This window comes from Varanus komodoensis, unplaced genomic scaffold (genome assembly GCF_004798865.1).
Source record: "Varanus komodoensis strain SLA01 unplaced genomic scaffold, ASM479886v1 scaffold83, whole genome shotgun sequence".
In the NCBI taxonomy this organism is placed as follows: domain Eukaryota; kingdom Metazoa; phylum Chordata; class Lepidosauria; order Squamata; family Varanidae; genus Varanus; species Varanus komodoensis.
Genome location: NW_025336520.1, coordinates 2,251,439 through 2,389,393, shown reverse-complemented (window position 1 = coordinate 2,389,393; position 137,955 = coordinate 2,251,439). Strand labels below are relative to the sequence as shown.

Sequence of the window (137,955 nt, the reverse complement as noted above, 5' to 3'; positions counted from 1 at the left end):
TCAGCTGTCTCCATTCTTCAGTAATTTCTCTGGACAGGAATGGGAGCAGCTGTGAATCCTGGAGTTTTGTGTAACTTATTTACAAATCACAAAGTCAAACCTCAACATGTTAAGTTAGGTAACCCATGTGTCACAAAACTCTTTCGCTTGACCTGGAGTCAGCTTCAAGAAGGATGGTTCTGTTTTACCCTCCAAACATATGAATCATTCTGTCTGTATACTAAATTAAGACCACGGGAGTCTTTCTGAATGCAAGCTGCACATTAAATACAAGACAAGACACAGGAGAAAAATGCAGAGGGTACATGTAATGACCGTTTATTGGATAATTCGTTAGCTGGGTTAAGTACGAAATGAATGGTTGAAACAGTTTTAGTGGGATTATACCAGACTATCTCAAACATGCACTTTTTATTTAAGCCACTGAACATTTGTCCCTAATGGAGATAAATTTCTTAGCTGATTTTATGCTGCTTTACCATTGTGTGTGTTTTTTAAAAGTTGCCTTATATTTTCTGTCGGTCACTGAGAATATTGAGGAACTTTACCTACCCTTAAAAAGCAAGCCCTCACAATCACTACTTTTCATAAGACAGAAGCCGGGCTAGGAACTGTAGGCATGTTTTCTTCCCTTGATATATATCCCCTCATTCACCCAGTACAGCCCAAAGGATGGCGAGAAAGCACATTCCTATGGGTTGCAGTCAGACCTGGGGCGAGTCTGCACAACCACAGGGTGGTTTGTTCCTGAAACAGCCCACCATGCACCTGACAGATGATCAAGCTCACCGTGGACAGTCTGTCCTGCTTTCCCTTATGCACCTCCCAAAGGCATCTCGGGGACAGGACCTGCCTTGTCCCCCCTTTGACCCCTCCCCCGCAGAGTTCAGGTTTTTCGTGATTTATGCAGTGACAGCCCCTTCCGGTGGCAACCTGGAATGCTGTCGCTTGCTCGCCACCTGCCCTTTGGGGGTTTCATTGCACCCAGCGTGTGTGCGGGGTTTCTTGTCTCTGTTCAGCCGGCACTGAAACGCCTACCCTTCCCTTCCCAGTGCTCTGGATAGTATCTCCTGTCAAAGCACAGGAGGCACCCTCCGTGGACGGTGGCGAAGCAAAGCCACAGAGAACTTGCTACTGCTCGATGGCTTTGCTTCTCAGGTCAGGTGAGAAGTGAAGCCTCAATGGCATCTTTGCTAGCGAAAAGGGTGTTTGTGGATGTTGCCCTTTCCTGGCAACATCCTCTAGAACGCAGTTAACCTGTCAAAACTCAGGCCTCTTTTTGGAACAGACTTTAGATGCATTTTGGACAGGGGCGTACGATGCCAGCCAGCATGGGGTGGAGATGCATGGGGGATAATGGGAGGTGTGATCTGGCACATTTGAAAAGGCTGGCATATACTGATTTGGACTGCGTGGAATGGCTAACCATAGGACAATGTGTTAAACCAATTTTGGTGTCTGAAAGATTGGAAGAGGTAGTGTCTTTCACTCTGATTATATGGACAGCTCTTTATACTGACCTCCTTTGTTGCAGGAGACATAATGGGTTAGTTCCCAATTTAGCCAGGGCGGAACGATCTACAGTCCATTTCATTTCAATAGCTTTTCTGTAAGCATTGCTAAATCTTGAGCCAACCCGAAGACTTTTTGCCAGCTCTTAGTAGAAGTGCCCGGTGGCATGTTGTGTATGGAAAATAAATGCAATGGCTAGGCGCATTTAGAGGTGGGGGAGAATTTGGAGGGCTTCGTGCACCGCTTTGTGAACACATCTGTCTGATGCACATGCGTGATGATTGAGTGCTGGGCCGGAGGCAGTCTGTCAGGTGAATAATTTTGAATCGTGGTGCTTCCAGGGAACTCCTCTTGGTATTGAGCAGGCTTATTTGGCAGGGTACCTGACGACGCAAGATGCAGGATGAGTGTGCCAGCTGTCCCTGGTTCAAGTGGTGACTTGGGGGATTCGTGGGTTCACTCGTGATGGCGTCTCGTTGTGCGCAGCCATCCGCTGCTCTGCTTTATCTGCCCCCGTTGCCTTTGAACTTCTACTTTAATGTTGCTGAATCATGTAACCATCAGTGTGGGAAGCTGCAATTTGGACAGTCATATATAGTTTTGAAATCAGTCCCTGTATTTTGTACTATATGTGATTAAGAATTTAGAAATTGCCCGTCAAATTGATGTTGATTGCATCTGCCAAGTATGTTGGTGGATATTATCTAGCATTTTGCTTTAAAGCGAATTGAAATCTTCCACTGCATCTTATCCTTTATAGGAGTAAAGTCTTTTCAGAGACTGGTTATGGCACAGATGAGTGTTGTGATTGTAGCTGCAGAAGTACAGAAGCGATATTCTTTGGTTTGCGTCTGCTGGGGAGGAGAACTTAAGCAGTGGAAAGAATTGGATCAACAAACTTTAGCAAGGAAGAGTTTAGAAAAATGAAACGATACATTCAATAGAATTAAGTGTTGCAGTGATGAATGTGTGTTTAGATTATGTATGCCTACTATACTGTTGCATTCTAAGCACCTGGTGCCCGGAAACTCAGATCAAGAATACATTTGCAAAAGATACTGTTTCAGAGTGTTGCTGCTACAATTCAACTTGATTATCTTCAGTGATGTCTTGGAACACCATGAAAATCAGACATGATAGGCCTGTGAGAAATGCACAAATCGAAGTGCTGGTGGCAGAGTGTTATGCAAAGAAGGAATTGAGATGAAGGCCGGAACTCTTGCAGGGTGGCTTGGGAGAGCCTCTGCGGAAAGTTAGTCATAAGCAAAATGCTTTGGAATTAATTTAGTATGAAGTTTTCCACCCCTCCCCCTGCCATTCCTCTTCTAGGTTTCAAGAAGTTGAGGAAATATCTGGAAGCCAGAAAAACTGGCGTTCTTTAGATTTGCTGAGAACTGGATTTCTTGGAACTCCGTAGCTTGCGGATCTTCAAAATGAAATAATTTAATTTATCATTGTTTGGAAAGGTTATATTGCTAGCAGATAGCTTCAGTATGGAGGAATGAGGAAGGAACAATGAATGGGATTAACACTGTGAAGCTGGAACGGAGGGCTACAGCAAACCTCATGTCTCTACTCTTGCAATATATATTTTTTTAAACTTGTAATGGCCTGTGGCTATAAACAATAAAGAACAACTTAGTCTAAACATATACTCTCTTTTGGAGATTCATTCTAGGATCTTTATTTGTGTTTAAACAAAAATAGAAATGAACTGAAGATTGATTAGAATGGATTTGGGCAGAGAATCACCATATTCTCTTTCTGCCTCAGTCCTTGTTTAAATGACAGGCTTTTAAAAAAAATGTGGATTTAAAAAGTGAACTAGTGATTGAGTTTTTCTTGTGGCATTCATACCTCACCTGAAATTCTCTCTTCATCGTAAGGTGCAATCATATGCCATTTTAGACAGATGAAAGGCCAACAATTCCCTGTATGCTCCAGCAAGCTTAGCTGTAGCTTTTTCTGTCTAACCTGGCATAGAATTGTGATCTTAGTCATTGCTCTGAATTGGGAATTAAACCTTTAGTCACTTCTTTGTAGTCACACTTTGTTCCATCATGTCATATTTTATCAACAACTTACTTCGCACTCTGTTAGACTAGATGAGGCCTTCAAGAAATATCGAGACCTCCCGTCCTCTTTGAGGTTGACTCTTATTATCTGCCTTGGAAGGCATGGACATAATCACGTTCCACTTGGGAAATTCCAAGCTGCATGCGTGGAAATGGTTGTGCTACACATTTATAAATAATTGAAGATTTTTGTTCAAGCAGCTTTGCTCCCCCTTGCCATCAGGAGCAGCTTCCAAGGTAACAAGGGCAAATGGTTGAATTTTCCTTTGAAGTCAATGCTTTTGCTCCCCAGCCTGCTTTTATGCACAATGGTGGATTAGCTGCCGTGATTATGAATGAAAAATAATACCTTTGAATTACTGCACAAATGTGGCAGTCCCACCATCTCCCGCCGTAGCTTTGTGTCGCTGGCTTCCCTGGAGCAAAACTGTTGAGGAGTTGTATGTGTGATTCATTTAAGCCAGAGCTGCGCTTTCTCCTGGGATAAATATGCATGTAGTTGAGCCCTTAGCAAAGTTTCTTGCAGCAAAAGATACCTTTGCTCTTGGCCTGGGACGGGAGACAGTTTGCAAACAGGGACTCTCGTGACATCATTGGCTCTGTTCCCGATGAAGGAAATGTAAATGTCAGAGGTGGGGTTGGGACAGATTCTAGTTTAGCTGGTAGTTGGACTGGAAAAGGCCTCGATTTGAGGTCCTAGACTACTATTGCCAGGATACGGATCTTACCTGACCATTTCTTGACTCCATACCAAATTCCTTAATATCTTTGTTACACAAGGCCTTCCATGCCTCTTAATTTCCTTGATACATCATAGGAATAACTTGCAAGGCATCTGGAGTGGATAAGAATTCTGCTCAATTCTGTTCTGTCTGTAGTAAACATTGATGTTCTCATGATTCCTCTGTCTTGCATTCTTCCTTAAAAGGAGTGCTAATCTTGATATATTCTGATGTTCTCTCAGGTTGGCTACCCACTGGGTAAGCAAAGGGAATGTGGACTTTATTCCATTTCAAAAGAATTTCACTATTCTTAAATGCATGCATTTCTTAAAGAAAACATAAGCCTCTAAGCTTTTCTTTGCAGGGTTGGAGCTTTAAGCTCTAGATATAGAGCCAGTGTGGTGTGGTGGTTCAGAGCGTGGGACTGGGACTCAGGTGATCTGGGTTCGAGTCCCCGCTCAGCCATGGAGCCCACTGGGTGACTTTGGGCCAGTCACAGACTCGCAGCCCAGCCTGCCTCACAGGGTTGCTGTTGTGGGGATAAGATGGAGGAGGAGATGTAAGCTGCCTTGGGCCCTTTGTAGGAAAAAGGCAGGATATAAATTGATAGATAAATAAATATACAGACTCGAGGTCATTTGAATTAGCAACATTTTACCCACATAGAGAGAAGGTGTGATCTGCCTTTGCACGGGTTTAGATTCTTGACCAACTCCAGTGAACATTGGTACATTTCCCATGGGTCAGTGGCTTCCTATGCCTGTGAAATGGAAAATTATCTCCCTGGTACGTTAAGTAGAGTTTTACAGGTATCTTTGATCCAGAAAAATCCACGAAGGAATTGTACGACCAAAGTTGACACATGGTTTCATTTCCAGTACAGGTCCTGCAATATATAGCCCTCATTTTATGTTTATTAAACAGAATTTTTTTGGCCACCGTTGCTAGAAGAGCTAGTAGGCACTAACAGCAGACTCCTCAAGGAATTGTTTGTCTGTTGTCTTTAAACATTGTCCATGTTGGCAGTCATCAATGCATCTTGTGGAAACAGCATCCATAATTTAATGGTGTGCAGTGTCATCTAATTTGTCCATCCTGAATCTCACACCATTTCACCTCCTTTGATCACTCCTTGTTCTAGTATTTCCCCTGTTAAATAATATGCTGTGTTGTATTAATCACCTGAGATGCTCTATTGTGAAAAGGAAACAAGGGCACCATGGCAACTGAGATGGAGGTTTGCTGGACATAAAGCCAATTAATATAAACCTGGGAGATTGTAGCAACCCTTTGCCTCTCTTTTGGGTTCATATTTCTACTTTCCAAGGTATAGACTATAAAGTATATAGTCATAAATGGGGAAAATGTACAAAATAGGCAGTTAAAATGAAGCAAAACATACTATAATCAAACTCTGACATCTAGAGAGTCTTCAAACTTTTTTGGGGGAAAAATTGCAATGTAGTGTGGTAATAGCAACAAGGGTCTTTATAAAGGCAGCCCAAATTGTGCTGATTCTGAGATATTAGGAGCTTCCATTGGGAAACACTGTGGGCCCACTGATAAATTTTGGAACATCTTTCGTCTGTATTTGTGTCCCCTTCGCTTTCTGTGTTAAAGCAGTTCCGTGCTACTTATTGTGTGTGTGTGTGTGTGTGTGTGTGTGTGTGTGTGTGTGTGTGTGGTTTTTTCCACTGCTCCATTTAGTATTTTCCAGGTGCACACTACTTTTCTTTTATTTCATTTTCATTTGCCTCTAGAATGAATCTGAGAATCTGTAACTGCATTTCTTTCTAATTTTCCAACATTAGTGGAGAATTGGGATTTTGTGCATCTAAAACTAGATTGTAGATAGTTGAGCTATATTTATTGTGTTTAAGTGGGTTGGGTTTCCCTAAGGAGAGCTTGCACTCAAGTCTCAGTAGTGTGATTATAAATGTCTTTATGTACGAAGCATTAATCACAGTTAAAACGGAGAACATGCAGTAATTTTATTTTCTGAGTGCATGTGATGTGAACATCTCTACTTCCTCTTTTGGTTAGTGGGTGATTCTTCTAAATGGTAAAATGGGTATATGCTTGGGACTGTTTTTGAAACATTTAGACATGTATTTCTAGTGAGAACAAGCTTCAAGGCATTTTGGCTGGGATCCAAGACAAGAAGCTGCTTTAAGGGCTGTGTGTGTACACATGTCTGTTTTTCCTCTCTGCCCCCCCCCCCCCACCCCAAATCAACAGACCCTTCAGTTTGGAAACTCCCTTCAATTTCAGGCGAGATGTTCAAGGAATGCAAATTCAGACCTCCTTCAGCTTGTGCAATGAATCATGTAACCTGTGTACCTCAGATTATGTGTGTTTTATTTACTGTGTTTGCACATTTTAAGATGCTTTGTTTTTGCTTCCGTTCTCAGTCATAATACCATGTGCTTGAATAATGTTGATCTCCCTTTTCTCCTGTTTTACAGTTTGCTATTGAGCATATCCTTTGGTCTTTTTGCAGTAACATCTATTTTAATTATTAAATGACTGTCTTTTCTTGGCCATGTCCTGACCAATGCTCATGGCAGGCCTGGTAATACCTAAACCTCTTCTAAGAGTGAGCAAGGTCAGGCCTTTGCCAGTGTAATCAACCAGAGCAAAAGATAAAATGGAAGGGCATGGAGAAAACAATATGGAGGCTTTCATTTATATGTCAAACCTGTATGGAGAAGGTTTCCCCCACACATGCCAAAATACTTGATCTGGAACATGTTATTTTAAATTATCCTGCTCATCTTGAGCATAAAAGGAGTAAGGAGTGAAGTGGCCGAGTTTGCTGATGGCACGAAGCTTTTTAGGGCAGTGAAAACCAAAAGGGATTCAGCTTAGAAAAAGGGCGACACTGACACTCAAACGCAGGGCCATCCCATGAAGCTGATTGATGGGAGGTTTAGGACAGATAAAGGGAAATATTTCTTTACAGGGCATGTAATTAAACTCATGAGAAGTGGTGAAGGCCGGTGGCCTGGATGGCTTTAAAGGGGAATTGGACGGACTGATGGAGGAGGACAAAGCTATCTGACTACTAGGCTTGCTGGCCATGTGCTTCCTCCTTGACCAGTTGCTGAGGGGCTTGGGAAGGAGGGGGTCTTGTGGACAGCCAGTTTGCCCCCATATGTATGGCGTGCTAGACTAGATGGACCTTTGGTCTGATCCAACGTGGATTTCCTTATGTTCTTAAATGCCTAGATAGACGCTGCTGTTGCAGAAATACCATGCAGGGGTGCTTTTGCTAAAGGTCTAGCCAAGAGTCTGGATGTGCTCTTTCCGTTCTGTAAAACGTTTGGAGCTCTGCTTTCTAAATTTTTAGTGACTTTTCAAACTCCCTCCATAGTGTTTTGTCCTTATGAGTGCTATAACACTCCAGTGCCAAAACATAGCCAGTACTTTTGCAAATGGGCAAGTGGCTTGCAGCAATCTTGGGAATCATTTGGTAAAACTGACTTTAGAATTCTTTTTTTTTTTTTAATTCTAGGTGGCAATAAAAATCATTGACAAATCTCAATTAGATTCTGTGAACCTGGAGAAAATTTATCGTGAAGTGCAGATAATGAAGATGTTGAACCATCCACACATTATCAAGCTTTATCAGGTGTGTAGCCATCTTGTTGCCAAGCCTAAGCGTTAAAGATTTGTAAGCACTGGAATGAATCTCCTTGTCCAAGGAAGACCTTTATTGTATATTTAGCGGACAGCTCTTACGTGGCCAAGTATGAATGTTGGTGTACAAAACTGAAAATAATTTTAAAAATCAGTATGCTTCACAAATGTTCTGCTCGATTCTTTGTGATGGTTGAAATCTGAATGGCTTTGAAAAATCCATTAATTCACAGGGTTGTACTCCCATTGACTTGAATAGCCAGAGGCAAGGAATACTAATCACCACAGGCAGTGCACGTCTCTGGTCGACAGGAAGAACACCTGTGTTCTTCAAGCAAGGCTGTAGGGATTCTGCGCAGCATGGAAGCTCGGTGGCCACAGCACTGGGCCAGTCCTGGCGCAGAATTCACCACCTGTCTGGTCGCGCTCACTTGGCTCCTCATCCAAGTGGAACTTGACTACGGTGGAAAGTGTGTCCGTGCATCCAGACTGGGACAGCTGCAGTGTTGCTGCTCTAACAAGCTTCCAGATGTTAGAGGAGCAATAGCCAAGTCTGAGACAACATTAAGGCTGTTCATGCTGCTAGGTTTCCTGTAAGTTCGGGCACTTCCACCTACAGAAGGGCACAGGTAGGAGGAAGCTGGTAATCCCTCAGCAGGCTCAATTGCAAACAGTAATTCTGAACAGCCCCACCCCCCACCCTTAAGCATTTCATGCCAACGTGGCCAATTACTTCTGTGTTGTGCCTCTCTAGCTTGTGAGCTGCTATGTAGGAATTCATCCTTCATGGGCTCCTGATTATCTAATCAGCATTCAGTAGTGCAATACGCAACTCAGCAAGTTTCAGAGTGTGAAAGAGTGAACTTTTAAAGATGAGATCATGCTCTGAGTGTGAGTTGTGTCATGTGTGTGGTTGAACTGGGGGAAATTGTTATTTTTAAATCTGCCGAGTGCCTCTGACTTACCTTTCACCATGATAGTGCTTCGCTTTTGCTCAGGACCTGGATAGTAAGAAGGCAGGGGAAGATCATCCCTATTTCAAGGATGACTCAGTTGTTTTTCATGTGTTAGTCAGATCCCACCACAGTCGTCGGGTTGCCGATGCTCAGTGCTGAGCCTTCGGCACACCAAAAATGAATCGGGATGGAATTTGTTTTGTGTCATTGCTTCCCCCGAAGTGTTTTTCAAGGTTCTGAGAAGTCTTTTGTAGATTTTCCTAGGCAGTTTGGAGAGGAAGAAAGATAGAATCCCATTTATAGAAAGCCATGAAATAAACAGGTCTGCAACTGCTTAAATAGGTCATACAGGCATGCCTTCATTTTTCATTTTTCACTTGAACACCCATGAAGTGTCACAGACTTTGGCAAGAGTTTCTTTTACACTTAAGTGGATAAATGTTCTCGAAGTCTCCATCAAAGCTTTTCTTGGGCCATGTGCCCTCCATTAGAACCCTTGTATCTAATGATAACATGACAGTTTATAAGAGCAGTGCATACAGTAAGCTTCTCAAATTACTGAACAGTCAAGCTGTTGCCATACTACAGAAACATTCTTTGATTGATGCAAATGATTGCCTTTGGGCTTTTAGATTAGTCAGGAAGGTGTTCCAAGTGGGGAACAAAGTACAGAATTGAAGCTAAGCTTTGATATTCAACTTTTGCCATTTTATATTGCTTGTAGCACCTTACATGAATGGAAAACACACCATAGAGTAAGAGGAAAACCCAAATTTAGATGCTGAATATGGTTCATGCATGTCTCCTGCTCGGTGAAATGAAGAGACGATACACAAGAGCACATGTGAGGAATAAGGGCGCCAGTGAATTGTGTCCATTTAAACAATAGTCCCAGAGCTAAGAATCCCTCATTGTCCAAATGACAGTCAAGGGTTGCCCCCGTTAATTGTTAAGCCTTAAGCAAACAGGAATCTTCCTGCTGTTTAAAGAGGAAAGATCTGATTTAATAAGGCCTTGTTAGCTTTAATGTTACCAGCAGTAACAGTCTAGTGGTTCCAATTTTATTGAATTGTGCCCCAACCGTGACAGCACCCTATAAATCAAGGGGAGCATCTGATAGTATGAAACAAACACCCTACCTTGCATTTTTCAAAGTGGAATGCAGAAAGGAGAGTTGTCTGTGTAGTGAAAAGAATCGTGTAACTTTCATGCTCTGCTCTCGCAGGAAAAGTAGCTAGCTGCAGCGTTTCGTTTTCAGTAGCTCTACATTTTTATTGGGGACTAACTCCTGCCATGGGTATGTGATAGCACACAGAAGTCAACCAGCTAGTAAGTCAACAAGCAGACAGATAAGAAGTGTACATTAATTAATTGTACACTGAATAATGATCAAGGATATCGCACTCCTTTTCATGAAGTGTGTGTATACAAAACCTTTTTTTAAAGATAGAAGGGAGAGCAAGATTTATTAAGGGCAAGGGCAGTATGACCTTTCCATATGTTCTGTGTGCAATATATTGGTAGGCTGCATAGAAATCATGCTACATTTTCAGATCTGCCTGGGAACGATTCCATCCCTGGCTTCTGAGCAGCCACGTACCTGGCAAGGTTGGAAGAACACACTTCAGCCCCTTCCTCCTTTCACTGCCGCTTTGTTGCTCGGAAAGAGGCTGGCCGCTTGTCCAACGATGCTGAAGCCCGAGTTTGAGGCACCACAGCGCTACTTTGGGGGAAACACAAAACTTGATTTCTTTATTTCTATTTAATCAGTTTACACATGGCTTGCTTATACCTAACATCATGTCTCGTTTTAGAACATGTGAAAGTTTCAAGTGCAAAGTGCTTTAGTTAAAGTATTTAAAATAAACGAAACAAACCCCACTCTCAATTTAAAGAGAAAGCTAAGTCAGCAAACTGGGCAAGACAATCAGCCGGGGAAGGTCTGGGTGAAAAGTTAACTGGTGCTGAAGAGGTCAAAGTTGGTGCTTTCTGAAAATCATAATATGGATCCAGCCTAAATTTTGCTTTTTTTTAAATGCTGGCATGAAAATGAACATTTTGACTTAAGAGAATTCACTATTAAAGCTTGCTATGTTTATTAAAAGCAGTTCTAGTCTGTCCTTTACCTATTGACAAGCCTGCCTGGGTGTTTTAATATTTTAAATGCGCTTAACTCATTTGGTGCAAGCACTGTGCTCTTTACCATGAGGGTTTACAAGCTGTGTTAGATTTGGAAAACGGTTTGAAATTCTTGGGACTTGGTATCATATTCTAAAGCATCAATCTTGCATGTTTTTGTTGTCCCAGTAATGAATGTGCCCAATGAAAGGAGAGGTCAGGGTTTCGTGAAAGAGTAGAGAGGGAGGATTAACTGGTAGCGGCAGGTGTAGAAAGTATAAAGCCATGGTGATAACAGGGTTTAAGAATATTATGAAATACCCCATTTTGGAAAGCATCTTTTACAGCAGTTGAAGCCTGCCGAAAATCCTGATAGTTGATGAAAAGCTTAGCTGAGTTTGGCCGGCTTTCTTAAAAACTCCGTCGCTGCATTACCAAGTTGCAGAGGGGTCGTAATCTCCTGGGAGCTCTTTTATCTCATAGTTCACAACTGCTCCTGTCATATGAGGCTTAAAAGAAGGTGTTTGTTGCAAGGAAGTCCACACGTATCTTGAATATGTTAGTGAAGATCTTCTCCAGCATACTTCAGATGTCTGGGCAATTCTCACCTCCTGATTCTGATACCCGGGGTCAGTGTGGACTGAACTGGATGCCAAACAAGGACATTGGGAAGCAAGAGGAAACTTTGCAGAAGTATCAAACAACAGGCGGGTTCTGTGGGAATCTTCTCAAGGAAGACTGGGCACACGGGAAAGGAAAACTGGAAAGCAGGGGAAGGGAGAATGAGCAGAATTACCTGGTTAACACAGGAGTGTAGAAACTGAGACCCAAAAGTCATATTTGGCTTGCCCGGGGTGCTGATCCCATCCTCTGGGTTCCCCAGAAGGGGTGAGGAGAGAACATGCAGAAGCATTGCATGGGTGGGATCTCAAGATTTACCAAATGTGGTGTCTCTGTCTCCACGATGTATTGCAGCGTTTTCCCTATTTTGTATTCCTGGATATCTGTGAGGTGCATCAGAGAGGCATAAACTCCAGTGCTGAGAGCCCAGATGCTCTCGGTCCCCCTCATACTTGAGGTATTTATGTAGGAGCCGAGCAAACCAGCTGCTTTGGCGTGTTAGCTCAAATCCTGCAGCCTTCAGGCTGCGTTTGCAATTGGTCCCAGGTATCTCAGAAGGAAACAAATGCACTCGTCTAGGCAACCAATGCAAGGGAGCCTTTAATAGCGCCTTTGAATTTGAATCCTCGAACATCCAGGATTAAAAGGTCTTTGATGGTCACCTACTGTGCTTGGGGGGAAATGTTGGAAAGTGTCAGGATCTTGTCGTTTGTCCCCTTTTCCCCCCTAAGTAAGTTAATGTGTGCTACATCTACCAACAGGTGATGGAGACCAAAAGCATGCTGTACCTTGTGACGGAATATGCCAAAAATGGAGAAATATTTGGTAAGCTTTTTCACTCTAAAAATAACTTGCTAGTTTATTTCAGTGTCTACATATTGTGACTTACATGGGGATTGTTTTCCCTTTTAAAAATAGGTTCCTTATACCTACACTGCACCTTGTCTTCCTCTTAAGGGAACATTTAATACTCTTGTTGAGACTGACGAAACTTCTCTTTGAAAGGAAGCTCTGCTGTTAAACTTATTTATGGGCATTGCTTTGCCTCTTGCCGAATGAGTAAATAAGCTATTTATTGAGAATGCTTTGTCACTGTGCAAATATTTGTTACTTTATTTTTTTAATGGATTATTATATATCCTGTTTTTTCCTGCAAAGAGCCTGAGGCGGCAGCGTCCATTTCCATTTATCCTCAGGATAATGCTGTGAGCTCAAGTCGGCCGGCGCGCTTCATGGCTGCGTGGGCACACAATCCAGATGCGGCTTTTCACTCTCCCACTATTCCACACATTCCCTAGCCTACCAAGCGACTTGTGCACTAGTTCTGGAGGGAAGCGATAGTTTTTTACCATGTTTAGCGTGTGAGAAGTGGCAGATTTCATGCGACTGCAACCTAGGGAAAAGCTCCGCAGCTGCAGACAGAGGTGCCGTGTCATCTTCTCCTTCCCCGTTTGCTGCAGTCGGTCGCAACAAGAGGCGGTGAAAGAGCCAGAAGGTGCTTCTGAAGCATGGCGCCAAGCCCCAGCTTCTGGTGACCCGAGATGTTGGGATCCAAAGAGGGCAGTTCCCTACCTTGGCATATGCTGCCACTGGGCAGTATCTGCCGTTAGGCTGACGCACAGTAGGCCAGTTGGAACAGATGAGATTGACCTCAGTGCTTGTCTTTCAGAGGTCTTGACTGGGGCGGTTTTTGGAAGCGTTGCGGGATCCGTGGTATAGAATGTCTGTGTGTGCTGCAGGCACACGGCACGTGCACCTGAGACTGTCTCTCAGCAGCCCCTTGTCCTGGCCCAGGGAGAGGGAGAGGGGAGGCTTGGGGTCTTTGGACGAGCGATCGACTGCCTGTCTCCCAGGATGCGCCGTTGCTGGCTGGCGTTGTGGTCCAGGCCAGAAATTGCAGCGATCCTCCTCTGCCCCTCCTTCCACAGGCAGGCGCACACTGCCACAGGGCTTTCCAAGGAAGGGGAGGGGTGGACAGGCCTTGGAGCATGCCAGCTTTGCGGAGGCCAGCGCTTCAGGCCCAGCACCTCCACACCCCCAGCTTGCCCTTGGGCGGGAAGGTGCGAGTACAGAAGGAGGGGCCAGTTTGGCATTCCTCCATGAACTTCTGGGAGGTTTCAGTTAGCAGTGTCCAAGCTCTCCCATTCTCGGCCTTCTATTCTCGGCATTCTCCCATTCCTATTCTGTGTTGAAAGGATGATATATTTACAGTATTTCTGTACCACTCCCATGTCCAGACAAATTCTGGAGTGGCGAACCAAATGAAGTTAAAACAAATAGCCTAATAAAAGCCAATAGCATTAAGACTGTGGCTGGTCAGTGAGAAAAGACTTCCCAGAATAAGTTGGTCTTCAACAGGTGCCAAAAACAGCACAATGATGGCAGAGAATTCCATAGAAATGGGGCCATCATGCCGAAGGCCCCTTCCCTGCTGGATTCAGTTGGGCCATGGGTCCAGGTGAAAGCACCAGGAGAAGGTGGATGGAAGAAGGCACTGTCTCAGGTATGCTGGACCCAAGACCTCTGCACACTGGTGGGAAACCCTAAGCCTGGCCCAGCACCCATTCGGTAGCCAGTGCGGTCCCTCCAGCAAGGGACTGCATGCTGAAAAGAGCCGGCTGCCTGCAGCAGCCAAGTGCCCTGTCACTGTGGCCAAGCCAACCCTGCCCAGAAAAGGCCACCGCTGGCAAACCAGTTGGAGATGGCGCAAGTGAAATAAGGCACCAATCTTGAAAATCCACCATGGCAGAGGTCCATCTGCCTTCTAGGATCTGAGCTCTGACTCTTTGGTCACCTGCTGCTGGCCCTCTTCTTCCCAGAAGGAATTCCTGCTTTTTGGAAAGGGCCAGCCTCCCATGCCTTCATCCACCACAGTGAGCACGATGAGCCACCCGCTGGTCTCCAGACATCGGAGGTGGGCAGAGGTCTCCCCACCAGGCACATGGGGATTTCTGCCACCTTTTTAGTGGGGTGGGGGGAGAAGGCTGAAGATCACTGGCAGCTTCCTAACTCTCCCTAGATCTGCTGGTGGATCAAGCTCAGCACCTTCAGCCCTGGTTCCTCCTGCTGGGGATCCCCTGGGGAGTGCTTTACTTAATCCCGCCATGTGGTGCAGTGGCTGAATGTGATTAACATTTGGGTGCCTTCCAAGCCCCACAGTTTTCCTGCCGGTTTGCACAAAGGCTGGAAGATGTTGGGTGATAGAGCTGAAGGAAACGCCCTCGTGCATCGTGCATCTTGGGCACATCTTCCCTTGCGGGGCCTCCAGCCACACGGCTTGGGCAATGAATACACGTGTGTTGGGCTGCTCTGAGTGTTTTCTTTTTTTGTGTGGATTTTTGGCATTTGTCAAAATAAAAGCATGAGAGCCAGCATGGTTAGAATCAAGCAGGACCAGGGTACAAGTCCCTGCACAACTGAGAAGCACAGTGGTTGGCCTTGGGCCAGATGCCGTCTTCCAGCCCAGCCTGCCTCACAGATGCAGCTAAACTGGTGTAGCTGAAATGGTGCCGTGGGTGGCGGAGGGAGGGGCATGTCACTCCGAGGTCTCTGGGAGAAGGCAGGTAAGATAGTAGGTAACAGAACGATAGGCTAGAGCCCTTCCTGAAAAATCGGTAGATGCGATATTTTCCTTTATTGTCTGCGGTCAGAATGTTCTCCTTGTCAGGCGTAATAGTAACTTGTCCTTACCAATTTCCATCTAGCAAAAAATTGGAGAATGGAAGCCGTTTCTGCAGAGGCTTTCCTTCCTCAGCAGCAGGGATGGCTGTACTCCATGTCATCTTTTGCAGTCTCAGGGCTGTGCCGCTCTCTGCGTTCTGCATTGTCTTCTCACGGCAATGTTGTTTTGTGTTCTTGTCATTTTTTTAATCTCTCACCATCTTACGTTTGACTTAGTTTGGAAAACACCGTTCCTTGGCGCCGGTTCACTGAGAGATGGCCTGGAGTACTCAACTCATGCCCCAAGTTTCTGCGTCTTGGATGCAGTCTGTGTCTTCAGTACTCCAAGAGAAATCCCTTGAGAGGAAATTCCTGAATAAGGGCATCGGTCTGTGGTGCAGGCACTAAACTGATGTTCTTTTATTTATTATCAGTTTATCTTCTTCTGCAGTGATTGTTACTGGAATAGATCCATGTCGTATAAATGAGGCTTCCTGAAATTCATTAGCAAGTATCCGAAATGGGGCCAATATTGCTGCACACGGTACTGTCCTTGTATATTCTTGAACATGGGTAGTTGTGTCCAGAGTGGGAGAAAGCACACAATGTGTCGTCCCTTTGGCTGCAGGTTGGAGAATCTTGAATTTCTCAGAGATGCTCTTTCCCTGTGTTGTGAAGTGTGACATGTGAACCAGGAATTCTTCATGGTTGTGAGAAAGACTACCCAGAATTCCCGGGCCCCACTTAACAAACCCAGACCGTGGAGCATCCCTGAGCTGTGTAACCTCTAGGAGCAGTTCGACGCTGGGAACACTTATTCATACTTCATTCACGGCTTAAACCCTGGTTGTTGTGATGTGTAAACTGGGTCAGTGTAGCTAGCAGACCGTATGTGAGCAAGTGCATGTAATTTCTATTTATTTAAAATGTTTTTAGACCGCCCCTTACCGTGGTCTTGGGACAGTTTAACAGTAAGACAAAATAGAATAAAATGCAGCATCCTGGTCAAAATCTTAACCAGTCAACAATAAAACGCATATTAAAACTACCAAATCTTAAAGCATTTGGGGAGACAAAAGGGCTTTAGCCTGGCACCAAATAGAATGAAGTGTCGGTGCCAGGCGAACCTCTCTGAGGAGCGAATTCCACAGTCGGGGTGCCATGCAGAGAAGGCCCTGCTCTGGGTAGCCCCCCCTCCTAATCTCCTTCAAGGAGGGCTCCCGGAGAAGGGCCTCTGCCCCAGATCTTAAGGGGCAGGCAGGCACAGCGGGAAGGAGACGCTCCTTCAGGTAGCCAGGCCCTAAGCCATTTTTACTTGGTGTGAAGGTCCAGATGGGGCTATTGGTCCCGCACAGAGAAGCAAATGTAGCTGTTGGCAAAGGGAAATGTTGCATACGCTGTGAGACATTTCCTGGTGCTTTGTTCATGGAAACATTTATGAGTTTGCTTCCATAGATATTAAGTGTGTGTACAGCCTTTTGCAAGGAGCAACTCAAGGTGAGTTACGATAAATAGGAAGAAAAGGTCCAAGATCCAAAGAGCTACTTTGAACATGCTGCGGGGGTTACAGGCACCGTTTCTGTGAATGGCAGGCCCCCTTATCTCTCGCGAACTGCTTTGCAAGCACCTCGGAATGTTAAGTGTCTTAAGCTTTCAGAGGGGAGAGGAGACACTCCAGAAATATAAATCTAAAGCCCCCTTGTGCACAGCACTATGAATCAGAGCTTTTGTGCATCTAAAGGGCCCAGGTTTGTTCCCTAATTCAAATACAAAACTCAGTCGCAATGTCATTCCTGTGGAATGCCTGTCTGTGATAGGAGTTACTTTAGATTTCTCCCCACTGTTTTGTGTGTGTGTGTGTTTCAGGTATTTCTGTACTGTTCAACTAGACAAGCTCTTGGATGTAAATATAAAATTTCAAATTAAAGAGCTGTCCTTTGGGTTTAATTTTATAAGGCCAGAGCTGAATATAGTGGAAGCGAGGTTACTTGAACAAACCTCTGAATTTTTTGACAAAATCTGTGCATTTGGGTGTGTCTAAAATTGATATTAATAAACAATACCATCCTAGGGACAGAATAGACCTGGCATTTTTTCCAGCCTTTGTACTACTTGCTTGGGATATTCCAACTTGCAACTCGCAAGAGGGAAAACTGACATCCATTTCTGAAGGCTCTTCTTGGTGTGTCTTGTACTTCCTCTAAAGCCTTATCATTGTGCGTTTTGCAGTGTCCCGGCAGAGAAAATACCATTGCATGCTACAGGTGGAAGGCGTCCTCCTCTTTCGCTGTCAAACCTTGAGTTGCTGTTTAGAGAAGCTGCCGTGCATGTTTCCCCATCTCTGCATACATGAACATCTCTGAGTGGTCAGATTTCCAACCTGGTTTAGGAAATATCAATGGGGGAACTTAATTTAAATTGGCTCTGTAATTTGGGCTTTTGGCTTACATGGTGGTTTAATAAAGGCAGTTTATCAGCCTGCCATGCCATGAATATTTAGAGCAGTTATTCCTAGTTCATATTAACATGACCAGAATGAAAAGCTGGTACGGTCATGACCCAACGGTTCACGTGAGTGAGCGCCTTGTAGCATTTTTCAGCCTTTAAAGCACAGCATCCTAAGTCTTCTCAGACGCTGGAGATGCCCACAGGTTTTTGCTTATCCCCAAGTACCTAACACTCAGTTTTTTATTTGACTTAAGTATACTGGCAAGGAAAAGACTTTAGAAAAACTTGATGAAAGAAGGCCCAAGCCGCTAGCATGTCTATTGGACTTGATTTACGATGGATCTCGTGCTTTGAACTATCAGCCTGTTTCAAATTCTTTCAAATGTTTTATTCCTCCAAATAAGGAGCATGCTGCTGAAAACAGGGCAGGAAGCTGCTTTAGTCCTAAGTGAAAGGCCCGCTTGTTCCAGCTATTGTTCTGTTGAAGTCTGAGGAGTTTCCAGTTCCTACCGAATTGCCCCAAATAAAACAAGGAGAAGGTCAAATGTGCCCATAATGCAAGTATAAAATGGCATTGATGAGATTTCTAAGAACAACACATTAGAAGACAGATGTTTGGTGGCAATACAGCAGCGACCTGGCGAAGAAGGAAGGCACAGTTGCTGAAATTTAGGCGTCCTGTTAAGTAATATTGGCCTGGATCAGTTAAGAACTGGCTCTTCTTTTTGCACAGGGTGTCCTTCAGCTGGTACAGGCTGCAGCAGCAAGAATACCAATCAAGGAAGGCACCGTTCCATAGACTGCCTATTAATGCCCGAGCCAGTGTACCACAGTTCAGCTGCACCCTAACCCTGATGCCCTTCCATGAGCTTTAAACATCTGAGACCCATCACTGGTCTATCAGTATGAGCTGCCAGAATGGCAGGCACTGGGTCACCCTGCAGTGGTGACACCACATCCTCAGGGAAATAGGTTTGGCCCCTTTCTGTTTGACTAGGCAAGCTCTAAAGACGGTTCTTATTTCAGAGACTGGGCAGGTTGGCATGGTCGCCAAGAGTCAGACAACTTAACCACAGCCTGTGGCTTATTTGAGAGTTGTTTTCTCCTCCAAGAAGCCCGTGCAACCCAGTTAATAGTAGTTCGGTCCAGCCCATGTTTTGCTAGTTAGTTTATCAGGATGTTTGGGAAATGTTACCACATGTTTTGCTAAAGTCTAGGTAAATCATATCCACAGCATTTCCGCTGTCCATTTGGAAGGTTACCCAGTCAAAAAATGAGATCAGGTTAGTTTGGCATGACTTATTCTTGAGAAATCCATGTTGGCTTCTGTTCATCACTGCATTTTCTTCAAGGTGCTTGCGAACTGATGTTTTAATCATTTGTTCCGGTATTTTCCCAGGGATTGATGGTAGACCGACTGGTCTTTAATTCCCAGCTTGCCTTTTTTCTGCTTTCTTAAAGATGGGCACAACATCAGCTTCAGTCATCCGGCAGTTCCACTGTCCTCCACAATTTCCAAAGAAAATAGATGCCCTGTGCCATGCCCTGCGCTGCAGGTATAACACCTCCGAGAAGGGAGTTACTACCTATGCAACAAGGCTAGGAGCCTCTCTGAATTCGCCCGGTCCGTCACTGCTTCCTGTGCCAGTGCATCCACAGTTCATGCACCGTGCGAAAAAGCCCGGCCTTTTATCTGTGCTGGAACTGCCCCCAGTCAGCTTCATGGTATGATCCCAGGTTCTCCCATTATGGCAGAGGAAGAAAAAGTCCCCCTTTCCACTTTTTCTACACCATGTATAATTTTAAACACCTCTTCTCCTATTTTCTAAGTTAAACAACCCCACTTATTTATTTATTTATTGAACGCTTTTGTGTGCCGCCCTATTATACAAGATCTCAGGACGGCTTACAATTTTTAAAAGGACAATTAAAACAACAATTTCAATAATAAAACAGAACAAAACAATAAACCAAACAGAGTGGCTGAACTAAAAAACTATTAGAGTTTAAAATACTGTTTAAATAAGAAGGTTTTGGCCTGGCACCGAGAAGAGTCTCAGCTCGGCTCCAGGCGTGCCTCTCTGGGGAGGACATTCTACTTGTTGTAAGTAGTCCTCATAGGGGAGTTATGCCAACCCCTTCAACGTTTTTGTTGCCCTTCTCAACACTTTTTGCAGCTCAGAAATGTCTTTTTTCAGACACAACAACCAAAACTGCACACAATATTCTAAGTGGGATCTCACCAAAGATCAGTGTAAGGGGAATACAATCTTGGCAAGCTTTTTTCTGACTTCCTTTCCTAATTATGCATAACATGGAGTTTGTCTTTTTCACAGCAGCTGGTGAATTGGGTCAACCTTTTCATCACAGGGCCCAAATTCAAGCTAACCTTCACTTTAGGTTTATAAGCAGTCTCTTCCACTAGTTTGGCCTGCATAGCCAGTACAGAGTTAAGCATTGCTTTTACTTCCACTTTCTAAGCCTGGGTTTGATGAACTATGGATTTAGTTTGACTATGGACTTCTTGCCTGAGTGAGTCTGCAGGATCTGTCGGTTCTTGCTGGGTTTCCCCTCTGGACTTTAGCTGCCAACTATAAATTTGCAAGGGATTACGCTTCTGGGATTTTGCTGTCTTGTTCTTCCCTTGTCCTGGCTTTATCTAACATTTTATTATCTCGGGAAGATCTCCAAGAGTAATTAATGCAGAGATATCTAAAGAAATTAGCAAATAGCAGTTACCTTCTCCTTGCCTGGTTGCTTAATTCACAGGTGGGCTGATGCCTTGTCACTGGGGATGAGATGTTTGTTTGTTACAAACTGCCTTGGGAAAGTATTCTATCCTGAAAAATAGTTTAAAAATCCACTAAACGCCTTATTCTAGTAATCTTGCTGTATATATCCCTATATTGCTCTTTAATTATAATCAAAAATAAAAATCTGCAAAATGACTATACAAATAAAATATATGGAATATTCTTTCTTTGTGCCGAGCTTAAAGGCTGTTGAAGTGTAATACTGAGTTTGCTTGTTAATTTGAGGCTTGCTTGAGGGGTGGTGGGAGGCACTGGAGTTTACCATGCCTCTGTTGGCAAAGTAGTTCTTTGACTTGGTCTTACAATATCCCTAATAAGTGAGTCCATCATCCCTGGAGAAAAGCTGCAGCTTAAATTATTATCTTGCAGTCAGCCCTTCCAAATCTCCTTAGAACAACGTCCAGCTGTTATGTCAGAATGCCTCTTGTGAACAGTAGCTGCCCATCCCTGGAGCCTCCAAGTCGGCTTCTGTCTGGAATCCTGTTTAGTTGGACTTGCAAGTTTACACTCGGCGGTGCCATTTCGGCGGTTTTATCTGGGGCTGATAGCAAAAGCTGAGAAGTACCAGTTGCATCTGGAAGTATGATTCTGATAAGCAAAAGGGCCCGGCTTGTTTTCAGCTGCCACATAAACTCCTTTAACTTTCATCTTGGCTGTGCACACGCCTGACCTATAATTCCATCTTCGATCCTCTGCCTGTTCTGTAATGTAAGTCTATGGGGTGGGGACTCTTCCATCCAATGCATGGCAAATGCTCAGTAAACGTCTGCCTCTGGTCATTTGAGGCAGAGACCGAAGCCATAGTGGAACATTCTGATACAGAAGATGTTGTAAAGCAAGAGGTGTTGGACAAAGCCGTCCGGGAGTTGTGCCAACTATGACACAGTGCCTGGTGGCATTGCACTAGCACAACCCTTTGCTTGCACAATGTAACTAGCGCTTGCTAGGCAATCTGGAAGAGCACCGAGTGATGTTAGTGCAGTGTTGCTAGCAGTGAAACATGGCAGGATGCCACCCTGAGGGCTTCCTTCAGCTTTTGTCACTCCCTAGAGCTGCTGACCCTTCAAAGGCCTCCTGTCTTCCATTCCAAAGCTCCTCAGAGTAGCTCACAACCGAAATTTAAAATGAACTTCAGCAAGGTGGGCAGACTATTTAGGCTTTGGGGATCTGCTTTGCTTTTCGCTGGAATGTCAAGTCTGCCAGCTGGAAAGAGGTGCAAAGCAGTAGCTGAGGGAAGCAGCCGTGGAATTGTAGAGCCGGGCACTTCTGAGGATGTATGTAATCTAGGAGTTTCTTTTTGGTATCAGAACTTGAGCTTGCAGACTGCACAAATTTGCTTCTTTCAGGGGGGTAACTGTGATAGTTGCAGAAAAATGAGGAGTCTCGTGTTATCTGATCCTGGAAGCTAAGCAGGGCCGGACCTGGAAAGAACTGGGGTGGGCGACTTGAGCCTATGATGATTGCTGTAAATTGCCCAGAGAGCTTTGGCTGTGGGCAGTATAAAAATGTAATAATAATTAAGTTCACTTCAGGTGCGTGAAAGTGGTCTTCTGAAGTACTCCAGTTCTGCAGGGTTCCCTGCTTGAGGATGAGTAAACAGTCAAGTCAGAGGGAAGTGCAATGCAGAAACTATAGACAGTGATAAATACCTATTTTATTTATTAATGATGCCTATTCACAAAACGTTTGCAGCCTTATAATGAAATAATTCTACCTTGAATATCATGTTTGGTAGGAATGCAGAGTGCAAATCTGCAGTGAATTAGGAAAGTGAAAAGGTCCTGTATTTTTGCTCCTGTTAACCTACTGCAGCCCTGAAATCCTTGCTAAGCTACTGCAAGACAACCAGAAATCTGCATCCACCCCAGTGCAGAATATACAAAATGTGGACAGAATCTGACCTTTGCAGGATGGAGCAGAAATGGGAAGCTGTAGGAGGTGAGCGGAAACGAGCTGGAGGTTCAGTGGAACTAAATGTTTTGTTGCTTCAGTTGGAGATAAAAGCCCTGGTGTGGCGAGGGGGCGGGTGGCCAGCACTGGAAGATCAGCTCCTCTTTCTAGCAATGGCCCAAATTGTGTCCACGCACCTGTTGTCACCCCAGTAAAGACGCTGCACACGAAGGAGGCAGCTGGTGCTGGAACAATCTTTTCCTCCCGGTGCAGGCTGAGTATCTTCCCCTACACTGGAGAGTAATGGAACTTGGTGGCTCTCCCAGCAAAGAGGAATGGGAATGGGAGGGGCAGTTATGTCCATGGATGTGGCTTCAGGAGTATCCACTGATACTTGCACGAAAATTCAGCCCACACATTAAGCCGGTTCTGCATTCCTGTGCTACTGGGAAGTCCACATTCTGCATCATGACCAGTTGGACTTCTGATAGCAAGATCCCAGATCATTTGAAGCTTAATAGATAATGGCCACCACCTTGATTTATGCCTGGCATGTACCTGTAACTAGTACAAATGATGTAAAAATGGACTCGTGCTGCATAAAATGGGTCCCAGGTACAGCTCTGGCACCCGCATTTAGTACCAGCTGAAGCTTCTGAACACTGGAAAGTTTGCCCCTCATAGGCCAGACTTATTAGTCCAAGTTCAGGAGGAACAAGGTGTGTGCAGCGATGGCCAGAAAAGGGTGTAGCGGGCACACTAGCTGAAAAAGTGCACATTTTTCCCGGTCATGCAGATGGAACCTTTGCCACACTCCACACATTTCAAAGATCCTCAGGGCTGAGAAGCCGTAAGGGGCAGGCTGGATTACTGGATCTGGAGTCAGGGCCAATGTGGGAACGGCCCTGCTCTTTCCATGTAACTCGCTCTGCGCACTTGATGCAAGCTCCCACTCCACTGGCAGCACTTCGACTTCCTGGGATTTAGCCTGGGAAGTAAACATTGGCAGTGTTTGGTAGCAAACAGGAAGAGGAAGCAATGATCCTGAAATAGAGACAGAATGGGGACACCTTCATGGGATTTTATGGATGAAGCACTTAAATATCCAATTGAGTGGAAAAATTGACCTCACATGTAATTTCTTCTTGTTTGCATCCTTGGTGTAAAATGTGTACTGACAATCAGGTGGTAATTACAATGTTTTGGGGGAATAAAAAGGGGGCATTGCGAGGGAAAAAGGCCAGGTACAGGGCCAGATGCTTTTCCGACAGAATGCCAGTGGAATAGTCCAGGCAAAACTGGCCTGCTTAGTTTGAATCTTCACGAACCTTGTCACTATTGAGAAATTAAATTTTCCAGGACAGCCCTGCTTGGCCCACTGCAATTGCATAAGCAGTTGGACTGAAATCCGTAAGTAAAACCGTTAATCAGATCTTACGATGAGATTATTACAAACAGAAACGGCCTCCATCCATCATTACATCATCTCCCTTTGTTTACATTAAAAGCAAATGCTTTGACCTGTTCATGTGAATTCAACTGTGATTGTGTGCAGGAAAATTATAGTTTGTCAGTCGTGGGGGCTCACCAGTGTCGGAGCAGTATCTTTTTACTATACTGTTTATAAAATTAATTCTTGGCCTAAATTACAGTGGTCTAAGTGCCACCCTGAAGCTTTTTTTATGAGTAAAAGGTAGACTTGCTTACTGGTATATTTGCTCGTGCTAAAAGTCCCAGTGGCCATGTGGAAGAAAACCTAAAATTAAGAATGTCTAGAAGTCATGACAGTGAAAACAGATTTTTTAAAAAAATGTTTGGAAGTTGGCCTCTGGGCTCTCCTGCAGTGGGCTTATCGAAGAGCTAAACATTGATAATGTCTTGCCTAAGAACGTGTGCATGAGATTTCCCCCCACCTTCTCTTATGTGCACATACAGCTGTCTAGTTCAAGGAAAGGTGTTTGTGTGATGGTGTTGCAGGCTACCTTTCACGAGTACCTGTTTCTTGGTGCAATGTTTTCCTGTGCTTGCTGAATCATGACTCTGAGAAACTGCTGTGTAGCCACACCCTTCGTTTGACAGTGTAGGAATGCTCCCTCTTTTTCCCGAAACACATGCGAGCCGTTCGTACTAACTATGGACAGATCTTTGTGAGTGTTTGTGGTCATGCGTGCACATTACTTCTGCGTTATTCCTGCAAAATCTACTACTTAGTTCGCCTTGTGTCATTTTTCTTTCAATGCAATGCCTTGTTGTGAAGAAGACAACTTCCAAAGTGGCTTGAATGGAAGAGTAAATATTTCAGAAACTGACAAGCAGGAAAGGGGAGTAGAAATAGTGGGGGAAACACTTTTGTCATTTATTAGAGTGGCAAGCAAAGAAAGAAAGGGGCTTTTTGATTTAGGAGACAAGTGTTGCTGTGAAGCTTGGGGTGCATCTGGCTAATAAAAGGCCTTATTAAGAAACTATTAATCATGATGCAGAACATCTAAGGCTTTGTTCTGCTTTAAAATTACACCTTCCTGGTTAGTAGAACTTTTGCTTTGGTGTGTAATTTTGTTGTGTGGATCCTTATTAAGAGGAAATGGGTTAAGGCATTTCACTGAGTGTGCTTTAAGTTGGAGAAAGTTATGTTAGCTTTAGAAACAAGAACAGCGTACAAAATGGGAAAGCTCCGTGGCACCCAAAGTACATTTCTTTCCGGTGGCTTTGCTGTCAGTACTTGTCGCAGTAATGTCACTTTGGCATGGTAGATTTCAACATGTGCTTTCGGTCTAATGTCGGGCTGTCCACCTGCCACTTTCTTAGGATCATACGGCTGGAAGGGACCCAGAAGGCCATCAGGCCCAGCCCCCTGCTCAGCTCGACTCAAGTCTCCCATCCAGTTTCTGACCATGCCTGGCCTTGCTTAGTCTAACGGTAAAGAAGCTTGACTGAACGGTAACTGGGTCAAACTGATCTCAGTGGAAATAAGAAGTCTTGCCACAGTGTGCAAGCTAACAAATTCATATTGTGTAAGTTTGGTCTCCATTCTCTGCTGATGTGACTGTTTACAGACCCTCCAGTTGTGTGTACGTGCATGCGTGTGAACACATGTATGTACGCATACACGCATCTTGGAACTCAGGATAACACTTCATGCATCTGATCTCAGAATCGTAATGCTCGTAGGTTGCTTTTTTTTTTTTTTTTCCTGGCATGCCTGCCGTGACTACACCCAGAAATGTATTTCATGCACTCCCTTGAGGTTTGTATGCTTGAGATTGCAACCTTTTGGTCTTTTTTTAATTTTATTTATTTCTGTTTCATTCATCTGTTTAAAACATTTCTGTGCTGTCTTTCTGTACCAACCGAGGGAGTTTACAAAAAGTCCAAATAATAAAAACCAGAAGCAAATAGAGGCATAGCAATTGTGTAACTGCCGGCGTGCCCAGACTGCGGTGGCTGTAGGATTTTTTCCTGCATAAATGTGAAAGGAATCCAACTTAAAGAGACCGTCCTCGCTGTCCCTTTTGCTTGGAACTGCTTCCCAGACCACCTTTATGTTGCTGCCTCACTTTTCCTTCAATTTCCACTTCCCCAATCCAGCAAAAGGAAAACCCACCAAAACCCTTTATATGGAAAGCCTTCAGCATAATCCCTTAGTCCTCATCACCTGTTGAAGGAAGCCAAAACACTTGTTGCTCAACAGAGCATACCTCCCTGTTTATTCTTACCTCCATTCGCTTCCTCTGCACTGAGTTCTATGTAGTAAAAAGCAGTGCTTTTTTTGTCACAGAACGCACCGGAACGGAGTTCCGGCAGATTTTCCAAGTTTTGAAAGTAACTTTTGAAAATTTGATGTTTGGTCCACATGGCTTTGAATCGCCCTGTCGAGCGTAGCAGGTCGGCGGCAGACTCATTAAAACGGTGCACCCCACTGCCGCCGTCTCCCCGGAAGTGGAACTGGAGCCTCCGATACAGGGAAAGAACAACCAGGACGACTTTGGAGGTCCTCCGAGGCATCCCGGGTCGCATCAGGAAGCCACAGAACGGGCAGTGGAAGCTTTCTCTTGCTTGCTTCTGTGCTGCCATCATGTTCATCGTACTGTGCATCATCTTCGACACGGGTGTTTTTTGTTTCTTTCCAAGGCTTCTTGACCCCAGCGTAAGGTGCCTTGGCTGCGCCACATTCCCGGGGATGAAACAGATGGTTTGTAGGGAGGAATGACGCAAAAATGGAATGAACATTTGAGAGACGAGAATTGCTGTACAAATTTTGGATGAGTCCCGGCTTCTGCCAGAAGGCATCCATTTTCTGTATATCCTGCCTGCAGGCTTCCCAGCACGATAAGCGGACTGAACATTTGCTGCCTGCATGGGCTAGAAAAACACTTTGTAAAGCGGAATGCTGACAGCCCAGCACTCTGGAAAACCGTTGTCAGATTTCTGTAGGAAACAAGCGGTATTCTAGTCCTGCGTGATGATCCATCCTTCTTAGTACTAAATATACACTTGTAAGAAATATAAGCCAGCAGCAAAATACTGTGAGGATTTGAGCTGCGAAATCTTGAGTCCCCTTTTTGTGTATGCTAATACCAGGTTATTGTAACCCCCATGGACTTAGGACAGATTCATCTTTTGCAAGTGACAATGACACTGAAAGCCAAACACTCTCTATAATCCTCCTAAGCAAGCCACTTACTCTGGGATATCATTCAATTCCGGTGCAGGGACTCTAACATGACTGGGCCGGGCCCTGGTCGCTTGTCGTCGTTCGCCAGCCAAGTTCTCCTCATTACATTCCGTGCCACAAACAGCTTAGCTGGTACTGTAAATTAGACTCGTTCTTCTGACATCGTTTTTGTTTATCTGAAATGTTGCCAGAAGAAAATGTTTGTTCTTTCTCTGCGTATTAAACTTCATTAGACATGTTCCAAGATGCAAAATTTCTCTGTGCTAAATTTGCCCTCCAGCGTCATGGGATTGCAACTTTTGGTCCATCTTCCGTATCTGTATCTGAAAGTGCTTCCGCCTTCTTCTAGTAATTATTAAGGCTGCATTCATCACTTCCTGGTGAATTAAAAAGGGCACCAAAGTTCCTTGAGGGTAAGGAGCAAAATGGAAATGCAGCCTAGAATGGCGAATTAAGTACTGTCATCTGAACAGAAGCCCAGGTTGTTGATCGATTTACATGTGGATGTGCGTAAAACAAGAAGGCCGGCCTGCCCCCCTGAGGAATTTCCAACATGGTTCTTGCATAGGATTGCTTTTTTTCTCCCTGCTGTACTCCCAAATTTCAACAGAAAAATCAGCAGCAAGGAAGAATGCAATTCCCAGTAGGTTTTTGGGGTGGGTAAACCCTAAGCTGGGCTGAAGGACAAAATGCTGATCCCATGGGAGAAGGCACTTTAGTCTCTTGTAAGTTCTTAAAAGTCACAGGTAGAATTCGTATTTGGAGCTGTACGTGATCTCCCCTGCAAAAGTCCAGAGTAGCCACCTTGCTCAGCCACACAAACCTTAGCATCCTGCAGCATCTGGTTTGCTGGAAGTAGTGCTTTCCCACGAAGTGACAGAGCAACAGAGGAAATGCTCATCACCTTGGCCATTCCTTGGATTTCCTTCTTCCCCCCAGCCTTGCGGGAGACGGAGAGGGTGTAGGGACTTCACTTGGCTATCAGCTGCCCCCTCTCCTGGGACGGACTGCAGAATCTTCCTTGTGTCTTCCACTGCTGCAGAGTCGCTTGCTTGCAAGGGCATGACGTAGCCATCCACCAACACATGGAGCTCTGCGTCTCAGGACAGTCACAGCCTGAGAATAACTGCGGGCCAACCTGCCTGTTGGGCAGTTGGGAAACCCGTTCAGATGCTGGTTCAGTAGAAGGTGGAAGGGCTCCTTGGAAGGGGGAGGATTCCCTGTGGCAAGTTTCCTGTCTCACTTTGCAGATATACCGGCTGATCTCTTGGTAGGCTGACTTGATTGAGCCTTCTTTTTTGTTCAGCGTTTTGTCTCATTTCCCTGGCCGCGGAAGTCCCGATAAGTATGTTGATACCATTTGGGGGAGAGCTAGTAAAATACTTCCAGTTCTGTCTACGAAATGCACGTCCAGAGTAGATTTTCACTGTTACTGGCATGAGGTGTGGACACAGATTAGAGATGTTTAGATGGCTTGGTGGGTATGACTGAGTCATTCAGTTTCAGAAGTTCTTCCTCTTCTTCTCCCAAGTATGATCACCCAGCAAGAGTGTTTTGGGATCTGAATCTGTCGCCACTTTATCCTTTCCCTTGAGCAGAAAAATTGGGGATACAGCAGTGTGGATCTGCCTTTCATGGGTTGCTCTTCTCGTCCTCTCTTTCCAGCCTGCAAAGCAGCACAAGCTGCTCCCCTCTCACCAGTTCCCCTTCCCACTCCCCACCTCCTGCAGCTGTTTTCAGTGGGTCAGCTTCTGGGAAGCCTCCTTCGTGGACATAGCTCAGCCTCTGGCCTGAGATTTCAAGCTCGGTTCTTCATTCCAGAGGCTGCACATGCTGCTGTTTCAGTTCCTTTCCAGGAGAGGTTGAAGGGAGAAGCATCTGCCTTCCAGTTATTTCCTCTTTGTGAACAAGAAATGTTGCCATTTCTCATAACACTTCGAGGGGCGAACAGGAATGCATTTTAAAATGAGCCATTCCCCTCAATCTTAAAAGCCTGGTATTATTTGAGCATTTGGTTGATACATACAGTCGGAAGAATACGGTCAGCAGCCTTGTGAGCGGCACATGCGAAGCGTGCAGAGTGGTCCTCTCGGGCTGGTGCAGAGTGCATTTCTCTAGTCAAGTTGCACTGTAACATTCCAGGCTTCAAATCCTGCTGGTCTTCGTGGCGATTGCTGCATCCCATCTCTTGTTGCCAGAAACACCCCTTTGCTTTCTGCTGTCACGTTCTTCCTTCAGTCTGTAGCTCTGTAAACTGAGGGTGGTCCCTGCAGCTTAACACTGGTGCTCAGGATGTGAAATGCTTTCAGCTCTGCTTGTACCATGGCAGGTATCCTTTATTTCAGAATTCTGAAATGGGACGATGACGTCCCCAGTTTGCTACCCCCGTTCCCAAGACTGTACGTCCTTGCTTTTGATGAGGAGTAAAGAAAAGAAGATGCCTCTCATGCTATCTATGTGTGTAGTGCATAGGACACCCAGCGTGCCTCCATGCAAGAACACATTTGGCGGGTCCAGTAGACAGTACAGATCGTACCATGCAAGAAAGACAGAACATCCAGTGGACTTCTGTTTTTGTTTATTGGTCCTGTCAAAGGCAGAAGCCAAGACAAAGAGTGTCAAAAGGCTTCCTCTTAGTAAATCTTGGAGCAAACAGATTAGCACAAGCAGTGAGCAACTGTCACAACCGTTTGCCATTTACGCTTGGGAACGAGGTCAGCAAACTGTCTCTGCTGCGTACCTGTGATAAGTGCTTGAAAAAGACACCTTTCCGTGTGATTAACCCTTTGAAACTCACCTGTCTTTCCACAGACTACCTTGCTAACCATGGGCGCTTGAGTGAATCCGAGGCCAGGCGCAAATTTTGGCAAATTCTCTCTGCTGTCGAATACTGTCACAGCCGGAAGATTGTACACCGTGACCTCAAAGCTGAAAACCTCTTGCTTGATAACAACATGAATATTAAAATAGCAGGTAATACAAAGACGTTGTTCCTTTTGTTTTGAACTGTGGGGGATGCTGCACCTTTTTCCTTGAGGTGGCTTTCATCAACTTCCTATGGCATCACTAGAAGAGGAAGAAAAGGTAGCCTTGTCCATCGCACTCGGTGTGGTGCGTGATGTAGGTTGTCTTGCTAGAAATTGCCCCTACTTGCATATTGTTTCTCTTCCTGGGAAAATGGCAGTAATTTTGCAGGGTTTTATTCATTTTTGTAGTGTCATGACAATTTGCTGGTTCTTCCAGATGTGCAGGTTACAATCAAATTAATCAAATAATTCTTCAGTATTAAAAAAGAGCAGCAGCTCAAAATGGAAACTTTCTGAGTTATTTTAGCACGCCTGATTTAATTTTAATTACAAATTTAGACACAGCAGATGTTCCTTGCATAGGATAATTTTCCTTTGCCTCAGTTATAATGCGAAGGATTCTTGAATTGCCAGACCAGAATTTCAAAAATGAGGGACACTCTAAAGCAGAACATTTTTAAGCTGCTGAAAGTTCTATGGATGCTGGAGTTCTTGGAATAAAAGATGGTCTGGCAGTGTTTCCAGATGGTGTTTAGCTTCAAGGAGGAAGGAATAATGTCTGTTTAAGACTTCTTAGCATTTACTTACGTAGGGAACAGACAATGATGGAAAAAGAAGAGCAGCTGCAGCCAAAGAAAAAAAAATTGCAGAAAAGTTAGTGTACTGCTGCCGCCAAATCCTTACCTCGCCACGAATGGGCAGGACCCCAAATAGCTGAGGGACCTCATGGGGGTCATGGAGTGTTCCCTCCCTCATTCAGCACTTGCCCCTCTATTTAAGGGATCTCCTTATGGTTGGCAAACCACGCCAGTAGATCCTTTGCAACATAAGAGGCAAGCCCTATATTGAGATACTGTTTAGGGAACTTCAGTGGATGATAAAGCTTTGAAGCAGTCCTCTTACCAGTGGAAGATTTGCAGGAAAGGAAATGTTTTTGTAGTAAAATGGCTCCTTAAGAGAATCCCAAAATGAGATTTTCTTTTTCAGGGAAGACAGAACAGCTAGCATGGCGTTCCTGTGTCTCAGGAGCAAATGGATCACTGACACCCAAAGAACGAATGTGTTCACATTAAGCACCAATGATATTTTTCCACCTCGCGGTGACTGGAAATTTACATTGTAAAGCAGAAGTCAGGAATGGGGAAGTGTTCGGTTCCTTGTACTATAAGTTTGCAGTGATCACTAAAATGGAGCCATTTTCTGCTCTCCTTTCCTGCCTTCCTTAGGGCAGAAAAAGAAGAGTTATGAGACAAGGACATCTTGGTTGTGTCAGTAGTGCTTGTATTTTTTGTTGCAACCAAAAAGTGCTCCCCACCCTCTTTTTTTCTACAACTGACATTCCCCTTGTAGCATTTTCCTTAGTAAGGCACTTCAGGAGCTGTCAGAATCAAATTGGAAAGCTCTCTTTGGGATATCCGTCTGTCCATGTGGGTATTGCTCATTCCGTTCTAGTCCAATTCAACTTGCGCCAGTTTCTTGCGATGCTTGCAGACCTCTGCATCTCCCAGTTGGATTAGTGCCAAAAAGAGCAACACTGGAATCATTAGGACACCGTGACCTGAAGGCTCAAAGTGGACACTGTCTGTGCACAAGTTGTCTGCTTACTCCTTTTTTTTATTCTGCCCATGCTCTGAACACACACGGCTGTGCTCTCACCCACCATTCTAACCTTGTAAGGTGTGTGTCTCTTTGTGCTGTGTCGTTAGCCCAAAGTGGCAAAGCAGGGATATGATGCAGGCCATGCCAGGTTTTCAGTCCAGTTCTTATGCAGGTGGCGCAGTGGTTTAAACCGCTGTGCTGCTGGGCTGGTTGATCGAAAGGTCGCCGGTTCGAATCTGCACAACGGGGTGAGCTCCCGTTGCTCCGTCCCAGCTCCTGCCAACCTTGCAGTTCGAAAGCGTGCAAATGCAAGTAGGTAAAAAGGTGCCATTTTGGTGGGCAGGTAACTGCGTGCCGTGCACTTCGGTGTTCAGTCACGCCGGCCACATGAGCACGGAGACCGTCTGCAGAAAAACGCTGGCTCCCTCGGCCAGGAAACGGAGATGAGCACTGCCCCCGAGAGTCAGGCATGACTGGACGTAATGTCAAGGGGAAACCTTTACCTTTACTTATTCCAGTATTCTGCGGTGCCTTCTAAACTGAATTCCACAAGGTGGAAAGAGTATTTTGGAATCACACCAAAGGCCCCTGTAGCTCAGCCCCTGTTACTGGCAGGGGCTACCCCAAAGATCCCTGCAAGTGTACGGTTAGGCAAGGCAAGACCTGTTTCCCTCGCTGGACAAGTAATCTTGTACCTGCTGGTGGAGAGTCATGATCCAGCCTATCCAGACTATCATTACTGTTGATAGTCCTACCCCCGTTAATTAGTCTAATTCCCTCTCCAAGCCTGTCTCTGTCACCACATCATTACTTAATGTTATCCTCAATGCATAACCTAAAGCTATGCATTTTGATGGCTTTTGGGACCTCTTTTTGAAATGTGAGCAATGGTGATTGCTCGTCCGTGATGCTGGCACTGGTCTTGTCTGCTTGAAGAGACTATTTGCTCTTCTCTGAAGTTATCCGCCCAAATTAATGCTGACCTGATTGTTAAATATTGAATCTCTGTCCTTTGTGGAAAGACCTTGCATTTTCCAGTGAATATTTGCCCAGGCATTTCCCCCGAATAATAATTGCATAGTTACCATTCCTAAATTAGCTCTCATTCAGACTACTGTAATGACCCCTACACGGCACAGCCCTTGACTATCGGGAAGGAACAGCAGCTAGCGCAAGACTATTTTTAGAGTCCACCTCTCAGTCTCGAACCAGCTTGAGTTGGCTCCCAGTTGCTTCCTGAGCCTCCCTCAAGCTGCTGGTCGGAGCCAGGTCTTCTGAAAGGTGCTCTCATCCAGCGTGAGCCTGTATGTGATTTGGGGTCTTCATCGGAGGTCTGGTTGCACATCCAGCCACCAAAAAAGGCCCAGGTGGTGGGCACCCGAGGCAAGGCCTTTTCTGTAGCGGCCCCTCCCGAGGGAGGCCAGGTTAGCTCCAGCCCTAACAAGTCTAAGTCCGCGGTGGAATCTGCAGTGCTTGGCCACCCCTTTGATGAAGTGCTTTTGACCTGTTTGAAAGGAAGTTTACTTTTGTTTTTAATTCTGCCGTGCTTGCATTACGTTATTGAAATTTTAAATTAGACATGTAGAAGTGGGCAGACAAGGGATTTATCAAGGATAATAAATAAATGATATTAAATGATGACATGGGAATTAAGCAAAAGCTCAGTCTCTGGTAACTTTAGATGGATGCCGGTAGCATATTACCCTGTGATAAATCGCTGCAGTAAAGCATGTGGCCGGATCCTGCTCTGTTTAGCCGTGTGGTGATTTTTATCAGTCCCATGCTGCTGTTCCAAATCTGTGACCGATTTGGTGAGATTGTCCTAACATTTGCAAGCACAGTATGGGCGGCTGACTTAGCCAGCCCCAAGACATCCCTTTCAGTCGGTTTATTGGTAAATGATCGTCACGTCAGTTCCTTAGGGGCAGAAAGAACTGCTAATTTTGTCAGGCTCCCAATTTCTTAGGAATGAATATAATCCTCTTGGCTATTCTTAGAAAATGTTCTTCTGGACGGATTTTGCAGCCGTTGGAGGAGTACACGGTGACCAGTGTGGGTGCTTGATAAATGCCCGCCTTGCGCGTGCGACGGGGAGGGGGGTAGCACGACCTCGCTCGTTCCGTGGGGCGGACCGGGCATTGCTGCACCTTTGATCCTGCAGAGATGCTCTTTTGCGTTTCCTTAGCCCAGCTCCTTAAAGGACACGTTAGCCGCTTTAAAGGCCAGGAGGGTTAAGCCCCGTGGAGCAATTTGAAGAGCAGCACGACCGACCGGCGCTGTGCGCAGCAGAGTGTTGCAGCAGTCGATTGCAGGGGGGTCATTTGAAGGAAAGCGGCTGTGGGAGGACTGGTATTTTGAAATGTTGCACAGCACTCTTTGCTGCCGCCGGTGGACCGTATAACATGCATTGACGTCAGGACCGAGTGACCCGTGATCAGTATTCAGTTCCTGCAGTGGGTCAGGTTGATCTGCCTCCCCCCTCCCTCCCTCCCTCCCTCACACACACACACACACACACACACATTTTCCTTTTATCAGCACCTCTCCACGAGCGAGCGCTGCCTTGCTCACATTACCAAATCACAAAAGTTCCACCAATTTCTCCAACGTAGCCAAGCAGTTTGCCTTCTGCTGACAAACAGATCCACAGTCTTAAATTCCCCCCCGCCCTTAAACTCATTTGCTCTTTTTGGGCAAAAGAATGTTTAAATCTGGCAGCTCGAGGCCGTTTTTAAACCAACAGAGCAAGTTTAATAGGGAGACCGATCTGGTGTGTTTAGGACTAGGTCTCAGAAACAAAGAGGGAGACGTGACGTCTGAAAGGGGAAAGCAGAGGCCAAACTTGGGGGTCTTCCAAGGGGTTCGTTTGCCCCCTTTTTGCGGCTGGGGAGGAGCAGAAAAGCTGGTGGTCACTGCTCCGGTTCTCTCCCCCCCTTTCCACCTGGCAGTGTCATCTTCAGCGTCCTCAAACCCTCAGGCTCACGCCTTAACTGCAGCCTGCATGCGGGACCCACGTGCCTTCGCTTCACCTGCCCACGCACTTTCCTGTGTTTCTCTCTAGGGCAGGAGCGGGCAGTCTGGGGGCCTGCAGGTGACTTGGCCCACAGACCCTCAGAAGCATGCCAGGTTGCCCACCCCGGGTCTGGGATGACCAGATGTAAGGGAGAACAGATTTTCTTCCCCTTTTTAAAGTGCACAGAATTTTAGCAGATGCCGTGTCTTAAGCAGGAGCAGGGGGAATTGGGTCAGCTCAAATTTATTCTTCTGTCTAACAGCTAAAAAGCCAGAAGAGGCTTTTCCGGCTCCACAGCTGGTAAACCTGCACCCCCTTTATTAACCAAACAGTGCTGCAACCCACCTTAGCTTAGGGCACCCCATCCTAATTGTGCGTGGGGATAAAAGCCAGTCTCCCTCTCTGTTCCCACCTGGGCGGAGAAGTAGGGCCTACAGATTCAGTGTGGAAGATGAGTCCAGCTTCTTGGTGCATCGTCTTTAGCAGAGAACCTTCTTTAAGACCTGGAATTTCATGCATGGGTAAGGATTAGATCTCTTAAATAATACTGAGGTATATTCTGTTAAAATGTAGCGCTGAGGATTGGCACCCAAAGCATCTAAAAAGTGGTGCACCTCCCAGGAATGCTTAGGAACAGAAAGTCAGTTGTAGGATTCTACCTTCCCACCCCGCAACCAGCCCTCTCCTGTCGATCTGTAAAAGTGGGACCTTCCTTTCCTCTGAAATTCTCTTACACATTAGCATAAAAAATAGAGGCATCTCAGAGATGTTCATACTCGAAACTGTCAGTGCTGCCTAAAAGGCATTCCCTGATCATACAAGTATTTTTTTTTACTTTATCAGAAGTATGATAATCAGGTTTGGAAACTTCCTGGTGAGGAATGCTTTACAAAGGCCTTGAAACCAGAAGAATGAATTCTATTTATCACCCTTGGGAAGTCTGTGAGTTTTCGTCTTGTCTTGTTTTTAGATTTTAGCTCAGAATTAGAGTTTTGAGGCTCAAGTTGAGAAAAGCAGCTTCATCTCTTGCAAGGTTTGCTGCAGTGAGTTTTTTAAAAGTTTGCCAAAAGGGAGTCTGGCAGTGAGGGGCAACAGCAGGTGTGACGAACAGAGGATGTAAGTTATTCCAGTTCGATGCTACAGCCTTTAGATGTGGGGAAGACGGAAGGACAGGACAAGCAGTATTTGTTTCTCAGAGGAGTACAGCTAAAAGTTTCTTCCCACCCAGAAAATGATCACTTCAGGGCTGGAAGGGATAGCAAAGTAAATTAGCCCATTCCCTGCCACTGAAAAGATCTCGGCAGGTATTAAGTTTATTTTTTATTCCACTCGTGATTTCATAACGTCCCTGCTGTAGTCGATGCTGTAGCCCATTTCCTTTTGTCAAGATCCTTATTTATAACAATCCTTAAAAGCAGGCGGATAAGCATGTTGGAACCCAGCACATTGCCCCTTCCACCACCCTTCTGAAGACCAAACACTCTTGAGTGACTTTAGTTATTCTAATGTTTTGGTTGGATTTCTCTTTATTTAGAAATGCTCCATAGCTTAATCTTAAGGCTTCAAGAGAGTTACAAAGCATTAGACACATCTCAACAACGCTGCCTAAGAGGAACACTGCCAATTGTATATCCTGGACAAACAGCCATGTATTTCGTAAAGCCAGCTTGTAAAACACCCACAAGCTGCCTGAGAAAGTTATGCTAAACTCTGGTTTAAGCACTTGGGGGATAAACCTTCAGGCTCATAAGGCACTGTCTCCTTCAGAGCTTCAAGGAAGAGTTTGGAAGCATTCACTTGGGTTTTAGACTAGACATGGCTTGTTGTGATGTCCAATTGTGATGTCCAAAAGGTTAGTCTTAACTATGGTTGGCAGAATCAGTCCAGCTTCAAATCATAGTTTAAGAAGCTGGTATATCTCCTTTAATCAGAGTTGTGATTATACACAGTTTATTGTTTAGATACAATGCTAAACTATAATTGAAGTAACACAGTCTCTTCTTTCCCCACTGCCTGCAAGCCCAAGACTTGATGCATCTCAAATGGCTAATGCTAAATCAGGAGTTACTGCTGGGCAAAACTTCCTATTATCCACTTTCCTGGTCCAAGAGAAGCAAAATTTGGCCAGTGATTTTTGGGCAGGTTGACCTTCTGAAAATGCTGCTCAGCCCTTTGCCATGTTTCTCCTGCCATAGCAAATTCGAAAAATAATTTTGAATAAATGCCTTCATTGGGCAGTTTCCTATGTTCCGACTTACTTGAGGTGCAGATGCAGAACATTTTGGTTTTTACTTTCTCACTTGCACCCTGTTTCTAGGAGAGTGGGTTGCACACACACGAACTTGCTCTGGGCATCCACATGCAAAGAAACAGTAGCCATCTGTCCATAGGACTTTAGGATAATCCAAAAGCTCTTTGAAGGTGCAACCATATTTTAGTCTTGCTTTCTGGATAGGGAAGGGGTCCTAATGAGAGAGAGGAAAGGGGAAAAACGGTATATATACATAAATAAGATCCTGATGTGGAGGCGTGCTTTTTGTGTTTAGTATTACATAATTTATTTATTAATTGTTATGATAGACTGGTCTAATTCAATCTTTCTGTATAAGTCTTTTTTTCTTTTTCTTTTGTTATTGTTGTTGCCTTTTTGTATTGTATCATTAATGAGTTACTATTGAAAACAAAAAGGCAAAACAAAACCTTGCTTCATGCTGCTTCTAGCAACATCTAATGACACGAGTTGCGAGAGGTAACTTCGGGATACTTTTTCGGCAAAATGCCGCGAACCCCTCGCCAGAGCAGTGCGAAGTCTCGGTGACATCTGGAGGTGGCATTTATCTGCTCTGGTGTTCGTGTGCCTCTGAACTATTTAGATGGGAGATAAGACCAAACCAGCAGCCTGTTGAGATTCATCCACAAGGGCTCCCTTAAAAAGGCCTCGAGTCCTGTGCTTTGCTAACAGCTCGTGTGTGTGACGCTAAGCCGTTCAGATCTTGTGTTAGGAATGCAAATAATGTGTTACACTTTGGACAGAAGTATTTGGCAGAGTAAAATGCTGGGAGAACTGGAAGCAGACACTTGCTGGTCTCCTGGAGGCTTTTAAGACAAGAAAACGGTACCCCCTGCTCCTTCGTTTCCACCTTCGCGCTAGCTTTGCAGGTGACATTAAAGCGCGAACGGACATGAGCAGGTCCCTCGCGTTCTCTCCACTGTCTCCAGCTCCCCCAAATGACTAAACTGTTCCCTGCCTCTTTCCTCTTGAGCTGTATGTGTTGCCCTTTTCGGCTGATCATGACATGAAGGCTTCCCAGAGCCAGAATTAAAAATTTATGCCAGCCCTGATTTCTAGGAACATTTTTTTTTTTTTTGCAGGATTGAACAAAATGTCCTCCATGTTCCAAATGCATGTCCTTTCTTGCTTTAACCTAATATTTTTGTCTGTAAGACAGCTGGAACTGGACATCTGTGATTGATAGACTAGAAAATTCTGCACACCGGAGCACTGATTATACAATGCTTACTTATTTAGCTATTTATTCATACACATATTTATAGGCTGCCTATACCTGCCGAGGCCTTCCTTGGTTATACCGGGGGCATAACAGTGCAAACAGCCTTTCACAGAGACTCTTACACATCTCAAACTGCAGACACAGAAGGCACGCCAGCAAACCGAAGCTGGCCATCGTCTGTGACTGCAGCTCCTAAAGCAGATGCCTTGTCTTTTCCCTTTGCAGATTTTGGCTTTGGAAACTTCTATAAAAGTGGCGAGCCGCTGACAACATGGTGTGGCAGTCCGCCATATGCCGCTCCCGAGGTCTTCGAAGGACAACAGTATGAGGGTCCGCAACTGGACATTTGGGTATTCTTACTGTGCTAACTAAAGCATGCTGTTTCTTTCAAAGTCTGCTGATATTTCCTCCTTTCCTCTTGCTCGCCCGTGGGTCGTTTGCTCTGACGAGGCCTGATAGCTCTGAGGCTGGGAACGGGAGCCTCCGAAACCTATTGTCAGGCCTAGGAAGTAATTTATCCAGGGAAGAAAGCTGCCGCACGCCCTGCTGAGTGGACGCACGGCTGTGCTCAGGCACCCCTGCTGTGACTGCGCACACGCATCCCTCCTGCCTCGCAAGTTTGGACCAATGTCTGTCTAAGGCCAGAGGGACTGTCTGAGTCGTTGCTCATGGCTGCCATCTGCCCCCTGTTTTCGCTGCACGGACAGGCCGCCTGCCTTGAACAATGCGTTGCGGCTGGCCGGTGCACGTGGCTAAGCCAAAGTGTGCGTGTGTGTGAGTGAGTCAGCACACAGGCACATGCTGTGCTCCTCTAATGAGAAAGGACAGGCAAGGTGGCAAGAACGTCTTGCAAAGTGCATCCAGAAGAGAGGACGAATTGAGCCGGGGTGTCTGAACTTTTGAATGCATGCTGCTCCTTGCTCGCTCGCTCACTTGGTTGTTCGTTCATTCGTTTCGGTCTCGGTGTCTCCCAGTATCGGCGATACATCATAGCATGAATGTGCAGTCTGTTGTGGATCCAGCTTTAGGGGACTCAGACTTGTCAGGCTAAATACTGCACAGATGCATATCCTGGCATTTTTTGACATGCACTTGAAGTTACGGGAACGTGCCTCCCACAGTGAGGAGAGCGGTCACATCAGACGGTCTTATATTTCTGCCTGTTCATGGGAGGGATCAGCCCATCTGGTGTGGGTATTTCCACTGTGGGTGTATTGTAGATTCAGTTCCAGGAGTGCGATTTGCTTGTCGGAACTGGGCTTTGGTCCCCATTCTCTTTTGCAACAAGGCAGGTGTGGACGTGAATGCTAAGTTCTGCCTCAAATCAGCACCTTCTAACAAACAAGGTGCCGCATGCCGCATCCCCATGAGCTGTGTACCTGGCCTGGATGCTCGGTGAAGGTGTGCCAGAAAGCTGGCGCTGGATACCTGTGCAGGTCGCAGACTACTGGATTACTGCAAAAACCAGAAGGAAAGCATTTGCGCCACAGTGTGGAGTCTCTTTGAAAAGGAACCCTTTGGCTCTTTGCAAAGCTGCCCGATATCCCCACTGTTAAGTCGGGATTTCTATGGGCCCCCCACAACCCCAAGCCCCAGTCTCTCTGGTGTAAAACTCTTCAAAGGCGCATTCAGCCTAGATGCCAAAACATGCTGAGATGAACATTTAAAAGAAGGAAAGTGCTATTTAAAATCTACATATACCACACTATCAGATTGGGGCAAGCTTTTACACTTCAATGCCACAGTCTCCGTGTGGCATTAAACTGCAAGACAAATGTTAAACCTTTGACTTCACGCTGCTTGTAATGTGCATGCTTTCAAATTTGAGCTCAGCGGTTGGGAAGTTGCTGACGCTTTGACGTGGCGTCTTCCCCCACTCTCGCCTCACGTTCCCCGGGCTTACGCAATAACGGGCTTTGCTTAGAATCAGGATCTTCAGCTGCTATCGTGACCTTCACGGGGGATTTCTTCCCCTGAGTGTTTACATGTCAGGAGCTACATAGGGGCGGACTTGTGCCCTCTGACGAGGGAGAATTCAAGCAAAGTTCGGAGTGGGTCAGCTTAGCCTCCGCCTACTTTTTCTTGGGGGCTGCGGCTTCTTGATCCCAGCCCCCCTGAGCAGTCTCGGTCACGGTCTTGTTTGTCTGCAGTCCCCAGACTGCAGAAATTCCTGCAAGGTTTTCACCTTGCAGAGCGTGTGCCTCAGACCCTTTGGCAGGACAGTATCCAGAACAGGAGCCTGTTCCGTTGAGTCTGCTGTGGAAGGTGCCAATTCCGCAGGTGCGTACTTTCCTGCCAGAAAATGGTGTGAAACATGGCCCTGCTAAAGAACTCTTCTAGGTGCAGTCACGATCCTGCAGTCCAGGACTGGGGCCAGATTGTCACTGCCAGATCCAGACGGCAGAATGGAACCCACAAGTGGTCAATGGAGCAGAAGTCCCCAGAGGGTGGGAACACCTGTGTTTTGAGACACTCGGACGTTAAAAGAGGAAAAAAAGATCTTTTGGCGATAGAATGCCATGGCAGCCTGTTCTGAAAGGCCAACCCGGAACTCCTCTTCTGCTTTCCAGAGCATGGGCGTCGTTCTGTATGTGCTAGTCTGTGGCGCTCTGCCCTTCGACGGACCGACGCTCCCCACCCTGAGGCAGCGCGTTCTGGAAGGAAGATTCCGCATCCCCTATTTCATGTCTGAAGGTAATATCCTCGTATACCGGTGCTTCGGAGATCTTTTGGTTCAGGGAGGGAAAACCAGAACATCATGTTGACTGGTAGTCCTGGGAGCCGTTGGGATGGAAGCCTCCGAGTGGCGGCTCGCACCTGGCTCCTTCTTTACGTGAGGTGAGGGGGGTGGATGGGAGAGTCCAGCTTGCTATGGGAATGAGGTGCACGATGAAAAAAAGCTTGTCTTGGTGCAAGGCAGGTGTGCACATGGACAGAGCAAAACATCTTCTCAGGAACTTCCCCGAGTTCCCCATAAAAGCTCCGCAAAGACCACAGTGGTTTCCAGCAACCATGCAGGGCTCAGAATGACAGAGGATGCCTGACCGGAATGGGGAACCAAAGAGGAAACTGCTTGGGTCGCACTCCAGGATGCTGGAAAGAGAGTCTGAGTGGGGCTGTGTCCTACGTTTGAGCAAACAGTAATTTAGGGCCACGTGCATGGGAAGGAATGAATCGCACGAGGTACTGGGCTCCCCTCGCCTTCCATGTGAGCAGTGGGAGAAATAATCCAGGCTCTAGTTCCTTCATTTCAGCACATTCCTGGCTTTCTCTATGCATAGACCAGGAATTGTAGTTTAAATAAACTCTGCTTTAATAAACAAACCACAAAAGCAATCTAGGGTTTGAAGTCGGTTTGTTTAGCAGTTGACTGGAGTTTATTTTAAACCACGGTGTCTGAGTCATGCATAAGAAATCTGATAAAGCGAAACTAAATCCTTCTTTGCTCTTCTTCCTATCTGTGCAGGAAAAGGAGGGAGGGAGGGAGGGCATTACTGTTTGGCACATCAGGCCAAGTGCTGGTTTATGGTTAACCTGTGAAGTCACCCAGAATGCACATATTCCTGACCATGAGGCTGGGATTATGGAATAAGGCAGCCTGCCGTGCCACGTACGTTGTCCATCTGTATGATTGCATCCATCACCTTTAAAATGCAGATATTTTCTGTCTCAGTGCTGAGAGTTCATGGGGCATTGCAAATGCACGCTTTATCAGCTGTCCCCATGAGTGCCAAGTATTGTTATTGCTACTACTTGTATGGTGCTTGTCGTTAGAAGTACTTGCACTCTTCTCCCCAGTCGCTCCCCTGTAAGAAGTGAATTGGGTCCTTTGGACAAATTGCAGTCCTAGGTTTCAAGGGTATTTTTGCTTCCAGCCACGCCTTACAAGACCGTGTGCTGTCGCTAACAGCCTGTATCAATAGGCGTTGGGCTCCCCGCGACATTCCGTGTGAGCTCCGTCAGACTGTCTTTTCCGCCCTTCCTTGTCCACGCAGAATGTGAGCATCTCATCCGGAGGATGCTGGTCCTGGACCCGTCCAAGAGGCTGACGATCGCTCAGATCAAGGAGCACAAGTGGATGCTGGCAGAGGTCCCCGTGCAAAGGCCTGCTCTCTATCCGCAAGGCCAGGAGAACGAGCCCTCGATCGGCGAGTACAACGAACAAGTGCTGCGGCTGATGCACAGCTTGGGAATAGACCAGCAGAAAACCGTGGAGGTAGAGCGGCCGCTGGGGCGGAGGGAGGGGGCTCCCTGCAGGGGGACACCACAGCTGGCTCTCCTCAGAGGCGCTGGAAGTTAAAGCGGATCCCACGACGCCTGATCCCGGTGCTTTTGTCAAAGCATCCTGGGACAAAAAGCGGTGGGACTCTTCCAGCATGCGCCTCCGGGACAGTAGCAGATGCGTTGCTTAGCCGGAGTCACCACAGGCCGTGCCCAGAGGTGGCCCCCCATGTGTGGGATTGCTCGCAGGGAGGTTCAGTTAGCCTGCGCCAAGCGTACTTTACGGTATGATAAGAAGGACCTTACTGGACTCCTTATGGCTTGTTTCGGTGCTTGTAAGCTGCATGGTTGCGGCTGTTTATCGCAAAAATGGGCTTTCAGCATTGGTTTGCTGGCACTAGTTTTACTGATTCTGTAAGCTGCTCTGCGCTCTGTTTGGGGCAAAGGCAGCATGCGAAATCCTGTGATGGCGGTGCTGACTCTTCTGCAGAGCACAGCATGTATGAACTCTGGACAGAGATCAGTATTGATCAAACCAGTGAGTACTCACCAATTTGTAGAACCTCCCTCCACCCCACCGAGTTTCATATGTTTGCCATTTCAAATGGACCAGACAAAAAGTACTTTAAAATATTGCAGGTCTTTTTTTAGAAGTCAGAATCTTGCTCCGTATATCGTTTGAAGAACATGTTTTGTTTGCTTGAATCTTCACTGGAGAGCTTCCCTATATTCCACAGGGGAAATGTCTGGGCTGTCCTGTCCAGTCACACATTATATTTACTGGCAAGTTTTGAGAGACAGTGAGGGTAACAAGAAGAGCAAACCAGGAAATAAAACCTCCCTTCTGTTTTAAGCTTCTGAAATGTGAGATTTGATGGAGAAACAGAGAAGCAAGCGGTTGCCTCTTTATTTCTAGTTTCTCAGCTAAGATTCCAAATCAAGCCTCTTACCAGAAATAATGCTGAAGCGCTCCCTGAGGAGCCGCTGTGATCACTTCCTTCAGAACGGCCGATATTTTTAGGCAGTGTGGAGTCTGCAGTATTAACGCTTCCTGCTAGAAAGCTGCGGGGCAGGGAGCTGAACTCCGGGCCTCCCTTTTCTTGGGGCTCCGTTTTCCATTATGGCTCAGAAGCTGGTGTGCCGAGCCAAAGCAGTGTTTTGCTGGATTTTGGGGGATCCAAGGACAGACTCGGAAGGTGGGCAGAGCTGCAGAAACGAGTTGTCAGTGGTTTGTCCTGTGCAACCGATGTTTTCATAAAGCTGATGTTAAGAGGCCCAGGTCTTAGTATTGACAGTCCCTTTTATTTATTTTATAACGTTTAAATACTGTCCACTATCGAGGTCTTGGAACAGTTTGACAGTAAAGCAGAATAAAACAAAATGGAATGCAGCATCCTAATTGATTTCTAGCAATAAAACCCATACTAAAATGACAATCAGACCTTAAAATATTAGGAAAATAAAAAGGGTTTAGCCTGGCGCCAAAAAGAACAAAGGCAGGTTGGAGAATGCAGAGCTGGAAGGGGCCAGAAAGCATCTTTCTGGCTTGGTCCAACCAGCACACTTCAGGGTGCGGTTCGTGGAAACAGAGCTGCACAGAAGAGCGCTAGGGACGCAGTGCTGGGAAAAGCAGCGCCCGTCTCCCGTTCGCTGCCTTATCGCATCTCTGTGGAAGCAGCTCCCAAGCACAAATATGCAGCACCCTTCGACCCCAGAGAAAGGAAGAAATCACACACACACACACACACACACACACACACGGGTCCTCCAGCAGAAAGTTGCTTTGCGCAGCCGCGTGGGCGCATGGTTGTCACGGCCTCCTGTGCCTAGAGGAGACATGGAAGACGATCGCACTCCCGCCTGACGGGAGGGTCCTTGTTCTCTCCTCAGTCCCTGCAAAACAAGAGCTACAACCACTTCGCGGCCATCTATTACTTGCTCATAGAGAGGCTCAAATCGCACCGCAGCAGCTTCCCCGTGGAGCAACGCCTGGATTCCCGTCAGCGGCGGCCGAGCACCATCGCCGAGCAAACCATGGCCAAGGTAACGCTGGCGTGAGGCAGGGCTAGCGGGCCGGGGCACTCCAGGATTTCGGTCTTCCTCAGGCCTACCTGGAGCTGCTGAGGACTGGAGCAGAATCCTTCCACACGCAGAGCAGGTGCTTTGCCGCTGCACCGCAACACACGAGCCCTCATTCAGCTGCCAAAGCTTTTCTGCCCACCCAGTGGGCCCTGTTTCAAATCCCAACGCCTCCCTTGACGTTTCGGTCGCGGGACTTGGCTGTTTGCACCCAGGGATCTGCTCTGACCCATTGCAGGTCCCTGGATGTGGAATCGCACTCCCTAGGGCGATAAACCCCCACAGACTCGGCATCAGGTAAAGGCCTTTGTGCAAGGCATCATCCACCCAGAGTTTCCCAGCTAGATTATGTGTGCTTTTGAGATGGTAAAAATACAGAGAGTTGTACAGTCGGGGGATACCTGTTAAGCAGCAGCGACAGTTCCTAGTCTGAGCATCTCTCAACTGTCTGTTCTTTTACGCTAATGAATAAAAGGAGCAAAGGAAGATCCCCCCATTTCAGTTCGCTGGGAGAGGGAGAGTCTTTTTTGTGGTGGTGGTGGGAGGGGGTGGTATCCTGGCAACTCACTTCTAAACCTGCCTCGTTTCCTGCCTGCTGCAGCGAGAAGAAAATTAGTAAGCGAGACCCAGGCTGCTGCCCAGGTACTTTTCCTGATGATTTTGTCATTCTGGCAAGCAGCAAAATGTGGGTAAATGCAAGATGTTGTGTTTGTGCCTTTCTAGTGAGCCCTGGTGTGTCAGTTTTGATTGTGAGCTTGGAAGCCGTCCCCAGATAAGTAGTGTTAGCCTCTTGCGCGCGGCTTCCCTCTCCCTGCCCTGATCCGCCCTAGTCTAGAGAAAATACTTGTCCGGCAGGGTCACCATAAGGCCTGCTGGGATGTGCCGGGAGTTGTTTGGCACTCCAGGGTACGCACTGGCCCACCACTGCTTGGTCCTGAGCCAACTGGTGGTCCGGAAGCAATCCGGCTGTTAAACCGCCTTCAGGCTCCCGGATGCAACCGGCTGGCTGCGTCGCTCTGGGGAGCATTTATTCATCGTGGCGTTCCCGCTGTCCCTGCGCCGCAGTCCAGATGTGGTTGCTTCTCAGCTTTGTGTGACTCACACGGACTTAGGAGCAAAATGTTGGGCAGCCTCCGCTTTGCTTCCGTAAAAAAGATGCCTTGACTCTGGAGGAGGCGAGAGCAGATAGTACGTCGGAGCCCCCAGACAACCATGCGTGTGTCTGTGGCCTTTGCTTTAGGTTGGAGAAAGCAAGAGTGCAGGGCGGGGCCCAGGAAGCCACCTCCAGGCTTGGGGTCTGTCGCGCGCCCCGGCGGTTAACGCCGGAGGTGTGCCATCTCCTTGCCGGCAGGCCTCGCACTGCCTCCGACTCTTCTGTCATCAGCAGCACGCCGGTATAATGAGCATTAGCCAGCACACGCTGGGAATAATGGGGGCAGCCTCGCTTTAGCCCTTCGTTCTTCCCAGCCTCCTGCAGGCCTCCTTGGGGGTCGGGCATGCAAAGCCCAAAAGGCAGGCCTGCCTGTGGGCAGTTCTCAGTGGAATGGGGGGCCCATCCTGCCTCACACAGAAGTGGCAGGGGCAGAGTCAGCGACTTCCTGCCTGTTCCTGCCTGACCCTCTTGTGGAATCTCGGTGCCGGCTTCTCTGCCTTGAGGTTTGGGTCGTTTCCCTCTCCTCCACCACCACCAGGTGCTCTCCTCTGCCTCTCCTCCATACCCAGTCTTCCGCCCTTGGTTCCACGTGTGTTTTCCATGCATGGTAGCTGCTCACATTTTCCTCCTCCTCCTCCTCCTCCTCACAGGCCCAGGCTGCAGTCGCACCCGTGAACTTGCGTCCCCAGAACGTAAGGCTGCTGAGGTCTCCCGGCCTCCCTCCTAGTTCTGCTGCAGAAGCGTTCTCCTTCCCCACTTCCCCCTGCCATGCAGAATCAGCTTTCATGGAGGAAGAGAGAATTGACATACCAAAGGTATGTTTGCGCATTTCCTGAATGCCGTATCTTGTATCTCGAGTCTCCCAGGATGCTGCCGCTCCTGAGGTCCTGCCCAGCGGGGCAGTTCTAGATGCATCTCAGTTGGGTTTTGGGCTGGGATTTGGGACAGAGACTGCCTTGGTCACCCTGTGCAGTGACCTCTGCTGGAAGAGGGACGGGGGAGCATGACCCTGTCGATTCTCCTGGACCTCTCATCGTTGTCATTCCTACACCAGGTGAAGAAGCTTCGCTTCTCTGAGCATTTTAATGGATTTGAGATCTGGTATTTATGGTGATACTTCGTTGTCCTGCCCTCTTGATCCAATTATACTGTTTAATTGTTTAAAATCACTGTGATGTTATCACAATGGGTTTTCTTGTTGTTGTGTTGAGTGTTTGTATTTATCGATTTTATTGTAAGCCAGCCACCTAGAGAATCCTTTTTGGCTAGTGGGTGGCATTTAAATTTTAAAAAGAAATAAATAACAGGAACAGCTTAGTGCTAATTTCTGGCGGTTGGCACGGGAGAGTTGCCATTTTTCCCTACAGTTGTCGGGTGGTCCAGGTGGCTGGCATTACAGTTGACTGAGGAGTTGGCCTGTTCGAGATGGGGGTGCGCTTGACCTTAATGGATCTGCTAGGGAGCCTGGCAGTAATGCCCAGGCAGATGGGCTCTGAGCGAAGTGGGCTCTACCTCTGAGTACCTTTCTGAAAGAGCCCTGCTGGATCAGATCCTGCTTCTCACAGTGGCCAAGCAGCTGCCTCTGGGAAGCCCGCAAGCAGGACAGGTGGCCAAAAGAGGAATGGTGCTGTGTTTGTTTATTTGATTTAGAGCCCGCTTTTTTCTTACGAACTCATCTGGAGGACACCTAGCAGTTTGGAAGGATGTCATAGAAACATAGAAACAGAGCGAGTCAGAAGGGGTCTCCCGGGCCATCTAGTCTGACCTCCGGCACCAGCCGGCTCCGCTCACAACATGCCCACCATGTGCACGTCCAGCCTGTCCTTGAACGCCCTCACCGACGGGGCCTCAGTGTCATGCAAGTAGATAAATAGGTACCACCTCAGTGGGAAGGTAACAGCGCTCCGTGACGTCATGTTGGCCACGTGACCACAGGAGCATCTTCGGACAGCGCTGGCTCAGGGCCTCAGAAACGGAGACGAGTGCCGCCCCTCGTAGCCATTTGGCTAGCATAGCAAACCCCTCGAGGCCGCCTTTCCTTCCCTTCCTCCCGGGCTCCCTGCAGCTTCAGTTCTATTCCTGGCCTTGTTTTTTATTTGTACGAGGAAGCTTTCTTTAGGAGTAAAGGGCAGATAAAGTGGGAAGAGCTTCTGGCTACTGATATTTAGTAGCTGACAGCAAGGCTGGCTTAAAAATCGAAAGATTCATTGCAGCTTCAGCCAGTGTCTTAAGATGCTACAAGGTTTGCTTCTGCTGGAAAGGATGCTGTCGGGTTATTTTCCTTCCTCCCCAGACCACACAAATGCAGCCACAACAGCATCTTTTCCCCTGCCCGCTTGTGCTGGTTGTGTGCACCTCATTTCCATATTCACTAATGACAGGAACAGGAATGGAGGGGGGGGAGTTTGCAGATCAGCTGGCGCCCTAGAGCCACCCCACGGCTGGGGAGTGGCTTGCAGGCCGTCCTCACTGCCCACCTTGTCAGGTTTGCCGAACAGGGTGGCCCTGTCGCACAGGTAACGAGGCAGCGTGCGGTTTATTTGCCTTCCCATCTTGTGCAAACAGCCGTGCTGCGGAGGCCAGACGTGTTTGGAAGAGCTTGACACCTTGCAGAAATGCTGCTCTGAAAGTGACTGGCCCTCGCGCTTCCCTTGAGCTGAGAACTTCCGTGTTAACTTTCCAGCCGTAATTGCGGTTGTTTTGCTGCTTGTTTACATGGTGAGAGGGTGGAAACCTGGCACACGGCACGGAGCTGTAATTGCACCCACCTTATTAGTGTGCACCTTTGGTTCTGTTCGTGGGGAGCAGCGTCTTTGGCAGGGCCTTCAAGTTGTCAAAAATATTAGAAGCCGTCTGCCCTTTATGCCATCTCTTGTTTTCTCTCCCAGCCTGCAACTAGAATTCCCAAGGCACTGACAAGAGCCCCAGTTCAGCAGTAGGTCTGACTTCCTGTCGCTTTCACTGGAAAACTTGTACAGGCAGTTGCTCCAATGAGCTTTGCAAGTTCACACATCAAGCTTGGAGTTCTGTGGCGACGGGTCCTGAAGGGAAGTGGGGAATAATTAGGATGTATGTGAGCTGGCAGGAGGGAAAGGTTCCAGAGTTCTGGATGCGAGAGCACGAAATAGGCCAAGAGCACGTTCATATCGCGTGGCAGTGCGCCACTCGTCCTGCTCTTGCATATTCACTGCCTCATTGACATGGGCATGTTTTATTCTTTCTGATTCAAATTACACCACTGATTGCCAGTATGGGAAGCGTCTCCATTTAGGGAAGAGAAGTGTGTACTTGACCTGCCTAGCTCCCTGCCATTCGCCAGAGATGCCCCAACAGAGGCTTATAATCATTTCCTTTATTTTTGTGTGCTTTTACTTTCAGTTTTCCCCCCCGCGAGCTGATTGAGAGGGCCACATCCCTCACAGCCAGCTCCGGGCGGGCGCGCTAAAACAAAAGCGAGCATCAGCGCTTGGCCTCGCAAAGGCACCCAGAGAGCATGAAGTCATCACACCCAGTTTCGCTGGATAACAGCTGCCGGGGGTCCGTTGCTTGCTTGCAGCTCTGCACAAAGGTTCTGGAAAGTAACCTGCCTTCAGCAGGGGCTCTGCTTCGCCAGATTGATCGCTCTTTGTCGCTTCTGCTGACTTCGCCGAGTTGCCCGGGCCTCCGACTGCTGCTTAACCAGTCCTGCTGCTAGCACATACCTCGGTGCCGCTGTGATGCAGGCGGTAGCGCTGTGCCAGCTACGAACATTTTGCAGTTGGCTTGGCACTCCAGCAAGGGGTCTGCCTAACAGAAGACAGCCCCACCGCTGAGCCGGCAGCTGCAGCGTTTCGAGATAAATGCCACTTTGCCGTTGGGGAGAAGGTGCTCGCCCTCTCACTCTGCAGCCGTGTTACTTAAAATACCGAGACCTGCTCTTGCAGGAGGTGTTGCCTTAAACCTGTTTTTCTTCTGCGCTCGGTTGTCAAAGCCCATCTCGCAGGCAGGCCTTGAAGCTGCGTCCCGCATTTCTCACCGTCACCATCACCAGGGGGCTGGTGCGTCTTGGCTTTGCTCCCTGCTCTTACGACAGCCAAGCAAGCAGCTTTCCCCAGAGATGTCTCTGCATGCACCGACTTGCAGCTCTGCCTCCACGCTGAGGTGCTCCGAGCCCGCTCTTCCTTTTGCTCGTCTTGAGAAGGGGCTCCTCTCTTTGAGCTGACAAAAGCCTCCTCCTCTTTGCACGGCAGCTTCTCGGTATAAAGAGAAAAAAGCCCTTTGTGGGTCAAAGGCAAGTGCAGGGTGGAAGTCACCTTGGCTTTGGTTGCCATGCTTGTGGTCCTTCTCCAAAGCCTAGAGCCATCCGTGTCTTGGATCTGGCATCGCCAAGTCCTTTTTCAGGCAGGAGGGCTGCCCCTCCTATGAAGGGGGGCATTCTTCAAGGCCTAAGGAATAGGCAAAGAGTGATTTCAGGAACAAGGTGGCTTTTTTAAAAATAAACCCTTGGTTAGACCTGGGTGTGCAAAGCAAAAGGAGAGGAGAGGAGCAGAGAGGAGAGGAGCGGAGAGGAGCTATCCCCTGTTCTCAGCTCCCACATGTTGTTCCTCATCCAGTTTGCAGGTCCATGCCTTACCAGCTTAGCAGAGGTGACTTGTCAAGCTAGCTTGTGGTACAGCTATGCATCATATTGAAACCTAGAGACAGAGTATTTTGCATCCTGCACCGAAAGACCGGATGTTCCTGGCACAACCATCCATGAGGGTGCCTCCGAAAAGGAGCTGCAGAAAGAGTGGGAGAGACCATCTCCCTTTTCTGGAAGAGCTGGCAATTTCGGGAAGTGCTGGAAGAGAGGGGTTCAATGCTTAACTGTGAAAGGGTCCCATTGCTTGGTGGGAGGAGTTATCCCCACCCACTTGGTGCACCTTCTTTTGCCCCTTGGCCCCCTCTGTCCCCTTCTTTTCGACTGACAGCTTTGCAGTTGGCCCTGGGCAACAATGCACAAGCTCGTCTTGTTGGTTTGCACATACGCTGCCACTCTGGGACTCCCCTGAACTGCTGCAACATGCAAGGCACTTGGACAGGCGAGGCTTCCTATGGGATGGCCAGAAAAGCACACTTGTAAAGACAAGCAGAAATTATTGTATCTTATTTTTAATTACAATCGCAATTGGCCAGATTTCTGGAGCCAAAGAACTAAATTAGATTTAAACTGTGCATTCAGTGAGGCTCCAAACTTTTTTGAAAGCAGGGAGAAATGAAAAGGGGTCCTGATTGGAGCAGGGAGGAAGGCGGCGAGAATAGCACAGCCAGAAAAGGCACCGGACAGCGGAAGGAGAGGAGGAATCTGCCACAGTGAGCCCGGTTGTCTGCATCGTAGGTTGTTCGCAAACAACCGCCACAGCGTGGCTCGTGGCAGGGAGGCTTAGCAGGATGTGTGAAAACGGCTGAAGAGTCTAGAGAGCGTGTCCTTTCGCGTCACCATCCCTTGCGTCAAACTCAAGCGCCGGAGCAGCCCAACGGGTATTTCTGGAATTCATAGAGCAGCACACAAGAAGCTCCCCTCCAGCCGTGTGCACGCAACATTTTCGCTTTCTCGTGTGCAGAGCTGTTCCTCCGAGTACGGATTTGTGACTGGAGTCTTCACTTGTGCAATTCACCTGGCATTCCCCAGACGCCGGAAGGACAAGCCCGGGAGGCTCAAAGCCGACACGAGTCCTCCCCTGTGCTGAATGCTCTGCTTTGAGTTTTAGAGATAGGCATTAGCTTTTCCGTTGGGGCCCTGCTCCCTGGGACTGCCCCCCCCCCCACTGGGGCGCTGCTGAGGAGACTTCCCGTACGGTAAACAGGAAGAAACTCCTACAGGTTTTGAGGCCTCCGTGCAAACTCTTAGGTGAGTGGGCACTTGGCCCACAGCCAGCGGCTTGGCAATTAACTAATTTTGAAGCTGATCTCATGAGACAGCTTTCTTGATGGAATTCAGAAACAGCTGCTGAAATGACTGGGAGTTAGTCAAGAGAAGCAAGGTCACTCATGGGCCGGTTGCGGGGGGGGGGGGCATGTTTATTGTAAGAGCAACACTCCTGGGGAGCCCCTCCTGTGCCAGGCCGATTGGGCAGGATCACGGCCCCGCTGGCCTTCGTCTGGCTGAACAAGAGCCTCCCATCCCTCGCATTCCGGCCTGTAGTTCCCCAGAGGAAGGTGCTCTGGTTTGCATTCAGCCGGGTGGGGATCCTGAGCTAGCACGGAGGAGATGCGCATGGCCGTTCCTATAGTGAGGCAGCCCCGAAGTAGCAAAAAAATAAATAAAAATGCGTTGCAGTTGCCAGGCAGGTCCCCGGGAATGGAGAGAGGCAGCTGACACTGGACTGGCTTCTGTCGTCTGTCTGGGCTGTGGAGTGGGAAGGCTGTGCTGAACCTGAGGAGCTGCCGTTCCCACCAAGAGGAAGTGGTCCTTCAGAAAGGTGCCCTCGCCCATTTTTGTTCCCGGTTCTCCTTCTCAGCTCTGATCTCGAGTTTTCAACAAGCAGCCTTTTCAGCCGCCTCTGTCCTTGCTGTTTTCCTTTCCAAACACTCCATCACAAGCGTGCCGGATGTCGGGGCGCCTCTGCCCACAGGTTCATTGACCACGGTGTGCCCCTTTCTGTTCCGGCCCTAGGTGAATGGGTGCCTCTTAGACCCCGTTCCCCCGGTGGTGGGGAGGAAGGGCTGCCAGTCTCTGCCGAGCAGCATGATGGAGACCTCCATCGACGAAGGCATTGAAGCCGAGGGGGAGTCCGAAGAGGATCCTGCGCAGGCGTTTGCAGCGCTGCAAGCCACTCGCTGCGGGAAGAGGCGCCACACCCTGGCAGAGGTCACCAATCAGCTGCTCGTCATGCCGGGAGCAGGTACGGGAGCGGGGCCGCGGGCAGGGCAGTGCCGAGGGTCGGCTCCTGGCGTCTGGTCCGACGTTGCCCTCGGGCAGGCTTGCTTTCTCCTGGGCCGGTCACGGCCATGGCGTCTCCGAAGCGAAGTGAAGCAGGGGCTGCACGGGGCTTCCAGGCGGCTCAGGACACCGGGGCAGACAAGAGGCTTCTGGCTCTATTTGGTGTCCTGCTGAGCTTCCCCGCCCGTGTGCGTTTCGCTCCCTGGGAGCTGGCAGTGCGCTTGCTTTGTGGAAGATGAGGGGAGAAGCGCGCAGATGGCTTCGGCCCGCTTTGCCAAGCCACCTCATGACAGTTTGTAAAGGCTGGGAAGAGCAAACAGTATCCGTGAACGAGCCTCCCGCTTGCCAGCACTCGAGGGCACCGGCAGCCGGTGGAAAAGCCCCAAAGAAAAGCCCTCTCAGTCCTTCCTGTGCAAACAGGAGGAGCCCGCTGCCCCTCCCTGCACTGGGAGCTCCTTGGTTCTTGCGAGTTGTGTGCAAAGGCACGCTTGCTGGCTGCAGGGAGAGACCTCTGCCCTTCCACCGAAAACACAGGCAGCCTCGGAGCAAAGCACCTTCACAGTGGCGGGGGGGGGGGGCGCTTAGGTGCTCACGGCCATTCTGGGCACATCCTCTCGGGCTGGGACATGCAGCGGGTTCCTCGCGCAGCCACGGGCAAAAGCCTCCATGCCTCGGTGCTGCAGCGGAGGGGCTGAAGCCCAGAGACGGCAGCTAATTTGACCTGGATGTTCCAAGGCCCATCATTAAGCTTCCAGGGAGCGATTGCCACCAGCGGTGTGTGGGCAGTCCAGAACCCCGCACTGCCTGCGTGAGTATCCCAAACGAAGCTTGGGCCTCTGCGTGGCAGAGTCTCGGCACGCCAGCTTGATGTTTTGCCAGCGCCGTGAACGCGGGATCGCGGCTTGGGCAGCAGCTTCTGGCCTTGAGGCGGCAGCGGGGGGTTCCCCAAGGCCAGCCTCTCAAGCAGGGGTCCGCTAGTCCAGAAAGCCCTGTCTCCCGCGGGGCACTGCGCAGGGCCCTGGGGGCTGGGCCATGGTCCTCGCAGCAAGCTGGCCTCGCCCCCCTCCGAGTGAGCATCATATCTTGGCTCTGCTGGGGAGGAGCCGGGCTCGTGTTGCTGAAACGGGGGCAGTACAGCGCGCTCTTGGCATCTGGTACAGCCCCCTAAACAACCCCCCCCCCGAAGTTAGTCCCATTTCCTGAAGCATCTTAAATCTGAAAGTAAGGATGCCAGATGGGAGAAGAACCTGGACCCCTGCAGCTGTGTTGGGCCACCACTCTCCTCACTGGCTGAGGTTGGTGGGAGTTGTAGCCCAGCCCAGTGGAGGGTCCCGGATTGGAGGTGGCTGCCTGCCGGCTGCAGAGCTGGGTCGCCCTTTCTTCCATTCACGGTGGATTTTTCCGGGTTCTAAAGGGAAGGTCTTCTCCGTGGACGAGAACCAGTCTTTGAGCAGCGTCGACTCCGAGTATGATATGGGGTCCATCCAGAGGGACTTGAACTTCCTGGAGGACACCCCTTCCCTGAAGGAAATGGTGCTGGCCAACCAGCCGGCTCCGCGGATGGCCTCCCCGTTCATCGGCCTGCGGCCCGCCAACCCAGCCATGCAGGCCCTGGCCTCCCACCGGCGGGAGCTCCACAACCGCTCTCCCGTCAGCTTCCGAGAGGGGCGCAGGGCTTCGGACACGTCTCTGACGCAAGGTAACGGCCAGCAGCAGGTCGGGGCAGTCGCATGGCACCTGTGCACCACCCGCCCACCTGGGGCGGGGGGGTCGTGTGTCGCAACAGGCTGTGGGAGGTTCTCAGGGTGGTTGTCACCTGCCCCAGGTGCGCATTCGCACCTCACCCTCTGGTGTCGGTCCATCATCGCTCCAAGCATGACGGGCGGCAAGACGTGCCCCCTGCGTTCACTGGGGCACCCTCAGTTTTGTCCGGAGCTGCTCATCTCTCTGAGTCACCCATCCGAGACTTTTCCTTGCACGCCGACCCTCCGTACGCCTCGTATGCCGACGTCTGTGTGCTTCGTGCCGTGCAGAGTTTCCTCTTTGAAGGCGGGGGTGGGGGGGATAGCAGAACTTCTGCGGGGGTCCTGCACCCAGCTCCCACTCCCACTGATGTGCCCCACAGTGCAGCTTTGGGCATCTCTACTCCGAAGCAAGTCCAGCTCAGTGTTCAGTGGAAACTAACCGCACAGGACGTGCAGGGCGGTCGCCCGAGTCTTCACTGCCACCATTCCCTGCATGAGCTTTTGGTGTTTTATGTCCATGTTTTAAATGAATGTTGTGGCTGCCCTGGGGATGCGTGAAGAGCCGTGCAGGAGCCGAGCCAAAGCCCCGGGCAGATCCTGCACTTCCATGCTCGGAGTGTGCTCTTCTCGACGTGGCTCTCGATCTCGATCCAGGGATTGTGGCATTCCGGCAGCACCTCCAGAACCTGGCCCGGACCAAAGGCATCCTGGAGCTGAACAAGGTGCAGCTACTGTACGAGCAGATGCGGTCGGAGGAGGCGCCCCCGCTGGGGTTTGCCTCTCCGCCCCTGCAGGACTTTGGGGGCGGCCCCCAGCAGGTAGGGCGCAAGACGCACGCGGAGGCCTGGCGGGAGGGCGAGGCAGCTGGGCCACTGAATCCCCAGTGCAGAAGCTGGGCCAGACACTTCTCTGTAGTGTTGTGGAGAGGAGGCGTCCGGGATCTTTGGGCCCCGGGTGCAGGGTTGGAACAGGGTGCCGGCGGCAGTGTGAGGAGCAGGGGCTAGTGGGCCGGCGAGGGGAGGGCCCTCTCTGGGGAGGGGGAGGTGTCCACGGGCTGGGGCATGGACCACTGCTTCTCTGGAAGGCCCCTTCCATAGCACAGCCTGGCACGGGGGCTGTGCGTGTGACGGCGGCACCTGGGAACCGCAAGACCCCTTTGCAGCTTGTCCCTGGGGGAACGGAAGAGCAGGGCTCCCTCCCTCCCGCTTGGCCCCCGCCTCCACGCCAGCCCGTACTGGCCCCCTCCTGGGCTGTGCTTCCGCCAGTCTGGGGCTCCACCGCCCGCTCACCTGTCGCCCGCCTTTCCCTCCCCAGGAAGAGGCGTCCCAGCAGCAGGAGGATGATGCCGCGTTCCCCAACGGCCTGCGCCCCCAGCCGCTCTCCAGGCGGCAGAGCCTGGAGACACAGTATTTGCAGCACAGGCTCCAGGTACGGGGCCCCCGCTCCTCCTCTCAGGTGGTAGGGCCGGCCGGGCCATGGTGGCCGGCCGTGCAGGGCTCTCGTGGCCGCTCGGCTCGGCTTGGCCTGGCCCGCGCCGGCCTAGGCCGGGAGCTGGCAGCGGGCAGTCGTGAGCTTGGGCACGGGCATGGCAGCCCGCCAGGTGGAGCCCTGCCAAGCCTGAGCCCTTCGGCAGAGGTGCGACGCGCAACGCACGGGGCCGCAGAAGAACGCCTCTCTCTCGCCCTTCTTGCAGAAGCCAACCCTGCTCTCCAAGGCCCAGAACGCCTGCCAGGTCTTCTGCAAGGAGCTTCCCCGGAGCCTCGAGCAGCAGTTGCAGGAGCACAGGTGAGCGGGGCGGGGGGCGGCGCTGCCGCAGCTCACCTGCACGGAGGGGAGCAGGGCGCCTCCAAAGCTCAAGGGGGGCAATCTTTGGGCAGCCTTCAAGGCCCAGAGCGGGCGCAGCCTGCCAGTCGCCCCAACCCAGTGCCCTCAGATGTACTGAACTACATTTCCATCAGCCCCAGCCCGCGTGGCCCTGCGCTGTCCCCTCTTCCCACCACTCCCCGGTGCGTCCTTGAAAAGACCTTTGCAGAGTGGCTCCTTCCTTCCAGAGTGGCAGGAGCCCCAAAAGGCCATCGGAGACAAAAGCGTTAAGCTTCCCCTGCCCAGAACTGAACGGGGAGCAGCCAAGGGGCTCCCGTCCGGTTCCCAGCTCCCTCCTGCCCCCTCCAGCTGTGCAGCCTTGGCCCTCGAAGCGTTAGAGGGAGTTTCGGGGACGGGGGTGGGCAGGTACTTCCAAGGCTTCCTTACGCTCCCTTGCATACTCGTTGGCTTTTAAACTTTGCTTTAAAGTGTGTGCTGAATAAAACTGCAAAAGCGGTTGTGGTTGTGGTGTGGTGCTTGTTGCCGTGGCTGTTGTGGTGGTGGTGGTTGCTCTCGGTTTCCCCGATAAGGAGGAAACCCTGCTCAAAAAATGGAAATGCTTTTTTTTTAGTGTTGGGCAGTCCTGAAATAGGTGCAGGGGCTGGTGGCCAGTTCTGCTCCTGGCTTGATGTCCGTTTGGCAGCTCCCGCCAGCTGCTCGAAGGCAGGGCAGGGCAGGGCAGAGGCAGATCCAGAGGAAATGCAGAGCGCATAGCGGGGGTCCTTTGGGAGGCCAGCTGCCAAATCGGAGACCTGGAGTTGGCACGGTTGGGGGCAACCGTTGAGTGGGTCCCTACGAAGTCCAGGCGGGCGGGGGGCCGGCTCTTCCTCGCACGGCCGGTGCGGCTGCAGCCCTTGCCTCTGGCGGGGCCACGGGGGCCCTGGGCAGGAGCTCACGGCCGGCCGGTTTCTCGCTTGTCCAGGCTGCAGCAGAAGCGGCTCTTCCTGCAGAAGCAGTCCCAGCTGCAGGCCTACTTCAACCAGATGCAGATCGCGGAGGGCGCCTTCCCTGGGCCCAGCCGGCTGCCCCTTCCCTGCCCGGAGGAGCCGCCACCGCCGGCACCCGCTCCCCAGTTCGGCCTGGCGCCGCCGCTGAGCCCCGTCATGGAGCCCTCTGCGGAGCAGATGCAGCTCGACCCATTCCTCGGCCAGTACCAGAAGCTGCCGCTCGACCGGCCCTCCCCGCCACCCATCCACGGCCCGCCCCAGCTGCCGCCGCAGCCCCCCGTGCAGCCGCCCCCGCCGCCCTACCCCTACCGGAGCGGGGAGCTGCCGGCCGGCGCCCCGCCAGAGCCGGAGCGCGTCTGCCAGGGGCCATATGGCCTGGAGCCGGCGCCGCCGGGCGGGGGCACGGGGTCCCCCCAGCACAGGGGCTCGGACTCTCCCGGGCCCCAGCCTAGCTACGAGGCGCTGGGCCTGGCGGAGTTGCCGGGCCTCTTCGACTGCGAGATGATGGAGACGGTGGACCCGCAGCACGGCGGCTACGTCCTGGTGAACTAGCGGGGCCGGGCGCTCCGGGTGCGAGGCGGGTGGGCCGGCGCGAAGGACATCGGTGTGCGTGGATCCCCTTTCCCATTCGCCCCCTCGAGTTCACGGCTGATTTTCCAACTCTTGACCTTCCCGGGTGGATCTGCGGGCCCTCCCGATCGCTACTGTGGGGGAACGGCTGTGCCGCAGGGAAACGAAGGAAGGGGCGCACCGCGAGGGGAGGGGCATGCCACCCCCCCAAGGTGGCGGGCCTTCTGCCGCCCCGCAGAGCCGCGGGAGAGGAACAGCTCTGGGACAAGCCGTACTTCTTGGCAATAAAAGCAATACACTTTTCATGGGAACTTGGCGCGGACGAGGGATGGCGTTCGAGCAGCTGGGGACCGTTTCCCGTCTCCGAGCCGCCGATGGCCAACTTGACTGTGGACGATCCTCAGAATTCCCAGCGCTTCCTTCTCTTGGCCGGCGACTTCGCCCAGGACATTCCCCATCGTTGCAGCCACCACGACGAATCCGCGGCTCTTTGACAAGGATGAGTGCCGGAGCCATGTCTGGACTCCTGTGGAACTAGGGAGCTCCCCTGAACCTCTGCAGAGGGAGCCCGGGGGAGTGGTCTGGGGGAAGACCCCGGGCTGTGTGGCCAACTCAGTGGCGCCTCACAAGGAAACTTGGGGAGAAGTTGATCACTGGAGAAAGTTGTTATAAGCTGCCCTTAGTTGCGTTTCTGTTTTGAACGAGGCAACTGGACTTGGAGTTAACGGTGTGGCATTGCATTGATTTCTTAGGCTTTGTATATTTGGACAATTATCTAGGGATGTAGCGTTGTAAGGACAAACAACACGAGCTTATCAGAAAACCCATGTGAAGTGATAGTGCTGTGCCTTTTGGGTTCTTTTTGAGACTCTCCTTTTCTTTCTCTCTCTCTCTCTCTCTCTCTCTCTTTCTGAAGTAGAAAATACCCCATTAATGTTCATGCTGCCACCAAAGTCCCTTCAGAGCCCAAGTTCCACCATGTGGAATGCGGGTCTTAGCATTTTCCTGGAGTGTTTCCGACTTGTGCTTCTCTACATCTGAAATGTTCACAAGAGTATTAGAGCAATATTTCGGTCCCACACCTGTTGAGTCGGGACGCGCGTCAACAAAGCCTGCTCTGCCAGGCGTTTGGCCTGGGCCTTCGTGGCATGGCACGCTGGCCCCAAATCCATAGGAAGTTTGGAGAGGCGCCCTGAGCTCGGTTGCCCGAGAGCAGTGTTTTGATGCTGTGTCAGTGTTAAGGAGAAGGCGCTGGCGGGTGTCCTTACGCTTCCTGGTGGCAGCAGACAAAGACCTAAGCACAAAGAGCAATTTGTTTAAGCACAATGCGCAATGAACTAGCAACGGTGCTGGGGGGAGGGCGGGCCTTGGCCCAGCTGGCCGCGGGGGGCTTGGTGGCCGGGCTGGGGCACGTCAGCTGTGGGTGGGATGGTGTCTTCCCTGCAGTGGGAGGAAGCGGATCCCAGGAAGCGCCAGGCCGGAAGGCCTCTGCTGCAGCTGCCCCGTTTTTAGAAGCATGGAAACCTCTTAAAGGAGAGGCGCATGTGTCATCACCAAGGTAAGTCCATGCCGCGAACATCGGCTTGGCCGACACGGGTGGCTCCCCAGACTGCGCATCAGAAACGTTTCTGTGGAGAATTTTCTGGCTAGCCCCAGTTTGGAAGGGTTTGCAAGCAGGCCCCTGCCCGGGCCACCCGTCACCTGAAACAGCCTGGCTCGGATCTGGGTTTCTCACCTTGGCAGGACCGGGGCTGCCTGAGCGAGGGGAGCTTTTCCTCCCCACATCCTGAGCCCCGCCATCCCCTCTGGCTTGCACCAACCCCTTCCCTGGCGGAATTCCTTCCCGTGGGTGGTCCTCGCACGCACAGGCAGCGCAGCGGGAAGGGGGCTGCCCGGGTTTCCTTTGTCCACCAGACCAGGAGCAAGAAGCTCGTCTCGTGCCTAGGCGACGGCAGCCGCTTCCCCTGGGAAAGCCTTTCCTGCCACATCTTGCAGCCCTTGCTGACGCCAACCACCTTGTTCCCATGCAGGTGGTGGGGGGAATCCCGCAGGCCCTGAAGATCCGCCCCACCTTCTCCAAGCCCCTCTTCATTCCAGGGGGAGAGGAGGAGCCGCTTCTCTCCTTGTGTTGGGGAGGAGGGGCTCTGCAAGGCAGGGCGTGCCCTTGGATCATGCCCAGTCCACCCTGGAGGGCATCACAGCACACTGGTTTGTGTTACCCAAACCCCTGATGGATTGGACCCAGCTTATAGCTCATGCGGTGCCCACTCACGCTTACGCCGAAAAACTCCCTACACCTGCCAGCATTTCTTGGCCGGCTGCGGGACCTCTCCTTCCCTCCCTGCAGGTATAGCAGTGCACCTTTTGGGCGTGGGGAAGGCAGTTCTGGAGCTCCTGTCTCCCGGTGATGGCGGCACTCGGCTTAGGACGCAGGGGCTTGTGAGCATCAGGCAGCATTTGAGGTGCCCTTCAGAGGCAGGCAGGCAGGCCTGAATCTCAGCCCACCTGCTCTTGCCAAGGACTGCGGGAAACCCGCGAACAGGCCTCAGAGCTGCCAGGCCCCTGATGCCCCCGGGGCACCCGGCACCCCACGTGTCACTGCCCTGCGAGCCAGGCAGACCTGTCCAGAGGTCGTTCCCCTGGCCACAGCCTTGTCCTTCAGCTCCTAGGTAGGACTGGGAGGCCTGCCCCCCTCTCACCAGACCACATCCGAGCGTTTGGGGTCATTTCTGTAACAGCAGCAGGGGAAGAAACTTCTTCAGCCCCACTCACACCCCCCAGAGCGCTGCCTCCCTCGGTGTTCGTGCCACTTCAAAATAACCGCTTCTGTCCGTCTGCCGTGTCCATCAGAGGGTTTGTGTAAACTACTGTGCCACAACTATGAGCTTTATTAGTTTTAATGCGAGTTCCTTTGAAGAGACTTTGGTGAGATGTACTTGGGGTTAAACGAAAACTTTCATATGGAGACAAGTGCAATATGTGTATGTGTGGTACGTTCTTTAATGTATTTTTTTAAGAAGAGTTAAAAGGGTTTAGTCTTCGCTTTGGGGAGAAATGCACTAGTTTTGTGAGCACCAGTTCTGGTGCAACCCATCTGTAGTATTTACATGCAGTTGGTATGCTGGACTCTAAAAACTATCACAGTGTATTCATGCAAAATAAAGAACGTGGACCTTCTCTTTCTTACGTTTTTGGTGAGCTGCAGTGGCTGCTCCTCCTGGTCTTGTTCGCCTTTCCCTGGGGGTGCCGGGACTGCTGGCTGTGAGGAAAGGCAGCCGAAGGGACGAAGCAGCGGCGTTCTGGTCACAGAAGGGCTTTTGCAACTCACACTGGCCTCTGGCAGTCGGCGGCAGGGAGCGTTTGCCAAGCGTGGCGTACTGCCCTGGCGGTTCCAGCCGCATCACGTGACAGCCCCTGCAATCCTTCGCCCGCTGGGCGAGCGGGAACCCGAGACTTCTGGAGAGCACCAGCCTGGAGAAAGCCGCCCCGCTTCTCCCGGTGGTGTGCTCTCCGACCTTTTCCTCTCCTTGAAACAAACCATGAAAGTGCTGTGGTGTTGACGGGAGCCAGGAATCCGTCCCTCCGCACTGCAGCAGAATGAAATTAGGCATTTCTGGCGGGTGTGCGGGATGCATGGCCAAGGCAGAACGGTGGCAAGTGGCCCTTTCCTCAAAGGGGGGCATTAGGGCGAAGTAGAGCACTTTCAGAAATGTAATGCAGGGGGCCCCAGAGGTTCGTGTGGCCCTTCCTTTCCTCAAGGGCTCCCAGTGGCCGTTGGACCATGGGCAACTTTCCAGAAGCATCGATTAGAGCATCAAAAGGAAGCTGCACCCGTGCGCACGTCGTTCTTCATTCAAGCTGCACCGCATGTCCCTTCATGTTGCATTGCTGGAATGGCGGGGAAGAAGATGAATCTCTGCGAAACGTCGCTTTGCGACGTGTCATTGATGCCTTTGCTTGTACTTCGGCCCTGTTAGGAGAGGAATAATTCCATTTCCTTGATATCCCTGGGGTTGCCAATTGATTCACAGATAAATTACAGAAAGTTAATTTGATGCAGACTCGTTTTCAATGCAACACGGGGCCTGGCTCTGTGGAGAAGGCATACGCTCATCAGAAAATAAATCTTGTAAATTCTGTGTGCGACTGCATGGGGCCCAAGCTTGCTCTGGTGCGACCCAAGAAAGAGGCTCGATGAACGGAATGAGCAGGACACGCGTGGGAGCAAGCGCTAACGATGTGGCCAGGAAACCATTGGGTGGCCCATATCAGTCACCAGCTTGGCTTCTCCTCAGCAGCTCCTTTAGTCCTTCGCGTTGGCAACCTTAGCATAAGGATGTGAGCTCTGGCAGTGCCGGGCACCCAAAAAGCCTTCCTGCCCCACATCAACCCTACTTTTCAGACCTTTGCTTCCCGCAACACAGCAGGAAGAGGCAAGACGCTTCACTTCGAAGAGTGCTCAGTGGCTTGCAGGACACCCTCCTACAGCAATGGGTGCAAATGTGGGGGTGTTTGCCCAGCGAGCATCCAGGGCTGCCAAGGGGGAGCCGGCGGGAGATTGTGCGGTCCCCCAGTTGGGGCAGGGGGGCGTGTATAGCCCAGCAGCTTCTTGCATCAGAACGGCTTTGGCCCAGCTTGCTTCCAACAGGGCAGCTGGTGTCCCCACCGCACAGCACAAGCGTACCCTATCACCCATTTTGACTTCCTCTTCACGGCGCTGTCCCTTAAGAGGAGACCCCAGGGAAGGGGGCTTTGCTCAGAAGTCTTTCCAGGCCTGCTTTATTCTGGGCCTTCTCAATCAAGCCTGTGTTTAAAAGTAAACAAACGCAGATTCATCTACACAGTCTAGCTTATGCTTTGGAAAGGTTTCTCGCAATAAAATGTTGGACTGGGTTTAGGTTGGATACTGGAGCATTAAAGATAAGCTGATTTGTGCTCCTTTTTCCAAGAACATTCTAATGTTTCGGCCATCTTGGGTTTGTTCACGGCATCCTACATTAGGAAGGTGCTTATTTAGGGCTGCTTGGAAATGCTTGTAGCTCCTCTTTCATAAATCCAGAGCTGTCAAACAGACACGACGGCAGCCTATCTTTTTGGCAAGAGCTCATCTGGTGCTGGAAGTTTTGCGCCGAATTGCGTAAGTTACTAAAACTGGACAGGGTGTGCCCTTCTGCAGGCAGTCCCAAGATTTTGCTTTTGTGCGCACACTCTGCATCGTGGGCTGTGCACTACAAAGGGTTACCCAGCATTTTCAAGCCAGTAAAACGATCAGGTGCTTGCTATCTTGCAGGCTTCTAGCGCGAATGGAAGCAGAGAACGTGCTCTCGCTGACGTCAACCGGGTAAATAACACCATGCATTGAAATCGCCAGAGTGCGCCTTACCCTTTCAGCAGGAGCTCTCACCGACTAGATGCGTACCTCTTTTTGTGCCGTAGATCCTTTTTATTTTAAAACCCATCACTTCTGTTTGGCCCTCAGACGGGAGCTTGGAAGCCTCTCCAGCTCACTCCTCCCTTTCTTCGCTCAAACGGGTTTCCAGCTTTTGGGTAACCTAGAAAAAAAATGAAGCGAGGCACAAGAAAAATGCAAAAGACTGCGCAATTCTGATCACAAGATTCGTGCTTCCTAGCAGCAGAATCCGTGCAGCCAAACACGTTGACGTTCAGAGCTGGCCCTGCACTGGCTTTGGAAAGGCATTGAGGGCTGACCCGGACAGTCAAGCCGTCCTCTTCCTGCAGCAGAGGGCAATCTCGGGAGAGGTGGACCCGTCCTGCCCACCCGTTAAACAGCGCTTTAAATTTTCCGCAGCTCGTGGAGCGCCCTTTGGCAAAAGCAGCTTAATAGGAGGCCCTCCAGCAGCCCTCCTGGCGGCTCGTTCATCATCGCAAACTTTCAACAAGTGGCAATCACCTAGGCAGATGCGTTGGCATGGCAACAGCTCCAAGGAGATGCTGCTCACGATGCCCGGCCTGCAATCACCTTCAGCAGGAGCCAGAGCCGCTGCCCCAGGCTTCCCTGCCCCCCTCCCGCCCCCCATGATGGTTACAGCCGTGCTTTGATTAGCCTGAATAATGCATAACTCTCTCAGCAGCCTTTCGTGCACAGATAAATTTCCTGCTGGGGAATGTTCCCCAAAGAAGCAAAGAAAACCAAGCTTAGCCAGGACGGGCTCTTCCTTTAGTTCCATGCACTGTACGGGTGCTCCCCCCCCCCCCCATTTTTATCCTGCCTTTTCCCTACAAAGGGCTCAAGGCAGCTTACATCATTCTCCTCCTCCATCTTATCCCCACAACAACACCCCTGTGAGGTAGGTTGGGCTGCGAGTCTGTGACTGGCCCAAAGTCACCCAGTGGGCTCCATGGCTGAGCGGGGACTCGAACCCGGATCATCCGAGTCCCAGTCCCGTGCTCTTAACCACTACACCCCACCGGCTGTCTTTTATCCTGCTCTGCCTGGTTAAAATGTCTTCTTTAGCCTTACGTAACTCAGACTGAAAGCTGGGGAGCCGGGAAGAGCAATATTCCGAAGCATCTGTACTGGGTTTTCAAAGGTCCAGCAATCCTCGCAAGCCTGCTCTGATCTTCCGATAATGTAAGAGGTCCCTGGAACAGTGACTGGGTTCACACAGCACGGCAAGCCACCCCTGGCTGATATGCTGCCAGAGTTTATTGTGTGGTGTGAAGCCAGTATGGGCAGGTTTGCACAGAGAATAGCTTGGCCATCTCCGTTCATGTTCCAGCCACTCCCGAATAGTCCCGTGCCATCCACTTGCCCAGCAATGGATTCAGGAGGCCATCCGAGGTCAAGAGCCACCTTGCCGGTTTTACTGCGATCCTTGCGGTAAGTTCGCCCTTGGTGCAGGACCTTCTGGCTCTCGCCCTTTCCAGCTGTGCTGAAGAGGCTGCAATGCCCCATTTCCCCAGTGCCGGTTGGCACATCGCACATTCTGACGTGGATGCGGATTTCTGGCTGCTTCACCAAGGAAGGGCTTCTGCCTGGAGCCACAGTTCGGGAAATGTGTCCCCATCCCTACCAGTTTCCATAACGGCCTCGTGGATACTGAGATTCCCAGAAAAGCCGTCACATCTCAGCTATGTCTAAGATGCTCTGGTTGTGTGGCTCCCAGAAACCAAGTGAGGATACCCAGGGCTTGGAAAAGCCCTCTTCCTGCTGCAGGTTGCAAAATATCTGGACCACCCCACCTGCCAACCCACCCCACCCCACCTCTCCCCTCGCCGTTCCTCCCGGCTCAGGCCCTCAATACAATTCAAAGCCTGCGAGTCCCAGACCTCCTTCCCGTTGTCCACAATGTATTTATTCTTGCTCCAGCTCAAAGTCCAAACCCTTCTGCCGGCCCTGCTGTGGTTTGTTAACATTTTTCTTGAAAACAAGCACATTTTGGTAAGCAGCCAGGTAGGCTGAGCCGTCCACCGAGGGGAATCGATTCTGGCTCTGCACTCCAGGGTCGCGTCCAAAGTTGCTCGTGAGACAGAGAAAACTTGAGTGCTTTTATCTGCATTTCACGACTTACCATGGCAACAAGGTGCTTTCTCCTTTTCTGTCTGGGTGCAAACAAAGCCAAAATCGAATTATTGGTGGACCAAAGATGATCAAAATATTTCTGGACTTCATATAATAATAGACAACTGGAATGCACAGCAGTGTTTGTTGAAAGTCACAGATGATTCTTAAATGTATACCGTGTCATCCGTGTACAGACTGTGTTGCAGAAGAAGAAAGGTCTCTGCCCCAATGACACTGCACTGGAAATTTTGAGCAGCTGAAGCAGGGAGAGCTAGTGCCCCCAGGTGGTCTCTGGTGGAGGTACTGGCAGCAAGACTCCCTCGTCAACAGCAAGACTTAGTGGCAGATGGTCCTTTGCGAGAAAGTAACGGGAGGCGAGTCTAGTCAGCTGCACAGACAGAAGCAGCGGGGCCGGTCTCTGGGCAGAGGAGGAAGGCGAACGTGTGAGAGGGGGCAGGACATCCTGCAGCGCCTTCCCACCCTCTGATGGGACTCAGAGGAAAAGGTGCCAGAACCCCTCCAGCTCCCTGGGAAAGCAAGCAGCACGGAGAGGCAAGGCTGTGCTTTAGCCTTGCCTGGCCCAACACTGCCCCTTTCCCTTTCGTCCACTCCCTGGCCGCCTTTCAGGGACACTGTCTCCAGTCCCCTTTCCAGAGGCTGTTGGTTCTGCAAGAGCCAGGACACGGGAGCAATTGGATCTCAGAGAACCAACAAGCATCAATGCAGGCAGGCTGGAGAGGGAGGAAGAGCCTCGAAAGGGGGCCTCAGCTCCTGTGCCGCTTTATGGGGGCCCAGGGTTTCATGTGGGCAAGGCAAAGAGAAAGCGAAAGGAATACTTCGAGAATGCTGACGCAAAGTCTCTTTAGGGTATTCATAAGTACAGGCTGGAGAGCAGCGCTTGTGAAAGGGATCTCGGGGTCCTGGTTGACTGCAGGCTGAACCTGGGTCAGCCGTGTGATGTGGTGGTCAAGAGGGCGAACACCACCCTTGGTTGCATAGCCAGAAGTGTGGCTTCCAGATTGAGAGAGGGATTACTGCCACTCTATACGACTCTGGTGCGCCCACAACTGGAGTGTTGTGCTCAGTTCTGGGCCCCTCATTACAAGAGGGATATAGCAAGGTTGGAGTCAGTGCAGCGTCGGGCCACAAGTTTGGTGGCCAGTTTGCAGGGGATGCTGTATGAGGCGAGACTGAGGGAACTGGGTCTCTTCAGCCTGGAGGAGACTCAGAGGGGATCTGTTGGCAACATACAGGTATGTGAGGGGATGTCACATGGAGATGGTTAGAGACCTGTTCTCCCCGTCAGAGGAGGGCAGGACGCGCTCCAATGGAGTGAAGCTCAGGCAACCAAGGTTCAGTTTGGATGCCAGGAAGCACTTCCTGAAAGTTAGGACCCCGAGGGTATGGAAAGGGCTTCCGCGGGAGGTGGTTGAGGCCCCATCGGTGAGGGTGTTCAAAGGTAGTAGGCTAGTCATGCACATGGTGGGCATGTGGTGAGCAGAGCCGGCTGGAGCCAGGGGTCAGACTAGATGACCCGGGAGACCCCTTCTGACTCGCGCTGTTTCTCTGTTTCTATTCCATCTGTAAAATGGGTGCATTGGAGGGCAGGGAAGGAAGAAGTATTCTGCAAATGCTGAACTCCTTGATAAAATGCTGCATGGAAGCATGACATTTCCTGTGTGACTTGGATGGACAGCCTGGGGGACAGACGGAGGCCTTGAGTTATTGGCGCTCTGTGTCATTTCTAGTTCAGGGTGGCACACTGCTCCACTGTGCATGTGGCAGATGGGTAGCACTGACCTCCGATCCGCTGTGGAGGCCGCCCTCTTCCAGATCAAGCATCCCAACCCAGCGGCTTTGCAGCTGAGCAGCTGGTCAGAACTCACGGGATGCTGGTGCAACGAGAACAATGGCGCTTGTAAGTACACACTTTCCTACACCTCAGAAGTTTTGTCTTCCTTTCCCCCTTTTTAGTTTTTGATGCTAACTTGGCAACACCTCGTCTCTCGTCCCACCGACCGGTATTTCTGCTACTTTTTCGCCATTTCCCCTCCCTCCACCTGGACAGGAAAAGACACACGGACTTGGGTTCAAATGAAGAGGCCTCACGGGCTTGTCGATGTGACCTCCTCTGTCACTGCTCGACACCGTCTCCCCGGACGGTCTTCCTTTCCTACGAGCTTGGCTTGCTGGCGCGCCAGAAACGTGCCTCCCAAACTGGAGGACACACAAAAAGCTTCGTTCCGTCAGCCCTCCAATATTTTCTCTTTCGAGCAAGCTGTTAGCAAAATGTTTCTTGCTGGCTTGAGCTTGTTTTGACGGGTAGCTCCTCTTGCTGGAACGCTGCCCCAGAAACTCTCGTCTTCCCTCGAGCTTGTTTATGAAGCCATCACTGTTGACATTCACAGGGTGGTGGTGAATTATTCCACGTTGATCATGGAGAGGGGTGTGTGATCTTCTGTTGAAGGTGCTCAGATTGTCACGAATGGTACTTGTGCGCCGGATGGGGACCTCCGGATGCCTTGCTCGAGTCCCGCGCCAGCAGGAGAGGGTAGCGCCGGGCAGACACATTCCTTGGTAGCCAAAGGGCCCCGGTGTGCCACCTTCAGGCCCCTTGGCACAGACGGTCAACGCTGCGGCTTGTGTCAGCCCCAGTAAAGACTGCAATTATTCGGCTGACCGGGCGTCTTCCTCTGTTCAAGCGGAAGCAGTCCAGGGACAATGCAGCCTTCGAAAATACCCCCCGTTCCAGGCTACTGACATTTTTATTGGCATGGTAATAGAAAGATGGCATCTGCTGATACCCTCAAGGCCAACACCCTTATTGTGGCATGTTTTTATTTATAATATTAGTTCTTTTCCTGCCAAAATACTCAGATTAAACAACTCTGGAAAGTAAACTCCTAGAATTCGGAGAGAACAAGATGGCGGTTGTGTAGGCAGGGGCCTGGGGTGGGGTTGAAATCCCACCGGGCATTACTTTTTTTGGGGTGGTGCTCTCAGCAAACAGGACATGGGCTGACATGCAGTCGTGCATTGCTCACACAAGCAAGAAAGGGCTGCTGCCCTCACCCTCGAGCAGCAGGCAGAGGACGGCAGGAGAAAACAGCCGGGCCAGCGTGCGCCTTCCGGGGATGCTGAGCATGGGCCAAGCAGGCAGGGAAAGGGGGACCGGACAGCCTGAAAGCCGCAGCAATGGCCTGAAATCAGCGGAGAATCCAGCTAGCTGGGGCCTGTGCAGTTCAGGATCTGCCCTGCCCTGCTGTATCCCCAGGAGCAATTAGATAGGTGCAGGCAGGAGATGGAAGCAGAGAACCTGCCCCATCCAGAGGAACCCACCTGTTGGCCACGTAAGTGCGAATGTGCAAGGATCTTAAGAGGCCCGGTTTTCCTTCCTGAAGAAGTGCAGATGAGGGAGTTACTGGCCCAGAAAACAAGGATGCTGCAGCCGGATGCACGCCAAGACGGCCAAGCTGCGCTCCACAGCGTGCAAAGCTGGTTTTGCACGGCAAGAGGCCCCCGTTAACTGACACGAATGTCGACAGCAATCTTTGCGAGCTGCCTAGAGCGCTCTGGCTGTGTGAAAGTGGAGCGAATACACAAATAAAAATCAAGGGTTCTTGAGCAGGTCTGCAAAGCTGCGCAGACTGTGGGAGCACCGGGATTCCCAGGAAGCAAAGTTCCTCTTGTTTGCTTTGCCTCGGCCAGTGTCTCCCAGGCCAGCCCTGTGGCAGAAATAACCAAAACTCATAAGGAACTCTTGTCTTGAAGCGGCAGCTTCCTAATCTAATAATAGGCTCTGAGCTTGTTGGTGGCATGATTCATACCGTGTTGCATAAAGCAGCTGCGGGGATCGTGCCAGTCTCTGGCCCGTCAGCTCAAGACGTCGTGACTTACAGAACTTCCAGCAGCTCTGGGGTGCCTCTGCGCACAATTGAGCCGCTGCAAGGCGCTTCCCTGTCATACGGAGAAAAGGCAGCTGGGGGCGGGGGGGGGGGGCGATGGACGTGGAGCCCAGAATGCAAAAGCAAGGCCAAGAAGTCATTCTCTACGCAGTAAGATGTTCCTAGCAGTGAGGAAGGCTGGATGGCCGCCTTCCCGGCGGATGTCCAAAGCACGGAAGAGCTCATCTGGCGTGTAAACGGGGGAGCCGGTGCTGTCTGGAAGGGGCAAAAGCTGGCCGGCCCCAATCCCCCAAGGCCCGGGCCCGCTGGGGCAGGCGAGGGTTAGAAAGAGGGCCCTAGCTTGGGGAGCTGAGATGGCAGGGGAAAGAGTGAGCCCTTGTGGGAAGTGCTGGCAGGCCACACGCCCCCCCTCGTGGCGGAGCGCATCTCTGCACGAGCAGCTCTTCCCACCCCTCTTGGCTGCGGGAGTCTCTTGGGTTCTCGGAGCGCCAGCTCCAGCCTCCGAAGAGGGGCCTCTGTTTCCCAGGATGCAAAGAGCAGCCGGCTTTCGTGTGATGCCGAACAGTTTTCATCTCCCTTGGAGTCCAGGGAGAGTTCGGCCGGCCCCGCGGGAGGGGAGGGGAGGGGAGGTGCAGAGGGAGAGATGGGAGGAACGCTCTTGCATCCGTGTGCAGAGAACTCGGGGAGAAATCCTGGCTGTATAATTCTGAGTCTTCCTCTATTGTTGGCTACCGAATTATGAAGTTCAGTAACTCTCTCTGGAGAGGATGAACCCTGATTTTTAATCGGCACTAAAGACAGCCTCGTGGTACATGACAGAGAAATGACGCGGCCGGCTTCCACAGCGACGCTGCACAAAAACGGGGAGAGCGCGCTCTCTTTCCTACCTCGCTGTAAATTTGGGAATGCTGCAAAGCCAGACATTTCACGAAGAGCCCTGCATTCAGAGGAGAGTAAAAGGAAAACGGAGAAATGGCGTTTCGGCAGCCGCTGAAGACAAAGACAATAAAAGGTCTTTAAAATAAAAACCTATCCACACAGAACTCATAGGTCACTAAATTGCTCAATTAACAGAAGTCACGGTTTTTGAAAGTGCAAGTTATTCCAGCTGAGTGAGAGTAGAGGAGGGCGGTTCCCCTGCAGACCCTGGCGCACCTGCTGCTCCTGCCGAATTCTCTCTCCAAAAGGCCGCTGGGGGAAAAACTTGGACCGCTCATCCCTGGGCAGGCGGGATGGCCTGTGGAGGTGGGGGATGCTGGAGGGCCCGGGACGTGGCCCCCACTGGCTCCAGCTGCCACGAGGGGGCGGCCCCTCTCCGTCAGCACAGCATCATCCCTGCCGGCTGCTCAGCAAGAGAGACGACGGACTGGCCGACCGCACCTGGCCAGCCCTTCCCCAGAAGAGTTTCCGAAAGCAGAGCACAGGACTGTCTCCGGGGTCGGTTCGCGCCTCCTTACAGCCAAAGGTGGGCGTGCTTCCCTCCCCACCAGCCCATGCCACGTCCGCAACCGGGGCTGGCAGGCGGGGCTCTGAAACCCGAAGCAGAAACCGGGCCCTCGGGCGCCCCTCTTCCAGTCCTGAGAGGTGCTAGGCACCCGGCTTTTTCCTGGCCTGCTTCAAGCGTCGTGGCTTCAGGATGGTATAGTTCATGTAGGTGGTGTACTGGTCTGAGAGGAAGGGGATGTAGAAGGCCCGAAACAGCTTGGAAGACCTGGAAAAGCAAGAGGGACTTGGCAATAATACGTACGACAAACTGTGACGGGTTCTTATTTGTTGCTTAGGTCTCAGTCCTGCCTTTTTCTTTTTCAAAGAACTCAAAGCAGCTTACATCATTCTTCTCCTCCTGCTCGCCATCTTATCTGCACAACAACCCTGCAAGGTGGGTTAGGTTGAGAGTCTGTGCCACTTGGCTTCATGGCTGCGTGGGGACTAGAACCCAGGTCTCCTGAGTCCCAGCCCTGCGCTCTTAACCACCACACCACACAGACTCCCGAGGTGAATCTAGCAAGCACAGCGACCCAACTTCTGAAACTGGGCCCTGAAATGGACTTGCCCACAAACAATGCAGGGCAGGCTTCCCCATCCTGTGGCCCTCCAGACGTGGTAGATGACAATTCCCATAATCCCCTCACCAGGATTGTAGCCTAATGCCCAGATTGCCAGGGTGGTGTAGTGGTTAAGACCACTGAGCTGTGGTTCAAGAGAACTGGGTTCCAGTCCCAGCTCAGCCACCAAACTTTGGGCCAATCACAGCCTGACCTGCCTCAGAGGGTTGCTGTTGTGAGGATAAAATGAGGAGGACAAGAAGCTTGCGAGCCGCCGTGGGTTCTTTACAAGCGGAAGAAAGGAGGGTACAAATGCAATCTGCTGACGACGACGCAGGGGCTTTCCAAGAGTCCACAGGTATGCGGCAAAAGCTGAGCCGAGAGGCAGAAAGATGTCGATCCCAAACAGCTTCCTCGGCGGCCTTCTACTCCCCGGAGCTGGAGCTGGAGTGCTCAGCCTTTGCAGAATTCAACAGTCCAGACAAGCTGAGCAGCATAATTAGTCGAAGGCTCAGAGTGCGCTCTAATTCAATTAGCGGCACCATTTATCAGAGCCAATTGAGAGTTGCCGCGGCGCTCGCTGACGTCAACGGGGGACTCGTGGTCTCCCAGAAGCTGCGGGTTCAGCGACTGCGAATCCAGCAGCCGGGGTCATTCTGTTCCCAGAGAAGTGGGGCAGCTGTTGCGGGAAGGATGAAAGCAGACGAAAGCTCGAGCGGGGCCGTCCCCCCAGCCCGGCATGGGGCCCTTCCCCAGGCGGACGTGCGTGCATGCGTGCGTGCATGCGTGCACTTTGCGACCTTTCTGCCCTCGCGTCCAAGCACCAAACTGGCTGTCCTGGAGGCAGGATGCGGCCCTGCCATGGAGTGGGGACCTTCCAAGCGAGGCCAGGCGGATGGATGACTGCACCGCAGCAATCGATCAGCCTGGTGGAGCGAGGGGCAGGCGGCCCGAGGCATGGGCCTGTCGCAGGCAGCCGCACGGCCCCCCTCCCTCCCCCACCCCGGCTGGTCCAATTCCAGCCTCCGAAAATAGCCAACAGCCACCCCGGTCGGTCCCCTCCTGGCTTCTCTGCTCAGATCAAAGGCGCAGCTGCCAAGAGTCCGAGTGCCAACGTCCAGCAGGCCTGCGTGCTCGCCCCCCTCGCAACCGGGGGACGGGGCAGCGGAGCCGCCGTCCGTGCTCGAGGCGAGCCCAGGGGCCTCCCCAGGAAGGGGAGAGGCGGTCTCGCGCCAGGCGCATCCCACAGGGACTGCGCCCCGTGCCTCCTGTCGGTCACAAGGCCCTGCCCTCTCCGGGACAGATGAGCTAATGGAGAGCAGAACCATCCTGCGATTCGGAGGGAGCGAGTCCCAGGCTGCCTGTTCAGAAACTGCGGGACTGGAGATCTGCAGCTCGCTTCTGGACATGGCTCCCTCTGCAGCCGCACCAGACGGACAGAGTATGAAAAGCACATGCCTGAAACACGCCGGGCACGCCTGATCCCCACACGCAGAATGGCGCAAGCTTAATTCACGGGAAAGGACTGACTCCGTGGAAATTGGAGCACCTGGGATCTCGGCTCCATTTCTTCAGAGGAAGATTCGAAACCGCTTTCAGGGAAGGGTGGGAAGGCCACTGTGGGGCCGCTTTTAGGAGCAGATTTCTAGCATAAAGGCCAAAAATATTGCTGTAGCTCAAAGCTTTTCTGGGCAGAAACTAAGCCTTCGGATGGGCGGAAAAGCGTACGACGGCCAGGAAAGCACCAAACGACCGGAGGCTGGGGGAACCTGAGCACCAGGTCTGGCCGCCTTCGAAGGGAGGCGCTGCCGGTGAGCCTCGGCGTCCACTAGAGACGCAGGATGCTGCCTCTCCTGGCGGCACCCGCCGCCTCCGTCTCCGGGGCTGGCAGTGCCGTTTCTCAGCCAAGCTGCTAATCTACTAACACCTCTCCCACCACTGCCCCGCTTCCCGGGGAAATTCTCACAGGGCTGGGTTCCCAGCCACCCACTCGTCGAGCGCTTCCATAAAAGGGACTGCGATTCCCAATCACACTCAATTTTTCAGAGAGGGAGAGAATGAGAGAGAGTGCGCGAGCGCGAGCGCAATGTGGGGAATGCCAGACAGGTTCCAAATGCTGTAGTGCAGATGGTGCTCTTGCCGCGGCCCCTGTGAGGTGGGGAGGGAAGAGGCGAGGGCCGGGAAGAGCCCTGAAAGCAGCTTTCCTTTCCCGCTGAAGGTGGTGGCGGCGGGCGCGCTCCTTGGAAAGGCGGCCGCCTGCGATGTGCAGGCACACCTGGGCGAGTGGCCGTGTTGTGCGTGGCCTCTGCAGACGGGTGGGCGACCCGGGGACAAGGCAGATTCCGAGGTGAGGGGGTGCATTGACGTCACGCCCCGGGACTCATGCTGGCGGGCCAAGGCTCGCCTCTGGGCGGGGGCGGAGAGAGAGGAGCCGCCTGCGGGCTGCCAACAGCCCCCTCGGCTGGGGCAAACATTCCTTCTCCACGGCAGAGGCGCCCAGGTGGAGCTCAAGCGCGGCCCGAGCTCTGCCCTCCAGAGGGCCGTTGTCAGAAATAGCGCCAGGCCGTCGGCCTCCCCGGAGGGCAGCCCCGTCGGGACGAGTGCACAATGACAGGCAGGCCCATGTAGGGAGACACGCCTCGTTTCCAGAACAGCCCTCGGTGCGGTCGGGCCTCCCGTCGCAGAGCGCGGGCCCACTGTGCTCGTGCTGCAGGAAGCTCCGCTCGGGCCCCGGCCAGAAGGAGTCCTCCCTCTGTGACCCCCGTTTCCTCACCCGCGGCAGCGGCTTACCTGGAACTGTCCAGGAAGGGCTTGTAGGCAATGCTCATCCAGGCATCCGTGTTGGCGGCGTACCTCGGCTCCCTGGGCGCTTCGCTTGGGGTGTCCAAATCCACCAGGTAGTGGCATTTGGAAATATCAAACTGTAGGAAGAGAGGGCAGCTGGGGCAGGGACCCTCCACTTCGGGGATGCCGCCCAAGCCCTCCGAGCCCTCTCTGGGCAGCCCCAGCCACGCCGCGCGCAGTTCCTTGTCTGGGGAAGCGGCTTCCCTTGAACATCAGCCGGGCACATGCCCATCCTAAGCAGCTCTCCGCAGCCGGTCTCCCCCGAGGTGTTTGCCATGACTCCTGGCGTTCCCCAGGCAGATCCTGGGAGGTGCGGTCCAGCACACCTGGCGGGCGACAGGTTGGGGAAAGCTGGCCTGAGCATCTCAGCGCTGCCTGGTCAATGCAGACTGCATCAGCTGGGGAGCAGCAGCTGCCCGTGTCAGCCTGGCTGACCTTCTTCCAGAGGCCCCGTGGCCTTCCTCGTCCCCTGACCGCTTGATGAGAGAGCTCGCATTTGCTAGAATCCTTGGGAGTCTGAGCACCATTGGCAGAACGGCTTCTTCTACCGGAAAGCATTTCCTAAGCTATTTAGCTCCACTGAGGTTCCCGAGCGATTGCCCTACATACTTGGGATCAGACAGAAAGACAGCGCGATCGAACGGGAAGCCCCACTGCCCACGAGTGCACCCCGGGCAAGGGCAGAGCGACAGCGCTTTCTGGAAGCATGCGAAGGGCCGGAGCACGTGTGAGCAGAGCGTGCCACTTACATATCTGGAGGGCTCTTCCTGGTTTTGGTCGTTCATGTCCGTTGGAATCATGCGCGTGGCTGCTGGTCCCTTGGCAAACGGTTTTGGCAGCTGGCCCCTGAATTCGGATGGAATGAACTGAAGCTGCCAACTGCAAGAGGGACAGAGAAGCACATGCAAACCTTCCTGCGGCACCATTTTCAGAAGCACAGGCAGTGACCTCATGGGAGGAGGGCCGTAAGCGCGGCCAGGCCCTGCCTGAGGACCGCTGGGCAACACCTCCGGGGGCCTTCGTTGTGTGCTGGGCCCCCTTGACCTCAGTGGGAAGGCGGGGCTGCGAAGAAGCACCTCTGTCTTGTGCTTACTGACTGCTCCTTGCAGGACAAGCTCTGGGTGCTTCTGCACAGCAGCAGAGAGATGCCAAGCCCACCTGGGTCAGGTCCGCCAGGAGGAGGAGAGAGCGACACTCCGGGAAGGCAAGCAGAACCAGGACCCTTTGTCAGGAAGAGGGAAGATGAGCAGCCTGCAGCCAGTACAGGCCCTTGTGAAATTCACATTTTGAAATTCACAGGTGTTTCATCCTCCACACTCCTTGGCCTGCGCTTCAGTGACTTCAAGATCGCCGCTCTCAGCTGTTGCCTGGACCCTGATCTCTGGCACGCTGGGAACTAATCCAGGCTCGATGTGATGGTGCTGCGGTTTCGATGCAGAGTTCTGTTTCTCTTAAGAACTGCTCCCCTGTGATGGGGGCAAGGATTTAACGCCTCGTTCTCCCTCCCTCTCTTTATTTAAGACACCCGTCTGGCGCTTTATGATCTAGGTGCCCTTAGGTTATTAAAATCTTGAATTTACAGCTGCAGAAACGTCTCTACTGGGAATGCTGCCTTGGTTGGAAACTGCAGAGGTACTTAGAAGTGCAGGCTGAAGTGCCACAACGGCTCCCATGCGAAGCCCATTTAAAGCCCCAAACCCATGCAATTCTGCCAGTCCTGAGTCAAGTCCAGGAAGCAAGCTGGCCCGGCTTCCATCGCGCCTCTTCCCTTGCGCGAGGCATTCAGCACAGCGCTGCCTTCTTGCGTAACCATTGCCTGTGTGGGGAAGGGCCTGGCACCATGCAACCATGGAAGCTCCCCAGAATGCATATGCCAGCCAGACCTTCCTGAGCCCAGACCTGCTCAACTAGTAGGCTGGCAGTCAAGCTTTCCTTAAGTGTTGGCAGCCAGGAGGACTAGAATCCTTGGGAGTGTGAAATGCCTGCACCCGAACTGTGCTCCCTCACCACATTTCTTCTGCCTTCTGCCAGCAGGACTGCCACAAAAACCACAGCCCAGGATCTAATGCGGGCCAATTTCCAGGCTTAGCCACTGAGAAAGGTGGCCTTCAGAACACAAGGGCTCTGCTGAGCCAGGCCAGAGGTCCACCCAGTCCAGTATTCTGCTCACAGGGGAGCCAGCGCGATGGAAGCCCTCCGTGGGGCACCATTCGACAGCACCGTGGCTCTGATCCTGGTGGCCGCGAAGGGCCAACAAGGCCACTGGCCACCGACAGCCCCCTCCCGCTTCAGAATTTGTCTGATCCTCTTTAAAAACCATCCAGAATGGTGGCTGTCACGACATCTTGTGGGAATAAATTCCACCGTTCCGCTAACAGAAGCATCGCCTTGTCTCTGCTCTGAATCTCTCTCCAATGAGCTTGGAGATAAACCTTGAGGCTCTAATATTATGAGGACAGGAGCAAAACAGCTCCCTCTCCACGTCTTCTTCACCACGCACCATGTTGTACCCCTGAGACAAGTCTCTCCTCGCTTATTTTCTTGGCCTAACGGTCCCAGACGCGGCAGCCTTTCCTCAAGAGGAGCTGCTCCAGCCAGACTCGGATCCTGCCTGGGAATTGCTGCAGCCAGGCTGGAATTCAGCTCCAGGAAAGAGAGTCCTCGCCTAGGCTCTTGGCATCCACGTTACCAGGGCATGTGCATAAGGGCCTGGACCGTCTCGGGATTAAGCCCGGCTACGTTTCTGACAAGAAGCTTACTTCTCTGGCAGGAGGAAGCTGCTGGGGAATCGGTGCCATTCCTTCCCGACACACACGTGAACTGGCCGGCCCTCCGGCACGGTGTGGATGGTGGGGTCAGTGGCGATTCTGTGGAATTCTGGGTAGAGGTCAAGAGGCCCGTGGTAACCTGTGGGGAAGAGATGAACTGAGAAATGAACTCTCCTGCAGGACCCGGACCCCCCTCAGAGGACAAAGGCAGCCCCCGCAGGTGCGCTCCGCGGAGGCCCTCGGGGCTTCCAGCCGGTACTGCCTGCGCTGGCCAGCAGCAGCGGCTCCCCAGGGGCTGGGGGGGCATTTGTCCACGCCTGTCTCCAAGCGGGACCCACGCTGGCGTCTCAAGAGGGACTCAGCTGCCAACGAGCAATTTTTATACATTTCCCATCCTGAAGGCTCCAGGCTGAGGTACCCTCAAGTCAGCCTCACAGCCGATGTGTATGTTTGCGGGAGGGGGTGCAGGGGCGTTAAATCCCACGGCCCCCGCCAGTAGTCTTCAGCATCCCAGACAGGCAGACACCTGCCCCAGGAGGGCGGCTGGGTTCGGATTTGGCAACGCTCCTGGAGGCAGAAACTCAGAGTCTTCCTGCAGCCCCATGGCGCCTCCCCCCGTGGATGTGGCCGAGCAGCCGGCCAGGCGTCCCGATCCACCTGAGCCCTCCCGGCAGGGAAGGAACAGGCCAGACGCGCCAGGGGTCGTGCTAGTTAGTCTGAGGCGCACAGAGGGGACAGCACTGCTGCGGCACCCACCTCTGAACAGGGCCATGGAGCGCGACAAGGACAGGAGGCCGAAGAGGAGCACTGTGCCCAGTGCCAGCCAGTTGGAAGAGGCCGTGTAGTGCTCCAGGCGGTAGCGCTGGAAGACGAAGTGGTAGCATTTCTGTGAGCGGGGAGAGAGCAAAAGAGGCATGTTGTTTGGACGGCAATGGGGAGCCCAGGCTGGGGCCACTCCGGATGCAGGGGAGAGTCCTCTCACGACAGCTTCGCACCAGATATTTCGACACAAGTCCGGGAATGACGATGCATGCGATCGGACAAGGGAGGAGGGCCACAAACGGTTCTGTCTGGCCACGAAGACACACATCCGGAAGCTGCAGCAGCTTCTCGACACACGTGTGGCAAAGTACACTCGTGTTCCTTTCCAACAAGATGGAGGTATGCTTAGTCTTTTTTTAAAACATATTTCTCCAGTTCCCATGCAGGAAAACTATACTGTGTGATGCATGCCTGAGGATTCATGAGGGCTAGCCACTTGACTATGGTATGGCAAGCCTTTGGCTGGCTTTGAAGGAGGCTCTGAGGTCCTGTGTTTTTACTCTGGCCTTTCACTGACTACTTTTTTACTGGCCTGTCCAGTTTTGTGGGTTGATGCAGCTACATAACAAAGCTGCCCATTATGCTGGGTTTTATTGCTGCTGTCTGCTTTGTGAATGTTTGTCACTTCTTTTTGCTTTAATATTTATTATATGAAGTTTAATGCTATAAGCTGGGGTGGGCAGGCCTGTACCCTGAAAAGCAGCTGGAAAAATATTTTAAATGATTTTTTCTTTTAAAAGAAACGTGACCTGTAGTCTTACATGAAGTGAGGCTAGTACAGGAAAACTTGGGGCAGGATTTTCAAATGGTTCATTTATAAATAAGCACAGTTCAGCATCTCTGGGAACTGAGAAGAGTGGGACAGCTAGTTTCTAGTCCTCATGGTTACGAAGGTACAGAGTGCTCCTGTCTGGATGGATCTTCCTCCGGAAGAGCCATCAGAGGGAACCTGTTGTCCCGTGTGGACATGTCCTTTCATACGTGGAACACTGCACAGCTCCCTCCCTGAGCCCCTCCCTTCCAAAGAACACACCTGGAGAGCTGAGAGCCCCACAGCCCCACAGAGGCAAATAAGGGGGTAGATCGGATACAGGAACCTCTCCTCCTTGTGCGGTTGGCTGAAGAAAACCAGGATCCAGATGTACATAGGAGAGAGGGTCAGCCAGTAAGGGCGGCCCAGATTCTGAACTGGAAGAAAAAAAGGTCAGCTGGGGAAGATCCTCATAGGGGAAAAGTTAAAGGGTCTCACGGCAGGCCTTTCGGTTCCCCCACCCCACAATCCCTGCCCGGCACAGGACGTAGCTCTTTCTCTCCATGACAACTGCTGCGGGGTGGAAAAGCTGCCCCGGGCTTCATACACTACAGGGAAAGCCCCACTCCGAAGACCAGAGATGTGGGGCAAAAGACGGGGTGTGGGGGAACTCCCTGCCTTTTGGGACCAGCGCATCAGCTTCTCACAGGGTCTGGCCAGGCACTGCTGGAAAGAAAACCCAGGGTGAAAACAACACCCTGGTGCTTTAACAGGGCACAGAGGTGAATCCCGGCCCTTCTATGCAGCGGGGCTTCCTCTGTGCGTGCGGAGCAGCGACGGCATGGGTCAGCCCAGTTTGCACACGGGTTCATGCACAGGCAGGCGCGCAGGTCCCGCCAGAACAGGCTGGCAGGTTTATAAGCCTCGCAGTGGGAAAACAAGAGCGCACTCCCTGGAGTGCCAGCTACCTGCAAGCTGCTGTACAAGGTCATCCAAAGGAGAAATCTCGGAGGAGCTTAAGAAGTGGAGGCTAAAGATGCTTGCTTAGGGAGGGGCACTTCCAAAGCCTCTGCCGCTTCGCTACAGAAGCAACAGAATAGGCCCGGAACTCCCAAAGCGCATTCCTTCTCTGCTTCAAAAGAAAAGAAAAGAAAACACCCTTCATCTCCCCTCCAATGAGGCAGGAAGTCGTTTATTTGAAAATAACAGCCAATTACTCCAATTTGCAAGGGCTGTGGAGGCAGCACCGAATCGCCCCCGAAAGGAGAAGCTTGGGTGTTCGCCAAATCAGGCCAGGGCTGCGTTTCACAAGCCCGCAAGAACAGGGCGTACCACAGAAGGGACCCCTGCGGCTTCGGGACACAATCTGCTAAGCCGAAAGGCATGGAGTGGGGAGTTACCAGAACTGCCGCTGCCGGGCTGGGCTGGCAGGCGGCCTGCCTGTCCTACAGTGCACAAGGCTCTCTGCGGAGGACGGGGAGCTGGCGCACTCTAGTGGCTCTCCCTGGGCGCACAAGCTCCTGTGCCTTGCGCCAAGCGTGGGGTGGGGTCAGGGAGCCGAATGCAGGCCTCGCCGATCCCGGGGGGCCTTCTAGCCCCAGTGGCTGCTGGGGTCTCATTCGTCAGCTAACACGTGTTGAACACTGGCCTAATCCAGACAGGGGGTCCTTGCGCTCCTAAGCCAGAGAGCGGTACCCCAGGTCACCAAACGCAAACCAGCTAAGCCTCAGCGGTTGCAAGCTCCCAGCTATATACTCCTGCTTGCAGGCTGATGCTCCTAGGAATAAAAAACAGTGCCAGCTGAGACTTCTCTCTACAGTGGGTTCTTTCCCGGCCCTCTCTGCACTTACATTGTAGTGCCACAAACATGCAACAAAGAAACCTGCACTTTGTCCCTGCGACACACTTGCGCTGCTGCTGGTTATACGTTGCTTTATTTCTGCAAATAAGGCTGGCATTGGTTAATCCACAGGTGACAAGGATTTTTTTTTAAGGCAAACGTTTCTGAAAGGGCAGAGTGGCATGACACTGGGAGGGGAAACAGGTCTGCTGTTTTTCCGTCTTTTCTTATTTCGAAGCAGAGCGGGAAGGCGTGTTTCAGCACTGTAGCTCGCCAAAAGCAGACACAACTGCCAATTTATAGTAGCAGAAACTGCAGAAGATAAAAAGGCAAGAAATCTGGAACTGCATGGGCTGTATGGAGAAGGCACACCAAAATGTATGGAAAATTTAACCTGTTTCTGAATGTATCAAGAGGTGCGGCATAGAATGCAAGACAGGCCTTACTCAGCCTGATAAGTTTCCCCAGAAGCTGCCGTGGCCTTGAGATGCTTTTTCTAGCAATAATAGGGCCTAGAAACTTGCTTTAAGTTTGTCTTTTCAGCTGAGATTCCCAGCATGCCAAGCTATGTCCCAGATACCTCCTTTGCTCGTGGTTTCGTGGATGCCAAGGATATCGGGCAGGTTCCACCCGAGCCTCCATGTCAAGAAGGAAAAAACTGCGACACTCACCATGAAATTTCTGCAGCAGGCTTTCCATGAGGCAGGTCAACGGCAAGGCCAGGAGCGCCAGAGCAAAAGCCACGTTGAAGTTCAAGAATCCGTTTACGAAGTAGAAGGACCAGGGCTCCGTGCCTGCAGGAGGGAAAAGAGGCCATTGCAGGAAATGTGACTTCTCCTCGACAAGCAAAGCATCCGCGCCGTAATTTAGATGTTGCAGAATCCCAGGCAGCAGCAAAGCTGGTACATCCACAGATTCTGGACCGGAAATGAACAAAAGACCATGAACAAAGGTCCGCCCAGCCCAGCATCCTGTATCCCACAGGGATCAGCGGGTGCCTTCTCTGGGAATCCCAAAATCAGGATCTGAAGTCCACAAGCCTTTGCCACTGCTGCCCCCAAGCACTGCACGTGCCAAGATAGGCTGTCCTGGGGCTGTAGCATCCCCTGCGAGAGTCTGCTTTGGCTCCGAGGGAAGCCCACGGTCATGGAATCAGAGGCAGACAGAAATGCAGTTCGGTTAGCCAGGGCCAGTTCTCCAGCGAGGGTTTCTGCAAGAATATGGCCTCCAAACCTGTGCTCCTTTTCGGCAGTGCCTTGCTACTAAATAAAGCACATCAAAGCAATAACTCGCATCATTTGCAGGCAAATCTTGGAAAGAGGACAAACCAGGCGTTCAGCCATTTCAAGATTTTCCTGCAACGTGGGAAAGGTGGGAGCAGAAGGAGGGAAAGGAAGACTGGACAGACAAGCGCACCAATGTGCAGAACAAGGTGAGTAAGACAGAACGCCAGCAGCATGTCCCCAGTTCTGCAGAAAGGTGCCAGTATCTAATGTTTAGCAGGCTGGAGTGGCCTTTAGTAGCCGGACAGTGCCCTGGATAAGTTCAGGCCCTGAGCAACAGCTGCAGGATACAGAAAGGGAGTTGTCCGGAATGTTATTTTTCTGACCTAAGGAACCATCTTTCAAGCCCTGCTTTGTTTTCCTTTTCAAATGTTTATCAGTGCCCATAAGATCTAGAAGCTTGCTTTAAAACAAAACAACACCCATGCCAGAGAGGTGGACCCAAAGGCAGGTGGGGCAAATGTGGAGGTTTAATCCAAAGCCAGAACAAACGAAGAAGAATCCTCCTGGATACGGACCTGTCCTTGAGTCATCTGTGAGCACGCGCCTCGGCAGAGCAGGTTCAGCATCCACAGCCTTCCCCCCATCACGTTTCCAGACTAGACGCCATCACAGCATGAGAACATTACATAAGCGTCATTCTGAGTAAGACTCTACCGCATCCACAGCTCCCCGGAGGACAGCCGAGTCAGCTTATGCTCATGCATGAAAGGTCAGGCTCTGTGCGCTGACAGACGGAAGAGGCTCCAAGGTCTTGCGGGGATGTGTTCTGCAACCATTCGACAGGGATGAAGGACCCGCCAAGGGCAAAGATCGCACTGCTGCAGACGCGGGAAGCCAGGTGCCGCGTGGCGGTGTGCCTAGGTCCGCCTCCCCTTGGGGCCTCGGAGGCCTGCTGTCAGGACAGCCACCTGTTTCGAGCAGGATGGGCCAGTGGTCTCACCCGGGGCGAGGCTGCGGTTCACGAAGCGAGCACCCGACGGAAAACTGATCTGCTTGGCAGCCCACAACTCCGAAGGCACCGTCATTTCAGGCACATTCACCAGCGGTTTTGCAGGGGTCGGGCAAACCTCCCTGTGCATCCAACTCCCACACACACACATGCTGTGCATGGTGACGCGACCAGCACTACGGGGAATTCCCCGGCACCTGCGGAAGGCACGTCTTCCGCCAAAGCTGCCAGCTCCCTCGGACTTCCAGTTTAGTGCAGAAACGCCAAATTAAGAACACGCTTGCAAGTCCTTTGCTCTCCTAAAGCCACAACGACATCACTGGCCTCAGCAGAAGTGACCACGCTTCTAGGCACGCGAGTGAAGCCGCGTGGAACTTGCACCTGGGAATTTCTCGCAATGCTAGCTGAATATGTTGAACTCTGTTTTGAATGATTTACCCCAGCTTGGGGAGCCTGTTAGAGGCTGAAAGGCAGGCTATAAATCAATGCATAAAAATATCAACCCACCGGAGCACAGCTTGCACGATTAACCACGGCACACTCAGGACCCCAACTGTTCCCCCAGCTTCTGCAGGCGGGCTTACCATAAAGATCAGGTCCATGCGGTGTGAAGACGTTATACAAGACGATGTTGAGCGGCGTGACCACTAGCTTCCCGTAATGGTAGCTGTCGATAATGACCAGGGGCACCTTCAACAAAAAGCACGCTGCTCGTCAGAAATCGGCTGCATGCCCCAGACGGCCCCGCACCAACGCTTGAATTTCCCGCATTAATGAACAAGCAAAGAACAGCACTGCCCAGAATGGGAGAAAGAAACTCCGGAGTGCCTTTGTCAAGCCGTCTGGACGCCACTGGATGAGAAGGGGCTGTGACTGACTGTGTCCAAGGAAAATTTCTGTATTCCTGTGTTCACTCCATACAGAGTCATGTGTCCACCAGGTATGTTTTGGCCCTTGCTCAGGTCACAAAAGTGCAGCAGCTCATGTCTGCCCCATGGCAACACCTGAGACCTTCACAGGACTAGCTGCTTGCTCTGCTTGTTCAACACACAGAGTCTTCTCCTGCTCTGTCCTCACAGAGGCAATGAGGGAAACTGCAGCCCCATTGCTGAATCGGGCTCGATGCTCAGCCCCATCATTCCACCCCCCACCCCCAATTTGGGGGACTCACCAGGAACACCACCAGTGCTGCAAGGGACCACTGCAAGAAGCTCTTCCACCTCCTTTTCAGGATCAGGAAGTCAAAGGCAATTGGAAGCCTACCAAAACAGATGCTTTAGTCACCCAAGCCCTTTCCCCGTTCCCAAGCGATTGGTAATGACTGTCTAAATGCCTGCCTGGATGCTTAAAAGCACTGATTGAATGCCTTTGGAAAACTCCCTAAATCTCCAGTCCCCAAGCAACCATCTAGAGACTTTTAATTAAGTGCCTACCTTGGAATGCAGCCTGTTTCTAAATTATTCAAGACCTTTTCTTGAAAACTCACTTTCTTTTTAGAACAGCAGCAGGAGTAGGGTGTGAAATTTAGAAGGGGTGGAAATTGAGAAGTAGCACAGGAAAGCAGCAGGGCAAAAGGAATGCGGAGAGGGCTTTTGGAAAAAGAAGGGGGTGAGCTGACCTCAGCCCTGCAGGGTTTGTGTTGCTTCAACCAAGACCTCAACATCCACCAGCCAAGAGCCAGGTGCTAAAGACATGTGCTCCAGGCTTCTCTTCACAAGACTTCACCTATTTATTGTGTTCTTGTGAGTCCTCACTGACGGTCATTTGTGGGTGCTTTGTGTGGTACTGACATCCTCCAGGGGCTCTCCTGGACTTTCTGAACTATTTTTAGAATGACAAGAATGAGCTTTTGTTTGCTTGTTTGTAGCCCACCCCATTAGTCACTGGTGCCTTCCCACTGCCTTGCTGGCTGGCCTGATCCCCGACCAAGCCACCCAGCCCCGAGTGCTCCCGTCCCCACTTTGCTCCCGGCACTCTTTTGCTTACCCAAGCGCTGCACTGAAGGGCCAGCCCACGATGGCTCCAGCAGCCACTCCGAGGACGGCCAGAGGGATTTTATCCATGTACCACCCCGTCATTGCTATCACTGTGCTGTACATGCAGAAGCTGCTGGGGAGGAAGGCTGAAACGCAAAGGAAGCAGAAGGCAGTCAGGACCTGGCAGCATGCGCACAGAGCACCAAGGGCCCCTCGAGGCTTCTCGGTGGCGGCGGCGGCGGCAGGCGTTCTCAGCAGGGTCCGAAAATCATGCGATCTAGGAAAGGAGCCACGGCTCAGGAGGAGAGCACCTGCTCTGCATGCTGAAGGTTCCGGGCATCTCTGGTTGCCCAGAAGCTCTGCTCAGTCTTGCCTTCATCTCTGGCTAAAGGCAGCAGGCTGCAAGAGGAAGAGCCCAACTCCTGCCTGAACCCCCATAAGCGGCTCGCAAAGGCACAGGCCTCAGTCAATATGTGGCCATTCACGTGCGTAACCCCTGCAAAGCTTCAATTGGAACAGATGTTTCTGAAGCATCCTCTTGCTGCCTGGGGGCCCACCTGCCTGTACCACCGGAAATGTTTCCCAGCAGATCCTCTCTGCTTATCCTGGGATGCAGAGAGCTCCGGAGACAAGACAGGAGCTCAGTACAGCTGACACGAAGGCTTTACGTGAATGCCCTTCTCTCTCCGAAACGTAATACGACCGGTGCAAAGCAAGGGGAGTGGCTTGCATGCTCTTAATCTGCTGAAACTCAACCGAGAAACCGTTCTTGTGCATCACCGTTTCTGGAAAACTACTGTGCTAGCCACCCAGTGAAACTCCGAAGCCCTTGCCAGAACTTGAGCATCTTGGTGATTATTTTTGTTTACGTTTCTAGCTTGAAAAGCACTTGCAGGCTGAGCTGGATCTCAGGCAGGAAACCGGAAAAATTGGAGAGGAAAAGTCCACTTAGGCAGAGAGCATGACTTTTACTCTCACACAACTTTCTTCTCTCTCCCACTGGGTTGAATGCCTCCCTCTGTCTCCACTACCCAAGTCCATACCTAACCAAGGAAAACCCCACCGAAAAAAAACCTCCTTACCCATCAGATTCCACCATGAAATCGATCCCTGCCTGATTCATGTCTTTACTTACCAGCTGCTGAGCAGAACATCCCAGTGCTGAGTACCAAGAAAGCCAACATGAGACGGCTCACGTGCAGCCCGAATTTCTTGCACACTGCCCTGAGGAAGCAGAGAGCACAGCCAGACCATGACACTGCTGTGGAACACAGGTAGTAAGTCACTGTGTAACAGACGATGCGCTGCTAGAAGCGCAGACGTCTTGCCTGGAGAAGGCCTTTGAATTATCTCCAGGAAAGAGGGACTCTCAGGTGCTGGGCCTAGGAAAGACCCAGGAGAGCTACTAGCGGCAAAGGAGAGCACAGCGGGCCAATTGTACTAGGCGGTACAACGCAGCTCCGTATGCCGGCGTAACAGGAGGATAAGCTACGAACACGTCTTCAGACCAGTTCTACACCAAGATTCCAGCTGCTGGCAGGTCTGTTTAGGCAGACCACCTGCGTTACAACTGTGCATTTCAACAAGCCCTTCAAACTTCTCTAGCTAGCTCCCTATTCCCTTGCACCTGTTTACCAGGGTCTCTCAGTATCCTGGCTGAGACTGAGGGCTGCCGGGAGAAGCAAGTAAGACTATTCTGAGCGGCAGCTAATAGATGGAGCTAATGCACTGACAGTTTAATTGTTCCGTATGCTAGGTAAGGCAACCCAAGGAACTGCTGCAGCTTTTCAGATCTCTCCGCTGAATCAGGTCTTCCAACATACCAAAGTGTAGCTTTGAATTGCTCTAGTGGTTTACCAGGGCATAGTAATATGCAAACCAAGAAATACCTTTGCAACCATGCGTACTACGCACAGCGTATTATTCACAACAGTAACAAAAGAAGCTTTTTTGTACTCACTTATAAAAATAAAGCTCACACACACAACTCAGGAAGGCCATCAGACAGCGCAGGAAATAGAAGATAAGAACCTAGGAGGAATAGTGATAGGTTTAGGTCTTGCAGAAGCAAAAAGTACTCAAGCCAGGTTTCCCCAGCTTCTGGTGAGATAACATAAAGCCAGAGGCTGGACCGGAGAGACTGCGCTGACTTTAAAATTCATGTGATCCTTGATGAATGAAAAGACCCAAAGGTTGTTGGCAGTGCTAAAGGGTTTTGGACAGACCCTTCGTGGAAGCATTGCCCTATTAAATGTGCAAACTGGGATGTCATCTAAGGGCACTGCTGCCATAAATCTGAAGGTTGGTTGTTTACATATACATGCAGCCTGGCCATTCACTGTGGGGTCTGCAGGATAACGTCCAGCCCACAGTCTCCTATTAGAATGACTGTTTGTGTTTAAAGAGAGATGTCACTTCCTTTCATAGGTCACTGGCTTTGTGCGCATGCACACACACGTTTGAGCAGAAAATGGAAAGATTATCATGGCTTTCACATCATGCAATAATGCAAATTGTAGATTTCATGGCTTAAAGCACATTAATATTGCCTGAGTGTCAGAACAGCTGTTGAGACTATTTCAGGTGCAATCCTATGCAGGTTTAGACAGCAAAAAAGGCTATAGGGCCAATAGGCCCTGGCCTTTCGTTTAGTCCAAACCCACATAGGTTTGCCCCCACAAACATACAATTTCTTCTTTTTCCAAAAAAGCACTGCAGGAGAGAACCAGTGCACCAGTGACATAAGAACAAAATCAAATAGGGTGGGGTATTCTGAACGAGCTGGGGGCAAAATGGCATGGGCCATAAAGGGGGCAGAGCCTAGACATGGGACAGTGCACCGTTACAGCCTCCTAGCAACCTCAAAGGGAGGCACATGACACAGGTGTTGCCCCCATCCAGAGGATTAACTGTAGCCTCCTTGGGAGCAAAGGCCTCCTCATGAGCAGGAAGGTGGGAAATGAAACAGGAAATGGGCGTGGCTTGGAAGCCTCTCTCTAAAAAACAGAAGGCTCACACCTCAGGTGCTCTCATAATAGGCGAGGAGGAGGAAGAGGAGGAGAGAAAAAAACAACCTGTAAGTAGTTGTTAATGTTCCTCTGGCTGGATTACTCTGGAAAAGAGGTCCTGCCCTGCACCAAGAGGAGATCGGGATATGCATCTTACCTTGTTTGTTTGCAGAGCTCTGGCATGGAACATGGCTGGCAAGGCGTGGAGCCACAGATAAGCATAAGAGCGGATCGCGTAGACAGGAGAATATTCCCATGTCTGGAAGCCTTTGCCATAAATGAGGTAGTGCATCTGCAACACAGGTTAGGAATGCCAACTCAGAAGGTGCCCCGAGTCTTGCTGTAGCAGCATACGCTGCATGGAGACTCGCCTCGCAGGCAGGAAATCCTCGTCAAGAGGAACTAGGAACTACTGGGCTTGCAACTAGTAGCAGGGGATGGCGAACTTGCTTCATGCGAGGGCAGAGGGTACAATTGGTTTCTTACAATGTTAAATCCAACAGCATCCTAAAAATTAAATTAACATTGACTGACTCACAACAGAGCGAGGCACTTCATTAAAAGCAAGGAAGTCACTCACAGGTTCCCAGTAGTTAAAGGTCTCGTCGCAGTCAGAGATGTTACTCAGCAGGGCAGCACAAAACCTGGCCGATATTAGACACTTAAATGCTGTAGATCCTTCAGGGGCCCAGACATGCCCTGCTTTGCTCCCAGATGACCTAGGCAAGAGCCAAAAGATGTGGGCATTAGCCCTGTTAGTGGATTACATACATTACATGTGTGGGGGTTAGACAGAAGCGGTATGGTGACCAAGGCTGCTGGATTTAAAACAGAGCACTCCTAAAGATCCAGAAACACTGCCAAGTAACTAAACAACTAAATCCATGCTTTTAAGAATTTTCCCTGCTGCATAATCGGGGATAATCCAAAGCTACCGCTGTTGAAATTTCACCCAGATCTGCTGTTGGGAGCCAATTTTAAATCCATCAAAATACTGTCTAGACCAAACCTTGTCTGCTCTATAACTAAAACAGGATGAAAGCTCCACTCTACAGGACAGGTTACCAAAGGTGCCTTTTACAATGCTTTCCCACTAACCACTGTGCACAATGAGAGCACAGGAAAAATCGGTACTGGGGAGACTAGTTTGGGGGCTTAAAGCAACACCACACCTTGTTCCAGAAGCACCAGAACGCAAGGCACAGTTGCAAACAGAAGCTTGTAGCACACAAGAGACGAAGAGAGCAGGCGTGTCACAGGATCCCCCGTGACTGGACCCCACGTGAATTTAGGGAGAACATCCAGGGGGTTTTGCTTTGATGCCCCAGGAAACTGCATTGATATAGGGCTTGTATGTGAATTGTGTAAGGCTGAGATTTGGGGTGGAAGATGTGGGACTGAAGAGAATGGGGAAATGGGGCTGCCTTGGTGCTTTATGGCACCCACTGGGTCAGAGGTGGGTAGCCAACTGGGATGCAATGGGATGGACCAGACTCCCCCAATCAGGTGCCATATAGATGTGTTGGACTCCAAGGTCCAGCATCCTTGAACTCTGTTGCTGGGAACTGTGGCTCCCCCAGCTGGAGGGCATCTGCGTGGGGAAGGCTGAGCTCCTGAAATTACCTTTTCCGCAAAAATAACTAGAATGAGCGTGACAGATGCTCAGCGTGGCACAGCGATGCGGGAGGCGAGGGGGGGCCCTTAAAGTCAGCAAGGCGTCAAGACCCTTTCAACCCAGCCCTGGAGGGCTCCCCCTGGCCAAAATGCCAGCCTCCTCTCTTGCACCCACCCCGTCCCCCCTCCGAGCACCCCCTTCCTCCAGGGGGCTTTGCATCCCTCCCCCGGTCCCGTTGCCTGCGGCACAGACACCCCGGCCCCCGGCCCGCCCCCCCGTGCCAGGATCGGCCACCTACTCGGCTTTGGCCTCCTCAGCGGCCGGCGGGGGCACCTCGTCGCGCTGCCGGGAGGCCGCATCCCCGGGCGCCCCTCGAGGCCGCTGCCGGGGCCCCTTGGCCGCCATGCCGGGTGTGGGCAGGAGTCGTGGCTCGCCGGCGGTCAGCGGCGGACCGCGCCGGTCCTGAAGACGGCGGCCGCCATGATGAGTACGGGCAAAGGACCCGCGCAAGCGCAAACCCTTCCCTCACCTCCCACGGGAAGCAGCTGGCCCGTCTGCCTATTCCGTGGCACAGAGCGGGTAGAGACATGCCGGCCTCTACCACCTCAGATTACGGCGGCGGGGGGCGGGGGAGGATGGAATGTGCCATTTTGCTATGCTAGCTTTAGATTTTGAAAGGTACACTTTGCATTTAGTAGGCTAATCTGTGAACATCGCCCTCGCCCTGACATACTAGTTTACTGCATGCAAGGACATTACCGAAAATGTGACCGGAAGCCATTGTTAGCATTGAAGGCATCCCGGAGAGCGGGTAGTCCACAGCCGCCTTCAACTTGGTTCCTTAAAAGTAAGCTTTCTTTACCCAGTGGCAACCCCTTTCAAGTTACTAGCTGGAAAATTACAAGTGTTTGCATTTACTTGGGAGAAAGCTGGCCGGATACAGAATTGGGACTTGCTTCTGAGCCAATGTGCATTGGGAAGGGCTGTGAAGCTGCAGTGCACGTGCTCCCTTAGTGCAAACAGCACCACCCTCTCTCCTCAAGACAGATCGGCAAACGAAGCCAGAGACTGCATGTCGAAAGCAGCCCTTCCAGCTGAGTCCACTGCTCAGGATCATAATTTATGATCTGTACACATCTCGTTCCCCTTTTATGCCACCAAATAGCCCAAAGGCTCTTTAGGCAGTGATTTATTTATTTAAAGCACTTGTATGCCACCTATGGTGCCACAGCAGCTCTGGGCTAGCCAGTCGAGAAAGTATAAATACAGACGCGTACCACAATAAAATAGTAAAAACGGACAAGTGTGAATACAATGCTTAGTGCCATTTATGGAATCGGGCACAAGTTGCCGATAATACATACAGGTAGTTACGGTGTTTTGCATGAGTGAGCGCTTAAAGGGATTCTGCAAGCCTGTCCATCATTATGTAATCTGTTACAGACTAAAACTGTCCACCCTCCACCTGCTGTATGCAAACCAAGACAAAAATTGGTGCATCTGTCTGTTTGCTTCATGTCTGTCTGTATACATTCAATTGCTGTGAAAAGTAATGAGCCAAGAACATCCCTGAGCCTATCTTTATTTACTCAGAAATAAGTCCTGCTGTATCTAAACAAGATTACTTCTCAGTAAGTGTCTACAGAATTGCCACCAAGCAGTGCAATCTTATTGCAGGCACACTTATTTAGAAGTACACACCACCGTATTTAACCGTAAGATCACAGCTGCAGTGCCTGTGCAGGCAGTCTTGAGTTCCACAGCAAATATATCAAAGAGTATTAATTGTGTGAGAATGAGGCATGAGGTGTTGTGGCTTAGCTACTGCACGGGGTTCAAATAGGCCCTGTGTTCACCCAGCTTCTGAGCATCCGAAGTGATTAGTCAAGAAAATGGCTGATGTCAGATCCAAAAGATAGCGGTATTCTCCTGCCGGTTACAGCCAGACCTCAAGGCTGACAGACACAAAGGAATTGTGACAGTCTCTTAATTTAGCCAAAGTAACAACTGCAGTAATCCTCTCTAAAAATAACAGATGGCTTTTGCTGATTGGAGTCTTTGCAAGGCTGGTAGTTATAAATATCTCTGGATTTCATCAGCCATTCTCTTTGCATTGTGCTGCCTACAGGTGTGGGCATTGCTGCAAGCAGAAGCACCGATCCTGTAAAGTATACCAGAGAGAGCAGCCTTTCCTAGTCCGCTGCCCTTCAGCAGTGGTGAACTGTCCCTCCTCTGACAGAAGGCAGAATAAAATACCACTGGCAGTAAATAGCTTCACTGCGAACTTTAAAGACAATGCTAGGATTCCACTTCAGAGAGATTCTTTTTCAACTATGCACATTGCATAGTTAAACATGCAAAGCTTGGGAGTTTCTCCTCCATCGTTTCCATTTATGAGATTAAATATCCGACTAACCAAAACCATTAGACTCCATTAGGAGCAGGGAGTGGCATATGAATGTAAAAATATAAATAAATACATAAATAAAACCAGGGTAGAAACAACACACAAAACAGCCTTATCCTATTCACTGGTGAAAAAGGAAGACTGCTTCAAGCCCACCCGGCCTTTGTAAAAGGTGTTTGGCTGGCCTGATGAAAGACACTCTCAAGGAGGCAAGCGCACCCCCCCTTCTCAGAGCAGCCGGAATGACAGGCCCTAGCAAAATCTGTGCGCATGAGGACGAAGGGTCACCGCAGAATCACGCGCAAACTATGCTCTGCCTCCTCCCTCAGCTTCATCTGCAGAGCTGCCACCTGCTGGCCTGTGAGTGCTTTGTCGCTAGACTGGTAAGTGACCCTATAACAGAGGCTCGTCTGTGCTGTTTTGGGGTTCAGAAAACTATCCAGCAGTTGGACAGACACAACTGTTTCACCAGATACGCGCCTGGCAAGAGCGTGAAACTCTGCTTCGTCAAATCTTTCCAGTTCTGGAACCCAGAAGCTGATGTCGTGGCTGTAGGAGGGTGGGTACAGCGAGAAGTTCCTGAAAGGGCCCAAACGCCCTCCAGCAAACTGGTCCAGGAAGCGCCTACTGGGGGTCCAGAGCATACGCCAGTCGACGATTCCACACACCTGCATAGCCAGGAGATCCAGGTTCAAAGAGGCACAAACGATTTCTTGGCCGATGCTTTTTGGCTGCCACGGAGCTATGCTGACTGTCCCTACAAACACTTCCTTTGGGTCAGCATTAGATGGGTCCAGGGCCACAGTCACAAAATATCTGAATTCGTGCGGCTGGGGTTCAAAGATACACAGCTGTGCTGTTTCTGGTTTGTTTGTCGTACAGCACAATTGGACACCTGAAGGCTGAAGCATCGAGTTTAACGTCCTTGAGAGGTTTCCTGCCAGGGAGTGTGCAAGTCCTACAGCTTCTGTGCCCGTCTCAGCCATGCAGAGAAAGACCATCTCATGAAAAATGGGTGGTGCATGAGTGGAGATCTTGCTTTTCCTAAAGGCCAGCCCACGGAGGACGAGGAAAGTCCCCGGCTGAAACTGTGGTTGTTGTACAACTTCATGAAGAAACGGCAACAAGGAAGGCCTGAGATAATACTGTCCCAACACCCAGTTGCTTTCCAAGTCAGGAGACAGACTGCTGCCACTCCAGCCAGGAGAACTAGAAGGAAGGACAAAGGTCTCCGCGTTCCTTCCAATTTTGTTAGCCACAGGCTTGGAATTTAGGCTGCTTCTGGCAACAGGAACCATCCAAGAGGTATCCAGGAGGGAGCGGGACTTGGAGCTGCCTTGAAACACCAAGGAAATGGAAGAGTTCACCTTCTGAACTGGGAAAGATTTGCCAAGCTCATCGGTGAGGTTTTCACTGACTGTCCTTACAGGATGCTCCGAACTGATATCCAGGAAATGCCTATTTGAAATAGTAAAACACAGAAGCAGCATTCTAAGTTGCTAAAATCAATGTGCATGAGAAAACAGCGTATTATTCATGTAGCCCCAAATCTGCAGCGTGCTCCATGAGCCTTTGCCCACCCAGCACCATCAACATCCCCATTTCACAAATGGAAACACTCTGTGGCTGTTCATCTATTTTCCACATGCGGACTAGCCTGGGTCATTTGTTTCCTGTCTGGTGGAACACCTTTTCATCAGTGATGGCAGAAGATTATCATGAATAATGACATGTCCCAGGTCACAAAGTGCTCCTATAAACCAGGATTTGTATCTAGCAGAAGCCATAGTGAGGTTTACACAGGATGACATTTAAGATGATAGACTTCAGTTCCGAACATACATACTTGGATGTAAATGCAACTAAAGTCGATGGAATCAGTAAGCACAGTGAGGATTGGAGTGCCAACCTCCCCTGCTAAGACAGCTTGGAATTTCTACTTAAAACACACTCATCAGTTGCTGTGCGTGCATAAATTCATACGATTGGGAAACTCAGTTACATACCTGTTAATTTTGTCAGCAAATATTTCTGGTACTAGGAAGGAAATCAAATGGCCTTCCAGTTCTGCTTGACAGATAACAGGTCTGGGCTGGAGAAAAGGCAACCCCCGTGTGAATATGTGGCTCAGAGCTCCTTCGACGCAGAAAGGTTTATCCTGACTCCTACAGATAAACAAGGCAAGAGTGTTCTGACACCAACTGACATTTTTGACTAGGATAAGCATAAAATCAAAACATGGGCTGATAGTAAGCCAATGGAACTGAAAATCCTGGGTGTTAAATGCTAGGCTGTCTGAAAGCACAAGATGGGATCCTAAAGTAAGGAATTGGTAGTGATGGAGAACCTTCCATTCCTTGCTGACATTCCTACATTTTCATGGGACTTTCATGAGGTAGAGGGCCAATCCACTCCTCTGTTCAACAAAGCTCTGAGAACGCTGCTGCTGGAGGCAAAAGGAAGGAGGCAGGAAGTGAAAGAGGGTTGTGTACGATGTCACTTGGGATACGGTACCTGCATCTTACCTGTACCCTGTGCATGAATATCCACAAGCATTTCTGATGTTAAATGGATGTACTTCACTCAGGATGAAACCTGCCTGTGCTGCCATGGCGACTATTTGCCAGCTGTTGTGCCACTCTCTCACGGGCTGGTCTGCAGGGGTGCCGCCCTGCCCTCTGCACAGGGTCACGTGGACCTCTCCCTCCTCTGCCAGGACGTCTGCACAGCTAGAACAAGAATGCATGGAGGATGGGTAGGGATGGATGCAGTGAGTGGGCAGCTTCCAAGAAGTTCCTGGACTGTACTGGTTTTAATGATTGGGATGGCAAAGGAATGTGAAACTTGGAGGACAGAGGAGGTTCTATGGCTGACTGGTTATCCTCTTCTGAAAGGAACTTTTGGCCAAGTCATTGAAATGTTGCACAGAAGGGACCGAAACTTCCAAGCGGTGTATAGGATGCTGTTGCACAATGCTTTCCTATGCATTTCCCATGCATTTCCCAAAGGCATCTGTTGGCCTACTGTGGGAATAGAAACAGGATTTGGTCCCATCCAGCCTGGCTCCTGACAGATTATGCATTACTTAGATTTTCTCATCAAACCTCAGCAATGTTGCTCTAAGCCTGGATCTTTATGACCCCCGTAATTGGGGAGGTAGGCTAGAAAGGGTTTAGCAGGTCCACGTGGCAGATGCTTTTATTCTCTGCTCGTTCTGTTCCCTCACTACAACACCGTTTGCTATGACAGAGCCCTGGCAAAAAAATCACCTCCTAACTGCAAAGATTTATGTTTTGGGTTCAAAATATACAAACTGAACTTGCTTGCCCATACAAAACAAGCTTCTATGTAGCCTGAAATGCCTGATCCTGCCTAATCTTGGAAGCTAAGCAGGGTCAGGCCTGGGCAGAAGTTGGATGGGTGACTTGAGTGTATGATTCTATGATTATTGCTGTCAACTGCCTAGAGAGCTTTGGCTATGGGCAGTATAAAAATGTAATAATGATAATAATATTTAGGACTTTTGTGGCTCGAGTTTGTAAATTCTTCTTACTCAGGACCCAGCCTTATAAGAGCTGGAATATTGCTTTGTTTGATAGAGTGGAAGTCTTCAAGCAGAGTGACCTGCCTGTCAGAGTTGGGCCCATCATGCCCACCTCACTGGCAGGAAGCTATGCAGTAGCTAGGGGAGTGACCGAAGATGTTACTGCAAGCTTCAAACACACACACAGCCCCATTTAAATTACAGTTAATTGAAACTTTTAAAAATACAATAATTAGTATGCATACCCCTTAGTAGGCATGCCAGGTTTCATGGCTTAGGAGTTATGGTACAGATAAATATATACATCCTCTCTCTTTAGAGAATTTTGAGGACCAAGTTTGTTTTAAGTCATTATAGCACTAAAATTAAAAAGGAAAAAAGAACTCTCTCTTCCTTTGCTCTGGCCTCACCTACAGAAAAACCTGGCAAGAAGCTCTCTGTTCTTCTTCACTCCTGCTTTTCGGCCGCAGTGGGGGAAGTTGAAATAAATGCGAGCAAAGTTCCTCTCAGATGGCAAGAAGTAGTCTTTCAGTTTTGTACAATCAATGCAAAAGTGAACTTCAGCTCCTATAATGTTAAAAAAAACAGGTGAATGACTTAGAATAGCAGGATTTGGATCAAAACAATGGAAAACAAAATGCAAGCAGAAAACAATAAAATAAATAGAACATTATATTAAAACCTTAAAATGCAAAATCCCAACAATAAATTAAAATATCATTCACCCAGCAGAAAAAGCATTTCCAAAGCTTGATTGACACAACAAGATTTACTATTCCCCCATCCCTCAGGGCAAGATCTTATGTACGCCGGACACCTGCAGAATCCAGATTAGCTCCCACAAGTATACAGCAGATGGACTAGAAAGCTCTGGGTGACCTAAGGAAGCTGCCCAATCCACTTACATCAAGGAACTGCAAGAAAAGGCCCATGGGAGGTTGCCAGACTGCCAGCTAGAGATTCCTTTAATAGCGCTGAAAGGGTTGAGGTAGGAGATGACAATCCATTTGCTTTCTCCTGCACATCATTCCTTTCTTATGTCTCTTCATCTATCCCCTTGCCTCTCAGTTGCTGTTGGCCAAAGGGGAAGTCCAGCTTGCTAAAGCAAGTAAATAAAAGGACAACCAGCAAAAGCAGGGCTGAAGCCCTTGCAACTGCTTAGTCATACCAGGTTGAGACCTGACAACTCCTCCCCAGAATCACAATCCAATTTGACCTAGAAAAAATGGTTCTCCAAAAGCAGAAACAGAGGTTCCACAGCAAAGAGGAGTGTTTCTTTTTACCTCTGTCTCTCAGGTATTGGATGTTGGACTTGGCAAAAGCTTGTGTAGAAACAGTGTCTTCACTCTCATAGCAGGTCGCAACAATGCAAGCCTCAGAGCCTCTCACTTCACACAAACTGGCAGAGAAAGAAAAATTTCCTTCTCCAACCAGCAGGAAACGTGGTAGATGGTGCAGAGGTTTCATGGTAGCAAAATCTTCAATGGAATGAAAGCAAGAAGTCAGGATGGTTCCAAAGATGCTGTCACTTCAAAATACACAGGGTCAGCAAAGGTGGTACTGTTTCACAGCATCACAGAGATCTATAAGGCTTGCAGGAAAGCAGCATACAAAATATTTAGGCAGACAAGAAATTCAAGGAACTCTCAAACTAAGCATGCAATCAACTTCAAGCATGTCCCAGTAAAAGCATTGTAGGTCTTTTTTCTGTCTTGCACAGGATTTTACTTGAAGTAACTTTAAGAAGGGATGAAGTCACACCTCCCCTAATAAGCACAGTAGTAGTTTATGGTTTCTGAGTAAAACAATGCAGAATTGTTACTCACTCAGTGAAGAAGGAAGCTGGGATAAATTAAGAATAAGTTTCAATTTCTGTACTCACAAAGGGGTAACTTAACTTGAAAAAAGTAACACAGTGACTGAGAAACAAAGGAGCCATTAGTCAAGTCATGGAGTGGTTATCTGAAGGAATGCTGGGGGTGGGGGAGATAATTGGCTTGAAGAAAAAGTGTGCTATTCCTATCTTATCCTCCCAGTAGTCTTATGAGATTAGGGGGTCGTAGGGCACGGTGAAGAGAGAAGATAGGTTGATGAATATTAACTCGCACACCTTGAATAGACAATAAGCTAATTGTAATGCACACGCAGTGCATGTAGATGGGTGTAATGGGATGAGACAGCAACTGTGTGAAGTAGGCGGATGGAAACCCCTTTTACCCAGCCAGTGGGGAAAGGGGAGGCTTCTTGTAGATGGGGTTAGGGAATAACCAAACGTCAACCGGTGGGTGGGCTGAAGGCAGCTCTTCTGCGGGGTCTCCCTCCCTTTTTCCCGCTGTCCCTGTTTCTTTTCCACCTTACAGGTGCCCCTACAACGCGATCCCCCACCCCGGGAACACGAATATGCAGCACTTAGTGGAGGGAAGGACTCTGTTTCAGCCGCCTTCAACCTGGCGCCCGCCAAAGGCGCCGGACTACAACTCCCATCACCCCCAGCCAATCAGAGGAACGGGATGACGCGCTGGATCGGCCTTCCCTCAAGCCGGTGGCCTCCGGATGGATCGGCTAGCGGCATTCTGGCTGAGGATGATGGGACTCGTGAGCCAACACTCCTGCCCGGGGAATCTAACCTCTCTCCTGCCAAAGCGCCCTCGGCAGCCGGCAACCGCGCGGGCGGCCCGCGTCACTTCCGGCAGCGACGGCTGCGCCTTCCGGTGCGCGTCGCCGGGCGGTTGTCGTGGAAACGGCGCCTTCCTGTCTGCTGACGCCGATTTCGCGGGCGCGCGCGAGCGTCTTGGAGGCGGCGGGAAGCGCGGGGGTCTTCGGTAGGTGAAGGCCGAGCGGAGAGGGCGGTAAAGTTCGGGGTGCGAGTGGGGGGACGCCGCTGATGAGGACGAAGAGGAGGAGGATTGAAGGGGGGGGGCGACATCGGCGGAGACCAAAACCGCGGGAGTGGAGCCTCCATGTTCAGTGACAGTCTACCAGCTTCTATCACGTTGGACGGTGGCATGAGACTGCTGTGGCTGTGCGGAGGGCAGTAGGGGAAACAGTCTCCTTTGGGCAGGCTGGGCATGAAAGAGAGGCCTCACAGGCGCAGTGTTTCATGATCATGAACCTTAACATCCGTGAAGGCAGTCCTCCACCCCACCCACCCAAGCAACGCCAAGCCTGGCAAGAAGACCACAGCATTGCAGGGATCCTGTAGGTCAGGATCCCTGTGCACGCCAGTTGGTGGGGAGCATGGGTGGGAGAGTGCTGCTCCACACATCCTGCTTACATCTTTCCCATGGACAGTTAGGAGGGAATGTTGGACTGGATGGATGCTTGGTCTGCGGCGCATGACTCAGCCTTCAATGCTGCAATCCTATGAAGTATAGATGGAAAGGAAGGCCTACAAATCTCAGCGTTTCTGTCTAAACTTAGAGAGAATAGTATCCCAAACAGTTTTTATCATTAGGAAGTTTCTCATAGTGTCCAGCCTAAGTCAGTTTCTCTTTAATTTCTCATCCTGCTTTCTGAAGCAATAGGGAACACATCTGAACACATCTAGCACTTGTATTGTTTGAAGTCAGCAGCTTGTCTCCCATTCATCCTACGTTATCCAGGCTGAACCTTACAAGCTCTTTCAGCTTCTCCTTGTAGGACTTGGTTTCCAAATGCCTCACTCTCCTTTGGTCATTACTTGACGAGCTCTACTTTGTTAATGCCCTTTTTAAAGTGTAACACCCAGAATTGGACATGGTGCTCCCCATGCGGCATAGCTAGGGCAGAATATGGTGAAATTATTGCTTCAGGACACATTTCTGGTAATGAACTCTATGGTTGCATTAATCTTTTTAGCAGGCACTTCCCATTGCTGGCTGATGTTCAGGAAGACAGGTGGTGGTGGTGAGGTCACCCCCCATGCATAAAAAAACCCAGAGAAGCAGGTGCTGGAAGTTAGATCCCATGCTTGACTCATTGCTTCATGTTGTACTGGTTGGTTGCTGTTGGAAACAGAAAAGCTGGACAGTTTTCATTTATTTGCTTGTGCTTGCATATTACCTTTCTGCCAGGAATCTCAACCAGACTGGGGAACAGTGGAAGGAATCCTTCCTGCATTAGCAGGATTATGTCCCAACTCCCTTCTGTACTAATGATAAGCCTGAGAAAGTACATATGCTATTGTTGTTGTTGTTATTATTGTATTAACTATAATAGAAAAAGATGCTGCCAATTCAGTTTTATGTTCGATACAAGGCTGTGGCCTTAAACAAGGTGATTTTGGGGGACTCGGTGTGTATATCAAGGGATTCTTGGGCATTTCAGATGTCATGGTTCCCTGTTGCACACTTGATGTGGCTGCTTCAAATGTTGGTAGTATTTCTGCCTTTCTGTTGTACCCCAAAGTAAATTTCACTGAGTGCAATGGGGCATACTCACAAATGAGTCTATGGGAGATTGCAGCCATAGCCATTGCTTGGAGAGATTGGAAAAGTGCAGATGTTACAGTGTGGGGCAAAAGGACTTCACCCCGTGGATGCTCTGAGGCCAATGACATTGGTCCTAGTTGATGACCAGGAATTGCATCACAAACAAAAGTAATCACATTTCTAGTGCCCTCCTTCAATTGCTCCCAGCACCTCCCTTTGTCAGAGCTGCTAAAAGCCTCCAGCTTTCACATCCAGTGCGTTGAGGCTGTCCATTGGTCTGAGATCCTGAGACAAAATCGAACTAAGAACAGGACCAAGTAGGAAGGAAATGTGGGATTTGGATGAGACCAGTAGTTCATATACTACAACTGTTACTTCTGACTCAGAGGTATTCCCCTGCTGCTGCAAGATTTCAGCCCAGTCCACCCTCCATCCCTTAAAATATCCCTAATGTTCTTTAGTTAAAATCCAGTCTTCCAATAAGTAATGATTCCCCCAGTTGTCAGAAGTCAGACTGATAATGAACTGGAAAAGAATAGGGCTGACATAGAAATTTGTAAGGAATGCAAAGGAAATCCAAACTGTAAAATGTAAAAAAAAGTTATTCTTTGGCCACCAAAGAACATGGTATAAAACAGATATGCTTGCCATGTAGCCATCCTGATAATTATGGCCTGTTTTCTTTTGGCTTCTCTGTCTCCTCCTAGGCCATGTCCCTTTCCTGCTTCTTTAACCCTCTTCATGGTTGTTTATTGCATGCTAATGGCCATGGGGAAGTGTGGACAGATTGGAACAGTACATCCAAGTTTTTCCAGTATGGCTGGAGGTGCACCACCAATGAGGACTCTTACGCCAACAAAACCCTGCTGGGGAACTGGAATGAGGAGCGCTATGACATTCGCAGAGTGCTGCAGCCCCAGCCTCTCCCTTCCCAGGTTAGAGCGTCTTCTCCTGCCAGCCTGTTTTCAGGGTAAACTTAAAATACTTGATCCTCCAGCACTTTATGTGACATGCAGATGCTACCAGATAAGGCTTTTGTCATGGAATTGTGGGAGGTGTCCAGCCACCACCACCACCACCACCCTGCAACACTCCCACATTTTTGTACCACTTCATCGTTTTTTCTTATTGCAGAAAGTGCATTAAGAAGAAAATGATGGAAGAATTGCCCGGTGCTTTTTAATTTATGGCACTCCAGTCGCTTCGTCTGAAAGCATCCATGTTCTAACCAGTGGGCTTTTGGCAGGCAGCTGGGTTTGACCACTGTGTCAACAAAACTCTGGGCTTGATAGAGCTTTGGTCTGCTTCAGCACAGCTTTTCCTCTGTTAACCCCACTGATTCAAATCCAGGGTGGAGGTCGAATTCCTGGACTTGTGGTTGGGTCTGCCTCCCTGCTCAGCTACAGAGTTGTCTAGGTAATCTGGGCTCGAGCATTTGCGGTCAACCTCAGCCATCTCCTGCCATTGTCAGCCCACAAAGCTGGAAAGGTGGGGGTTGGGCAAGGCAGAAAAATGCACCGTGCTTGGCTCCTCTTGGAGTACAGGTCCATGGGTGAGGAAAATTGATCTTGAATGCAATTTATTTTTAAAGTGAAGCATGTCTGGATCTGGGCTGGCCCAGTAACTGCATTAAGGTATCGCCATACATGCTGCTGACACACAGAACATAATGTCAGCATTCTTCTGATTCTCTTGTCCCTCCTTGCTTGCCTGCTTTTTTGCAGTTCCTAATATTTTCGTTGGCTGCTAATCTGCGCACACTTCCAGGGGAGCATGCCCCATTGCACGCAGCAGGACTTAGCTCTGCGTAAATGTGCCGAAGAGTGCTGTATGGGCCATCTAATACTTTCCCATGAAGCTGGTCACACGTTCTGCTCAGCTCTGAGCAAATGTGCAAAAGCATCTGCAAATGGAGACATTCCAGCACTAAGAGTTTTTCCATTATGTTTCTACCAAATTTAATCTTAACTAAACATGCACTCAGTCTGGGCTTTCCCTTTCAGTATGCTCACTACTTCGAGTCCACCTACTCGTCAGACTACTCCAAGGAAAAACCTCACAGTACCAGAAGTAGGTGCAAGAAACTGAGAAACGGACATAGAATTTAAGGGTGGCAAGGGGACCTTGAATGCATCCAGTCCCTCCCCTGGGTCTGGATTCTCCTGAACCCAAGCATTGCTGACAGACTAGTCCAAATAGGAAGAATATGGACAATGACCATATATTATCCGGGTTGCCTTGAGGAACTGAAGGTCAGGTTAGAGCTATGAGAAGCAACTAAATATCACTTTCATTTACTTATGGGGTCAAGGTCCACCTAAGTAAACGGGCCTGCAGGAACCAGAATAAATCCAGTGAAATGCATCTGGATGTGTGAGTGAACTAGTCCTCTCCCTCCAAGTTGGACCATTGTCCTGGTCATCCTGCTTGCAGAGTGATGGGTGCTGTTGTTTGAGAGTGAGAGAGGTCGTAATTTTAAAGCAAAAAGCGAAAGCTTGCAACATACCATGTGCGATGTTGTAGGCATGCAAATGAGGAAGGTGAACAACTACCAGTAGACAGGTCTGCCAGCAAGGTGAAGAAGCCCCCACAATGCAGTTGTGATCAAAAAGGGCAGCTTATTTCACCTTCCTAACGCTCCCCCTCAGGTGCTTTCCAGGTTAACTCTGGGTGTGTTCCCCCTGCCTGGCTGGCAGATCCCCGGTTTCCTCAGCGTTGTCCTCTCTCTGCTGTCAGGAGTTGCACGGGAACCTCACTGGTTCCCTGGACACCAGCCTGAGCTACAGCCTCCTGCAATCAAGCCAACTGCTCGGTCGTGCTACATGATCGATTATGAGCCTCCGTACGGCAGGGGAGCCCATTTCCCTGTGGATAAGAAAACCAAGGAAGCAGAAGGGGTGCAGCTGAAGCAGTAAGATGACCAGGGTGCTTTCCTCAGCCGCAGGACCACCTGAGAGGCCTGCTTCGAAGGCTCCATCGCGCCCTCCCCTTCCCAGTCCACCTACTGGAAAGCTCGGCAGCCATTCAGTGAATCTCAGATGGCGTCCTAAATAAAAGAATGTGTCCCAGAGTGAAGGGCAGAGTCCCTGTGTTTCCATGTCTCCCTGTGTTACAGGTCTGGTGGCTGTCTTTTCTGCCCTTGCAATGCTCGGCACTCTGATTATTCAGTTCGGTAGCCAAGGGCAGAAGAGCCAGTAATGTGCTTTTTTTTTTTAAAGGGAGGAGTTGTGGTTGCTCAGCCCCAGCGGCAGAACCACCATCTGTGCTCTGATCCGGTTTCACTTTTTTAATTACCCACCCCCATCTCGCATGAAACCAGTCACCAAGATGGAGGGAAGAAGTCACCGGATGCTGACTCACTGGTTTATTCATTAGTAAACAGGCACATTTGCTGACCTTAGCACAAATAAATAAGAACCGCCAGTCAGTGGCACCCTCTGCTGCCTACGTCCAGTGGAAGGGCCTCCTCGGAGATGAAAGGATGGGTCTCAGTGAGCCGTCTACTTCCTTTGCCCTGCTGGTAGGGTAGATTTCTCCTCCCTCGCGATGGGGATGGTGCGCTCAGGAAGTTCCGTTGGCTTCCGTGGTCCGTTCACTGTCAGGACACCATCTGAAGAGAGGGAGGAGGTGATGGAGAGGGGATCGACGTCAGCCGGGATCCTGTACTTCCTGCTGAATTCCCTTGCAATGAAACCATGTTCATCCTTTCCAAGGGGAGAGAAAAAGTAAAACACTACATCACCTAATATGCCTGGTTGTGAATTGTGTACAAGGGGAGAACACCTCATTCAGTGCCGGAGCATCTCTGCTTTGAAAGGTTCCAAGTTCAAGCCCCAGCCCCTCAGTTGAAGAAGCTCCATTAGCAGGGCCAGGAGAGACCTTGCGGAGCTGCTGCCATTCAGAGCAGGTAGCATGGAGCTAGATGAGCCAACTCTTGCCTTTCCGGGTTTGAACCAAACCACTAGGAAAATAGCAGACCCTCTGTTTCGTCCACCCGCAAATATCTTGTTGAGGTGCTTCTGTGTGACAGATAACATGTTAACATCTCCATCTCTGAGGGGGCCCTTCCCACTGCACCTCCATCGCCCTGCCAGACACATTAATACTGAGAACAGGCTGACCTGGCGCTCTTCGTGTTTCCCGTGAACTTCAATCACATCTCCCAAAACCTTGACTTTGAGCTCCTCGGGAGAGAAATGTTTCACATCCACGTTGACGGAGAACTTGTCCTTATCTAGTCGCATCTGCGGATAAAGGAGCTGGTTAAGATACTCATGGTATTTAAGATGTATTAAGTGTTGGATCCTCTGGGTCTCATCAACCATGGTGTTCCTCAGCCCCAAAGATTCTCAGCAAGACTTTCTCACACACAAGTCACATAGAAATGGGTACCGTTGCAGAGGAGAACTTCCCAATAGGGTCATGCTCCAGGGCCATGGTTGCAAACAGTCTTACCATGATTTTTGTATTTCTAGGGTTGGTCACTCCCATGTGGAGTCGACATTTGGATTTAGATATGCCTGTCATACCGTGTGTCTTGTGTGAATACTGCTCACAGATCACCTATTCTCATCTAAAAGATAGAGGGGCACTTCTGAGGGAGGCTTTCATTGTGCAGTTGCCCTTCTAACGGTGTCTTGAGTATGTAGCCCGCCTTTGTTTTCCTGTTGCTTCTCCCATCTTTTGTCACAAATTGTGCCTTTTGTTTGGTAGCCTCAAGAGCCTTCCTAGTGGCAACACCTTTCATGTTACTAGAGAAAAGAGACTATAGGGGGCAGCTTAAGGGGAATGTTGACTTCCTAGGCCTTTGTTTTTAATCAGCATGCTGTTTTTTATGACGGATGCTTATGCCTTTGTTTTAGGAGCATAGGAAGAGCCTTGCTGCTTCAGACCAGGGAGCCCTCAGTCCAGCATTCTGTTCACACAGTGGCCAGCCAGCTGCTGCTGAGAACCCACAAGCAGCTCATGAGCGCTGCAGGACCCTCCTGCCCATGTTCCCCTGCATCTGGTGTACGTAGGCGTGCTGCCTCTGATACTAGAGGTAGCCTGTGGCCATCAGGACTAGCAGCCGTCAGTAGTTTGATCTTTAGTGTGTGCTGTGTGGAGAAGAACTCTCTTTATCTGCCTTGAGCCTCCCTCTGATCGGCTTCATGGGAGGAGCCCACTGGGCTCTATTATTACTTCATTCCTCAGCTGAAGTTCTCCCCGATGGCTTACAACAATGTATTACAACAGTGAGAAAAATCCACTTTCTTATCCACTTTCTTCACACCAGGCGTAATTTCGTGCACTTCTATCAAATTTCCCTTACTTGCCCTTTTGCAAAACTAAATAATTCTGATGTCGTAACCTGTCCTCATAGGGGAGTTGCTCCAATTCCTTGATCCTGTCAGTTGCCCTATTCTGCATACAAGCTGATCTTCCAGTCAGCGCTTTCATTCTTGAGTTCCTTCAGACTGATTCTCTCTGGGTCTCATGATGCTTTAACGTTCACTGTGTCACTAAGGTTGAGCATGGCATCTTTTGCCACCAGTATTTGCCTCAGTTCCTCAGACTTCCCTCCTGAACCCACCCCTTCAGGCACAGCTGCCACTCCTATATTGTGAGCAGGAAAGACAACTGAAAATAAGTTCATCCCATTTTCCTGCAGTCCTCTCTTCCTTTCATGCTCCTTCAACTCAGCTATCATCCCATGGCCCAGGTGCCTCTCTCACAGGTTTCCTGCTTTCAATATATTTAAAGAACATTTTATCACTGCTCTTAATGTCGTTAGCACTGTCGTATTCAGAATGCTTTTTTGCATCTCTGATCATCTGCTTCATCTCCTTTGTGCATCTCCTTTGTATGCTCACGTCTCAGCTTTTCACCTTAAATGCATGTAAAGATCCAATGAACAAGTTTAACCGATAAAGAACAGTGACCTTGAAGGTAACAGGCCTACCTCCACCTGCTTCAGGAGCCTGCTAGAGAATTAGAGCGCTTCTTTAACAAGAGGAAACATTACCTCTGAGAGTCTGTTCTCTAGCCAGCTCGGGTTCCTCAGGATGAAGGGTCTCAGAAAGAAAGAGCTGAGAGCCGAGGAACTGGGGAAGAGTTCAGATTCCACGAGGTGCTCTCCAAAAGTCTGGTTGAAGATGCAGCTGGGCAACAGGGTGGACAACAGGGGTCTGCGGAAAAAGGGGTGGTGAACGGAGATGTCCATCTGGCTGGGTGCTCTGGGAGACCAGTGGGCAGCAGCGGGCTGCCTCCAGCTCCGAGCCAGCGCTTTATATGCTGCCAAGTGCCAGGCTGTGCCCGGGCTGAAATATCTGGAACGGTGATGTCAGGCATTTCATTATCCCTGCTCCCCCAACTGTACCATTCAGCACCGGCGGGCAGATTAACTGCGGATTTGTACACTCCACTCAGCACCCACATCGCCGAGGAGAAAGGACACCGCTAAATTCGCGCAAGTCAGCATGAAACTCCGCTCGCCCGCTCCTTTCTGGTTTTGTTTTTTTAAAGTGCCCAGTCAAGCTGATCTGGCATTCTCTACCACTTCAGATGCCAGCGCAAATCACACAGTTGCTATCTTTGTCTTGCAAGCAGAGAAACAAGGGACTGCTATCTTGCTGTTGCTCGGAAACTGGTTTCTGGTGTAGCCCACTGGCGTCCCTTTGTCCATCAGCTTTCCTTCTCTGGATACATCACAGCAGGAAAAGTTACATGGGGAGCATTCTCTGTCTGTCTGTCTCCTGTCTGTCTGTCTGTATAGCACATAGGACTAAGAGTTTGAGTTGCCCAGTGAAGTCGATTTGGGGCAGATGAAACCACCAGTTTAACGAACTTTTTGAAACAGGGCTGCATGGATCTATGGTGGTTACAGCCACTGACTTTGGCCAGGATAGTGACCCACAATTTCCATGATCCAGTGCTGAAGGCAAATGCAGCATTAGTCAGTGCCCCAAAGCTGCCTAGAACTGAAGTGGTGATCGTTGTTGGCAACATAATGCTAAATAGATCAGAGGCAAGGAATTCCTTCCCTCTGTTTGCTCTATTATAAGAGAAGGTACATCTTATCAGCTACTTTTCCCCAGCCTGATGCAATCCCTATCCTCCCCAGGCAGATGGTGAAGGTGATGCTGGGGTTGACTGCAGTCCAGCCGGCCTGGAAGACGCCAGGCCGGCACCGTGACTGTGTCCAGCTGGTGTTTCTGCCCTATTTGGGCCTGGAGCCCTTGCAAAGTTTGTTTCCTTGCATCCCACTCTTGAGCCAAACTCTTTTGATGCGAGCTGCTAAGTGTAAGAGGTGACTCATCGAACCCACTGGGTTAAATTTAAAACTGGGCGCACTGAGCCTGATTGCTCAGGCTTGTGAAAGGATATGCAGTCATTACACCGCCTCCAGCTGAGCGGGGCATGAATGCCGCCGGACCTGTTTCCACTCTTCTTTCTTCGCACCCACGTCCCTCCAAGGGCGTAACCGCTGCAGTGTGTTGGTGGTATCCCTAGCCTGGAGTTTCCTCTTGTCAGATAAGTTGACAAGCTTGTATGCCCACGCCTGAGCCTACGCAGCCTACGCACCTCGACAAACTCGCAGCAGACAACAACTACCAAACAAACTGAGCCATGGCAGCTAAATGAAAGCGCAGTGCGTGTTGCGGTCCTTCTCCACTACCAGATGCCTGGTGGAAGGCAAGGTCCTAAGCACACTGATTAAAGTGCGGGGTCTCAAGTCCCTTGCCTCAGAGTAAACGTGCACCAGATCAGGCAGAGGTTTGCCTGCAACAGAGATGTAGATAAACTTGCATTTTGGTCTGGTGAAGGTGGAAAGTTGAAATATTTTTCCAGTTTGAAATTTGGTCTGATTTATTGCAGTTTTAATCTGAAATGCTCACCTTTAAACTTTTCCCAGTTTTATCTCCATAGTCACCCTCCAGAAGCACCTTAAAACTGAAAGAGTTAAGACATGTCCATAAATGTTTTGGTGATGATGTCAGCCCTAAGCTTGTGAGACAAAGTCATTTGCCCATTTGCTCAGAGTTCCAAGATTAACTTTGGGAGGGTGGGTAGCATTATCCTTGGGCAACTGTTGAGTCAGAAATAAGTCCCATTAATTTTGGTGATAAATCAATGGGTCTTTATCAATTAGTGGTAAGTCAGTAAATAAGTTTAGGACTTCAGCCTTAAATGCTATATGTTATCTACACTTCTAGACTTAAACCATACCCCAAGGGGCACTCATTGGTTTACCCATGTAAATCATGCACGCACGCACGCACAAGCAACAAGCTTTATTACAGCGTCTGCACTATTTTAAAAAAGAAAAGCAGCTTTGGGGAATGACTGGAAGTAAAGGGGGAAAGGGCGCTCCCCAGCAGCTTCTCCACTCCAAACTTATTTTTATTATTTATTTAAAGTTTTTATAGGCTGTCCCCTTGCTACATAGCCTCGGGATGGCTCACAGCAATAAATAAATAAAACAATTACAATTAAAACCTGGAAACACACTGGCTGCACAATTAAAATCTATAAATATTAAAGATTATTAAAATACTGTTTGAATAAAAAGGTCTTGGCCTGGCGCCGAAAAACAAATAACGACGGTGCCAGGCGGACCTCTCTGGGGAGCGCATTCCACAGATGGGGCGCCACCGCCACTGCAGAGAAAGCCCTCTTCCGGGTGCTTTGCTTCCTGATATCTCTTAAGAAGGCTCCCGGAGGAGGGCCTCTGCTGCCGATCTCAAGGGGCGGGAGGGCAAATATGGCCACAGGCGTTCCTTCAGGTATCTGGGACCCAAGCTGTTAAGGGCTTTATAAGTGATCACCAACACCTCGAATTGAGCCCAGACTTATCCCCTTTGCGGATTTTTCTCCCTATGAGGCTCATAGTATTCATGTGTGTTTCCCCAAGATGCAGTTAGCCCCAGTGCGGTAATGGTGAGCACAAGGACATCGGAAGAGCCATGAGGCTGGGTCAGGCCACTCAGCAGCTGCCCACAGAAAACCTGCACACGGGATAGAAATGCCACAGCCCCTTCTCACCCATGCTCCCCAGCACAGGCATACAGAGGCATTCCACCTCCGGTTTGAGAGGCAGCATATCGCCATCTGGTCCGTTAGCCATGAATAGGCTGCTCCTCCATGAATCTGTCCAGTCTTTGCAAGCCATCCAAACTGGTGGCCATCCCTACATCTCGTGGAAGTGAATTCCGTAGTTGAATCATGCCCCACGTGAAGGAGCCCTTCCTCATGTCTGTCCCGAATCTTCCAGCCTTCCGCTTCATGGGGTGACCTTGCTGGGTTCTGGTATCCTAGGAGAGGGCGAAAAGTGTCCCTCCACTTTTTCCCCACACCATGTGTTATTCTGCCCTCTTCTTTATGTTTCCCCTTATTCCCCTTGTTTCTCGGCTAGACTAGCTGCTGTAACATCTCATCCAACCCCTTGATCATCTTATTTGCACTTTTCCCAACTTAAAATAAACCTTGCAAGATGTGCTGTCAACATGTGTGGGAATACAACTTTCACGGGCCCCAGCTAGCATGGTGAGGGATGCTGAGGGCTGAAGTCCAGACATCTACAAGACACCAGGTTGCGGAAGGCTGTTTTACACACTTACCTTGGGAGTGTGCCCTGTTTAACTCAATGGGACTTTGTCTGTGTGGATATACACAGGAGTGTACGTACAGGAACACTGAGATGTGCGTACTGCAGGGGCAGAAAATTTGGTACAGAGGGCAGAATTCTACATCCTATAATCTCAGCTAGCATTTTAACATAGAAAATGTTTCTTGTTCTGATGGCTGCAAAGGAATGTTTGGGAGTAGTTGGGCAATGCTCAGTGAACTCTCTGGAGCAAAATAGGTGCCTGAAGAAGAGTGGTTTCACTGTCTCTTCTCCCAAGCAGCAGGACAGCAGTGCTGCTGAGAAGCGCTGTTTTGTTTGTTCGTTCATTTACTTGCTAGATTTCTATCCTGCTTTTTTCTTCTTTGAAAAACTCAAGGCGGCTTACATTTTTCGCTTCCTCCTGCTCTCAGTCTTATCCCCACAATAACTGCCCTCTGAGGTAGGTCAGGCTGAGAGCTCCGTGACTGATTAAGGACTAGAGCCCAGGTTGCCTGGGTCCCAGAGCCATGCGCTTAACCACTACACCACTCTTGCGCTAAGGCTGTTGGGGTAAGACCTGCACGTTCCACCCAGGAGGTATTTCGCAATGGCACCAGCTCTCCTTTGAGCACTCTCTGTCTGAGCAAGACAGGACTGAAGCAGGATGGGACTGAGCGGTGGGGCTGGGGACTGGTCAGCATGAACCCTGGGGAGGGAGGAGGCAGCCGGCCCTGCCCGGTAGCCCTGAGGCAAGGCAGCCTCCAAGGTTGAATGGGAAGGCTTCCTTCTCCGGTTTCATCTCCTGTAAATAACAGGGCAGATGAGATGTCTGTGCACCTGCCGCCCCAAAGGATGTTGAAGAAGTCTCTGGTTTCACCTCATGAGTGTCTTTAAAAAATAAAACTAATTACGTTTTTATTGAGTTATGCTATGCAAGCAAAAGCACAACCCCATTCTGGCATCCTGTGAATCATTTGTGCCAAGCACAAAGTGAAAGGCAGCTTATGCTCCTAACGTAGGTCATATCTGTGACACGCCTGTGAGTTGACATCTACTGTTGGGCTCATTTTATAGAAGGGAACTAATCCCAAAAATGCATTTGGGTAAGTTGGAATTTGGATGCCTGTTTCCACCACGGGCCCCATAATTTGAGTCCCCGCTGACCCTCTTCATCAGCTGACTTAGTCACAGTCTCCTGCAGATGTTTTGGACTGGAACTCCCATAACGCTCGACTGGCTGTGCTGGCTAGGGCTGTCGAGAGGTGTAGTCTGAAACATCTGGAGGGCACCACCTTGCGGAAGGCTGCTCTACATTCTCTGTACTATTGGGGAGCCAGAACGTTGTCATTACCTATTTAATTGCACTGGTGACCCATCCTGCCTCCTCACATCTCGGTGATTTCCAAGGGGTGTTCCAGTTCATCAACAATCCTGTTTCTCATTTTCCACATGAAAGTTTCATGCAGTAAAGTTGGCACCGAAGAGAAACTTGGGTGGTGGACCCATCATGGCCAGGGCTGGATAAAGAAGGGTGCCCTAGTGAGTCAGGAGAGCTACACTTCAGGGACTGGAGGCAAGGCTTCTCAGCCAGCAGCTTCGCACCAGCCCGGGAGCAGAAATGGAGCTGCCCCAGCCTTCGGCCACTTTGTACGGGGCACATCTCTCTGCCCGCCTGGACGGACGCCTGGCCATTTACCAAGCTGTTCCTTAGAGAAGTCCAGATTCCAGTCCCAGGCAAGGCTAGGGAAGAACCCCTCCCTAAACCCAGGAGAGCTGTCCCTGCTGGGCTGGGATCTGATCGAGTTGAGGCTCAGTGTGTGGGCCTCTCGATGCAGGAGGGCGCCCCGCTACATTTGGGGCAGTCCGGTAGCTTCTATGGGCATCCTTGCTGTAAGAGCCTACAGCCCCTGACCACGTCTGAATCGCCCCAAAAAGAGGGAATGCACGGTCGAGGGGAGGTTTGCGTAAACGTCGAATGTACAGGTATCGACGCACATCTGAACATGCAGGAATGCACTGCATCTCTCTGTAATGTGGCAGTCTGGCCGGGTGACCATGGGGCCTGCAGGCACAAGCCGCCGTTGGTCAGTCATATGAGGGTTCTTTATTTCGCAGCTGGGCTCGGAGAGGACCGCCTCTCAGGTGGAGGACTGCCCTCTTAGAGGGGGACATGGCCATGTTCCCGTGCGACCAGAGGGGCAAAGCCTGCTGCTCCGACCGCCCAGTTGTCCCAGGACGCTGCCGGCCAGGCAGACCACACATTTCCAACAGCTGCGACCACACGGTCCGGGACAGCAGCACCCCCACGCTGCCTTCCTCTCGGCGGAAGGCAGCGAGGAGCAGGGCGGCCGTCATCACGGGCTCGGCGTTCCAGGGCCTGCCTGTCTATTTTGGTCCCAATTTTATCTCTTCCTCCTCCCTGTGGAATTTGCCTGCTGAAAGCCTTGCCGCCAGGCTGCAGCCTCGGCAGGGAGACGCTGGGACAGGTACCCGAAGGAGGCCTTTCCCAGCAGGTACGATGGCCGAGCGCACCGTCCCTCACGCCCACCCCATGAGCGCAGAATACGAGTTTGCCAACCCCAGCAAGATTTACGACCAGAACTTTGGAGAAGGTAAGAGAGAGACTGACTGGCCAGCTTGCCTCACTGTTCCCTTTTGTTTTCCGAGATGGATGCATTTGTACCGTTCCAAAGGTGGGCGGATGATTCTCCGAGGGATTATGAGAATTTTCAGGAATTGCTACATCTGGCCTTAAAAGAAAAGGGAACACACCCCACCATACCAAGTTCAGCTTAACAGATACATTCTTGGAGCTTGCATGCAAACCGAAAGATGCTCAAAGCCACCTTTCTACCACACGTTTGGTACTCTGGTTGAGTAAACAAATATATAATGGGCACCAGATGTGTGGCTGAGACAGCTTTCCTGGATCGGATGAGGCTTTGCAAAGTAAAAGTAAAAGAAGAATTTGAAACTCTGTCATCTCTTGGATTTACCCCATGGTCTGGACAGAGTTTCAGTTTCTGTGTTGGGCGGGATCCTGTGTTTCCCCAAGTCGGATAATCTGATCCCTTGCATGCTTACTCAGAAGTAAGTCATACAATGTTGACTGGGATTTATGGCCAGGTAGGTGTCAATGGAACTACAGCCTGAGACCTGCTATCCAGAAGGGTAGGAAATGGCATTGGTTCATTAAAGAGAACAATAACCTCAAAGCAACATTTACGTAATATGAAACAGGCACAATGAAACAAGTGTGGTGAGCAAGGTTTTGAGTTTTCAGGGTAGACATTTAAGGAAAATGTTTTTAAAATGTGGCAAAAGCACAGTGGGTGCATGACTGGAAACACCAATCATCCATTTCTGTGTTGGTGGGAATGGAGGAGTTATGTGGGTTAATACTGTCCTCTCAGGCACGTCTACTCAGGAGTAAGCTTGTGTGAGTTTGCTGGGACTTACTCCCAGGAAAGCATGTATAGCAAATTTGAGCAACTGCTGGGGTTTGGGGTGGGCCTCGTAGCAGCTCTAGAGCCCCCCCCCCCATATTTGCTGCAAGTGACGCCCAGCCAGCGGCTCTGTTGTTTAGCAGGCGATCAGGACGGCCGTCAGCAGAAAGGGAGCGTGCGAGAAGGGAGTCCCCCCAGAGCACACTGTTTTTCTGCAGAAACAGCACATGCCCTGTGTCCCCGGAAGAATACCTCTCCCGGCAGCCCGACAAGCAGGTGTTTGGCAGGCTGCTGGGAGCCCCGTTTTGTTGAAGGACAAGGTGTGCCCCCTCCAGCCTTTGTTCCCGGCTCAGTGGCTGAGCTTTCTGCGGCGGCACCCACGTTGTTGTCGAGGGAGCAGCTCAAATGGCCCTTTGTGTGCTGCGGGCAGCTGACTCGGGGATCGGTGCTGCCCACCCTCGGTGCACGCAGTCCCAGCCATCGTTCAGCTCGCCTTTGTGGCGAAGGCTCCGGGGCATGTGCCAGCCCCACTCTGTGACCTTCCCCTGCCAGCCCAGCCTTCCGGTGAGGATTCCTCCGCTGCGCCTGCCTCGATCTCGGCCGGTGGGCAAGGGTCAGCATCCCCTGCCTCGCACCCAAGGCCTTCTGGAAGCGGCCCTTCTGAGCACCCCCTCCAGCATGCTCAGGCCTGTCGGCACCGCCTGGATCCATTCCCACCCGGCCCACACACATTCTGCGCGGGGAAGGCACTTTAAACCTCCCGTGCGTTTAATCATTTACTCTGCAGCGCCTGGGAAGAACCCTGCTGTGCCAGGCCAGACGCTTCCGAGCCTGACTTCCCATTTCTGACCAGCGGCTGGGCAGCCTGCAGCATAAAGCGCAGCAGGTTTTTCCTGCCAGCGTCCCCACAGCTGCATGCGGAAACCTGATGTGAGCACATCACCACAAGCACCGCTTGCATTTGGAAGCCGCGTCCTTCCCAAGTCTGCCTAATCCCCTTTTAAGGCCATCCATCGCAGGCGTGGCCAGCACCACACCCTGAAGCAGCAAACTCCCACTGGTTTGTGTGAAGAATTCCTTCCCTTGGCCTCTCGCGTCACACCACTCGGCCTCACGCGGCACGATGAGAGACAGGGAAGCAGGCGCCCTGTTCGCGTTCTCCACACCACACACCGTTCCATACCCCTCCGCCGTGTCTTCCTGCCCTGCCTTTTTCCCAAGCAACAACAATCCAAATGTTGTGACATTTCCTTGTGTGCATTTGCCTGGCCCCTTTCTGCACCTTCCCCAGTTCAGCAGGATTCTGTTTGGCGTGGGGTGGCCAGGCCTTGCGGGTGGGTTTGCCCCGTAGATTTAACTTCTACAGATCTCTGCGGAAGGAGCGAAACCCTGAAGATGCTTCCCTCTCCCCATGATAATCTGGAACAAAGCTGGGGCTGGGGCATTGTGGGAAATTAAAAGGAGGGTGGCTTGATCCAGCCACCTGATGCTGTTTGGAGTGCCACCGTGGCTGCTGCTCAAAGATGCTGGTGCCGGCACCAGCCCTGGGAGGCACCCCTAAAAGCTGGACAACTGGGAGAAAAGGGCTTTGCTCAGGACAGGAGCCCCACCTTTGGGTGCCTGGGTGCCTTCTTCAGCTGAGGCCCAGCTGCTCTTAGGAGGTGTTCTCTGTTCAAAGGATGACTACCCTGTGCAATTCCAGTTAAACGATAAAGAACCCTAAAACTAGTTAACAGACTGGGAAAGGTGACCTGGTCACACCTTTGTTTCTGAGTTGCATCTATACCTATGGATGCCGGCGATTCTTACCCAAATCGTCCTCTTTTGTTGGTGATTTATAAGTGGCCGCACTTGCTAACCGGCACTGGGCATTCGGAGGGCGGGAATGTATGTTTAGGTGTGGCGAGGCATCATTCCAGGCGTGAGGAGGAGGCGACTGAAGATGAGGCGGTTTGACTGCTTCTCTTCAAGAAGCTAAAAAGAGTGCCAAATGGCAAGAGACCCCGCGCAAAGAATGAGACCGTCCTCCCCACCCAGTGGCCGCCAATCCAGGAAAATCTGTGGAATGCATTTGGCAGGAAGGTGCACTAGGAAAACGCTGCCAACCCAAGACTTTTGGGAAGCCCAGTTAAGCAATGAAAAGCTGAGCCGGTGGGCTGCGCACAAAGCCCCGGCTGGGCTCGGAGAGGGGAAGAACACTGGAGGCAGCAGCCAACCATTCGGCACCCTTCCGAGCGCCATCAGTGCGCAGCGGGACGTGGGGAGCCCGAAAGAGAAGCTGGTGGGACGAGGCCAGGGCACAGAAGAGGGTTTGTGCTTTATGCCCGGCTGCAGTCAGTGATCGTGGCTACTGATGGCCAAATCCTCAGGGCCACTTCCTTCCACATTTAAAGAAGTTGGTGGGCCGGGGTAGGAACTCCATAAGAAACCGAACAAAGCTGTCTTGACCATTTGGGGATACTTGCTTCCTGGAAAAACGCCTTTGTATTGAGTCAAGCCATCCATTTATGAGGCATTTATTACCATTTTGCATTGGCTGCCTGTCAGGATAGAAATCCTACCAAGGCGGCTGACAAGTAACCGTTTTTAAAGATCATCAGAGCCTTCCCTCAGGACAGTTGGTGGAAGAGGAGCATGGGATGAACAGAGTCCAGCTGGAGCAAGTGTCGTCGTCGTCTTCACCTGCTCCTCCTCTCTCTCTCGGAATTCTGCTAGGATTCTTGGAGCATAAGGCTAAAAATGCCTGCCAGCCACATGCCTATATATGGTGGAAGGTGGCCCAGTGGGAAAATGCTGGGTGATACAGGCCGCAGCATATAGCCAGCAAGACTAGTTGCCATGGATCGCCATCTTCTCCGTACATTTGTCCAATCTCCTTTTAAAGCCATCCGAATTGGTGGCCATCTTTCATCTCATGGAGGTGAATTCCGTAGTTGAATGAAGCACCACGTGAAGAAGCCCTTCCTCGTATCTGTCCTGAATCTTCCAGCCTCCAGTTTCATGGGGTGATCTTGCTGGGTTCTGGTATCCTAGGAGAGGGGGAACAGTGTCTCCCTCGATATTTCCTCCACACCATGCATAATTCTGTCCACCTCTGGCATGTGTCCGGGTTCTCACTGCTTTTCCAAGCAGAACAGTTCCAAAGGGTTTGACACTCTTCTGTCTGGAGAAAAAGTGGCACTTCGTTTTTCTTTGCCCGCTTTTATGTTTTGCATTCAGTTTTGCATTTTCTGTACTCAGTTCTAGTAGAATCTGTGAATGACCATCTCCTCTCTGTCTTAGGCATTTCCCCTGGGGAAATTCTGACCCCCACCTTGTACCATGGCTACTATATCAGACCTCGTATTAACAAGCAGTTGGACCGAGGTATCTCTGAGGTCAGCCTTAATGATCACAAATTCAAGGTGTTCCTGGATGTGTGCCAGTTCACGCCTGATGAGATTACTGTCCGAACCGTGGACAATCTCCTGGAAGTGACAGCTCAGCATCCGCAGAAAGCCGACCGGCACGGCTTCATCTCCCGCGAGTTCACCAGAACCTACATCCTTCCTCTGGATGTTGATCCTCTGTTGGTCAAAGCTACGGTGACCCACGATGGCATCCTTAGCATTGAGGCCCTGCGGACAGGGAAGGAAGTGAAGGCCAGAATCAACGAGGTGAAAATCACGTGCCAAGAGCAGCCAGCTGAGAAAGAAGCAAGCACGGGGGAGAAATCTCAGCACTGAAGCTCCCTTTCATCAGGCAACAGCTGGGGTCTTTGGCGGAGAAGCGTCTGAGGATACGTTTTCAAAGTTTCCATGCCCACCAGACAACTTGAGTAGGTCCTGCCTGCTCTACAATTGTCTTTCTATTCCAGTTCAGATATGACAACTTGCCCCAAAGACTCTTCAGAGCTCTTACCCAAGGGATGAGCCCTCCCCTCCTCTCACACAACAGCTCCAGGGCTCCCTCCGAAGAGGGGAGAAAAGGACCATTGGCTAGATTCAGTCTGTAAAGGTACACACCCCAAAGGATGTCAGCTGTCTTTCCTCTCTCAAACTGCCACAGCACCGATGTTGCGTGACAAGCCACAATTATCTCAAGATGGAGTCCTTTCACAAGCCCACGACAACAAGACGTGCGAGGGAGCTGCCCCCCTTCATGTGGGCAATGGATCGAGCACCCAGCCTATTTTCAGCTGCCTTTCCCTCAGCAACGCTCTCTTAGCTTGCCTGTGTCTCCCCTCCATTTCCCCACCCACCCGCTTTGCTCCAGATATTTTCCTGGCTCCTTTTCCCCATCTACTAATTAAATGTGCTTTTTAAGATCAAAGGAAAGAGCCTGTTTTCAGAGCAGTTGGTGAATAATTACCCAAAGGGGGAAAAGCGAGAAAAGAGATGCTGCTTGCGGCATGTGGGAAGTCCAAGGTCTTTTTTCCAGCTGCACATACAGAGGATTGTGCCCTTAACTCACTGGAGTTAGAAATACACATGCGTGCAATAAAACACCTCCCCTATTATTATTATTATTATTATTATTATTATTATTATTATTATTGCATTGCATTTGTCTCCTGACTTCTTGCCCTTTGTGAGGAAAGTTTCCACAGACTCCTCTGCTCTGTTTTATCCTCACAACAACCCTGTGAGGCTGGTTAGGCCAAAGTAAGTGTCTGGCCCGAAGTCACTCGGTGAGCTTCACGGCTGGGTGCAGAAAAGGACTTGAGTCCACAGTTCAGCACACCTGCCGTACACCGCACTAGCATCCTCTCTCTCAATTGTTACAGCCTCTGAATGCGCAATTGTTTTTCACAAAATGCCCATGGGAACTGTGTGCTTGCACACAGAAGCCTTTCCACCAGAGCTTCCTCTGTATTCCCTCTGCTTCTAGCCTATTGGCACGTGCCTTTTGTTCCATCCTTCGCTCCGTGATGGAATTGGGTTTTTAATCCAGAGTTTCATTCTATTCCCACAAATTTGCTCCAGTCCCCATGTGCATTAGCACTAATGTGTTCTTGTGGCAAGTGGGAGCACATGCTTCCCAGGGAAAAAACTGAGCCGCAAGTCCTGGAATCTGCTTGACTCAGAGGAAGCCGGGCCGCTGTGGAATCTGCAGGATGGAGCGGAGAAATCCCAGCTTGTCTGAATCCATTGTGGATTCCTCCCATGGCTTTTCGTAGCGATGCCTACGGTATCCCATGTCTCGGAAGGGGGAAAGCCTTCTTCAGTGGGACATACTGGTTTACGCACAGATGTTTGCTGTTTGGTGCTGTGAGAACAAGGCAAGCATAAAACCACAACTGAAGGGCAGCACATGTGTGTTTAATCCAGCCAGACCTCATCGGGAGGCCCATAAAAATAAGAAGGAAGGTGTGTGAAGCACATGCCTGCAGTGCTGGGTACTTACAGTTCCTCCTGCTGAAATGGTTTTGTTTTCCCCTCACATTCAAACGTGCTCGCTTTCTTGACGGACCAGCCTCTACCTGTGTGGTAGCCCACTCTGAGAACCTGAGCTTTTATAGCACAGGAATACATTGAGTACATAACAGAAGGGAAAGTGAGCTGGAAATTTCAAGCTGGGCCTGAAATATTCTTGAATATCTGACCTCCGGGCCAGATAGAACTACAGTCTTTTATTATTCCCACTATCAGGCAGAGAACGTCTCGCTTAAAGTCTCCCGAATTCTTAGCAGAGCTGCCCCTAGCTCAGGTCTCACCAACTCCAGCCCAGCTACCACTAGTCCTGACTTCACTGGTTCTCCATGGGTCCTGCTAGATTTTAAAAGCCTTTTCATCCCATCCTCTTCCCAGGAAGCTCAAGGCGGCATCCCTACAGTTCCTGCATCCACCGAGTTGTCCTCACCACAACCCTGCAGGAGTGGCTAGGCAGCGAGACGGGGACTGGCTTGTGGCCCTCAGTGAACATGATGCCAGGAGGAGAGTGGCGCCCAGGCCTCCCTGGTCAGAGTCAGGCCCTGTGTCCACCACAAACAGAAATGGGGTGTGTGCGCTTGTGGTGTGAGGCCATTCACCTCCTGGGGCAGTTTTGTGCTCCCTTCCACCTTTCTTTCATCTCTGTGGCTTCAGGACGAAACTTGCTGTGGCTGGGCATGGCTTGCCTTCTCCAGTCGGGACCAGGTTTTTCCTAAACAGATGCTCCCCCGTCCCGATGCGCGTGCACGCACACACACACGTGTGACTCATGTCAAGCCCTGAGGAATGGGTCTTGCTTCTGGCCCTGGGTGCAGCATCAAATTTCACCCCCAGATTCTTGTCCACTAAACACAAAACCCCACGCTGCTGCATCATTAAGCCTGGGCTTTAAGACCCAGACTCCTCTTTGTGCCCGCAGACACGTTATGAAAAGGGAATGTGGGTGAGCGGCCAAGAATTGGCTGGCAGGGACACTGTTTTTGGTGCCTTTCTGTTTCCCCAGTCAAGCTAAAAAGCCAGCAAATATCCAGGGAGGGGCCGGGAGATGCAGACTTGCAAGCCTGGCATTTGTTTTATTTCTGGGTTTTGATGCAGGGCAAAGAAAATGCAGAGATATTTTTGAAATCAAAACAGGTCTGGCGCTGTGTTAACATAAGCGATGTATGATGCTGGCAGGGTTCTATGGATACTGTAGCGCCTACATTTTGGGTGTACTGGAATAAAGCTGGGGATCAGAATTTTGGCATTGAACGACTGCTCTCTATCTCTTAAGCCCTGTGGCTGGGGAGAATGGGAGTTGTAGTTCAGAGGCTGCCTGTTTGTATGAAGCTTCACTAAAAGCTTTACATAGTTGGATTCTTGCAATGGCATTTTCCAGTGCCATGCTCCAACCCCTTTCCAGTTCTTGCTGCCCCCTGCACCCTTAGTTTTCTTTCAGAACTCACACGATATAATTTTATTTATTTATTTATTTTCCGATTTATATCCTGCCTTTTTCCTACAAAGGGCTCAAGGCAGCTTACATCATTCTCCTCCTCCATCTTATCCCCACAACATCCCTGTGAGGCAGGCTGGGCTGCGAGTCTGTGACTGGCCCAAAGTCACCCAGTTGGCTCCATGGCTGAGTGGGGACTCAAACCCAGATCGCCTGAGTCCCAGTCCCACACTCTTAACCACGACAGCACACTGGCTCTCTTTCACCTTTCCATTTTCCTGGAGGAATTTCCGTGCCTTTACCAGCTGCATATACTGTGCAGAAATCAAACAGGTGTGCTCTTCTCCTGGCATGGAAAAGATGCACTGAGCGCAAAGGCATCACCTGTTGAATTGCGATTCTTTTTGCAGCAGTGAACAGCTCAGGGCCTTGTTAGCTTGTTTCTAAAAGCTGACCATTCCTATGGATAGCCATTCCTTTCCCACCTCAGCCTTCCCGGGGAGCTGGAGGGGAGCGTTCGCCTCGGCCGCCCCCACAAGCCGAGGCAGAGACGGCGAGAGGGGCAGCCGGCCATCCCGCGACCTTCGCAGACGTGCGTCCAGCAGAGGGCACACCACGCTGCGCCTTTCTTGAGGGAAAGAAACCTGACACGTCCATCCAGGCCCTCCCTTGGATTGGATCCGCCAGGGGCTGAGCGAGGGAACCAGGAAATGCACGCTCGCTGCGCTCCGGCGAGGCGCTCGCTGCTCCGGGAAAACAAGGCTGCGGCGTCCGAGCGGGGCGACATGGGCAACCGCTGTGCCTGCGCGGGGAGCGGGTGAGTCCGGCTTCCCGCGCCCGGCAGCCGGGGGAGGAAGGGGCGCCTGGCGCAGCCCGGGGCGAGGCGCCCGAGCTCAGCTCTGCAGCTGCCGCGGAGCAACCGCGCGCCTGGGCGGGAGGGCGGAACGCGCGGCCGATGTCCCGCGGCCGCGGCCGCGGCCGGACCGCTCCTTCCCGAGGCAGGCGCTGCTCGGGCCCCGGCCGGCAGGAGCGGCGCCCGGGGGGCATTCCAGCCCCTGGGGGGAGGCGGAGGGGGCCAGGGGGCGTCCAGGCGGGCGGCGGGGGGCGCTGCCTCCAGGGGCGGCCGCAGGACCGGGCAGCTGCAGGCACCGCCTGCTGCCCACCCACCTCCCACCGCGCCCTGCCCTGTAGGCAGAGGGAGGCGACGCGCGGGGCGGAAAGCCTTGCTCTCTTTTCCTCCCCTCCTAATGAGGGGCAGGTGCTGCGGAGCCCAGCCCGGGCACGATCTCCTTTTGTGCCAGAGCTGCCACCTGGGCGCGGGGTAAACGGAAGGCAAGGGGAGCCTGCGCATGCACAGAGCGCTTCAGGCTGCGCTGCAGCCTTCCCCGGCTCCGGGGTCTCGGGGGACGACGCGGGCCCGCTGCCGGGAAGGGACTGGAGTGCGCCGACACCGGAGGAGGCGGCCCCGGAGCGGCGGCTGAGCGCCCCGCAGCCACTCCGCGAAGGGCGGGGAGGGGGCTGGCGCCCGGGCTCGCGTCTGCCGGCCGTGCCGGGATGGAAAGCGCCGCTGCTCGTCCCGCTGGACGGGGGCGGGGGTCGCCTCGCCGGCCTGGCGGCTCCGGGCTGCGCTCCGAGGGCCCCGGGGCGGGCGCGGGACTCGCACGCGCTCGGGGACGGCGAAAGGGGCTCTCCTCGGTTGCACGTGGGAGCGGAGCGGGAGGAACCGCGCTGGGCAGGACTAGGGGCTTGCCCGAATTGGAGACCCCCGACGGTTTCCCAGCCCCTCCTGGTATAATCCTGGACATGGTATAATCCCACACTGGAGGCATTCAAGAAGAGACTGGGCAGCCACCTGAGTGGGATGGTGTAAACTGGTGTCCTGCAGCAGCAGGGGATGGACCCGATGGCCTTCAGGGCCCCTTCCAACTCTGCTATTCTATGGTTCTATGACAGGAAAGAGGCAACACTACCCAGAATGCCGCTGGAGGCAGGGGGAACTGGCTGGGGGATTCTGGGACCTTCCAGCCAGTTCCCTGTGTCTTCAGGCATAGGATGATTTCGTCGTCCTTTTAGGGGTTCTGATCACAATTGGAGCCTCTGAGAGTGAGGCAGGTCTCAGTTGCTCCTTTAGCCTAGATCTGGGGTTCATCTCCTCCGCTTGCATCCAAAGAGGACAGCCTGCTTTCCAGGGGGTGCTGGCAGGGTTCGCTGCATCTCTGTTTTGTTTGCCTCCTAACTAGGAGGGGAAAGCTGCAGAAAGACTGGCCTTTTTAAAACTATTTATTCATTTATTGATTAGAAGTTTTATATACTGTTCACACTAGCCAAATGGCTCTCTGAATGGTTTACAATAAAAATTAAGAAGACCCTGTACAATAAGACAATAAATTTCATAAATATAATATAAAACATAATGCACCAATCCTAAACCAAAATAGAATACGTGATGGAAAAAACAACAAAGAATCCATGACAATCCAGCGACAGTATAAAATGCAAACATTTCCTTATTTAACATACTGGCCAATAAAAAGGTTTTAGCCAGGCAAGAGGAGACCATGGAAGAGCAAAGTACTTGTGTCTCTGTTTGCATGTGGGTACCTGCCAGGTTAATTTAGGCAGCGGGAGAAAAGGCTTCCATGAGAACAAATCCTGATTTTGTGGTGATGCTGATGGATCATACTTGAACAGAGAAATAGCATCATCTAGTGGAGAGAGAGAAGGGTTTTCACCGGTTGCCTCTAAAGTTTTCCAGATGAGGGGTAGTGGTCACTTTTCAATCCAGTGGTTCAGTTCCAGGAAGAAAGGTGCATGTCCCATCCCATGCCACCCTGCTCTCATTTGGGATATTTCATGTGATTTCTGGACCTTCCAGCACTAACTCAAAAAGCAAACCACACAAGCAACAAACAGAACCCCAAATTACTGGTGCAGCCAGGAAGCTTTAGCGTGTGGCTTTGTGCAGGTGTGCGTCAGCCTGGACTGGTCCCATGTGCTTCGCACAAGAAAGGAGAGAGAAGAGGGAGCACAAAATGGCAAGCGAGCATCAAAAAGAGATCAGCCTTCACACAAACGTTGCTGAAAAGATCTTGAAGCTAATTTCCGTTCTCTGTGAATCTGGAGGTTGCAGCTGGAACAGAAAAATGTGGTTCCGAAGAGAGCGTCTGTGTTGCTGGGCGGATCTTCCCCTGCCCAATCCTTGTGTTTGCAGACATGATTGCAAAACCAATTCGCCAGTTTCCCTTTCCTGCACGCTGCTGCTAAGGGTGACCAGTGGGCAGAACTGCCTGCCCACCATTTGGGGCTTCCTGCCGTCTCATGTGGCTGGCTGGGGCCCTGCCAGGAGTTGGGGCCGCTTCAGGGCTCCATCTCCTGGCCAAAGGCCAGAACAGCAACCGTGGCAGTTGCAGGATTGGACCCACATCCTATGAGCAGCACCTGGGAACCCTGAGGGAAGAGCTACATAAGCACTGCCTCTTCCCTCCAGCAGCTGCCTCAGTGGTGCGGGTTGCTTGGCTTGTTCTGGTGTTTCCTGTTAATATGTGACTCCTCTGTGGACTTCGTGGCTCTTGACTCCTGCCCTGCGCTTACCTGCTCTTGGCTTGGAATTCGAACTGGGCATTAGTTAATGCATTGGATTAGGGGTGTCTGAGTTCTGGTGTTCACAGTCCGACAGGCACTGAGCCTGCAGAGGTGGGCAAATCCAGCTTTCCTTGGCCCTCAAGGCCAGGCTGGGGCAATGAGGATGCATGCCCAGAGGGAAACAGGGCTGAGGCAGCCCTTTCCAGTCCAGTCCAGGGCCTGAAGGCTGTGATGCTTTGCTGAGAATGAGCTGCAGAATAGCTGTTTGGCGCATCTTCCAGGCCAGCTCGAGTGCTCTCGGGCTCTGCCCTGGTCACTTCCAGGCTGGCTGGGAGCGCTCCCAGCCCAGAATAGTCTTGCTTGATTCTGACTCCTCAGAGGCCTTTCAATATCTCCTTGGTTACCCAGGGGCCTGAGAGGATTATCCAGGTGATTCTTTTTCTCTTTTACTGTCTTTTCAGCTATTTTACATGCATTTTAGCATGGCTGTTTTTATGGAATTTGCACTGCATTTTAAATACATTGTCACACAGCACCTGGGGAGCTTTGGCTACAGGGCAGGATAGAAATAAAACAAATAATAACAACAGCGGTTTGAGTCTTGCAGTAGGAATCTGGGAGCTCGTGGCTCTAGCCCCTGCCCAGCCATGGAGCCCACCGGGCTCTGGGCCAGTCACAGACTCTCAGCCTGGCCTACCTGACAGGGTTGTTGTGAGGATAAAATGGAGAGGAGGAGGGAAATTATGTAAGCTAGGTGGCATCAGCAAATACTCAGGGGCTCTGTAGGACAGGCCTGAGTTCCTGGCTATCTGTTTGGGGCTGGCTCCCTGTGGGTCTCATATTGGCTGTAAAAGAAGACAGGTTTCTTTGCTGAGGTGTAGTGCAATGAACTAGACCCCGTAGCCAAGATTCCCGAGGTCCCCGCAGCATTCCCATGTGGAAAAGCAAGGCATCCCTCCTGCATGCACTAAGTCTCGGAGGTAAGCTCTACTGAGAACATGCTGTGTTTGGGGTGGACTGCCAAATTAGCTGCAAGCATTCCTGTTCTGCTCCGTGCAGATTCAGGCCGATTAGAGCGAGGCTGGGAGAGGGCACCCTCAGCGGGATGCCATGAGCCAGCGATGCTGATGGACCTGGGATAGCTGTTGCCAGCTGGTGGCTTGTTTACACCCTCTCTGCTCTGCCAGCCAATACAAGGGAAAAGCGACTTGGAAAACCGACACCAGACCGTGCATTTCTTGGGAAATCGGCCAGGGATGCCAGCGATTATTTTTAAAGCTGGGCTATTTCAGTGGTGTGGTGCGGGCTTTCGGGACAGGGAGAAGAGCGAGCTGGGCTTGGTGCTGAGAGATGGGCAGGGGAGCTGCCACGGGGCACTTTTGTGCTGCTCCACCTGGTTCTCCTTTATATGGCAAAGGGGCAGCCTGTCCTTCCAGCCTGGCTAGGGAGAGAACACTGGAGCACGGAGTCCTCAGGCCTGTGGCCATGACTGGCAGGACAGTTTCTGTTGCCTTGGACTTCAGTCCCAGCGTGGATTTAAATATTTAAGAATCAACATTTTTAGCCCCAATTGGTGCAGCTTGTGCATTGGCAAGGCTTGTTGTATAGGGCACAAAGGTAAAGGTAAAGGTTTCCCCTTGATGTTACGTCCAGTCATGCCTGACTCTTGGGGGCGGTGCTCATCTCCGTTTCCTGACCGAGGGAGCCAGCGTTTGTCCGCAGACGGTCTCCGTGGCCGTGTAGCCGGCGTGACTGGACACCAAAGTGCACGGAACGTGGTTACCTGCCCACCAAAGTGGCGCCTTTCTACCTGCTTGCATTTGCATGCTTTCAAACTGCAAGGTTGGCAGGAGCTGGGGCGGAGCAATGGGAGCTCACCCCGTTGTGCAGATTCGAACCGGCGACCTTTCAATCAACCAGCCCAGCAGCACAGTGGTTTAAACCACTGTGCCACCTGCAGTCCCTGTATAGGGCATAGTAAAACACAATAAAGCAGTTACTGAAAATTAATGGAGAGGGGGAAAATTAATGGAGAGGGGGAATCATGATCCCATGATTGTGGTGCAATTCAAGGCATGTTTAGGCAGGAAAAGGTCCTCTTGTTTCCAGCAAGCTAAGAGTTATAGGACCATGTTTCATGGATAAACATCCCTGCATTTGTGCCCATAGACCCTTAAAATGTTGCAGGTTTCCCTGTTTCTGGCATCTCTGCAGATCAGACCTGGCCTCTGATGGTTCAACACTCCTCCATAGGAAAATTTCCTGCATGCCTGTGTAGGGTTCTTCTTCTACATTTTCTTCGCCAAGTTTTTTTTTTCCCTGAGCATTTAAACACACAAATCTAATCCCTACATATAGACTGAATGGGTACACTTCAGGGAAAGCATTGCCAGTTCATTCTGCAAAGGGTGACTTTATCCGCTGTCTTTTGCAACAGCAAGATATTTATCCCAGCCTTTCTCCAAGGCACCCAGAGTGACCTTGCCTTCTGTATATTTAACACAACACTTCTGGGTTCAGCCAAGATGCAAAGACTAGCTGTGCAGGAATTTGAACTCGGAGCTTCCTGGTTCTAACACAACACTCAAATGACACACACACACAACCCCTTCCACTCGGGAGTGTTGTGTTTGTCTTTGACGCTTCACTTCTATGGGAGAACATGAACAATTAGAGAGAATTCGGTGTCGGAGAGGCTCTGGAGTTTTGGATCTGCAGAGACAAAACGGGGCTGCAGAGCAACGGATTTTGTGTGGCGAGAAGAGCAGGCGTTCCTAGCGGGGGGGGGGGGGCTCTCTGGGAGCAAAAGGCCTGTGCTGTTTTGGGAAGGGGCCCAAGGGGATGCAGCCAGGACGGGGTGGGGGCTGCACGTTTGGTGGTGCCTCCCCCACTCCTGGCTTCCGGGGAGAGAGGGGAGGGGCTGCTATAAGAGCCGGCCATTTGTTTCTGCAGAAGGTCACGCAGCTGCCGCCGGTGGCTCCCTGCCCAGCGTGTCTTGGCATTTCCAATCCTTTCCATGGAAAAATGGCTTTTCAGATGGGTGGCTTAGAAACCACCTCCCCACCTCTCCCTCCGCCCTTCCCCTCTGCATTCTTCCACATCCCCCACATGTCCACAACACCAGCGCATCCTTCGACCTCCCAGTAACATGGGGCTTTCTCCTTCCCTCTGGCAGTGGAGGCAGAGTGGCAGTGGGACTAGCGATGCCGAGGAGCGGGATTGCTGCCTTCCCCGCTGCCCTGGGAGGGGCACGAGCCCTGCCGTTCACTGGGGACAGGTTTGCCCAGAGCAGCAGCTTTGCTGAGTGAATCTGCGCCAGCTCTGTCTTTGCAGCCCTCAGAGACATAACGATGCGTGCGTCCTCTGAACCAAATCTTCAAGAAGTTCCATTTTATTCGCAGGATTTGCTTTTCACGCTTCCCTACCTGCCTGTATTGATTTATTGCATGTGCTTATCTGGCCTGATTTCCTCTTGCGAGAAACTCATGGTGGATTCCACGCAACCTCCTCAGCGCCAGTCTGTTTTAACTGGTGGAAGACGCACCAGCGCTGGGTTGCACCTGAGCGGCACCTGGGCTTGTGTGTGTCTCATTGCACACCTCCACGCTTCTTCAATACCTTAGAGCAGTTCAGCCAGTGGAACTACAGCTCAGGATTGCAACCTGAACAACTTAAGTGCCGTGCATATCCTTTGATCACCAGTGGGTAAAGATCGTGCGGCAACGGGCTCAGAATCACCCTTATGTAAGACGCATTTCATGATCTGGAAAACAGACTCTAAAATCCTTTTGGGCCTGAAAACATGGAGAAGCACAAAACCACAGGGCATAGAGATTGCCAAGTAGCCTGGAAATAAAATAGCTCTGACTCAGATTTTTGTTTTAAGACCAATGGCCAGAAGCACAAGGGACAAGACCAAATGTGTGCAGTGTCTCACCCACGTCTTTTCTCTTTTTGAAAAGCTGTACCCTTTCGGCCTGGATCACCAAAGGTTGCTTGCAGCCACCCGTGCACCCACGAAAGCTTCTCTTTAAGCTGCCTCTTCCAACTTCGATTTTATTTTTAGATTTTCTTTTCCTAATGGGGAAGCTGGCATGTTGTAAGGAGAAGCACAGCCTTGCCTTTATTTGGGGCTGGAAGAGTTGGGTTTTCAGAACTCAAAGCCATCTTTCTGTGTTTTTAAACTTTAGAGCAAGTGATCTTCCTTTTGGTCTCACTGGTTTGGCTTTTCATGGCTCACTTTGCCCATGGGGGCAGCTCTTTCATGGAAGGCCAAGTCCCCACCGCTGGGACCGCCATTTTGTGAGAGCACCCGTGGCACACGTTCAATATCTCCAGCAGGCCCACTGACCCAAAGTGTTGGGGATCCCTGCCTTAGGGCAGGCAAATCCAGCCTGGTCTTCTCTAAGTGGCTTGTCGGCCACTTAGACGCGTGACCAGCTGCAGCAGAGTTTGGGGCCCCCACCCCTCCGTGCTGGGGTTGACTCATCCCACAGCTGAGTCTCCCTCTCCCACCAGGTCCTGACCGCCACTGCTGAATCCACCAACACGCACACACACAGCTCTGCCTTCTTCCTTGTTTCTGGAGCCAGGCGATCTCCAGGCCCTGCCCAGAGCTGGAAGCCCTGTCAGAAGGAAAAATGGCATCCTTAGGCAGGAGACGAGCGGGCAAGTGCTTTCCTGAAGCTTCACTGCATCTTTTCCCCTGCGTGTCCAAAGCTCACAGCCCCTGGTCCTCTGTGCATTTTTCTGGACGTCAGAACTGTTGAGTTTGTTTCTGAAAGTGTTTGTTTACTCTTAAAGTGTATCTTAGATAAAATGTATTACTTCTATTCAGCTTTTCAGTCCCAAGGACATTGCCCAGAATTAAAAGGACAAGTAACAGAGAAACAATACACATTATCATGAAAGCAAAACAGTTCAGAGCTACTTTCAGCAACGAAAACCAGATCCAAAAGAGCAAATTCAAAACCAAGAGCAATAGAATGGTGGAAAGCTGACAGAACTTAATGCCAAAAGAGAAATGACTGACAGATCTTCCCAGTGGTGGGGAGCAGAGCAGGCCACAGTCCTGGGCCCACCACGAAAGGCCCTGTCATGGCTGTGCACATCAGTTCTCACACAGGACTGTGGCCGTCAGTGGAACTTCAAATGTGGGTCCTTAGCGGGAGGCAGGCTCCTGCGGGAAGGGTTGCTTCCTGAGGCTAGCTGGAGCGCGTTCAGCACTTGCATGCCTAAAACCAGTGCATTTAACTGAACCTGGAAGAAAAGCGACAGCAGATGCCATAAGATCAGAAAACGATGCTCTGGTTGCAGAGTTCCTAGCTGGTCCTTTTGGACCAGCCGAAGTTTGCAGACCTCCTGAGCCACACACAGTGTGGGGTTGTGGCAGTGATCTGTCCGCACAAGGGGTTACAAAACGCTCCCTCCTCCCGACTCTTTCGCACTGACAGCATCCCTCTTAAAAACAAGCATGGAGGAGCCAAGAGCAATAGGCAGAAAACCTGCCATGGCAAGACGTCCTCCTGACAAACAGCCAAGGACAAGGCTGAGAAGAAATAAACAGAATTAAGCCATTCACTGTAAAATATCTCAGCTACCCTAGAAGTGGGGGAGCTTTGGACTGCCATGTTTAACAGCTGAGCATTACATTCCTACAGGCAATCCTAACGCCCTCCATTCCCAACTTTCAGAGACTAGCGCTGGTTCTTATGCAGTGAAAGTGGCACCGTCTGTGCATAAGAAGGAGGTTTTCCATCAGGTTTTGGGGAGCCCCATTTGTGCAGAATGAAAGGAACTCAAGAGTGGGGACTGAAAGCAAAGAGGGTTGCAAAGCCAAGCCCTTTGGGGACCCATGAAAATGATCCGTGGTATTGTGAGGGAGGCTTTGCAACTGAATGCCACATGGAACAGAAGGGCCTGCGTGGCAACGTTTGGTCACAGGTCCCTCTGGACAGACTAAACCCCAGCTCTTTCGGGGCACCCAAGAGAGGTTTCTGGTTGGGCATTGTGCGCTTTCCACATGTACCCACAAACGTCAGATAAAAGCGTCCTGAACGTGTTCAACAGACAGAGGATGCCGAGAAAGCCGTCTGGGCACCGTAACGTGGCAACTATTTAGGAACGGGTGGCCAAGTGTTCAGTTCCACTGAAGCTCATGTGCGTCTCTGTTTCTTTTATTTTAGGAGCTGCCCTTCACCATTTAAGAGAAAAAAAGAAAAGTCAGGTAACTATAGTGCTCCCCCTCGGAGATGCTGGGTTGCCCACGGTGGTCCCTGAGGGATGGGAAGCTTGTCTGGAGCACCCATGAATGTAGGACCAGCTTTGATACCCCCAGGCCTCTTACCCGGCTCTCGCCTCTCTCCCTGAACTGAGACCACCGCCATCATTCTGGCCAAACACATCGGCCTGAGAGGTGTCGTGGCTCCATACGGTTCTGCCAGGATTCGTAGGCGCAGTCCAGTAAGAACAGCTCTTTCTGAGCATTAAGGACTTCTGGGAGAGGTGTGGGACTGGATGGGGGGCAGCTGCCCCCTGCAAGCATTCATTTATTTATTTTACTGCTGCTGTGGGTGTAAATGGTCTCCTGGGAGGTGTTACTGCCCTCTCAGTTCCCCTGGATCCAAGCCTGCAAGGGGTCACCCAACAGCTTTTGCAAATCCCATTTATTTCGATGGGCCTTCTCTTCCCCCAGGAGGCGGTTGCTGTGGGTCGTTGCTTGTGCAAGGAAAACGAATGGTCTGTGTTCAGCTGGAATAATCTGATCTCTAACCGTCTCCCTGAAAATTGGGCCCCATATTGTCCACTCCCTGAGGCTGGAAAACTGAATGCAAGGGCTCTAAAAGAGGACCTCCGTTGGGAAGGGGGGGACGCTGGAGAGCCCAGAATCCAAGCTATCCTGATGCCTCTCCAACTTCCTCCCTTTCCCAAAAGAAGCCTGAAGAAAATGCAGGGCCGTGAGACCAGGAGAAGATCCTTTCCACCACGCTTCCTCCCCCTCTGCTTTGGATGCAGCAAACCTCCAAGCTCGGGGGCTGCACCTTAATCTAAATCATTTCCTTTTTGCTACAGCAAAGGGAATTCTGCCCTGCTATTAACTAACGGGCCAACCCGTTTGCCTCTTAGCCATGGTTTGCAAAGCAGCTTCAGACCTTAGTTCTGATGGTAAGCACCCAACCCCACTTCATGTCAGTGCAGGCATGACTTGAGGGTAGCCCTTTCCAGTGTACAAAAGGAAGAGATGAAGAAGGCGCTGGGAAGCGTGTGCAAACCTTTCAGCCGGAGTTGCTTCGGAGCTGCACCTTCCGCATGTGCAAAGTGCCAGAGCTCCCTTTGCAGGGACCTGCTCCCTTCCTCTGCCCTCCCACCCTTTTTTCCATGCATGCCATCTTTTTAAATTGGAAGCCTGCGAGCAGGCTGTCCGACCTGGCGTTGGGGCGGCAAAGGGAACTCTCGTTTGCACAGAGCTGAAAACGCTGTTCTGTCCTAATGAAGACGAGGCCAGCAACAACAAACAGCCGCCGTACCTGATATCCCAGGGCTGGCCCAGCCCTGCAGAAACACATTCCCTGGCAAACAGGAAAGTTACACAGGGAAATAAATAGAATGTTCCCAAGTTTTCTCGGAGGGCTTGAAAGAAAGCTCTGTGCTCATGTTCTTTCTGCTAGAAGTTACCATGGACACTGTAGGACGGTGCACCCCAGTGTCCCATGGAAAGCTTTCTGCCGAAGGAACAGGGCGGGGCTTTTGCAAGAGAGAGGTCTGTGCTTAGTTGAAATTCTGCAAACGTTTCACCCGCAGATCGGGGGGTGCCGCAGGATGACTTCGGCCTCAAATAGCCAAATACCAAGGACCTACAAGAGCCTTCTTCTTGCCTTGTTTATGATCCCTTTTCGATTTGGGCAAATGGAAAAAATGTGCCAGTCAGATGCGATCGACTGGAAAAGTGTGCAGAAAATGTGTGTGGGTTACAAAGCTGTACAATTACCTCCTGTCCGGATCTGAGGCAGCTTCAGGGCTCCATCTCCTGGCCAAAGGCCAGAATAGCAGCCCTGATGGTTGCAGGATTGGGCCCACAGCCTACTGCAGCTCTCAGGGCCCTTATGAGCATCAACTGGGAGTCCTGGGGGAAAAACTATAGAAGGAGCCACTCCCTCCCCGCACCCAAAGCTGCCTCAACAATGAAGGTTGCCAGACCTGTTGTGGTGCTTACTGTTGCTATGCGTCTCCTTGGCTGTGAGCCCTGTACTCTGGACCGACTCCTGCTCCCGATTTTGCTTGCGCACCCTGCTGCGAATCTTGGCTTCTGTCCCTGCCTCTCAGCCTTGCTCCTGCTCCAGGGATGATGTCCTCTGCTTGGTTGGCCCTCCTGGCTCTTGACTCCTGGTTTGTGCTCACCTCCTGTTGGCTTGGAATTGGGATTGGGCACTGGTCAGTCCTTGGATTAAGGTGCCTGGGTGTTCATAAGTTTAACCTCCTGCCATGACTTGGACCCCGATGCCCCCATAGACTGAAGTGTCACACAGAGCAATTTTAAAATTGTGCACTTGCAAACTGGCTGCTTGGCTGGAGTTTGTGACCTTTTCAGATCTGTCCTTCTGCTGGGTCATTTGCAAACATCCCGGGAAAACATGTTCTCCTTCACATGCTTGCATTTGGGGTTGTGAACGAGGCTTTTTTTACTGTTTTGTGAGTGCAAGCAACCTTCTGTTATATCCCTCCTGGTGAATCTGCAGGCGCGTTTTGTGGCAGAATTGAGCAGTGGACTTTTGCCATTTATTGCTGTTATCAAATTATAGTATGTGTTTCCCAAAAGGGCAAATGCTATTTGGGGTTGCATTAATAGATGCATCACCTCTAAAACATGCAAAGTATGAGTCCCACCACACCCAGTACTAGTCAGGCCTCACCTGGAGTCCCGTGCCTAATTCTGGGCACCTGCGTTCAAAAAAAATGCAGACAAGCCAGAAACCGTTCAGAGGAGGGCAACAAGGCTGATTCAGGGGCTGGAGGCAAAGCCCTTTGAGCGACAACCGAGAGAACTGGGCATGTCTGGTCTCCGGATGAGAAGCTTGGGTGGGGGAGGGGTTGATAGCCCCCTGTGAGTACCTGAAGGGCTGCCCCAGAGAAGGAGGGCAGGGTCTCTTCTTGTTCATTCCAGAGTGCAGGACATGGAACAACGGACTTAACTTGAAATAAACCAGATTTAGACTAGACACCAAGAAGAATTTCCTCGCTGCCAGAGCAGTAGGACACTGGAACTGATTACCTGGGGGAGCTGCAGGTTCTCCCTCACAGGAGACATTCAAAAAGCATCTGGACAGGATGGTGTGATTCAACGTCCTGCAACAGCAGGGGTCGGACCTGATGGCTTTCTGGCCCCTTCCGACTCTGCTACGTTGCGTGCTCATTCTCCCTTCACAAACACTAATGTGTTTGTATTTGTGAAGTACTTGATCTCAATACAGACACAGAGAACACATGTATGCAGCATGTATTTTCCATCCACCCACTGTTCAGAAAGATGGATGCTGGGCTGGGTCTGGACAAGGAGATTCTGCTCTGGGAAGCCTAATGGAACCTTCACAGTGTCCACATCGCATCAGAGGCTATCCCGAACTCACGGGGTCTAGAAACTTGCTCTTTTTAAATCAAAGCTTAAATTTTAACATTCTGCACAAGCCGTCCTATTATAGTCCAGCCTTGAGTTCCAAGCATTTCTTGAAGATCAGCCATGTTCCTTCCCCAATTATCAACTGTTTCTTCTGCAGGTACAAGAATCCAGAGGCCAGGTACGCAGGGACCAGGAAGCAAAAAGGTAAGCTGCTCTTGAGGAAGCTTCACCAGCAATCACAAGAGGCTGCACTGAGCTTCTAGGGCCATGCATCCTTTTTTAAAAACAGGTGTGGCAGGTCCTTTAAACACGCACACACGCAAGAATTAACATCGGAAACTTTAGCACTTTTTTTGTCCTCTGGAACTGAGCCTCGCATCTCTGCAGTGGCTGGCACTGCCCCTTCCAGAACGGGCTGCCGATCAGAGACGTGCCTTCTCTAACCCCCTCTCTGTCTCTCTGTGAAGGGCGTTGATGTTGCTCCAGTTTATGACGATGTCTCCGACTTCCCAGTCTACGCAACCGTGAGCAAGCCCAAGTCCATGAAGCACAATGATGCCAGTGTTCATTACGCAGACATTCAGGTCTTCAGCAAGAGCCGGGAGCGCTCCGCTGAAGAGGTGCGAAATCTCCAGACCCAGAACGCCACCGAGTATGCCACGCTCAACTTTCCCCGAGCCACCCTGAAGTACGACAGCAAGAACGGGACTCTGGTGTGAGAACGGAACGCCTCTTGCTGTCTTTTGCCTGCAGAAGTACGCTGCAGACGGAGATGCTCTGGAGTTTATTCCTGATGTCAATATCTGAGCTGCCATGGGTGGCAAACCTTTTGAGCACCTTCCCCTGGCTGAAAGGCACTGTCATAACAGGAGCAAAAGTTTTGCCTTGGCTGTGCCAAGAAATGGAGACTCGCTAGTCCATCCTTTACAACAGGAGGATACCGCGGGGGAAGCAAGCCGCGTGACGAAGCAGACACGGCCGGAAATCCGGCAGTAAAGACTACAGGCATTTCTAAGACTTTTCTTCCTTCCTCAAAATCCATTGAGCTGGATTCCATGATTGTGTTAAGGATATACACCAGGTGAAAGCTAGAGGGGGTATATTGTTAAGAAAGTAACATAATTTAATTTTAAAAAGTAAACATGCACTAACATACGCTTAAATGTTACAGCGAGATATTGCAGGACAAATGTACTGAAAACGTTTTCATTCGAAATGCTTTGATCTCAGCGATACAAACCCATCCATATCAAGAGAGTTTTCTGTGCGGAGGAGTGTCCCACGTCCTTTGTTTTTTGGAAAATTCAGGGCACATCTTCTCATCATGGACTATGCTGGTATAAATTCACTTTGTCCAACGTAAGGAATGGATGAGATCTTCTGACACCTTACACATTTTCTCTGATATAAGCACCTTATGCGTAGAGAACACAAATAGAGACAGTGCAGTTCATTGAACAGTGGCAATAGGTTTCTGGATCAGTTCGGTAGGATAGCTTCTGGATCGGAAAGGTGAGCACAGGGCGGCTTTCTCACCTGGTTTTCATGCCGCTAAGCTATCTTGTGAAAGGTTTATTATGAGCTTAAATTCAGGTTTCCCCATCCGAAGCTTGGCTTATTCTTTACTGCAGGTCAAGGATGTGGGGCTTGCCAAGGCCTTTGGGGTCTGAGTGTGTGCTTGTGGGCAGCCTCATCATTTCAAAGAGAGCGGTAAACGGAGCCCTTGGCAGGAAAACACGGGGTTTGCTGTTATTTGCCATTGATAGGAGCTTCAGAAGCTGCCTCAGAGAGAGTCAGATCGTGGGTCCATTTAGGCTAGTATTGCTGATACTGAGTGGCAGCAGCCCCCAGAGCTTCAAGCCTGGGCAAAGAGGTTCTCGCTCTCGGCTGCAGCCCTGCTCTGGCACATTTAATTATGTGACAACTTGCACATCAGACTCGCTCTGCAAAAAAGGATAGTCGTAAGTGCTGCAAGCTTCTCTTTTTGCTTAGTCGCAGAGCGGCAACACAGAGTCCTACAGACCTGCAGGGGCTTCCTTGCCTATTCCTGGAGCTGCCTGCTCCTGCTCCTGCTCTTCCTCACTCTTACAGCCTGTTCACCTGTCCTACCTGAGCATGAAGGGGGAGGAGTCGGAGAGCTGATTCCACAGCAACAGGGAGGTATGGCCCAGGTAAGGCAGTGGGAGGCAGAGCTGTCACTTGGAGCCAGCCTGAAGCACGACCTTTAGTCAGGGCCCTGGACAGAACTGGAGGTGTTGGTCCAGAGGCGAGTGCCTGGATCTCCGAGCCAGTGTTAGCAAGCCTCAACTGCAGCCCTAATTCAAGGCACTTCTGCACTGGCATGGAACAGCTCCCGGGGTTTTGTGCCCAAGAGAGTCAGTCTGAATGCTCTTCTACCTTGAAGTGATGCTTTAGATCAGCTAAGCAGTCTGGTGACTTCTGCAGTTGTCATTTTTCCTAGGGAAAAGATGGGCAACTTTTGGCCTTCTAGTTATTTATCTGTAACTTAAAACTTAGCCAACAGTGTTGATAATAAGGCCCAGACAGCTCAAGACTCATGGGTTGCCCGATTCGGTCGTCTCCTCGGCTCTAGGAACCTACCTCTAAAGGCTCTCGGTTTGGGGACCTTCCACTCTCCTTCTGCACAGTGCGGTGAAGGCAGCACACAGACGGATGCTGGCGAAGAGGACCAGGTCTCCCTCGTAACACCTCAGGCAGGGCTGGTGAGGGCAGCTTCTCCCAAGTACCTCCACACCCTGAAGCTGAGGTTGGCCAAGGAATGATGGGGTCATCCACAAACAAAGGAAATGGGGACCTCTCTGGACAGAGCCCCCTATTGCTGACCTCAGCAACCCTGGAGGGGTCCTGTCTTTGTGATGGATGAAATCGGACGCTCTCTCAAAAAAGATTTATGGCGGGGCATAGCAATGAATGAAACCTCACACTGTCCTGTTCTGGGCTTGGCTGTGCACTGTCGGAGAACTGCACTACGCTGACATAAATAAATAGCTTCTTTTAAAACTGGCAAAACAAGAAGTGGAACATGGGAAATTTGTTTTCCAGCCATGTCATTTGACGCAAGGGGGTAAACAGGGCCTTGGACATTTTTTATATCCTGCACCCGAAGCAGCAGGAATAAAAACTGTCTGCAAATGAGCTATGAGAAAGCTGGGACCTGCGTTTTATTTCCAGTTGCCCTAGAGAACGCTAAGCTTGCAGATGGATGTAACATAATGTGCCTGATATTAGGGGAACCATGTATGTAACGAAATAATCAAATTTTTTGTACAGAAAGGAAAATAACACAGTGATTTTGCCTTTTCAAGAGGTGTTAAATAGATAAAATGTGAACATTTAATGTGTTTTGGAACAATTTATCTAAAAGATGCTTTTGTATTTTTGCACTGATTTTTATACTCTTCTGCTTCTGAGTTTCTGATGCCTATGGTTTCTAGAACTAGAATGAGGCCATAGTAAAAATGGCGGATTTGTGGTTCTTTTGCTTAGGCTGTGGGTCACAATTCTGACAACCTCAAACTATGCTTTCAAGATACCTTATTTCTAGTCTTCAAAGTAGCAGAAGGAATATTTGGTCTTGTTATTGTAACAAGAGTGCTTTGGTTAATGATGCAGCTGGTAAGAATATATTTAATTGATTCCTTAGTGAAAATGAGTTGCTATCAGTGGTATGAAAGCTGGAGATATTATTGAAGGATGAAAGTTTCCCATCTTAGAACAAACTGTTCAATATGCTTAAATATTTTTAGCAATATAGTATATTCTTGGTAAATGCTGCTTCTGTAGCTGGAATTAACTGCCCTGCTCTGCCATCAAAACTGAAAAACAGATACCTGTGACTGGAGTTGTTGTACAAACCATAACAACTCAGTATGGTGGTGTGTTTATTGGCACTGGGTTGCAACAAGATCTCAGCTACTCCTCATCCTCAAAACATTTTGAGAGCATTTCCCATTTTGGAAATTGCACAAATGGCATCACGGAGGAAGTGCAAGATGTTCCTCACTTGAGGATTAGCACCGCTGAAATTATGTTAATTGCATGTTCATGTAAACTTGCAGATCAGCTGTCACTTTTCGCTCCGGAGAGTGACCTTGGTGCTTCACAGGGCTGTGTGCATCTCATGTCAAATGATCTTTCAATATCAGGTCCTTCAGCGGATTCATTGAAGCTGGCTGGCCCTGTGAAGCCTTACATGCATAGTCCCCAGAATGACTCAAAGCAGCGACGGCAATGGCACAAGGCATGTTTCGTTGGTACTCCGAGCTCCAAGAATGAGTGTAGGTGTAATGGTTTTCCGACACCCCAGAATGTCATCTTCTGAGTCTAATGCTTCTTTTCAGTCCACGACTTTCTGGATTATGTTTACTTTGAATAGTAAATGCGAGTTGAGCTTCTAAGGTCCTCAATGGGCACGACTTTAACGAGATGTGCTGCAGCATTTCCATCCTGGTTTATACGGGGAAAATGTAGAACTGAGTAGTTGTTACTCTGTTAAATATTGTATGAAGGAAAACTATTCCTGTTTCTTTTCAGCAATTGCAAAGCTGAAAGACAGAGAAATCTGTATTTAACCTGCACTGTTCTTATGTTGTTATAATGATTTGTATAATGCAAAGTATATCAAAGAGTTATACACATAGAAAGGTTAGGGAAGGCCTCTGTGGAAATTGTCCCGGGATTGGTTCCCTCTCTCAGTATTTAATTATTAATTAATTAATTAATTAATTAATTATGTCTGGGTTCCTGGGTTTAGGGGCTGCATATTTTATTACTGGAAATAAATATTTTTATAGCAGACATTAGAGGTTATGCTGGTTTCTGACTGCTTTTTGTGAAAATATGTCCCAGCCTCATGGTATACGGGTTCATTTGATACCTTGTTGTAGTGGAGGCGTGCTGGCTATTTGGTTGGAAGCTTCCAAGTGCTGAGTCCCAAAATGCATTCTGAATGCAAGGGCTCAGCCGGATTCTCCTGTGCAAAGCAGGGCCTGGGGCCACCCAGATCTTGGATCGAGGCCCCTCCGTCATCAGCACCCTCCCAGGTCCCCTACCTGGCCAGGCCAATTAGGATCAAAGGCCTGGAGACCTTCGGCGCACCCCACAAACCACCCGGAGCCTATAAAGTTCCACAGAACAGAATCGCCCCAGTTTACGCCTCGGCCTGGACACACTGGGACCGGACGACACTCCCTCTTCGGCCACATCACCTGGGGGCTGCCTGGGTAGGTGCCAAGCCCTGCCTCGGGGGCGGATGGATGGAGGCGGCGGCGGCGGCAACCCCACACACCCTCCGAGGTCGACGAGTGCGCAAGGCGAGAGCGCGCGCGCAGACGCGCTCCGCCAAGGCGCGCCCCCGGAGCAGGGCGCACCTGCGGCAGGTGCCTCGCCCGCGCTCGCGCCCCTCCCCTCCCC

General features: G+C 50.7%; 6 protein-coding genes and 1 long non-coding RNA gene across 14 annotated transcripts in view; 3 read left to right on the top strand and 4 right to left on the bottom strand.

Moving 5' to 3' along the window:
• The window catches only part of SIK2 (salt inducible kinase 2), a 65,195-nt gene extending 4,263 nt beyond the window's left edge, over positions 1–60,932 (top strand). The window contains exons 2-15 of the mRNA XM_044456289.1: positions 7,824–7,940; positions 12,405–12,468; positions 29,938–30,099; positions 38,502–38,626; positions 40,847–40,970; positions 42,272–42,492; positions 44,388–44,540; positions 46,380–46,544; positions 52,364–52,592; positions 54,045–54,329; positions 55,030–55,193; positions 55,690–55,803; positions 56,069–56,160; positions 57,161–60,932. Of these exons, the coding sequence (XP_044312224.1) occupies positions 7,824–7,940; positions 12,405–12,468; positions 29,938–30,099; positions 38,502–38,626; positions 40,847–40,970; positions 42,272–42,492; positions 44,388–44,540; positions 46,380–46,544; positions 52,364–52,592; positions 54,045–54,329; positions 55,030–55,193; positions 55,690–55,803; positions 56,069–56,160; positions 57,161–57,737 (2,592 nt within the window). The 3' untranslated portion in view covers positions 57,738–60,932. The remainder of the gene's footprint in view (positions 1–7,823; positions 7,941–12,404; positions 12,469–29,937; positions 30,100–38,501; positions 38,627–40,846; positions 40,971–42,271; positions 42,493–44,387; positions 44,541–46,379; positions 46,545–52,363; positions 52,593–54,044; positions 54,330–55,029; positions 55,194–55,689; positions 55,804–56,068; positions 56,161–57,160) is intronic.
• LOC123036825 lies at positions 60,738–63,867 on the bottom strand. Its single transcript, XR_006417216.1, has 2 exons — positions 63,175–63,867; positions 60,738–61,725 (listed from the first exon to the last, which is right to left on the bottom strand). It is a non-coding gene; the product is annotated as an uncharacterized LOC123036825 (long non-coding RNA).
• A 6,081-nt stretch (positions 63,868–69,948) lies between these two features.
• On the bottom strand, positions 69,949–89,551 carry ALG9 (ALG9 alpha-1,2-mannosyltransferase). 2 transcript variants are annotated; one of them, XM_044456317.1, is made up of 16 exons: positions 89,388–89,551; positions 88,055–88,193; positions 87,632–87,766; positions 86,427–86,497; positions 85,602–85,690; positions 84,477–84,612; positions 83,662–83,749; positions 83,075–83,180; positions 80,927–81,049; positions 78,698–78,852; positions 77,599–77,728; positions 76,834–76,981; positions 74,824–74,953; positions 74,021–74,151; positions 70,341–70,896; positions 69,949–70,122 (listed from the first exon to the last, which is right to left on the bottom strand). In XM_044456317.1, exons 1-15 carry the CDS (start codon positions 89,492–89,494, stop codon positions 70,773–70,775), a joined length of 1,812 nt encoding a protein of 603 aa, XP_044312252.1. In that variant the 5' UTR covers positions 89,495–89,551; the 3' UTR covers positions 69,949–70,122; positions 70,341–70,772. The 2 variants fall into 2 exon arrangements, with proteins under 2 accessions (XP_044312252.1, XP_044312253.1); XM_044456318.1 differs by lacking the exons at positions 83,075–83,180; positions 83,662–83,749; positions 84,477–84,612 and having other exon boundaries at positions 69,949–70,896.
• An 848-nt stretch (positions 89,552–90,399) lies between these two features.
• FDXACB1 (ferredoxin-fold anticodon binding domain containing 1) lies at positions 90,400–97,702 on the bottom strand. 3 transcript variants are annotated; one of them, XM_044456314.1, is made up of 6 exons: positions 97,668–97,702; positions 96,324–96,518; positions 95,451–95,607; positions 94,022–94,225; positions 93,503–93,661; positions 90,400–92,954 (listed from the first exon to the last, which is right to left on the bottom strand). In XM_044456314.1, the coding sequence occupies exons 2-6, from the start codon at positions 96,505–96,507 to the stop codon at positions 91,781–91,783; spliced, it is 1,878 nt and encodes a 625-aa protein (XP_044312249.1). In that variant the 5' UTR covers positions 96,508–96,518; positions 97,668–97,702; the 3' UTR covers positions 90,400–91,780. The 3 variants fall into 3 exon arrangements, with proteins under 3 accessions (XP_044312249.1, XP_044312248.1, XP_044312251.1); XM_044456313.1 differs by lacking the exon at positions 97,668–97,702 and adding an exon at positions 96,867–97,656; XM_044456316.1 differs by lacking the exons at positions 94,022–94,225; positions 97,668–97,702 and having other exon boundaries at positions 96,324–97,656.
• Positions 97,703–97,813: 111 nt separating this feature from the next.
• CUNH11orf1 (chromosome unknown C11orf1 homolog) lies at positions 97,814–102,524 on the top strand. Its single transcript, XM_044456377.1, has 4 exons — positions 97,814–97,862; positions 100,157–100,384; positions 101,453–101,519; positions 102,186–102,524. Exons 2-4 carry the CDS (start codon positions 100,160–100,162, stop codon positions 102,362–102,364), a joined length of 471 nt encoding a protein of 156 aa, XP_044312312.1. The 5' UTR covers positions 97,814–97,862; positions 100,157–100,159; the 3' UTR covers positions 102,365–102,524.
• A 425-nt stretch (positions 102,525–102,949) lies between these two features.
• Positions 102,950–106,317, bottom strand: CRYAB (crystallin alpha B). 2 transcript variants are annotated; one of them, XM_044456376.1, is made up of 4 exons: positions 106,313–106,317; positions 105,454–105,690; positions 103,571–103,693; positions 102,950–103,153 (listed from the first exon to the last, which is right to left on the bottom strand). In XM_044456376.1, exons 2-4 carry the CDS (start codon positions 105,649–105,651, stop codon positions 102,950–102,952), a joined length of 525 nt encoding a protein of 174 aa, XP_044312311.1. In that variant the 5' UTR covers positions 105,652–105,690; positions 106,313–106,317. The 2 variants fall into 2 exon arrangements, with proteins under 2 accessions (XP_044312311.1, XP_044312310.1); XM_044456375.1 differs by lacking the exon at positions 106,313–106,317 and having other exon boundaries at positions 105,454–105,949.
• A 4,853-nt stretch (positions 106,318–111,170) lies between these two features.
• Positions 111,171–137,342, top strand: LOC123036858 (heat shock protein beta-2-like). Of its 4 annotated transcripts, XM_044456348.1 has the most exons (4): positions 120,067–120,144; positions 129,095–129,135; positions 132,680–132,726; positions 132,990–137,342. In XM_044456348.1, the coding sequence occupies exons 1-4, from the start codon at positions 120,113–120,115 to the stop codon at positions 133,239–133,241; spliced, it is 372 nt and encodes a 123-aa protein (XP_044312283.1). In that variant the 5' UTR covers positions 120,067–120,112; the 3' UTR covers positions 133,242–137,342. The 4 variants fall into 4 exon arrangements, with proteins under 4 accessions (XP_044312281.1, XP_044312282.1, XP_044312280.1 ...); XM_044456346.1 differs by lacking the exons at positions 120,067–120,144; positions 132,680–132,726 and adding an exon at positions 111,171–111,647; XM_044456347.1 differs by lacking the exon at positions 120,067–120,144 and adding an exon at positions 111,177–111,647 and having other exon boundaries at positions 132,680–133,032.
• The last annotated feature ends 613 nt before the right edge of the window (positions 137,343–137,955 follow it).

Excerpts from the sequence above, each read along its gene's own strand:
- FDXACB1 (XM_044456314.1), bottom strand. The coding sequence starts at position 96,507 with ATGAAACCTCTGCACCATCTACCACGTTTCCTGCTGGTTGGAGAAGGA. Across the intron at positions 95,608-96,323 it reads CCAATACCTGAGAGACAGAG|GAGCTGAAGTTCACTTTTGC; the intron begins GTAAAAAGAAAC and ends TTAACATTATAG. Across the intron at positions 94,226-95,450 it reads CTTGCCAGGTTTTTCTGTAG|CTGTGCAGACGTCCTGGCAG; the intron begins GTGAGGCCAGAG and ends TTCTTGTTCTAG.
- LOC123036858 (XM_044456346.1), top strand. The coding sequence starts at position 111,206 with ATGGCCATGTTCCCGTGCGACCAGAGGGGCAAAGCCTGCTGCTCCGAC. Across the intron at positions 111,648-129,094 it reads CGACCAGAACTTTGGAGAAG|GAGCTGCCCTTCACCATTTA; the intron begins GTAAGAGAGAGA and ends CTTTTATTTTAG. Across the intron at positions 129,136-132,989 it reads GAGAAAAAAAGAAAAGTCAG|GGCGTTGATGTTGCTCCAGT; the intron begins GTAACTATAGTG and ends CTCTCTGTGAAG.
- CRYAB (XM_044456376.1), bottom strand. The coding sequence starts at position 105,651 with ATGGACATCTCCGTTCACCACCCCTTTTTCCGCAGACCCCTGTTGTCC. Across the intron at positions 103,694-105,453 it reads TAGAGAACAGACTCTCAGAG|ATGCGACTAGATAAGGACAA; the intron begins GTAATGTTTCCT and ends CTTTATCCGCAG. Across the intron at positions 103,154-103,570 it reads GGAAACACGAAGAGCGCCAG|GATGAACATGGTTTCATTGC; the intron begins GTCAGCCTGTTC and ends CCCCTTGGAAAG.
- CUNH11orf1 (XM_044456377.1), top strand. The coding sequence starts at position 100,160 with ATGTCCCTTTCCTGCTTCTTTAACCCTCTTCATGGTTGTTTATTGCAT. Across the intron at positions 100,385-101,452 it reads CCCAGCCTCTCCCTTCCCAG|TATGCTCACTACTTCGAGTC; the intron begins GTTAGAGCGTCT and ends TTTCCCTTTCAG. Across the intron at positions 101,520-102,185 it reads AAAACCTCACAGTACCAGAA|GAGTTGCACGGGAACCTCAC; the intron begins GTAGGTGCAAGA and ends CTCTGCTGTCAG.
- ALG9 (XM_044456317.1), bottom strand. The coding sequence starts at position 89,494 with ATGGCGGCCAAGGGGCCCCGGCAGCGGCCTCGAGGGGCGCCCGGGGAT. Across the intron at positions 86,498-87,631 it reads GAGCTCTGCAAACAAACAAG|GTTCTTATCTTCTATTTCCT; the intron begins GTAAGATGCATA and ends TATTCCTCCTAG. Across the intron at positions 81,050-83,074 it reads GCATGGACCTGATCTTTATG|GCACGGAGCCCTGGTCCTTC; the intron begins GTAAGCCCGCCT and ends TCCCTCCTGCAG.